Here is a 121922-nt window from a genome sequence, read left to right on the forward strand (position 1 = left end):
CCCAGGGCTTGCCTGCTGCCGCAAGCTCCTTGAAGGCTTCGAACCGAGGCCCAGAGAACCCATCTACCAAATTTATGATCATATCTCCAATGGCGTCAAGCTGATCATACTCGATATTGATATTGCCAGTGGCAATCGTACGGAAAGTGTTGGGTTCTTCGCCCCATCTTCAGTCTAAAACATACATGACTGGATTAGCATTCTTAAGCCATGATTATCAAGACGAGTAGAACGTACCGTCTGGACAACTCAATCATCTCGAGGGTTGAAATTCCCCGTTCTGCAGGTTCTCTGCTCCAAGTAGTCAGACCCTCAGTCATGGCGGTTTTCATGAGCCTATCCTTTGCGATTTTGCCAGAAGGGTAAAAGGGCAACGGCTGCGCCAGGGGCGTGGGGTCGACGGGCTTGGATGGCCAGTGGTTTGAAGGCCTCTTGAAGTGTAAAGGGATCAATAAGTTTTAGCTGTATTTCTGAGAAAATTCAAGCAAACACTACGCAGAACAAGCACGCTATGAAGCAGCAGGTGCTGCTTTTTATATGCCTGTAAGGTTTGCAATATAACGAGCAGGGAGTGTACTTTTCTTCAAGGCTGAGCTGCCGTGCGTCCTGAACAGGCATCTAGGACTGGAATCCACAAAGGTGGCTCTTGACAGCTGGGCATGCATGTCAGCGGGATGAATTGGTATGCAACAAATCAATAAATCAACAGCATATAGTTATGTGTAGCGGATTTATAAGCCAGGAGACCTAAGCGGCTTACAAGTATTTCGCTTGATCAATGATTTGTAGTATTCCCACGGGAAAGATTCAGGCCGAGCGCAGGAACTAGATGCTTCTCGGGATGAGACAACATGCTTGGACTGGTTTCGGAGCCTTGGACACGGTTACACTGAAAAGAAAAGAATAGAAGTCTACACTTGCGGCGGGACGAGAGATTTCTCAGGCTGAGCTGGTCGCATTTTTCTAGCCTGGAGTATGTGTCCACGTCTTCCTCCTCCTTCTCTTCCTCATCATCCTCATCATAAGACTCGATCGAGATAAGAGTGCACTCGAAGCCGGTGTTCGCCTCGATACCCGAGATCAACACCCTCGAAGAAGTCACGCCATGGGGTTACGTCTTGTTTTAAGTCTTCATAAATAGGCAAGGCCCTCGCTGATAGACTTGTAGGATTTGCTCGGGCGGCACACCCATCGAGGATAACAGTCTCCAATAGCGGCACCTACCCGTTAATCCAGGTACATTGCTCCCTTTGCCATGGCCTAGAATGCTCCTCGGACCTACCTTGCTAGGCATGTCAAGCACCTACTGGGGAATGCGTGCAGCCTTCGCTGGATGAAGTACCGAGGAATGCGACTGAGAAATAGTGGGACGGGTGGATTCGACGATCTTGTGCGTTTCTTCGCGTGTTCTCTTTTCTCACTTCTATCGCTAGTGCAGAGATCTGACAGCGCGTAGTCAGCTCAAACCACCACCTCCTCGGCACAGCAGCCATGCTCCCCCGGGAACTAGGTGCCGTCGTCGATCCACAGTTGGTCGTGTACGGGACGGAGAATGTGCGTGTTGTCGATGCGTCGGCGCTGCCGACGCAGATTAGCGGGCATCTCACGAGTACTTTGTATGCCGTTGCGGAAAGGGCGGCGGATATTGTGAAGGAGCGGTGAGGGTTTGATGTTTCGTGAATGCTTTTCGAATTTGAAGAGGTGTTTGTGAGGATTGTCTCAGCCTGGGATTGTACTGAGTACTGGTCATTTTAGCTGTTGGTAGTTTCATGAAAGGGTAGGACTGTGATGTGTGATGAGGACATACATTTTTTTGGGAAACAATAGTGACATGTAGTCATTGCATGCCTTGGTTAGTTAGATCAAGTTGGAATGTTGAGTGAGCTGTTTTGTAACAAAAGAATACATTTTGATATATCAGCGACAGTTGCGTACTGTACAGGACACGCTACATCTCCCCCTCTTGCATCTCGCATCTATCTATTAAATCAACCACAAGCAGGGCACATTGCAAAACGACAAATCATCGACAGACGAACATAACAAACGCTATTCTAGCTAGCAAGATTCACGCTCTTCCTCGCTTAATAGGCGTTTCGGCTCATGTCCGCCCGGATGCGGTTGTAGTCGAGGAGACCCTCGATGCTGCCCACGGCGCTGAGGGCGATGTCCTGGTCCCACAGTTTGCGGTTGGCGAAATCCATGACGTCCTTCTCGGTGATCTGGCCGATTGTGCGCTCAATGTCCTCGGGCGACAGGCGGCGGCCGGTCGTGATGATCTGGCGGCCAATGTCTTCGGCGACGGCGGTGGTGCCGTCCAGGGAGAGGAGGATCGAGGCCTTGAGCTGGGCCTTGGCGCGGTCGACCTCAGCGGCGGTGACGTTGAAGGAGAGGCGGGACCATTCGCGGAGAGCGAAGTGGACGAGGTCGTCGAGGCCGGTCATGTTCTCGGAGACGAGGTAGATACCCCAGAGACTGAACAATTAGTAACTTCATCATCTATGAGTTGTAAGAAGGAGCTTACCCAGTATCGCTGTAGCTAGTGGAGAAGGACATGAAGCTGTTGGCGAGGTTGTTGCGCTCGACGAAAGAGCTGAGCTTGCTGCCGAGATAAGGCGAGTTGCCCATGGCACGATCCCAGTTACCGACGATAGCCTGAGCAACGAGGGCGGTAAAGTAGTCGTCGTCCTTCCAGCTGACACCCTCGACGGCAAGGGCAATGTGAGCGGTGGGGAGGGTGTCGTCACGGACACGGACCTCGGAACCGATGAACTCGGGCTGGCGCTTCTGCTCGGCAGTGAGAGCGAGAGCGGCGGAGGTCGGGGGCTTGTTGGGGAGGGAGCCAAAGTGCTGCTCGGCGAGCTTGACGAGCTGCTCGTGGGGGATGCCACCGGCACCGACCAGGACCATGCGGTCGGCGGTGTAGTTGGTCTTGATGTAATCGGTCAGGTTGTCGCGGGAAATGGTCTGGATGTTCTCCCTGAGGCCGAGGATCGTGCGGCCGAGGGGCTGGTGCTGGTAGGCAGTGGCGTGGAGGTGGTCAAAGACAACCTCCTCGAGCTGCTTGTCGACCTCCTCCTGCTCACGGAGGATCACGTCCCTCTCGCGCTCAATGGCGGCAGGCTCCAGCTTCGAGTTTTGCAGGATATCGGCGAGGATATCGACGGCCTTGGGGACATCGTTGTTGAAGGACTTGGCGTAGTAGACGGTGTTTTCTCGCTGTGGCAGACTTGTTAGTTGCAGACCAGGTATGGTATTCCGTCATTCCGAATCGTACCGACGTGTAGGCGTTGAGGTGAGCGCCCATGTTCTCAATCTCGAGTTCCAATTGGTGCTGCGAACGCTTGCTGGTGCCCTACAACATATTAATTGTTGCCAACCAGCAATTTGCATCGGGGTACACACCTTGAAGGCAAGGTGCTCGAGGAAGTGCGCGGTTCCGTTGGTCTTGTCAGTCTCTGCCCGGCTACCGGCATCGATCCAGACGCCGACGGTCGAGGTCTGAGCCCATGGCGAGTACTCAGTGGCGATCTAAAAAGTCAGCAGGAGCAATTACACGAGACAATGGCCAGCCGTACCGTGAAGCCGTTGCTGAGGGTGGTGGACTGGGTGGTGGACGGCAGGGTGACGGGAGACGCAAAGCCACGCTTGACGGGCTGGATGGACTTCAGGGCGGCGCGACTGCGCAGAGCCTGGTTGAGGTTGAAGGCTAGGCGCCGGGAAGCCATTGTGAGCGGATGATAAGGGTGTGTGGAGGGGGAGGGAGGGAGGGAGAATAGGGATGGTTGGACTGGGCGACCGCTGGAGTTGAGATGCGAGGTTGAAGTTCGGGAGTCAAATTGTTCGCTGGCCCGCCAGCCAATCACATGACCCGCTTTTCCAACGACCGCTTTGAGATCCCGGCCTTTTCCTGCCCCCCATCCTATTCGTTGCATCATACCACCGCTGAGAGTACGGAGAACTGAAGAAGCTACAAACAGGATGGATTCTCAACTATCAACCTCATTCTCAATCTATCACAACCCCAAACTCTTCGCATACCTCCTCACATTCTCAATCATCGGGATATCCGCCTGGAATCCCAGTTTCAACGCCCTCTCCGGATTAAAATGCGGCGACCATGTCTGCACAATCCGATCAATGTCCTCATCATACCGCTCCTCAACAAGCGCCCTCCTCTCCTTCCCGCCAACCTCCTCCAACGCATCCAACATCTCCTGAACAGTAACCTTTAACCCAGGCAGATTCACCGATCTCGAGTCCCCAAACGCCTCAGCGGGCACTGTCGCCGCATGGATCAGGTTCTTCACAACAGTGTACGGCGAGCAGATCCACATCTCGACCTCCTTGCTCACGGGGAGAATCGCCTTCTCGCCATTAAGGGGCTCGCGGATGATCCCGCTCGCGAAGCTGCTTGCCGCTTGGGTTGGTGCGCCGGCTCGCACGGTGACGGTGGGTAGACGGACGGCGCGGCCGTCGAGGAAGCCGCGGCGCGAGTAGTCGTTTAGCAGAGTTTCGATGATGAGCTTCTGCGAGCCGTAGGAGGAGCTAGGCACGGGCGGGAAGTTTGTCTCGTCGATGATGAACCCCGGTGGTGCGAGGCCGTAGACTGCTAGACTTGATGTAAAGACGACCTTTACCCCGGGCTGCACGGTGCGGAGTCTGTCGAGGATGTATCGCGTTGAGTCGAGGTTGACGCGCATGCCGAGCTCGAAGTTTGCCTCTGAGCCGCTGGACATGATTCCGTGGAGGAGGTAGACGGTTGTGTAGCGGTTGGACTCTGTGAAGAGCTCGTCGACGACGGCGGGGGAAGTCAAGTCTGCCTTGATGCATTTTGTCCGCGAGGCGTGTTGCGTTGCAGATGCAGGGACTTGGGGTTCGACGACGTCTGTGAGTGTCACGGTGATGTCGGGGGAGCTGGCGAGCAGGGCAGAGGCCAGCTCCTGGCCGACGTAGCCGCTTGCACCGGTGATGATAATTGACATGGTAGGCTCTTGTAGATTTGTAGAGATCAAGGGTAAGTATTTACAAAGGATGATCAGAGAAATGTGCTGGTTGTTCAACGTTGAATATGTATTCCTGCCTGCGGGGCAGCCCCGGGATGCATTCCCCCGCTCTGCAACCCCCTTCCATATGCGAATCCTGTGATTCTCTCAATAATCGACTGTGATTAGTTGAGGGTGATGAGGTGTCCACGCAGTTCTTCCGACGGGACATACAGTCGGGGACGAGTCCGATGCCGAATTGGTTGGGTGGTCACAGAACTTGGTAGGGACACGGCGCAAGTCCGAGATATGGATGGTGACCTGGAGACGGAGTATCTACGAGCGATTACGTACAGTAAACGATTCATTGCTGGGAGAACGTCGATACTTACGAGAATAGGTAGATAATCTACTACTAGGAGTAGGAATAGTGAATCGTAATGAATTAACTCCATACAATGTCTTGTCCAGAAACACATCTAAATTCCTGACTAGAGCAAAAAAAAAAAAGGAAAAACATTCAAATAAATCGTAGCACACTCGACGCCAGGACAAGTCACGAAAGGATTAAGACATAGCCAGAAATGAGAAGAAACCGTGATAAAGGAACAACTGCCGTACTACCGTGCTTTTTGTGTGTGTCATTTATCCAGAACGCTTGTAGAGACCAGCAACGATACAGTGGTCTCGCTCAAAGGGCTCCAACGTCAGCTGCTCCTTGGGCTTGATCTTCTCGTCTCGCATCTTCTGCACCTCGCGCGCGAACACGACTTCCGGCTTGGCCGTGCTGTCGATACAGCTGGCCTTGATGGAGATGATGACTCCACCCTCTTGCTTGAGGAACATGTGGGCGTTCAGGCCGACAATACGGGCCTGGTCGGGCTGGGCCACGTCGGCGAAAATGACGTCGACCATGGGCACGAGCATGCGGTAGCGCAGCGGGTGTCTGGCGTCCTCGACGATGGGGATGACGTTGGTGCGGTGCGTGGCCATGCCGATCAGGTCGCGGCCGGAACGGTGCGAGAACTCGACGGCGTAGACGTTTCCAGTCGGGCCGACAATGTCAGCGACGTGAGAGACGGAGGTACCGCTGGCGGAACCAAGGTACAGAACCTTGGAGCCGGGGCGCATGAAGATGTCGTCCATACCACCGAGGATACCGGCAGCCAGCTTGGAACGGAAGGGGTTCCACACGCGGTACTCGGTCTTGGTGACGGCGCCATCCTCACCGGCAGGGCCCTCGACGGAAATGCGCTTCTCACCGTAGACAGCCTCGCCGGGGGTCAAGTTCTTGGTAACGAGCAAATCTTCCTTGCCGCCGCGGGCGACGAAGACACCGGCGTGACGGTGGGGTTCCTTTGAGAAGATGTCACGTAAGTAAACGACTGAGATCCTCCGATAAGAAGATCAACTCACAATGATAACCTTGGCGCCACCCTTAGCACCCTGAGCACCTCCGCGACCACCACCGCGACCGCCACGGCCACCACGGCCACCGCGAGGGGCACCACGACCGCCTCCTCCACGGCCACGGGGAGCACCACCGCCGAAGCCACCTACAGGCAAGACGAATTAGCAACGATCTTGGTCAAAAGAATACTGCGGGCTCAGAGCTGTGAATTCGCACTCGCTGGTCGAAGCTAAAACGGCAACGACTGAGCCGGGTCCATGACGAACACCGCAGGCGATAACCCAAGCATCTGAAGCCACTAGTATCAGAGATCGCAGTCGGTCATGACAAACCTCGGCCACCACCACGGCCACCACCGCCGCCACGGGGAGCACCGCGACCACCACCGCGACCACCGAAGCCGCCGCCTCCACCGCGTCCTCCTCTAGGGCCACCGAAACCCATTATGTGATATGTTTGATGTGTGTGTAGAAAGAAGTGTTCCGAATAAGGATCGTCAGCCGCACAAAAGGCTGTTGATGGACCGCGAGAGCTGGACCGAAAAGTCGAAAAAAGTCGGTGGAAGGACGATTGGGAGACTTCGAGATGGCGAAATCGTTAATTTTTGACTGTTAGATAGCTGGCGGTTGCGCAACTCACTGGAAATTCACGCCCGGATTGCTTGTCAAGAATGGGTCGAGGCCGTGTAGCTCGCTGGTGTTGCGGACGAGTTTTTTCAGACAGACTTTGGGATCTTTCGAAAATCTAAAGCCGCTAGTGTGTTTATGGATTAGCTTCCTCCAAGCTGTGGGAACCGTTGCACGTGATTTGCTCCAGACGAGGTCACGTGGCATGACCCAAAATATCTCCTTGATCTGAAACACAAAGTGCAGTAGTAGCTGGAATGGGGGAAATAATTATCAACCTCATCTCGAGAGCCCTGAACTTATAGAAAAACAAGCATCTCACCATGTTGACGAAAAAGGAACGCTCCACCAGCCCTTGAGGCCCCTGGCCAATCCCGTCACCTTCGACACTGAGTTCCCGATCGCTCCGTCTATGTTGTCCTGGCTCAATATGAGCAGTAGTATATCGGTTGGATGGTGTAGGACACCATTCTTCCGTCTTGAAGCAGCAGTCTAATTGGGCTTTCTCGGCTAGTCTCCTAAGGGCAAGCCCGGGGTTTTACGCTCTCTTAGCACCTTTTTGGAGTTCCTCGGGGCAATATATCTAGTGACCAACAACCTTCATCTCAGCTCGCACGGTCCATGAGAATCCAAGATGTTGATGTCTGCTGACCCGAATACTAGCCTACATCGTATACAAGCGAGGATCATATTCTGTTGAGGGCCCAATGTGTGTTCCAGCCTGTTTCAGGCACATCCCGTACAACGGGGCAAGATGACATCAGCATGGATGCGCATTGCCCGCTTTCTTGCAACGATACGCAGATTTAAAGTTCTGCATATGCCGCCAGCTCTCAAGGGAGCAGGCAATACGCTGGACCACTGGGGCACTGTGCGAAGGCAGAAAAGCATAGCTGGAAGTACCAGGGGTGTTAGCGCCGGATTTTATGGCCGGACCTACGAGGGCTCCGGGGGGTCCAGATACGTTGTGGAGTTTGATTAGACGAGGGAGCCATTGGGCTAGGACCTGGAGTAAGCAGATGGAGAGTCTCGATTGGATCTAATGGCGAGAGTATAGGCTCATCAAGGCCGCCTGTTGGCTGATGGGTGCTAGTATGGGTGCTGGTGCTTCAGCCGCAAATTCCAACGGGGATATATGCCACCCACGGGCATTCTTCGGTCAGCCCTGCTGACAGACGATTGCAAGCCAAGTTTACTAAAGCTTAGAGTGTGTCGTTTATAAGAAGCTCGACCGCCCAGCCCTGACAGCGTTTGCATTCGGTCTAGGCAGGTCAAACTGCTATTAACCGGGAACACTGTGTAACAACCGCAGCTTAAGAGCAGTCTTCCCAGTCCCTCCAATCTTCACACTTTTTTCTGTTGCACACAACAAGTGTATGTCGACCAACATGCCCGGCACGATAATCATCACCGGCGCAAATGGCTCCCTCGCCACGCCAGCAACCGAGCTCCTCCTCTCCAAGTACCCAGACTACACTCTAATCCTCACAGGACGCAACCCAGAGACAATCCGCACTACAAAGGCCGCAAAGAACGTCAGCATCCGTAAGCTAGACCTCTCCGACTTATCAGCAGTCCACGAATTCGCCACGAGCATCGCATCCGAGATCCAAGCCGGAACCCTCCCACCACTAGCGAGCATAATCTGCAACGCGTATTACTGGAACCTACGCTCAGCGCCTGAAACTACAACCGACGGACTCGAGAGGACCTTTCAGATTAACCACATCGCGCATGCCACGCTCGTTCTGCGGCTTCTAGGGCAATTTGATCGGGAGGCTGGCGGCCGTGTCGTGCTGTTTAGCAGCGACGCGCACTGGCCTGGAAAGAACGGGCTAGAGAAGATCCCACCGGCGATTCCGGATGATTTGACGGCGCTGGTTGTGCCGGAGCAAGATGAGAAGGCGGATGTCATGGGTCGTGGGTTCCAGCGGTATGCGAATTCGAAGCTGGTGATTGTTATGTGGATGTATGCTTTGAATCGACATTTGAAAGCGGTGTGCCTTTCTTTCACTATTTTCGTTAATGCGATGTATACTAATGAAGCGACAGGACCTCGCCCTCAACAAAATCACCGCGGTGGCAGTCAATCCAGGAAATCTCGCAGACTCTCGAGCCCTTAGAGTCAACACTCCGGTCTTTCTCAAGATCATCTCGTTCTTGATCATTCGCCCATTTCTCTTTCTTCTCCGACGATTCTCAGACCCCACAATGCGCAGTTGCACAGAGGCAGCGGCTGATATCGTCGAGTTTGCCACCAACACAGCTAGGCCTGGGGAACGCGGGTACTACACACTTTCCCACAAGGATGAAAGTTCACCGGACAGTTTGGATCAGGCTAAGCAGGATGCGCTTTGGAGCAAGACGATCGAGTGGGCGGGGATCACGGGCGAGAATACTGCTCTGAAGATCGAGCATTTGTATGTTGATAGTAATCCGAATTAGGGATAGGAAGCAGGACGCAGTCGCACCTCAATCGCACCCCCAGGTCTCCCAGCTTTCCTCCACTTTTAATTGTTTGAAAGGCCAAACAAACCCAGTGTCTCTACCAGGCAGACTATGACACGCCACGCGACGCAAATTATGTGGTTTCATCAACATGACCTACATTTGTCAAATCAACCAGCCAAATTTTCACTTCCGTTTTACTTGTATCCTCGAAGCGCAAAACGCCAGATTTCCAGGACAAAGTCATCCACATGCGGATCCCAAGGAATACTTTCAGCCCTTTTGGTGGTGATGTTGATACGATGGATCTCCTATCTAGATCCAGTATCGAGGTCTTCACTTGCTGTAGCAACGCCAAAGTTTCAGTTATGCTAGGAAAAGGCATCTCTAACCTGCCCAGGATACTGAGCCCCATTTAGCCTGCGAGAATGATTCTCAATTCCATGTCATCTTTTTTTGTTTCGCATCCCTGCCACTCCGGTTGAGGTGCTCCTAGAGAACAGAGTAAGGCATGGACAGCACATGGATATGCCATAGCAATGCAATAGCAATGCACAAAACAACACCTGATTCCAGCCACTATCCTACAGCTTCATAGTATATACACCAATTTATGCTACACCGTCTCATGCACTTTCCACCGCGGGCTCAACCCCAACCACATCCTCACCCTACCACCCCTCAATCTCATTCCTTTCCATCCTCACAAACACAACTTTCAGAACAAACGCTGCGCCAGCACACCCAATACCCAGATAATCAGCGCTCCGATACCCAGCAACCCGAGTCTGTAAATCCAGCTTAGGAGTTAAGGAAGTAGGCATCGGGGAGCTGAGCTTCTTACCGAGTGCAGGAAGAAAGATAGACGTCGTTTCTCGGCTTACATGTCTACATCGACGGGGCCTACAAAAGCAACGACTCTGCCAATCTGCACATTCCCAAGATTAAACTATATACAAAAGAACCCAAGAACCCGCAGATACCGAAACCCACCCGCAACCTATTGCCCATAAATATAATAATTTGCCGCATACTCAACCGTAAACTGCTCCTTCAACCCCTCACAGGTCTTGGGCGGACTGCCACCGGCGGTATCAACACGATAAACACCTGTAAACCGTCCAATGGTCCCATTCGTCGCACTAAGATACAACCACGCAACGGCGCCATCCGCCCCCTGAATCGCCGTGTCGGGAGCCGGGAGATCCGCGTCCTTCTTCACTTTCGCGATCCCGAGCTGTCGTTGCGGCGTCGTGTCAAGGTTGAAGACGGGAACTTTGCCCTCGAAGAAGTGGTGGCCGATCAGGTTGATGTTTGCGGGGGCCATGGGGGCGGATTCGACATTGGGGAGACGCATTCTGTAGGCGATTGCGGGGAGGAGCTCGATCATGTCGGGGAAGTTTGCGGCGTAGCAGGTGGCGTTGTAGAGGCGGGCGACGGCGCCGACGGCGACGGGTTCGGAGTCTGAGGTTGAGGTTGCACAGGTGTAGTTCTATTTTCGTGTGTTAGCAATGTGTTTCAGGCTATTTGCTTGGTGGACTGGTTTGTTTGTGGTATTGGGATCTGGCCTGGATGGCTGGCTGGCTGGGAGAATTTGTTTGCTTCCTTACCTGGGTGCCGCGGCCGAGAGCCACGTACAGTGGGCGATGGCCATCTGTGGGGGCTGGAAGGCCTGATGCAAAGGAAGGGAGGGTGATTGTGGATGGATCGCAGGAGAGCGAGTTGTCAAAGACGTCTTCGACTCGCGAGATATGTCTACTCACGCGGCCGAGGTATTCGGCGACATCGTCTGAAAAGTCGTACAGGTTGCTGAAGACGGGGGCAGCGGTGACAGTAGAAGCTGCGAGGCAGCTAGCGATGAAGAGAATTGAATGCATTCCGGATGCTAGTCAATTCGTTTTTCGACCGAAGTGAGAAGGTTTAAATAGGTGAAGTAAATGTAAGATGCCGTAAAGTAGGCGGCCTCAAAGGAATAGAGTGGAGAGTCTGTAAGCACGCGACAAAGGAATGATGACCACCAGGGTATCAAGCGCTGACAAAAAGACAGAAAGTGAAATCAAAAGACGACGAGAACTTTGCACTTGAAGAATTGAATTGAAGATTGAAGAAGAAAGACCGCTGCAGCCAGGTGGCTAGCACGGAAGTTATATAACACCCGAAACGGCAGTGATGGCCACCTGCACGATGGCGGGTACGACCATGCAGACAAGAAGCGACAGGGATCCTCTATCCGAGACTCCAAGTGCGGGAGCTATAAACAGCACCGAGTGAGAGGCCTCGTGAAAGCGCCTGTGAGGAGCCAGCGGTCCTGAGCTCGCCCATTGGGCCCGGTATGCGCTGACAAGCAAACCGCCTGGATCCTTCAGCTTGTCCCAATCTGGGGCAAACACCTGAGTAAAAGTGCCCTTGTGCAAGCCCGAGGCACATGGGAAGTGTGATTGGCTTCCCCTGCAGGAGCAGCGCACGCTCATTCGTAGAGTATTCCCCGGAGATCTAATAATATCGAGGTCGGCGCTTAGAGATCGCCCTAGAGGCTTAGCTGCAGAAAAGCAAGAGAGAGGGAGGTCAATCTCCCACCTGCAGCTAATCGGAAGGTAACCTCAGGCGTGCCTCCAATAAAAGCTGGCTATTTTTGGTCAGCGGCAGAAGAATATGAGCATTGTTGAATAATCGTGGATCCATCATCTCTGATCGAGATCGAGACTCTCCACCCGGCACTTTTCCTTCTCGGCGGGGATGACCAAGACAACCACGATCTCTCAACCTAACCGAATGGACGATAGCCCATTGTCGATCCAATCATGGCATCGCGGGATTCTCCCGAAGCGCCGACCCAATATCGAAGTTTGCCTCTCGCATACGGTCTGTTTCAGCAGTGACATGATGCAGCGCGACGAGAGGTGGTGAGAGCTCCGTTTGCCGTTGCAACCCTGAACGGTGCCTGGCGTCTGCAGGTTAGTGGCTTGAGTAGCTCGGGGGTTAATTGTCTTACCAAGTAGTAACCATCATGGGAAATGTTCTTGTGAGCTTCGTGAAGGGCGCAAGGTGACACAGGCTGTCAGGGCGTTGGAGCGGCGGCTAGAATTCCCCGCAGCGCCAGCGTTTACCTTTTGGCCTAGGTACATAATGTCAGTTTCACCAATCAACGCCTGGGTGGTCTAGTGGGTGTGTGTGTCTTCAACAGTATTTCCAAGTTTCCGTTCTAACAATCTCACAGTATGCTTCTTGCTTAGGGTTCACCCTTAGCATATATGCGAGAGGTCCTGCTCGATTCGCGGCTCGGGCCGTTCTTCTTTTGTCTTCTTTCCCTTCAAATCGAGAATGCAATCGCTAAATAGTTGGATTCAGTGTGGTTTTGGATCTACGTTCATGGCTCTATACATTTTGTCCATGTGAGCAAGTTACAGCGACCTTCTTGGTTGAACATGGTGATGCGTCTCGCTGTGTGAATGGCTCCAGTGCCATCAGGAAACCCGAGACGGGAACGGTCTCGGATCCAGCACGATGAGATAATGCCCATCCATACATGATACAGTATATCCCAGGACCACTGATCCCATACTTACAAGATACGAGAACAGCGAGCTGCGGAGATATCTAAATACGTATTCCACGAGAAGTACTCGCCCAGTATACCCAATCCCGGGATATATCATGCCCTCGCCAACCCAGGATGACCGTCGGTCGTGTCCCCTGCAGAATCCAAGCGCCGCCAATACACCCAGACTTATATATCCTTGCCCCAGACAGCATAGTTGCCTGTTTTATGCGCTTACTAGTATGTACTATGCTAGCTACTGATGAGGTCGGCGCCTAATCGCATGCGCACCCCGCTCTTGATACCCTGTCAGAGTTCTTCATGCCCTAGCCGCCCACCTGCAGGTAGAAGTGCCTGGGTTTATTCACTGACTAAGAGTAACTTGGAGGGTAGCGTGTGAAAGATTTTATTGGATGGGTGCTGGTATCTTTGGCTTTGATGCTATTGTTGGGTTATCATGACGAGGATAAATTAGGAGTGACATCGGTACATTCAGCTTTGGTGAAGGGAAGGCAAACTAGTAGCAAGGGTGTGTGACTCGACATTTCGAGTAGGGTTTCTACAAAGTAGTGTCTTGCATGGCACTGTCCTACGTAGCTCGAGGCTTTATCACGTTAAATCAAGCCTGGCTGGGACCCGGATACAGATATGTTGTAGTGGCGGCTAACAAAGTGTAACAGAAGGCTAATAAGAGTCTGCGCTATATACATTGGCTATTTACAAGATGAAAAAGGCTACCCATCTTCAATCGAACGCCACAATGGCAATCTACTGCGTCACGTCGCATCGCACCCGATAAAAATACATCATGATTATCCCGCGTGATTAAACCCCTCCTGTTGCCAGTCATCGTCATGGAGCTGCCCGCTGCTACCAGATCCCCCAGCCCCTGCACTCCCACCTAGTCCTACACCTCCACCCATCGCCCCCGCCGCCGTTGCGCCGAGGCTAGCGCTGCTGTGTCTCTCAATCTCCGTTGTGCTCATCATGTACAACATGGTGAAGAGGAGGATATGCAGCGCGAAACAGTAACCTGCGAAGAGATTCCGACTCGTCCGGTTCGCGAGGATTATTCGCGTTAGCGAGAATACAACGCGCTCGGGTAGGCTCATGCGTTTGTATGCTCGGGTGGACTCGCGGCCGCGGAAGGCAGCGAAGGGTGAGATTTGAGCTTCGTAGGCGGATTGATATCGATCTACTGAGAGCCCAGAGGGTGTGTCGGCGGATGGGTGGATGGATGAGGAGCTGGGTGTGTTTGCGTATGCGGAGGCGGAGGATAGGGCGCCTTGGCCTCGGCTGTAGGTTGAGACGTATCGTGTCTTCTCGTATAGGCTGAGGTTGTCTTTCTGGAGTGAGGCGATCTCTTGCCGGAGGGACTTTACTGTGCTGTACAGCTTCGACAGTTCCTCTTCTAACTCTGCATTCTTCTTCTTGAAGCGATCGCGTTGCGCCTGGATCATGGGCAAAAGGCCAGAGCCTCCACCAACTGGTTCGCCGGCGCGGATGGCGTCCATTGTGTTGTTGGACATGGCGGATTGATCGAACCCGGAGATGATCGACGATGTTGGCGATACACCTCCTCTTCGCGACGAGTGCGGATACTTCGATGTGTATGTTCCAGCCACGGACATTGCTGAGGATGGGAAGGCATTGGCTGCTTCCTGCTGTAAACGGAGAAGGTCGTTTTCTAGAGTCGTCGAGAGACTTTGCGACTTGTCAAGCTCTTCCTTCGTGGTGGTAAGATCATCTCGAAGGGTTTGGAGCTGTCCCTGCAGATCGCGGTGGGAGACGCGCAGAACAGTGAGTTCGTCTGTGAGCTTTTTGTTTCGGGCTAACAAGAGCTGTTCCAGCGAGCTATTCTTTCCTTCTTTTGCTTTGACAGTGCCGTTAGCGCCATCTGGTATCTCGCCGGCATCGTCATCGTCACCCGCAGAGAACTCGATAGACTATACATGATTAGTGCTTGCCCTGATGTCTGTCACGAGAACATACCTTGATCATCTCCAGCTCGCGGCGAATATCCTCGTAGTCCGCAACCTTCTCCAATCTGTTCTTCAATTCTTCTTTCTCGGCTGTAACCTTGGTGCACTGCCTCTCAGACTGGAGGAATTTGGCCTCCCATGTATGCCGCTCCGACTCGCGGTCAAATCGTGCAGCATCCAGTTTGCGTAGCAAGGAAGAATTCTCAGACTGGAGACGAAGGTATGCAGGGTCGTCATCGATAGATGTCTGTTCCTCCTTTGCATGCGAGACAGCTTGAGCCAGCTCAAGCGCCAATTGCTCGTTCCGAGCCTCCATCTCTGTCAGTCTCAAACTCGTCTTCTCCAGCTCCGCAGACACCAACTCTAGCTCGGCAGCGGATGCGCCCTGTTGCTGGCTGCCTTCCTCATTCTGACCCAGTCGTTGCGAGACCTCGTAGCTAGCCTTAAGCTCCTTTATGAGACGTTCCTGGTTCTCCACCTTCTCCTCCAAGCTCTTCTCCTTGGCAGTCCAGTTGTTCGTCTTTTCCGACAACACTCCCGACCACGATGTCTCGATCTCTTTGATTTTCGAGTCCTGGTTTTCTTCCAGCTTCTTCCTCGCTGCCCGCTCCTCTTGTAGCCGGTGTTCCGTTTCCTCTAATTGAGAGGTAAGGCGGTCGACAGAGCTTTGCAACTGCTCGCGCTCGGAGGTGAGTTTTGGAACCGTTTCTTCGGCAAGGACGAGGGAATCGACCGAGGTTTCGAGTAGGGGGTATGGGTCCGGGGCTTCCGATAGGGACGAGTATAGCTGTAAAAACGCGGATGATGATGACTTTCCCTGGTTCGTCAGAAGATCAATGAAGCCCTGGTAGGCTTTTGAGACGTTAGCCGGAGCCATTAAACATTGTGTAAATTGAAGACCAACCCTTCAGGAGACCCTTGTATTCTGCGAGCTTGGAAGCATCGTCCAGTTTGCGAAAGTCCTTCGTCTTCTGCGCCAGATCCTTTCTCTGTACAAGCGCGTCTCGTTGTTCGGCGACAATGTCAGAAGCGGTGCTGTCTAGTTTGGCCAGTGTGTTCGATAAGTCGATTCCTAGAAAGCCAGGCCATCAGCATGTGAATAAACAAGAGATACAAGAGAAGTCGGTGGTTCAGTACCTCTCCAAGCTGCAATGGCGCGCTGGAACTTGTTTGCTCCCTCCGGAAGAGCTCCAGTGCCCGTTTCAGGAGCGCGGTCATCTTGGTTGTCGGGCTGAGGAACGAGGCCCTCCGTGATAGCAAAAGAGTCCATGTTGTCCTTTCAGCGAAACTTCCCCGCGCGGTCGTCAATGCGATCGTGGATATGCAATAGTGGGACTGATAAAGCGCAACCCCATCAAGAGTATGACCACCAGCCCACTGCCTGGGAAATGACGAATAAAGCGACGAGGCCGAAGATGTGCTTGTGGACTTCCCCGTATCACGATGAGCAGCCTAGAAACACCGAGCGGGCCGAGAGTAAATCCGGACGCGTAAGCTTGCGCAACTTGGTTCCTGTGGGGTTTTAAAAAAGAGTTAAATAGGATATCTATCTTAGTGGTAAAAGATGAAAAGGAATTGTTTATCTCAGTCAATAATTAATGTTCGGAGAGGCATTGTTGAGGGGATCAAGCGCTCCACCTGAACTAGTGTAGTATGACGGCGGTGCCTGCCCACTGACAGGACGACCCCAGACAAAACAATTGACACCAAGTTGCTGCCTGCTTATCTTCAAAACGCATGTCTCTTCCACGAGAACTATCTTGGCCTTATCGCTTGGCCAGCAGTCGTCTTTCAGGTACAGAAAGGTGCTGGTACCTCAGAATTGGCTCCACCTGAGTCAGCAAGAGCTCTGATCCACTCCAACGCAGCCTCACGATCACCTCCAGTTGAGGCTCAAGCTCCAGTTTCCTGGCGCCGCGAGCTGGTCTCATCATGGTGTCGGGAGATGAGGGCAATATCTCGCGCAAGCGGCGAAAGATTGGCACTCCGAAAGCTGCGCCGTATATCTTCCGGTCGCTCTTCGACCAGGTACCCGTCGCCGCCGACGATGCGGAGGAGGATGTCCATATTACATGCGTGGAATATTGGAGTAAGCTTCCCGTCCTTGCAAGTGGTGCAGAAGACTAATATAAATGTTGCTTAGATGATAACTTGTACATTGGGACCTCCGCAGCGGAGATCCTGCATTTCGTCTCCCTTCCCCCCGACTCCGACGAATCGACCGAACCGACCTTCATCCTAGCTTCAAGATTGCCGATCCCCTTCTCGCAGAAAGACGCGAAATCCGGTGTCCAGCAGATCCTTCTCCTGCCGACCGTAAACAAAGCGTGCGTCCTGTGCAATGGAACAGCTACATTCTACATGCTCCCGGAGCTCAGCCCGGCCTTCGGCGGCAATACCAAAGTCAACAATTGTCGCTGGATTGGCGGCCTGGATCTCAATCAGGCTGCCGAGGAGCCGGAAAATCCTGTGGTGATGATTGCGACGCAGAATCGTATAATGCTGGTGAAGATTGGCGATGGCGCGCGATTGGTTAGGAACATCGACTACCCCGGGTCTCTTACGTTCTCACGGAGAGGCATTATATCATGCGTTGCGGATAGCCGGACGTACTCTTTGCTTGACGTGGAACATCAGCAGAAGATACCGCTGTTTCCGATATCGTTTGCCGATGAGATGATTGATTCCGCCGGGGTCGAGGATATACCTACTGCCGCAAAGACTTCTTCTCTAAGCACTTCGCCCCCATCTTATAGTCGGTCTCATGAACGGAGTTCCAGTCTGAACACACTTACAGGAATGTTACAGCCACCGCGGTCGTCATCCAACGAACGATCGAGGTCTTTGACGCCGGAGCCCTCTGAATCAGGAACACCAAGAAGGTCAATATCTACGGAGCGCGGCGAAAGCACTTCTCCAAGAGTATCATCGGATTCCGTACGGCAACCTGTGGATGAAGAGAATCGAAAACCTCTTCCGCCTCTGCCTAAGCAGACCTTCTCCCAGCTGAAACCACACATCCTTTCTCCAACATCGTCTGAATTTCTACTAGTACGAGGGTCTGATGAAAAGGAACCTGGTGTTGGCATGTTTGTCAATGTGGACGGCGATGTCGTTCGTGGTACACTCACATTCAACAGATATCCTAAATCAATTGTCATCGACAAGGGTGACGAAACAAATCTGATTCAGTCACCGGAAAATACAAAAGACGAGTTTGTCCTTGCGGTTATAGAGTCCGATGAAGATGGGCAGACTCGAAAACTCTTGGAGGTCCAACCTTGGGATGTCGACCCAGCAGAAGCAGACGATCACAAAAGTTGGTTAGAGGTACCCTCGATGCAAGACGAACAAACGGAGCACGTCGGCATTTGCCACACTATCAGTTCCACCCAACTTGAGGTTCAGGGTCTGGGAAAGCTGCTGCGAATGGTCCGCCTCAAAACTCCGGCCCTGTCTTCAAAGGCCCCTACTGCAGACCCGAGGACCGAAGCGTCGATAGAGCAGCTGCAAAAAGAAAAGGAACTCTTTGAGTCCCAAGAGCTGACCGACACCGATGTACCCAAGAAGAGCACAGACTGGGAAGCTGATCGAAATGCGGAAGAAGCAAAGATTGTGCGGCAGATGGGAAAGACCCAAAGCAGCATGGTTATGTGGGCTGGGAATCGGATATGGCGCATTGTCCGGAACCCGTTGACCGCTCAGCTTGATGATGTTCTGCAAAGCGCTAGAGAGGCAGGCAAAAGCGGGCACACCCTTGACAGGGAAGCTATTTGGGGTATCATCGAGATAGCCCAGCAAACGGAACCAAAGTCAGAGTCGGAATTTCTGGGTCTCAACTACTTGAAACAGAAGGCCAGTCTCCTCCTCTTGGGAGACCTTCTCTTCATGGATCCCAAAGCCAGAACCAGTGCTATCATTGATACGACTGAGAGGGCGCTCATTCTTGGAGAAATTGATCCTCGGATAGTCATGATCTTGATTCCTCTCTTACGCGGTGAGACATTGCAGAGTACGCAGGGGGTTTGGATCTATGCGGGCCTAGCTGAGACGGCTGAGGATTACCTTCAACAAGTTGAAAAGGCCGGCAAGTCGCTAGTGGGATTCTTCGACGATGGGGTTTTGAATATGATCAAGCGGTTTTTGCGCTCATGGCAGCAGAAGCGCGGCTATGCCAGCATCTCAGACGAAGCATACGTGTTTGACAGCGTCGATGCTGCTCTTCTGCGCCTTCTCCTGGAATCAGTGTCAGGGTTGACCAAAGAGGAGCTCGTCTCATCGCCAGCTCGTGTTGAGCTAAACAAACTGGTGGACCACTGGAAGGGCAACTTTGAACGCGCAGTCTCCCTTCTTGAGGGAGCTCACCGGCTGTACGTGCTGAGCCGCCTGTATCAGAGCCGAAAAATGTCTGGACATGTCCTCAAAACCTGGCGAAGGATCATTGAAGGCGAGCAGGATATTAGCGAAATAACTCCCGCGGACATTGAGGGACAGGTGCGGCGGTATCTGGCCCGAATTAAAGATGTGCAGCTTGTTGAAGAGTACGGGTCGTGGCTGGCTCAGCGGAATCCTCAGCTTGGTATCCAGGTGTTTGCAGACACCACGAGCAGAGTTCTGCTAGATCCGCCAGATGTCGTGAAATTGCTCAAAGAACGCGCGCCAAATGCCGTGCAGGAGTATTTAGAGCACCTTGTGTTCTCGAAAAACGTAGGTTTCTGCGCCTGTTCCTATGTCAACATATGCTAATATGACTAGTTCTCTCAATACGCCGACGACCTTTTACAGTACTATCTTGATACTGTCATATCTGTGCTCGGATCCTCCTCCGAAGCTCGGGCCTCTCTTTCCGATTCCTATTCCACCTACCGCGCCCTACGACCACCAAAACCTACCTACATGAACTTTATCACCGAAAACTGCCCTTCCGATCCGTGGTGGAAATCACGGCTTCGGCTTCTTCAGCTACTTGGTGGTGGCAACAGCACACAGTTTACATCCACCCCTGCACCGGCCCTGAACTACTCAATCCCAGCCGTTCTCGCCCGCATTGAACCTTTTCAGAACGACCTCGTTTCGGAGTCAATAATCCTCGACGGACTGCAGGGTCGACACCGAGAGGCTCTCCGCCTGCTGACGCACGGGCTAGGCGACTATGATGCCGCCGCACGGTACTGTCTATTCGGCGGACCCCGAAGCACGAGCTCAACCGGTGCGCCGTTAGAGTTTGCGGAGAAGTCACGCCAGACCGAGCTATTCCAGTATCTCCTCGATGAGTTTCTGCAAATTCGCGACCTGTCAGAACGCATTGAACGCACAAGTGACCTCCTTGCACGCTTTGCAGCTTGGTTCGATGTTCGCGAGGTAATTAAGATCATCCCAGACGATTGGAGCGTGGACATCCTCAACGGCTTCTTAGCCCACGTCTTCCGCGTGCTCGTGTCAGAATCGCGAGAGGTGCGAATCGAGCGCGCGCTCTCAGCCGGTCAGAACCTGCGCATAACCGCAGAGTACATCTCGGGCATGGAGAAAGTCGGTGGTTGGGTTGAAGATGCCCAGGGATTGCGGCAGTTGCGGGGGGGTCAGATCAATAGCACGCGGGGAGAGGTGGAGAGTGACTTCGGGGAGATGGTGGAGGCGGGGGTGATACGTGATTCGTCTTGAGGATCGGATGGTGTGGGTTGTTAGACTTTGTATTACAGTCGTTCGGATTTACGGATATAACTTTGGGCACCGTTTGAGCATGACCTATAGAAAGCAATAGATACCTGTTTGAGAGCCGTGATCGGTTAATGTCTTTGCCGACAATTGTGGGGGGTGGGGATGCGGAATTGTTCCTTGAGCTGCATCCGGAGCGCTATATGGACCAGAGAGAAGATTGGCATCTTTGGTCTGAGCAGTATATTCACATTTCCGGATATAAAACCCCATCCACCTATACTAATCTATACACTAGAAGACTCTCGGTGGCACCTCTCACCCAATACACCATCAATTACAGCTGAGTAACCCAAGCTTGGACCTGCACGGCTCCGCGGGGGAATTCCGGATCTCCGCCCCTTGACCAATCAGCGCAACCCCGAAAAATCACTGCTTATTGAATCATTCTACATCCTCTCCATGCGGGGGATTTTCTTTCTTCTACAAAGTTTATATCTACCTCTCCTCGCTATTAAACTCAATTGACTCCCCAACTTCCCTCCAAAACAAACCAGAAAAAGAAACACAATGGATCCCTCACAGGTCAAAATCCCGCCCATGAAAGACCTGACGGTCGACAACATCACTGAAAACGTCATTCGGATCAATTCGCTATGCGATGATGAGCGCATGAAGTATGTTCTCGAGCGCCTCGTCACACATCTACATGACTTTGCCCGCGAGACGCGGCTCTCGTCGCAGGAGTGGATGACGGGTTTGAAGTTCCTCACGGAGGTTGGGCAGATTTGTACGGAGGTTCGACAGGTACGTTTCACCTTTGCTCATTCATTTACAGAGTAAAGCTCTATAAAGAGCTATGCAGCAGCTAATACCATTATGAATAAAGGAATACATCCTCCTCTCCGATGTCCTCGGCCTCTCCATCCTCGTCGACAGCATCGACCACCCTAAACCCTCAGGCAGCACCGAAGGAACCGTCCTGGGCCCCTTCCACACCCACGAAGCTGAAGAGCTGCCCGCTGGCGGCTCCATGTCCAAAGACCCCGCGGGCGAGCCCCTCCTCGTCGTCTGCAATATCCGCGATACGAACGGGAAGCCCGTTGAGGGTGTCAAGATCGACATCTGGGAGACAGATTCATCGGGCCATTATGATGTGCAGCACGCGGACCGCGAGGGGCCCGATGGGCGGTGTATCATGCGCTCAGACAAGGAAGGTATCTTCTGGTTCCAGGCGATTACGCCCGTGCCGTATCCGATTCCGCATGATGGGCCTGTGGGGCGGCTGTTGAAGAAGTTGGGGAGACATCCGTATCGCCCGAGTCATATGCATTTTATGTTTGAGAAGGAGGGCTTTGATCATTTGATTACGTGAGTTATACCCTCGTTTTCCTCTTTGGCCTTTCTTGTTGTTCTTTTCGGATTTTGTTGGGTTCGTTGAGCTGATATATCAAAAGCGCCCTCTACCTCCGCAACGACCCCTTCGAGACCTCCGACGCCGTCTTCGGCGTCAAGGACTCGCTCGTCGTAGACATCAAGCGCGCGGGCCCCGAGTACGCCGCGAAATACGGCGTGTCCGAGGACCACGCGCTGCTCACTTATGACTTCGTGCTCGTCTCGGACGTCGAAACGAGGGAACTGCGCGAGAAGAACTCCAAGGCGGCGCTGGACAAGCTTGGTCGGAAAGTGAAGATTGTGAATGGGTTGCCGATTCCTGAGCTTGATTAGATATGTCGAATGGTTCAAGATATGTTTGGGATGTTTCGAAGGATATGACCTAGATGAAATGAAATGCACTGTATATTGGGTTATCAATGGAGTTTCGGGCTGGGCACCGTGACATGGACCATTTTTGCGCATATTTAGTACACAGCGCCTTTTTCCCTTCTCGCCTTATCTCCCCCGCGTCGCTCCTTCCATATACAACGTATGAGCCAGATAAATAAGGAAGGCGCGACCACGTACCTGGGGGCGCACCTTCTTAAAACAAAACAAGAAGGAATGGAGGATCGCTCTTTCTTATCCGGTGCACAAGGTCAGTAACAGTCAAGGAAGGTGCGACCAAAACATCGCTCCTTCCTGTATCTGAATCAGAACAGCAGAGGAAGGAACGACCCGTGGACGGGAGGTGCACCTTCCTATAACAAAACAGGAAGGAGCGCCTCCTGGGGGGGTTATGGGTCGCTCCTTCCATTGTCGAAGATGGAAAAGAAAAAGGCAGGAGCGATCGGGAGACGCACCTTCCTGAGCCGGATTAGGAAGGAACAAGGGTTGCTCCTCCCTTGCCCGGGCGTATGGTCGATGACATGTGAGGAAGGAGCGACCCTCGCATCGTTCCTTCCTCTTCTGTCTAGTTACAAGCGGGGAAGGAACGACCATGGGGGCTGCACCTTCCTAAAACGAACTAGGAAGGAACGGCCCCCAGGGTCATGGTCGCTCCTTCCGTTCATGGTCTGGACGAATGTAGAAGGCGCGACCCGGATCCTGGAGACGTGCCTTCCTAACACGGACTTGGTAGGAGCGACCCCCGTTCTTTCCTTTTCGAGGTATACAGCATAGTCACGGGTGAGGAAGGAACGACCCAGGTGGCTCCTTTCATGTACAGATGGATAGAGTAAACATGAAAGGCACGACCATGGGCCAAAGATGCACTCTCTAGGCCAGGATAGGAAGGAATGGTACTGTGGGCACCTGTAGTAGGTTCAATTAAGGCTCTATGTCTACAGCAGCTTAGCGCAGCGCCGTTGACGAAAGAGTAGAAGAGGAAATGGCGATGTGGCTGTGGCCAAGTCTCATTTGTTAGGGCTAACCTAGGTACTTGTACGGAGTACGCAAGAGGTAGGTATATCGACCCATGTAGATCCAGGCGAGGAACAAAACATGCACTGCATGCATGACCAATCTACTCTGAATCGCCCTTCTCCGCCCTCTCCATCTCCAACACCTGCTTCACCAGATCCACAACCGTTTCCCGAAACCCCCTATAGCTGAACCCCAGCTCCCTCCCCGCGGTCTCCCCATCCAACCCATACCTTTCATCGACACTCTGCTCCTCCCGCGAAACCCTCCCACGTAACCCCTCGAACTCACCCCGAATAATCCCCGCCGCAATTCCATACGAGAACCGCTCCGGCGCCGTCGGCGTATACCGCTTCCCACCGACCTCGTCCTTCAACAGCGCACAAACATGCGCCTCCGCAAGATCCCTCACGTCGATCCAAAACGGCACACGCGCAACGGGGATCGGGCTCTCCCCGCTCGCAACCTTCCAAAGCATCGCATTCGACTCATTGAGCTCGTTAACAGAGGCGACAGGATGCACGACGGGTCCAAACGTCATAGGCGGACAGAGCGCGACAAGATCGAAGGCCGGTTTCTTCTCCCGGACGAACTCCCACGCGGCGAGTTCAGCGAATTTCTTCGATCCGCGATATGCGACGACTGCGTCTGTTGTTGGGGCTGCGGCTTCGGCGTAGGTGAGTGGGTTCCAGTCCTTGGCTGTGTAGGTGAAGTAGGATTGTGCGTTGGCGTTGCGGGAGATGTCGATGACGGAGGCGAAGGAGGATGTTAGAACGATCCGCTTAATAGACGGGTTTGTAGATGCTGCTGCGAGGACTGCCTTCACGCCGTTTATGGCTGGGATGATGAGTTCCGCTTCGTTGTTTGTTGTGTCATATGTGAATGGCTGTTGACATTGTTATCCCACCAAGCCTATCTCTATAGATAGAGGTATGTTTAAGGAACGTACACTAGCAGTATGAATAACCCCATCAACCCCTCTAACAGCCTCTTCGAGACCACCGGGCCTCTCAAAGTCATCTATCTGGACGAATTCAAGGCGGTCCTTATGTTGCGGCCGGGCTGTGAGCATCGCGGCGCCTTTAGCGGGGGAGCGTGTTGCACCCCGCACTCGGAGGCCACGGGCGAGGAGGGCGTCGACGATGTGTGCACCGATGAAGCCGGTTGCGCCGGTAACGAGGACAGTTTTGATTTCCATTTTTATTACGGCTCTACCAGCTTGGAGAGTTGGTCTTCCTTTCCGAGGATGTTGGCGGTTAATTAGAAACGGAGGTGGTAGGCGTGTGTTGGTTAATATATATGCGGAGAAACTCTCAGTCGGAGATCATCCGACACGGACAATTGCATACTAATTGAGCCAAAACCGATAGAAAGCAAGGAGTATTCGTTGGGAGATCGATTTCAGTCATAGCTACGACGAAAAATCATTGACCGGTCACTGTGATGTTATAGTAAAAGGTGTTGTACCTCGACCAGGATGAACAAGAACAATGAAAGTTGAAGTTGAAATGCAACACTGACCAAGTGCCTTATAGTCTCTAGATCTAGAGCACGTTTCCAACGGTCCGGTCCATTTGTCTAGTGGTTAGGACGTCAGGTTTTGATACATATTAAATTCTGAACTTCTGAAAGCCCCGGTTCGATCCCGGGATGGACCTTTTTTTTTTCAACCCCATTCATTCATTATCTTTTTTGACCTCTTTTTTTTGCATACCTGTCCAACTTCTACATACATATCCAGACAAAAATCGAACAGAATGCGAGAATGCGAGCAGATTGTCTAAGAGCACACCCAGTCTCTGATGACACAGGCTAATGCTGCTACTCCATAGCTTGTGTGAACAGACTAGCTGTAATGTGATTGAATATTATGTGTGGTCTTTACAAAAATGAGTGCTAAACATCATGTATCCAATCTCTTTGGACCATATAGGTTTGGTTTGGAAACCCTGGATCTGCCCTGTTTGAGAGCCTTTGGCATGCACAAGACCTGAAGCAGAATGTCATGGCTAGAAAGAACCCTGAAATCGCATGCAGCAGGAAGCTCTAAGGCCAGCGATTAGAAAGAGGCCTGCACTCTTTTTGAGGGGTCGAAAGTCAGATAAGACTAGGATGGACTTGTGACGAGAGTGAGGTCACCCTATTCACTGAATATTATGCACAGCACCTACATACAGCATACAGGAATCAAGGTACAACTAGACTCCCACCAAAATACCAGATGCTTGGTTAGTATAATTAATGCGCCGCCTAAATATACACAAAGAACACCAACTGCCCGGGATATCCGCTAAACCGCTCAAACAAGATGCTCAATACAGAATCAGATCTTCCAAACCAAGTCATTAAACAGATTGAGTAAAAGTATCATGCTTTCACCAGTTTCCGGTCTTGCTCCTGCTCCCGTTCCCGCTCTCTTTCTCTCTCCCTGTCGCGCTCGCGCTCGCGCTCGCGCTCATTGCTGACTTCGTGTACACCTCCTTTGGCGGCCGTTGAGACGCGGTGGTGATCTACCGTATCGAGGATAGCCTGCATCAGCCGCTGGCCTGCGTCAGGGGCGTCATCGTCCGCCGCGGTGTCCTCTTTCCGGTGGATGCTTATTCGTCGATCATGCCGGTCGAAGTTATATCCGTGACTACCTTGGTTCTCACTCATTGCTCGGCGCGGCGAGATGTCTCTGAGGAGTGGCGGCCGAGGTATGGGAGCGGCGATTGGTGCGGACTCTCTGCGCATACCGACCTCTATCGGACCGTCATGGGGTCTGTCGTGCGGCCGCTCATGCGGTCTTTCATAGGGCCTCTCATGCTGTCTCTCTTGGGGCCTCTCCTGTGGTCTCTCTTGAGGTCTCTCATAAGGTCTCTCAAGTGGTCTATCGTGCTGCCGCTCATAAGGTCTTTCGTAAGGCCGCTCGTGAGGTCTTTCAAGAGGCCTATCATGCGAACGTTCATGCGCCCTCTCTAGTTCAGGCACTACAACCGTGGAGACTGGCACTGAAGCTGGTGTAGCCGCAGGCGGAGGTGCCTGGTCTCCTGGCAGAGTGGTCGGCGTGGCGGAGGTATCCTTCGAGTGTATATCTTCCGCAGTCTCCCGCTCGACGCGCTGAGTTTCTCGCAACTCTTCTTCCTTCACGTCCCGCCAAGAACACTTGGCGTGCTTCTTGGTACAACCCATGCACGCGGTGAGGTTCTTGAGGCAATCCATGTGCAGACGGCGGCAACGATCACAAGGCGGCAGAATGCGATCACCTCGCTGTAATTCCTCCATGCGGGCGACCATCTCAATCTTGAACGGGCCGCCGTCATCTTTTTCGTGGTGGTGCGACTTGGGAGGTGGAAGCAACGAGGTTGGGGTATTCGGTATGGCGACGGTTGTGGGCGTGGGCGCGTACAAATTGTAGTCACCGCCACCCTCGGATACCCTAGGTCGAGGACGGGAGGACTGGCGGTTGCTTGAGCCTGAAGCTTCTTCATAGCCGCGGGTATGGCGATCTTGAGTGGTGAAGAACTTCTTCATGAGCTCCGCACGTGTGGTCGGAGAAGCGCCCTTAATAGATTGCCCATTGATTATTGTTACATTTTCTGTGCCCGATTGAGAGAATAGGAACGGAGCGGATAGCGGATTCTCTTCCGGATGACCTTCAGCTCCGGAGCGAGCAGTATTGACAGCGACAAACCCTGTGGAGGGAGAGTTGCCACCTAAAGTGCTATTACTGTTGAGTGGAGTGTGATTTGTACCATTGCCATCGCGCCAGACAGGACTCATAGAACGCTGTTGTACGTGCGGTTGGGGCTGCGAATGAGCGAGTGATGGTCGCGAGGCATGAAGCGTTGCATCATTTTCTCGACGGGTAACAATGGCAGTTTTCCGGTTCTTCAACCGATGATTTAACTGTCGCGCGCGGGCAGAAACTAGATGGTATGCAGTGTTAGCTTTGACAGAAGCGGAGACGGGCGAAGTTGATAGTCGGGAACAAACCTTGATCTGCCATTTGGATGATTTGCTGGAGGTTCTTCTCCAGAATTTCAAGCGCGCCCAACTCTTTCTCCTCGTCCTCGATAATCGGCTGAGGGGGAATCATCTTCTGAGGCATCCCCGAGTGAATCAACACAAAGTCCTCTTCGCTGATTTCCACGCGACATTGCTTTGTGTAAAATTGGCAGACCGGAACACCATTCCGGGATTTTTCCAAGTTGAACTGCTCGGGCTTGCTCCGAGCAAACTCTACGACGTCGAGCCATGTGACGTTGGGAGAATCCTTGCCATGCGACTTGAGAACTTTTGGCGGCCCGTCAAACAGACGCTCAAAGCGCTTTATTAGAATCGGGCCAAGAGGGCACGCGCCCAGGTTCCCCGCGATACTCTCATGGCGGTGAAGTACGCCTTCGTAATCGCCGATCAAACGGATTATCTCAGACATTGTATCCGACGTCGAGACCAGGGGGAGATTATCGGGGTATTGGCGGGCGAGGTAATTGATTTGCAGGTGATTCGAATGGGTCTTGGGAACTTTGGAGGCAATCGGTGGGAACTCCCCGGATTCTGACCGGGGCCGTTTGCCGGAGGCCTCTGTTGTCACTGTCCGAGATTCCATGGTGGCGGCTGAGGGTGGATGCGAGACCCTCGAGTTCGCGATAGCTGGAAGGGGCCGGAGATGTGGGCGAGTCGAAGAAAAAAAGTCCAAACCCAGGAAAGAGGGATGGCAGGGGGTTATGACGTCTCGGGGTTGTGGAAAGAGCGGCAAAGAGATTTAAGAAACGAGGGATTTGTGAAAAGTCGAGGGGTGGGCGTTATTGAGTAATGAGAACGCTGGCAGAGGAAGATGCTACCGATGGCGGAGCGTAAGGCTCCAGAATGCGGGTTCTGATTCAGCCACAGAGCCGCGTGCTCCAGGAAGTCGTTTGTCGATGCTATAGGAGACGCTGGGCAGGGTGTCAGAGGAATGCAATGTTTCTGAACGAGCCAGCGAGAGGAGACATGGGAAAGACGCAGGCGACATCAGAAAAAAGGTTGGCGAAGAGGCAGAGTCACAAAAGACCGCAGGCCCGGTGGAAGAGCGAGAGGCAGGAAAGGCGGACGGGGACACGGCCGGGAGACCAGCGCCAGTGGTTCAGTACCGTATGGTATGGTATCGGTACAGCCGTTTGATTCTCCTACTAAACAATGATGTCCCATCGCGATCCTACGCAGCTAGCGATGGGATTATTTCAGGCAGGGCGCTGGGGTTCCGGAGCGCTGTCGCACAGGTTACACGTTGCTATATGCCACTTCCGTCCGGCCACCAGGATGTCACAAGAAGATAGTAGGAGAGTGGAAGGGCTGCCCAATGGCAGACATGGTGGTCATGGGATGACGATGGCCATGGCGGAACGGGCGCTCCTCCCCTCTCGTGTGGCGAGGACCAGGAACTGACCGAGTAGCCCGGTTTCCAGTGGATCCAGATTCCAGACCGACAGGACGTTGGGGTTGCGTCCAGGCCGGGGCTGCCCTCGCGCACCCGTCTATAGTATCCATGCGCATATTCCGAAATAAGGCATCATCCAAACCGCCCCAGCGTCTTCAAACAATTCCGTTTGCTCCAAAGGTCTGATCTCGGTGATCCTGACTGTTATCAATATGACTAAGCATCACGGCGGAGAGATTCCCGCCGGCCGCTTCCGCTGACAATGCCCGGGACTCGGTTCGAATCTTTACCCGTACTGACAGTACAGCGTAAGATTAGTCCAAGGCTGAGCGCTCCCTTGCAGTCACCTCAAAACACGGCACACTACTGCTCGGATATCAGACCGGGAGCTATACTTGTTGTGACTGCAAGAATGCTCCTGTCATGATATCTGACAGCTATTATTTGATCCTCCTCGCCTGACTTGTACCCGAAAGTTACCCCAACCAACAGGTCCACGTGATCGATTATCACTTATGTCCATATCGAGGACAAAAGCAGTCGCCAAGACTGTTCGATGGAGTTTATATGCTTGTGTTCACCTTCTGGGAAGCATGTACAGTTAGCATTATCAATAACATTGCAAATCTTGGGCAGCTCCTGCAAAGGAGAGGAGAATATCACCAAATATTGGTGCCTAAGTCATCCAACAGCCGACAGGTGTCAGGTATTGTCACCGCCGGCCGTGTGACAGTACTATCAGCATCAGCAAAGTTTTCCTCTGAACCCGTGACCTCAGACCTCCCACCACAGAGCAGCCAACCGGACTTCCAGCTCAGGAATACCCTGCACTAACACGGGCTTGGACCTTAGAGCTTTGTCGCTGCGCCAGTGAGACTGCTTCGGAGACTATCTGCTGCTGTGCTGCGTGGACTCAACCAGCACCCTGGAAGCGTCGAACGAAAATCCCTCATACTACAGCTCCCTTCTTTCCATTTCGGACTTTCCACCCCCCCCTTCGCCATCGTCGGACTGCCTGTCGCCTTGTCATTGGCAATTCCTAGGTCCGGTTTATCCCTCTATCAAACAGGACAAAGCGGGAGCTTTCTCTTTCCATCTGCCGCTCCTTGTCGGTTTCTTATCCCCCCACACTCATCCTGGTTTTCCCACGCCCCTCTATCCTTTCTTTTCCCCTCTTTTATACCTGATTTCGCTGGATTACATAACCCAATAATTCGACAACCGACCCAAGCAAGTCGGACTTGAGAAGACCAAAAGGGTAAAGGGTGCCCGACTCGATTATCATTTTCTATACCCCGATTTAGCCAAGCCATGTCCGAACGAGGCTCGTTCCGGGGAGGTGGTCGCAACCGCGGCGGAGGTTATGATCGCTCTGGCGGCCGTGGCGGAGGGCGAGGTGGCGGTGCCAGTGGCGGTGCGCAACAGCAACAGCAGGAAAGGCCCAAGAAGGAGAACATCTTGGATCTGTCCAAGTACATGGACAAAGAGGTCCGCGTAAAGTTCAACGGTGGACGAGAAGGTAATATTTCTTCTCCCATCTCCATTGATTCCGAACTTATCTAACTCCCACCAGTTGCTGGCATACTAAAGGGTTTCGACCAATTGATGAACCTGGTTCTGGACGATGTCAAGGAGTCCATGCGAGGTAAGCTCGCCGTTGTCGCATCTTAACTTGCAGATCTAACTTTCAGTAGATGACGAAGGCAACGAGAACACGCGGTCTCTCGGCCTCATTGTCGCCCGTGGCACCTTGATTGTGCTGATCTCCCCCGCTGATGGCAGCGAGCAGATTGCCAATCCGTTCGTGCAGGCAGAGGAGTAAGCAACGAGTGTTTGCTCGATATGCATGTGTACCATTCGATCCTCGTTTCGCATGTCTGCCCAGCCAAGAGTTCCCGGACTTGAGGGAGCACAAAAACCCTTTTCTCGCCATCGACTGGACTTGACTCTCCTCTGATTATTAGATCAGTCTCCATCAGATCAACCTCTTCGGTTCTCTGTCTACTACGCACTACGCCTGCATGTTCCCCAGGCCTCTAAGTCTTCCTATTAGCCAGCGATGCGCCAAAGGAACGGTTCTCGAACTCTGTGGGAACATTCGTCGAACAAGGAAATGGAATCATCATGTGATAAAATAGTCAAAAACCTAATAATGAATGATAATGAGCATAAAACGTGCCATATCTCCGCACAATTGCATCTTCTCACACTGATATACCACGATGACATCATCTCACTGCGTCACGAATCCTTCCCCGCTCAATCAGACCATCAACCAGATCCTCGATAGGCTTGGACGCATCGGACCGCGGACGGCTCAGCAGCTCTGACGGCTGCTATTGCTCCGTCCGCTAGGATGATGGTGAGCGACAAGTCAGCAATCGTATCGCCCGTTCTGGATGCTTCTGCTGGCGCATCTTATATAGACTGGAGCCCTGGCAGGTAACTACTTTTCTTTGTCCTTCGGACTTAGTATATACCCCGCTGTCGTCTTGGATAGTAGGTCTACATTTTAAGCATACTTTACAAGATGAAGCTTCAGCTCTCAGCTGTGGCTGCGGCCGCAATACTCCCCCTCTGCTCTGCCCTCGCAATCCAAGAAGTCTTCAGCGATCACAAAGAGAAGGTCTCTTCTCCCTCCAACACCCGCAACTCACTCGACAGCGCCCTCGAATCATCCCCCACATTCCTCACCCCTGCAGACCTCGACACCTCCGACATCGACATCGACACCGAAATCGACCGACTTATCTCGAAAACAGCCACCAACATCGACGCCTGGATCAAGGACTTCATCAACCAGCCCCTTGACGATATCGAAGTAACCAACCCCCCTTCTGAACCTTCCGAACTCGCCGACGTCAATATTCCCATCAACCCCGCCGACCTCCTCCACCCGCCGGTCCCGGAACGAACCATCTACGAGCTCATCGCGGAAAGCAAGTACACCACTATCCTCGCGAAGATCATCAAATCGGATCCGGAGCTCGTCGATTACCTCAACTCCACCGAGCGCAGATTCACCTTCTTCGCACCGACCGACCACGCATTTAAGAAGATCCCGCACCATCACCACGGGGACCATCATGGCCACGACCACGACGATGATGGCGGCGACGGTGATGACGATGACCACCGCATCCCCAAGGAAATCGTCCGCGTTCTCCTTCACTACCATTCCTCGCCAGAGATCCTGAACGCAGCACAGCTCTTCCACAGGCACACCATCTCCAGCGCCCTCGAGGATCCCCTTCTGGGCACAAGGAAGCCAGATGATGAGGATGACGACGACGAAGATCTGCCGCAGCGCATCGCCGTCCGCGCCGGGTTCAAGGGCCTGACGCTAAACTTCTACAGCCACATCGTCGCCGCTGATATCGTAAGACGCTTCTACTATGCCCCAACCACCCCCATCACAGTGAAGATGTATATACTAACCAAAATTACAGCCCGCAACAAACGGCCTAATCCACGGCATAGACAGCATCCTCCTCCCACCACCACCCGCCCTCCTCCTCCTGGACGTCCTCCCCACAAAATTCAGCACATTCAATCTAGGTCTACACAAAACGGATCTTGGCTCAGCCCTAAACACCAGCACCAAAGAGACCGGAAAGGGCTTCACAGTCTTCGCGCCCACAAATTCCGCCTTCGCACACCTCGGGCTAAAGATCAACGCGTTCCTCTTCTCCCCGCCGGGCCTAAAGTACCTCCGCGGCCTGCTAAAATACCACATCGTCCCCGAGCATACGCTGTACAGCGACGTGCTGTATACGGAACATGGCGAGGTGAAACCGTTTGGTGTCCGTGGGGCGACGCATCTCGACCTGCCGGCGCTGCTGGGGGACCGCACGATTGCGGTTGATGTGACGCATCTGGGGCCGTATGTGAGTTTTAGGGTTAATGGTGGGCAGAGGGTGGCGTTTGCGGATATTCTAGCCAAGGATGGGGTCATTCATGCGTTGGATCATGTGCTGATTCCGCCAAGGAGGCTGCAGGAGACTGACGGGGAGGAAGGGGAGTTGACGATTGGAGAGTTGATGGAGAGATTGGAGCCTTGGGTTGAGGAAGAGGATGTTGCGGATACTGAGGATCTGTTGACTGGTTATTGGGATGAGGTTGTTGAACGTACTGGGGAACTGTGAGATGACGAGATTTATGGATTGGGTATGACGATGCTGAGCACGTATACATTGCTGGCTAGCACATAATGTTGGACTGACTTGATACAAAATTGTTATTTTCTGTCGTTTTCCCCGATGAAGTCTCAATAAGAATGCTTGTATTTCTATCAAATTGCATGGTGTAGCCTTCGTGAAGTAGCTGCTAGAGATAAGGGTGGTGTAAGACACTCCAAGGCAGAAGACAAGTTGAACTGCCAAAATATTCTGATTTGATTCCCTACTGCAAGGGATAGATTTCCACTCTTTCACTGGTCTGTTTCGCATACTTCGTGATCCATCAACATATATAATCCCACATGATGAGCCCATTTAAGGCCTGGCTAGTGAAGCCTCCTGGCGGGCTTCATGAGTGATTGAAAAGATGATTCGAGAGCCTTTTTGAGCTCCTTGTAGCTGACGATGAAGCAGGTCTGCTCATCGCGGCTGACCAATGTGATTCTTTCGTCTGTTCCCGCATCCAATTTATTCAGACAAGTGAGAACATGGCCGAGATCGACGACAGGGTCTCCGGATGCATCCACTTGGTGAAAGACATAATCCCGGAAGATCTTTAGGAAGAATCGCTCCCCGTTCTCCGACCACTGCCGATCATGTTCGTGCTCAGGGCGCTCGTTGATAAAGTTCAGTTTCGTCAAAAGTCGCACAAGGCGCCCGTTCTCCAATTCCCTGCCTAGGTCTGACGTGAGGTGATCGTCCATTCGAAGGGCCGAGTCAAAGGTCGACATCAACTGTGACGAGATGCCGGTAATGAAAACGTCAATATTCCGATCTTGATCCTTTTGCAGTGCTCCGAGTAGCCACATCACCGTAGACTTGAGCTGCGGGGTGTACATTCGGGTGAAATGCTCCATGGCCTTGGCGGGGTTGTGCATAATGCCCGGCGAATTGGATCCCAAAGTGAGGATTAGCTGGCCAAAATTGACTAGATCTTGACGCTGAAGGTCGGCAGTCGTTCTTTGGGTATCGAATTGAACGACGTCCATGATAGCACACGCATTGAGTCGAATACGGTTGGTTCCAGTTAGGAGGATCTTGCTGGGGTCAATGATCCTTGCGGCGAGGCCATTACTATGAATCGCCTTTAGGGCGTTGGCAATCTGGGTCATGTAACCCCATAAAACCTGTTCAGAGACATGTGTATTATTACGGCCCTGAAACCTGTTCCCACCGCCCAGATGCTGTTCTGTGAGCGTTTTCGAAAGTGGGTGATAGTCGGTAACGAAGATCAAGGAGCTGTCCTGGAAACTTCGACTTGTAAATGCATCGTGTACTGTCACCATGCTACCACTGGACACTCGCTTCCAGGCTTGGACGGACCGGATTGCTTTCTCGTTTGTCAATCGAAATCCTGATACAACAAACGTTAGTGAAATCTCGCTTAAAACGAAAGTGTAGCGAGAGAAAAAAAAAACATACCTTCCAGGCGTCGAAGGGCATAAAAGTTGCCGTCCTTGCTCGACTGTGCTTTGTAAACCCAGCTGGGATAACCAAAAATTGCAGCATTTTTCTGATGACTGAGATCTAGAGGAACCAGAGAATGAAAATAATCAACTTGAGCTGGTAATTGGGTATCTGTCCGCGCGTTAGCTTGACCGATCGTCACATGAATAGTGGCGTACGTACTAGGTAGCGTTTGAAGTGTAGCTGCTGCTTTCTTCTGTAGCTCTTCCCTAAAGTCATTTTGTAGAAACAAATCGTGGACACTGCGCTGATATGCTAATGTGTTTTGACTGTGAGGCCCGATCGGAGCGTAAAGGTGATATTGAACCTAGGACGAGCAGCAGCTGTTAGTCAACTTGACCCGTCACGCAGGACCGGAAATATAGCTTACTGGTTGCTGGAAGCCAGACTGGTTGGCGAAGTAGGCGGCTCCGCCCAGCGCAGTTGCGGTCGTGTCGTGAGAGAATGGGTTTGCTTGGACAGGCCCAACACCTGCAGGTGCAGCAAGGGGGTTCGGAGTCGTTACGAAAGGGTCGAAGGCGCCAGCCGAGGCAGCACCAGGATTTCCATTTCCGTGTAAAGGAGATTGCTGCAACGATGGATCTACGGTTAGCGGATAATTCACAGGACTTAAATCGGGTTGAGCCAATGGGGATGCCATATTTCGGTAACTGCCAGGCATGTATCCATAATATGAAAGCCGCGAATAGTAATCTTGAGTAAACAAAGCGAAACGCGGAGCGTTGGAGGGGTAGTAGGGCGCCATATGTCGGTAGTTGGCAATAACACCATAAGTACCGGTACCTTGCCAACGGTCCCTGTGCACTGTGGAATCTGAAATGATAGGGATTGAAGAAGGCATCGGAGCGGCAAGGATAAAAATAATTGCGCTTTCATAGGTATCGCGATTTGAAGTTCAAGGATGCCCAGGATAGGAGTGATGAAGGTAGGTTGCCAATACAGCTCATGCGGAAGGAACGACAGGCGGTGCAGGCAAAGAAGGAAAGCTTACCATGTGTGTAGGTTCAAAGCCCTGTGGTACAAATTCTTGTACTTCGGCTACAGACCATTCTGGGGCCAATGCCTCCTGGCGACTACCGGGTGTGCTGGCATTTGATCCTGCTCACGGTCAGTGATTATCCAACCTGCTACCGTAATATACGCCATACTTGAGGAAACAGCTCGGGGTTGGAAGGGAGCAGCGTTTGCGGCTTTCGGAGATATTGTTGAAGCTTTCTTCAAAGACGAGCTGGAGGATGTCGGGGAAGACCCGTTGGAGGGTATTAAAGAGGGTGTGAAACTTGGGGAGTCGACATTGAAACGCTTTCTATTGGCGCTACCAATGATTCCCAGTTAACAACCGAGTTATGGACTCATTGCACATCGGATATCCATATGGAATACTCACTTGTCAAATAGTTGGTTGGAGGAGTTCATCTTGAGCGGTGGGTCATGATTGAAAGCGCAGCCTTGACGAACGAACCCAGTCAGATAAAGCCCATAGCCAGAGTAATCAATTCGGAAAGGGGACCGTCGCAGCACCTTTGTCTTCGTAGCGGCATCGACCATAGATGGTTACATTTCGGCAGAGCGTGTCCTTCGCGTTTTCTAATGATCGGCGGGCGAATGTCTTAGCAGCAATTCCCCGCATAATATAAAAAGGAGTTTCGAGCCAATTCCCGGGGTAGGTGATGAAGAGACAAGCTATATCAACGAACCTCGCGCTTTCATCTTTGGTGACCCCGTCCCACGACGGGCGTCATCCAAGCTAGGCTTTCCTGCGGAAGCCATATTCTATCCACGAGCAGAAGCGGGTCAACGCAGGCGGCTCTCCATTGATTCGAAGCAATATAAGACCAGGCGACCGAGAGTATCTAGAGGAAAGCCACATTCCTCTATCGATGAGTTGTCCGTGAAATAAGCCCGAAAGGATACGCGCGGAGTGATGGTTAGGCAAGAATAGTGACCTGGCACAAGAGAGGGGTTCTTGACAAGTTCTATATCTCAACACATTGAATTATGTAAATCCAACAGAGCCAAGCATATATCATCGTACAGAGATCGAAAACGCGATGGAAGCTTCGCGTCACTGATGAACGAAGGGAGAGCTGCGGGAGGCCGCACGGCGACGCTGCAAGCAAGAGGGCGAGTCCGCGGGGAGGGGGAATTCGAAGGGCGGTCGGATCAGAGCGCTGCGCACGGACCAGTCGCCCGCCTTGAATGGAAACGTGACCTTGAGCCAGCGATGACGGAGCTCTGAACTGGACAGCTCGTCTGAAGCTATCAATCTCCTGCGACAACAACCACGGAGCGGAAACTGAGCTTACCAAAGCCGTTGATCAACCTGCACACCTCAGACCCTCGGGCAGCCCCATCCCGAGCTTTGTATACACGAGACGAGGCAGTTCCTCCTTGTCCGCCTACTTCCTGACATCAACCCCCGACGAGACCTGAAGCATCCCTGTTTATGGATCGGACAAATCATTAATCATGTCCTCGTCTGGGCCCGACATTTCCGAGCTCTCTGAGAGCCAGCGGTCTGCCCTTGAGACTTACACCGCCGTCACAGATCAAGACCCCGTGGCCGCCATTGCATTGCTAAGTCGATCGCAATGGAACGTACAGGTAGGAGCACTCATGGTATTTAATCGTGAGAGACGCCGCTGACATACAAAGATTGCCATTGCGAAATTCTTTGATGGAGAAGGGCCGGACCCTGTGGAAGAAGCCCGCGCCGCTCTTGAGAACAACAGCCCTGCTCGTCCGAACCGTCAAACGCAGAACCTCCTGCATGAGGATCTTACTGCGCGATTCTCACCAGCCTCACCAGCCTCATCAGCCGCCGAACCAGCTCCCCGTGTCGTAACCCAACCGGGGGATCAGCCCGTTTACCGTCCACCTTTCCTACTAGCCATCGTCTTCGCCCCAATTAATATCCTATACCGATTGCTCTTCAGCTCCTTCCGCCTGTTCGGCACCCTATTTCCCTTCCTCCCCCGATTGTTTAACTCAACAGCAAACCCTGCTCTACAAGGTGCTCGACGAAATACCACGGGGCGTCGTCCGTTACCGCCGAAAGATACAGCCGCCAGGTTCATTCGTGAATTCGAGGAACAATATGGTGCTCACTCGGTTGAGTTCTTGGAGAATGGATACAACATGGCGTTGGAGAGAGCGCACCGGGACTTGAAGTTCCTTCTCGTTGTCTTGTTGTCGCCGGAGCACGACTACACCGATGGATGGGTCAAGGAGACACTCTTATCCAAGGAGGTCACCGATTTCATCAACGACCCACAAAACAATGTCATTGTATGGGGTGGGAACGTACAGGATGCTGAAGCATATCAAGTTGCTAACTCACTCCGATGCACGAAATTCCCCTTTGCCGCCGCGATAGCCCATACACCTAGCGTTTCATCAACCGCCATGTCTGTTATTACTAGGATTTCTGGGGTGACATCGCCCGCAGAGTTTGTGGAAAAGCTCCGGACGTCGATCTCGCAGAACAAGGAGCCTCTCGAGCGAATCCGGGCCACTCGGGCCGAGCAACAGGCCACTCGCAGCCTCCGCGAACAACAAGACTCAGCGTACGAGCGCTCTCTGGCAATCGACCGAGAACGCGCAAGACAAAGAAGAGAGGCGGAAGCAGCACGGCAACGCGAGGAGCAGCTCGCAGCGGAACGCCAAGCAGCGGAAGAAAAGCGGATACGTGATCTTGTGCAATGGAAGCAATGGCGCTCCCAATCCATTCGGGAGGAACCGAGCGCAGATGTCAAAGACGCCGTCCGGATCAGCATCCGGCTACTTTCAGGCGAACGCGTGATCCGTAGGTTCGCTCCGGACGCTGATATGGAAGAACTCTACGCTTTCGTCGAGTGCTACGATATCCTGAAAGAGGCAGGGACAGACGCGTCAGAGAAGACGACAGTGGCGGAGCCAGAGGGGTTCGACCACCAATACGGCTTCCGACTCGTCTCGCCGATGCCAAGAGTCGTCTACGAGGTTGATGCTGGTTGCGCGCGGGAAAAGATTGGCCGCGGCGGTACTCTACTCGTGGAGCCCATCGACGAGGGGAGCGACGAGGAGGAGTAGGTAGTGGAGGAGGGTACCCTACATTAGTGTACGCTAAGATACATAGACTCGCGTCAAGATAGACACCACACGCGGCACGCTTGTCTAATCCGAGTAGCTCTATGCCAAGCATAATTATGCAGATTGCATTCATATCACGGATGTGAAGTTTCCCTTGACGGAGTCGGAGACATTCCCGGAGACATTTTCCTCGATATCTCTCCAAGGCACCATGGGAATTCCACGGAGTAGTCTTTTAGCTTCGCCGGGCACATTGGCCTAGCGACGGAGACATTTTATATTGACCCTCAAGTCTCAACCGGCGGAAATGGACACGCCCCAGCCGAAGAGTAGTGATCGTCAATGATCAACCCTCTCTTTGGACTCTATCTGATATCAACTCTCCCGGCCGTTATGACCCCGCCAGGCTCGTAAATTCAACTTCTCCAAGAGAATGCGCCAGGCCCCCAATTAATTATTCCAGAACCTCGCAAGCTTAGGCCCCCCGTTCTGTACGTAGTTCATACTAACCAATCAAGACCAGCAATGGCCAAGCTAACCCTTCTGCTGACTGAGAACCATAACTCCTGAGGGCGGCCGCAAGCCTCACTGATGGAGTTGGAGGGGATGATTCTGAACCAACAAGCAACGCCAAATAAACCTTTAATGATTGGCGCGAACTTCAATGCGGGTCAATTGGAATTTGGGCGTTTCGAAATGACAAGGGCCTCAAGGGGTGGTGTGGACTTTTGAAGAAGCAGAGGGTAGGCATGATAGGCAATTGCTAAGTAATCTACTCCTGGGTACAACATAAGTGCTTCCTTCGCTAGCTCGCTTAGAGTTCATGATCCTGGTCTAATAATCATGTGCCGGCGGTTGAGCTTTTTACTGCTTTCGTTCTCGACTCCGAATGATCATGTTATAAGTTATCCCCGAACATAAACCTCGAAGCCAATAGGGGAACGGAGTGTCCAATTACAACGGTGTGGGGGCCGGGGGTTGTAGGCAAGACGAAGGTAGAAAGTCTGAAAATTCGAAGTCCCAGACGATCATTGCGATCTGGAGCTCAGAGTCCCGTACACAGTAGCCTATGGGGAGATAGGTAGACACAATTTCGCGTTATGTTGACGAGCACAGATGTTTCACGGCCGATGCCAGCGATAAAATGTGCACCATTGGGTTTGCCAGCTCCAGGCATCACTGTCCAGGGTGTTCATGATGTTGGTACCCCAAGCCCGTTTCCGCTGGGGGCGTTCGGGGCTAAGGTCACTTCAAATGTCATCGGGGATAAGATCGGGAATACGATCATGAAGCCAAGGGAAGTCAGGTTGTAAATCACGACAGTCCCCGCCTCTAGAAGAAGATCACAAGAACCTTGAACGTTGATAATCATCGTCATCATCAGGCTCGTGCGTTTAACGACTTCCAGTCATATTTTGAGGTCGTGGAGTAGATACTAGTAGGAAGTTTGGAGCTGGAGGGTGGAGGTAATTACCCGAGCAACATCGGCGCGTGATTGCGTCCTGAACTCCTGATAAATATATATCTTGCGCCTTGATACTCTGGAACCAACGCGACGAGCATGATGAAACGCCAGAGTAATTCGAAAGGGACACGTCACTCGTCAGGGACCATAGTAATCCTTGCTTAACCCTTGCATTCTTCCAGAAAGCCAAAAATTCAAAGACTCAATAGAGAATGGGGTATCCGTGCAACAGCTGCAGATGCGGAGAGATTGGGTCCATGTGTCCGAGTGATAGATGACAGTGTCCATGTGTCGGGCCCAGAATTCTCCGTGGAAAGCGCCTGAAAGATGAGGTTGCAACATGTAGATCCTGAAGGAAAGACAAAAAGCGCCCATGACTTGGCATCGACTGCAAGAGGAAATTGGTCGGGTCGTCCTGCGAGGCGTGCTTGGCGAGATTCAAGGATTACGCGACCTATCCAACCTAGGTTGGGGTATGCCAAGTTGAACACATCACGGATGCATTTTTTCCATCCAAGATCAGACTTGCCGTTGTTGAGAGCAACAGGGCTGATACTGTGGAAACCACATCCACCGGAAAAAGAGGTTGATTGTCAACTGGCTGGGAACTTGGCAACCCTGGAATCTTCGATTCTTTAATACGGAAGAGGCTGTGTCCGTGCCGAGAGATCGGTTGCGGCAGATAAGATCCTGCATAGCTGAGTCACGCAGTCAATGCCGGTATAAATCAGGCTGCTAGCGGACAGTGCCGCAAGAATAAAAGTTTGTCGGAATAGTGGAAGAGGCGAATCCGATACGGTATGGTACTAAAAGGGGGAGCCCTTCTCCAAATCGCGAATTTCGGGGCCGGGAAGCCTTCTTGCCGGCCCCACCGCCACCCCTAATCGCTGACACTGGCACTGTTTCTCGATGCTTTTTCAGGCTGCCACGCTGCGATTCCCACACGCACGTCAGCGGCCAGCCATGTTGATCAATTCAGATGAAACATTGCGAACGGCGCTGGCGCATTAAGCGAGCTTCTCGAACCAACGTTGACCCAGAGTAGAAACAATGCACAATATGATTCATAATGAGTCTTTGTAGTAGATGTCCAAATTCAGGTTATATCCAGATCTTCGTATCGGATACGGGGCTTGACGAGTCCCTGAATCATGGATTAATGGATAACCCGTCGTTGGATCCAATCTGATAGAGCTGTTTCGTGGATGCGATGGAGATGGGGCCGAGAACAATAGGCTATCTCCCCTGCCAGCAGCCATGCAGAGGTTGAGTGGCCGGCACCACCGTGTAACATACGGTGTCAGCCCTCCCGCTAGTATGATGGCCAATTGACTCAGTTCGAGGTTTGGGACTGGTTATCGCCGTCAAGATGACTCTTCTCCTCGTTTCTTGCAAGTAATCGGCTGCGGTATGTCCGCTTGCACGCACTCGGGACTCCATCTCAACTGATCCGTGCATCGTTCACCTGGGTCCGGAGACAAGGCTTCACCGCACCCGATTGGCCAGACCACTGCATTTTTGCATTGCAGCCCAGACTTTTGGCGTCGCCGCTAATTTTCTGTTTTTTCTTTCGCCTGAAGTCTGGTCGGCTTTGGTATTATTATTTTAGTCTTCACTGGGACAGTCGCTCTTTAAGTTACAGCTCGATTGAGGAGAAAACGTCCGCTCATTCATTCTTCTTTTCTCCCTCTCCCCCCTCTCTCATTCTCAAACAACCCCTCCATACTTCCATCCCTGACGCGGGCACCTCCTAGTTCTAACCCTTGTGCTCGGCTTGCTTCTCTCCTAAACAACAGCCTGCGGGCTTCCTATCTCTACCCCCATCACCCTGAGGCTGGTTGTCTCAACCCCAACAACCATGGCTTCCTTCTTGGGAACGATCAATCCCAGTGTTAACCCCGCCCGCGAGGTGGAATCGCGGGGAGTTGAGGAGCACACCGTCACTGAAACCAGCGACTATGTAGTTCAGGATGCCGTTCCGCGCGAGAAGCTGGCGCGCAGCTCCAGCAGTATTCTCAGCTCTGCCGAGACAGCTCGGGAAAAGGAAGAGCGCGACTACGAGGACGAGGCCGAGGAGGAAATCACTCGTCTTGCTCAGCAGTTGACACACCAGTCTACAAAGTACTCCACTCACAACATCGAGAACCCGTTCATCGACATCAATGAGGACTCCTCTTTGAACCCAAGCAACCCCAACTTTAAGGCGAAGAACTGGATGAAGAACATCCTGGCTCTCTCTTCGCGCGACCCCGAACGATACCCCAAGCGCCACGCTGGTGTCTCATTCCGCAACCTCAGCATTCACGGCTTCGGCAGTCCCACAGATTACCAGAAGGATGTTTTCAACTCGGTGCTACAGATTGGGAACCTTGTTCGCCTCTTTACGGGAACCGGAAAGCAGAAGATTCAGATTCTGCGCGAGTTCGATGGTCTGGTCAAGAGTGGTGAAATGCTTGTCGTCCTAGGCCGACCCGGAAGGTAGGCACTCGCGAATGGTTTGTATCACTTCAAATACTAACGTGACACAGTGGCTGTTCAACATTCCTCAAGACCCTTGCTGGCGAAATGAATGGTATTTACATGGACCCGGCTTCGGAGCTCAACTACCAAGGTATCCCGGCAAAGCAGATGCGCAAGCAATTCCGGGGTGAAGCTATCTACACCGCCGAAACTGATGTCCACTTCCCTCAACTATCTGTTGGTGATACATTGAAGTTCGCCGCTCTTGCACGTTGCCCCCGGAACCGTCTTCCTGGGGTTTCCAGGGAACAGTATGCAACCCACATGCGAGACGTTGTGATGGCTATGCTGGGTCTGTCCCATACGATCAACACCCGTGTTGGAAACGATTTTGTCCGTGGTGTTTCCGGTGGTGAGCGCAAGCGTGTCTCTATCGCGGAAGCCACCCTCAGCGGTAGTCCGCTGCAGTGCTGGGATAACAGTACTCGTGGTTTGGATAGTGCCAACGCCTTGGTAAGGAGAACCAGGAACCTTGTGCACTTCTCAGTACTAATCGAAGTAGGAATTTTGCCGCACTCTGAACCTGATGACCAAGTACGCCGGTGCCACTGTGGCTGTTGCCATCTATCAGGCCTCGCAGAGCGCTTATGATGTATGTTCTCTTGTTTGCATCCACATGCGAATATCTGCTAATTTAGTTATACTAGGTCTTTGACAAGGTCACCGTCTTGTACGAGGGTAGACAGATCTACTTCGGTCCCACAGATGAAGCCAAGCAGTTCTTCGTCGACATGGGTTTCGAATGCCCAGAACGCCAGACTACTGCCGATTTCCTCACCTCGCTTACCAGCCCTGCTGAGCGAATCGTGAGAAAGGGTTTTGAGGGCCGTGTGCCGCAAACACCTGATGAGTTCGCTGCCGCCTGGAAGAACAGCGCTGCTCACGCGAAGCTTGTTCGGGAGATCGAAGAGTACAACCAAGAATTCCCGCTTGGTGGTGAATCGCTCAATAAGTTCATCGAATCTCGCCGGGCCATGCAGTCCAAGAACCAGTATGTTTACTCTTGTAACCAAAATCATTCGAAGAAACTAACATTTGGCAGGCGCATCAAGTCTCCGTTTACCATGTCTGTGTGGGAGCAGGTCGATCTTTGCATGATCCGTGGCTTCCAGCGTTTGAAGGGCGACGCCAGTTTGACCCTCAGTCAGCTTATTGGAAACTTTATCATGGCTTTGATTATTGGTAGTGTTTTCTACCGTTTGGACAATGATACCGGCAGCTTCTATTCTCGTGGAGCTTTGCTCTTCTTCGCTGTCCTGCTCAACGCCTTTGGTAGTGCGCTTGAAGTATGCGTTCCCCCCTACCCAGCTATTGCCTTGGCTAACAAGTTGCCAGATCTTGACCCTCTACGCCCAACGTCCGATCGTCGAAAAACAAGCTCGTTACGCCATGTACCACCCGTTCGCCGAAGCTATCGCCTCCATGCTTTGTGATATGCCCTACAAGACCCTGAATGCCATCACCTTCAATATCCCGCTCTACTTCATGACAAACCTCCGCCAGGAGGCAGGACCATTCTTCGTGTTCCTCCTCTTCTCATTCGTGACGACTTTGACCATGTCTATGCTTTTCCGTACCATGGCTTCTTGGTCAAGGACCCTCTCTCAGGCCCTTGTGCCCGCTGCTATCTTGATTCTTGGTCTTGTCATCTACACTGGTTTCACTATCCCAACCAGAAACATGCTGGGCTGGTCCCGCTGGATGAACTACATCAACCCCATTGCCTATGGTTTTGAAAGTTTGATGGTCAACGAGTTCGAAGGCCGCACTTTCCCTTGCTCTGATAACGAGTGGATCCCGCGAGGCGACGGCTACTTGACTGTGGAACGGGTCAACCAGGTCTGCGCTGTTGTAGGTGCGGCTGCTGGTAGTGGCTCTGTTGACGGAACCACCTTCCTCCGCGAAAGTTACCAGTACACCCCTAACCACAAGTGGCGCAACCTTGGTATCATGTTTGCTTTCATGGCTTTCTTCCTCTTTACATACCTTTTTGGTGTCGAGTTCATCTCCGAGGCCAAGTCCAAGGGTGAAGTCCTCCTCTTCCGCCGCGGCCAGGCTCCTCCTGATGCTGGCGATGAAGAGACACGCAGCGCTGTTACCGCTGGAGAGAAGGTCGACCAATCCACTCAGGATGTTGCCAACATCCAGAGACAGACCGCCATCTTCCACTGGAAGGACGTTTGCTACGACATCAAGATCAAGAATGAACCCCGGCGCATTCTCGACCACGTGGACGGATGGGTGAAGCCCGGTACCTGCACGGCTCTGATGGTAAGCCTTCTCTTGATATTCTAATGGCATCATTCTAACGTGATTAGGGTGTTTCTGGTGCTGGTAAAACCACACTTCTGGACGTACTTGCTACTCGTGTGACTATGGGTGTTGTCAGTGGTGAAATGCTGGTCGATGGCCGCCCTCGCGATCAATCTTTCCAGCGCAAGACTGGTTACGTGCAGCAGCAGGATCTTCACCTTCACACAACCACCGTCCGTGAGGCTCTGCGCTTCAGTGCTTTGCTTCGTCAGCCCGCCCATGTTTCCCGTCAGGAGAAGCTTGATTATGTTGAAGAGGTCATTAAGCTGCTTGGTATGGAGGCTTACGCTGATGCCGTCGTTGGTGTTCCTGGTGAAGGTAAGTTCTGGTTTTGTCTTCATAAATCTCGTGCAGTTTACTAATCTCGCCCAGGTTTGAACGTTGAACAGCGAAAGCGCCTTACCATCGGTGTTGAACTTGCCGCCAAGCCCCAGCTGCTTCTCTTCCTCGACGAACCCACCTCTGGTCTTGACAGTCAGACCTCCTGGTCTATCCTTGATCTGATTGATACTCTTACCCAGCACGGTCAGGCCATTCTTTGTACTATTCACCAGCCTTCTGCTATGCTCTTCCAACGTTTTGATCGCCTCTTGTTCCTTGCCAAGGGTGGTAGGACTGTGTACTTTGGTGAGATTGGTGACAAGTCATCTACTCTGGCCAACTACTTTGAGAAGAACGGTGCCCCCAAGCTCCCTGCTGATGCCAACCCTGCGGAATGGATGCTCGAGGTTATCGGAGCTGCACCTGGATCCCACAGTGATATCGATTGGCCCGTTGTATGGCGTGAGAGCCCTGAGCGTCAAGCCGTGCATCAACACCTTGATGAACTCAAGTCTACCCTCTCGCAGAACTCCTCTGAGACAACTCAGGCCGATTCCTCCGACTACAACGAATTCGCTGCCCCCTTCACTGTTCAACTTTGGGAGTGCTTGCTTCGTGTCTTCTCCCAGTACTGGCGCACTCCGGTTTATATCTACTCAAAGATCGCCCTGTGTGTCTTGACCGCGCTTTACATTGGTTTCTCCTTTTTCCAGGCAGAGAATACTCGCCAGGGTCTCCAGAACCAGATGTTCAGTATTTTCATGTTGATGACCATCTTTGGTAACCTGGTCCAGCAAATTATGCCAAACTTTGTCACCCAGCGTGCCCTGTACGAGGCCCGTGAAAGACCCTCCAAGGCCTACTCATGGAAGGCTTTTATGACTGCTAACATTATTGTTGAGCTTCCATGGAACTCTCTCATGGCCGTTTTGATTTTCGTTTGCTGGTACTACCCTGTTGGACTCTACCGGAACGCTGAGCCCACTGATGCTGTCCATGAACGTGGAGCGCTTATGTTCCTGCTTGTTCTTACCTTCCTCCTCTTTACCTCCACCTTCTCCCACATGATCATTGCTGGTATTGAGCTTGCAGAAACAGGTGGTAACCTGGCTAACCTGCTCTTCTCCCTGTGCTTGGTCTTCTGTGGTGTCCTGGCTGGCCCTAGCCAGCTCCCGGGTTTCTGGATCTTCATGTACCGTGTTTCTCCATTCACCTATCTTGTCTCCGCGATGTTGTCTACCGGTGTCTCTGGTACAACTGCCCACTGTGAACCAGTCGAATTTGTGACGCTCACTCCGCCTGACAACACCACCTGTCTCGAGTACATGCAGACTTTCAAGGACCTCAATGGTGGCTATCTCCTGGACGACAACGCCACCTCAGAATGCACCTGGTGCCAGATCGATAACACCGACACCTTCTTGGCTGCCGTGAACAGTAATTTCGATGACGCCTGGCGCAACTTTGGCCTCATGTGGGTCTACATCTTCTTCAACATTGCCGCTGCCGTCTTCATTTACTGGCTCGCCCGTGTGCCCAAGGGTAACAAGAACAAGGGTTCCTCTTAGACGGGGTTCCCTTTTCTTTTCGCATTTCTCGGGCCATTTCTTGCCTTTTTCTTTGATCCATGACATATATTTTTGGATTCCCTGTCTGGATACACCGTACATATATGCGTACTGCAAGGGTTGGTTTGCATACATACTGTCGATATAACACATCATACATAATAGATTAGACCATCATTCTCACCTTCAAACTCGCTTCCGCTCCCTCCGGATCTATCACATCCTACCACCACTCTGCACCGCGCAATTTCTGTACATTTCCACTAAAACCCGCAGCCAGACAGCAGACAGTTCACAGATTGGACTGAACTGACTGACTCCCCTTCCGTCCCTTGAGTGTCACTTTTCTTTTCTCTTCTCTTCTCCACCAACCTCCCTTGCATCGTGTCTTTCCCTTCTCCCATATCATAATTTCTTTTTCTCTTTCGATCAGTTATTGGCTACTATATGTTCCGAGTTACACAAAGTTACACAATTTCCCCCAAATGCGGGATAATCGCTAAAAAGAAAAAGAACATAAATTTAAAGTTTTCCACATTTCCACGTACGGAGTAAGCTGACTACTATTCTAAGACTCGCGACTAGTGACGGGAGATTTGCGCGACGGTAGATTCGGATAATCGTCCGAACGGCGATCAGATCGTATCCGATCCCTACAAACGATAGTATGTATACATAACAAGATACATACGTACGGACATGGGTCACACAAGGCCAGCCCTACGTACTACAGGCTGTACATATGTACCTGACCGTCCTCAGTCTTCCGCTGATAAGCAAGTAACGCGTCTCACGCATATCCATACACTGTCCTTTGCTATCTCGGGAGTCGCCAAACGAAGCAAGCAGCAGAAGAACTCCAGCGACGACCTTCCACTTCTCAGAACATTTGTTCGTCAAAACCCATGCGCCCTTGAGCTCTTTCTGGGACACGACAACTATGACTCGGGAGGCTGGAATATTGTGCAGGGGTACCCGAGCCAGACCTACTCCATTCGCCAACCAACCCCATGCTCTCCATAAAAGGAAAGAGCGATGTACGGGTGTAGTCCTGGAGGAAGGTGCGATCGTTCGATCCCTTGGTCGCTCCTTCCTTGTCAGTGGGATAGATATGTCACCATTTGAGGAAGGTACGAAACGAGCAAGAACAGGGAAGGTGCGATGGACCTATGCCCCGGCTCGCTCCTTCCTCTTTCAACATCCGGACGCGGTACCTTCCGGATTTGGTCACGACAGTATCCCTCACTCACGAGGCAGGTGCGATGGACCCTGCCGACAGTCGCACTTTCCCATCTCATCGGACTCGATCGTTCGCGCCTTCCAAAACCGGACATGGAAAAATCGACAAGGAAGCAACGATCGTTGGCGTTCCCGGGCCGACCATCAGTCGCCCCTGCCTCTTTATACATATCCTGGGATAGGCAGGTATTGACTCGGTCGTGCTGTCTTTAGGTTTAAGAATGGCAAGACAGGATCGTACCTGGGTTCCAGACAGGAAAGAGTGTTGGGACACTCGTGGAAAGAACGTGATTGGTCGTGCAAGGCATGGCTTAGAACCGAAGATCTTTCTAGGTTCGAGTCGTACCTAGAGTTCCATCGAACAAGAGGAAATCTATTCGAGATAGTGTCTCGGGCTCTGATAATCCTAAGAACGGGGTTAGCGAAACTGGCTTGGCGGGATGGTATGGACCTAGCTGGGCGCACGGAATTGAGCTGGGAGAAGTCGTTCCTGGGAGGCACGTAAGGTCTTCTTTCAAACGGCTGAAGCGCGAGGGATGCAACGGGTGAAGGTAGTAGTACGAAATGGAAATAGTATACCTACCAGTCGATCGTATAGTACACCAGATCATTGGTGAAGTATGCGAAAATAGAATATAGTCTAATCTCCTCTTCTTCATTCACTAGTCTATCCAGCATAATATAGGCACCAAATCTACAATAGACACAGAAGAGAATCAAAAGAATAAAAGTATAGGACGAACACGCAGGCGTAACCACACAGGCAGACGATCAACCAAGAAAGCACTACAAAGTTTATCTAGATCCCCGAAAAGAAAGAAAGAAACCACACCGAGCAGGATAAGGTAGAGTAGATAGAAGACAAAAGTAAAACTACACCCTCCAGAGGGCTGTGGTCCCTCAATCTGTCTATCTGTCTACCGAACTAGATTGACTACCTTACTCGTAAGCGAGAAGGGCCTTGAGCAGGCTGGAAATGAAGCTCAGCTGCTCCTCGGCAGTGCCGTCCTTGGGGATTGAGATTCCGGTTGATGTAGGGGCAGAAGAAGGGACGGTGGTGGAGGTCTCCTTGGAGCCTTCGGTCGTGGTAGAGGTTGGGCGGACGGAGGTGGTCAGGGTCGTGGGGACGGCGGTGGTCGTGGGAGCCGCGGTGGTAGTCGTGGTGGAGGTCACGCTGGCAGTCGAGGTAGGGGCCGCAGAGGAGGTAGAGGTAGGAGCAGCAGAGCTCGACTCGGCAGGCTCAGAGGGCGACTCGCCACCAGAGCCAGAGCCACCGACAGTGAAGTCAACGCAGGACTCGTAGGTCTGGTCGATGCTCTCGGCGAACCAATACCACTGGATAACACAGGCACCGGCCTCGGAACACTTGGAACCCAGGTCGTCAGGGATGGTGATGGAGAAGTTTGTCTCGTCCTCGCTGACGCCGGTCGCGGTAGAGGCGTAGCCCTCAGTCCATTCGATGAGCGGGGAGCCGATGGCGGTGTTGGTGGCCGTGTCGACGATGGAGACGTTGGCGACACCGGTGTGAGGAGCGACAATGTCGACCACGAAGTCGACGACCTGGCCGGCAGTGTAGGACTGCACATTGTCGGTGTTGTCGGCGAACTGGTAACCCTTGCAGAGCCAGATACCACAGGCATCGGCGTCGTAGTCGGATTGGCCGGAGGCGACCTGGAGCTCGCCCTGGACGTTACCGGCGCGGTCGGCGGCCTGGTTGTTGTAGACTTGCTGACCGCACGCGGCGGCCATGGCGTCACCGGGGAGACGAGGGGAGGGGGAGGTGATGTAGCCGTGGGCATTGGCGAGGGAGAAGAGGCCGGCGGCGGCGAGGATGGAAGTAGCTTGCTTCATTTTGGAGATTGGGCTGGTTGATCGATTGGCTGATTGAGCGAGAGAAAGATAGATAGAGTGAGTGATTGGCAGGTATACCAGTATACCGAGAAAGAGCGATAGTTGGTTCGAAGTAAAGAATGCGACGGTCACAGACCGGTATTGAAGTGAATGTCTGAAAGAAAGAGGGACAAGACTAGCAAGCCTGCGTGCGTAGAGAAGGAAGGGAAAGAAAGCTCCAAGAATGAGGAGGCAGTATCACGTCTATATAGGACCCCAGCGCCCCGAAGAGCCATGCCTTGAGTTCTCAAGTGACATAGTGCATGAAACACAGCTAAGACCCGAAGAGGATAATTTCCATCCTTCAATCCACAGCGAATAAGGGGCCGGCCATCGTGCGACAAGGTAGACGTCAGGACGCAAATTCTTCCTAAGGGCTCCGAGGGAACCCCCAAGTCGGTATGAGCCGAAGCGCTGTTTAGTTTCAGCTTGATTAGCCTCAATAACGGCGGTGGATCACGATTCTTGGCTTGATGTGGCCCAGGGATGTGACTTGGCGCTCCCGGGGTTTCAGCTTCATTAGTCTTGAATTTGCGTGCGGGCCGACTGCAATCCTCTTGAACCCAGCAATAATCTGCAATCTATTTGGCACGGTCGAGCAAGGCTGGAGCTCTGTTACGAGTCAGTTCGGATAATTAAGAATGAGGGCGTGCTGCACGGGCGACTTGCCTGTTCCATACGCTGACGCCACTGTCAGTGTCCACAAGCTCAATCCACAATATCGCCAGTCGTCCTGAAATATAAAGCAATTAGCAGACTGGGCTGTGATCAAGTTAGTAAAGGAGGAGGAAGATGGTTTAGGAAAATGTCCGGGGAGAAAATGCATTACACTCCGCAAAGAGGTATCGTCGAAAGGATATAAATACACAAAAAGCACGGAAGAATAAACCAAAGCTGAAACCAAAGCTGATAGAAAAAAACGACCGCTAAGCATTTTGGTTTTGAGGGGGTTTGGCTGTCTGACTCGTCCCATTCCACTGGTCTCGCTGCTCCTCTACCCGACCAGGTTCGTCCGCGGGGCCTGGCAGGATCGCAGGAATACTGTAATTGTCTGCGAATGGGTTCTGCACTTGGTAATCCTCCGATCGATACTCGTACCGCCCAGCTGATGGATTGCCACCCGCCGTTGAGACATCAGATACTACGGTCTTCGTTGTACCAGACCTGTGGGTAAGAGCTTCGGGAGAAATTGGCGAGGGAGGACTGTGAGGGGGAGGCGTCTGACTGCGCTGCGGAAGAGGCGGGGGTGGGATTTGGCGCACCGCGCCGGCACCCGCGAGCTGGTCGTTTGGCTCGGGCGACTGGTTGGCCGATTCCACTGGCGGTGTTTGTTGCCCAAGGGCCTTGCGCGCCTGGAGCATGGCCCGCTGGTGTTTGGAAAGGGCTACGGACAATTCGTCGTTCGTCTCGATCAGTGTCAGAAGGGTATCCTCATCAGGAGGGGGATTCGTCGCGTGGATATAGTTCTGGATCGCGCGCGACGCCCTTCTACACCGACCAGAGAACTCTGTGATGAGATCGTTGGAGAGCATCTCGGCCGGTGTTGTCGACTGGACGAACTGCATCAAAAGCTTCGCCGAAGTCTTAGCCTCGGAAATACGAGCAACCAGCTCATCAGGCGACGGCAGCGAATCGGTACGCTCGACACGGAACATTTGGTCCGAATTCTGTCGCGACGGGCTTCCTCGCCAAGTACCCCGGCCATTACTCTACACAGGATCAGCGGCTGATGCAGATGATCGATGATCGGCGATACATACCTTGTTATTATTATAAGCTTTATCCATCTTGACCTTTTCCTTCTTCCACATCTCCACAAACGGCTTCAGATCCTCGTCCCAACCGCGCTGTGTCTCCAATGCATCCAGTGTTTCCCGCAGGAACCGTTGCACACCCATATCCTTCCCCTGGCGCAGCATATCCTTGATCGTCGCGATGAACTTGGCGTCGAGATTCCGAGAAAATGTGTGTCCGGGGTTATCGATGAGGATGCGCATCAACATGATCGCATTGTACTGAATATTAGTCGGTGTCGAGTTCGGTGTCGACAGCAGCTTCCTAAGGAGGTGGGCGGCTTCGCGCGCGGCATTGGGACTCGACTCGGCGCTCTCGACGATACTCGGCAGGTGGACGTACTCTTCTCCTTGCTGAGACGTGCGTGTAAGAAATCGCGCGGCAAAGGGAGTGATCGGAGGATTAACACATACCGGATGGTGCGGGCCTTGTCCCTCTTGACAAAAGGCATTCTAGATTGTAAACAACGCGATCAGCAGTGTTCCCCGCACAGAGGTCCGACGGGTCTCTGCGAACCACTTCTCTTATGATGATGCTTTCGGGCGAGTCTTCGGAGTAATTCTGATTTTCGCGTGAAGGGCCTATCCAATGGTCAGAAAAGCCGGTCGCGGAGTCTAGCCTACTCACTCCGATTGAGCGTTGGGCGCTTGTTGATGGTACTCAGGAGGCGCTTCATGGTGTCGGTGCCGGACCGCAGGACTTGAGTTGGAATCGGAGAGAGAAAGAGGGACGGAAAACTGGGGTGTAGGGGCGAAAAAGCGAAGGAGAGGGATAAAAAGAAAGGAAGTGAGAGCTAAGTTAGGCTGTTGCAGCTAGTCGGCGTAGGCGACGGCGTGCGTCGGAGTCATTTGGCAGCCTTTAGTTAAGCGCTGAGCTGCGGAAGGCAGAAAGAAAGCGGCGATCGCAGGCGACACAATCAAGAGCAGCGCTTTGTCCGCGACACGCAAGTCGAGCCAGCGCCAGTCATCCTCGGGGTAGGCATTCGATGCGATTAATGGACAAGAACGGTGATGCCTGGGAAGGGCCTCTGGAGTTTGAACTCCTTCCCCACCACCGCCACAGTGTCGCATAATCGCCTCGCATGCGATACACGTATGCCCTGTGCCTTGGACCGTGGCTATTCGTCGCCCAGCTTTAAGCTCAAGAGATTCTGTATGCAGAATGCAGCACCGCCACCCTTGGCTTCCAATGACCTATACATTTCATCGAGATTTGTCCGCACGACGTAATCTTCGACGGCCGAGAGGGAAACTCTCGTCCCTTGGCACACTGTGCGAGACCATGGATTGTCGCAACCCATTTCCCTGGATAATTGACGGACCAATGTTCCGCAAGAAGAACATGTTTCTTCAAATATGATGATGAGGCTAGATAGCACAAATTGAGAGCGCTAACCCTCTAATATGTTGTACTCATCGATCCCTTGTTTGCCCATGTGGTGTTACTGGTACTCTGGTAAGTCCCCGCATGCTCTGCTTTCCCCACGAGAGGCAATGCCTATACTAGTAAACTTCGTGTGTTAAGGACTAACCTTCGCTAGGTGGGGTATAATTAGACAGCTGCAATCCGAACTCTAACTCTACCTATTTTTCTTGATTTTTCACTAAGTACAGGATTTGTATCTTGTTTGTTAGGTGGAGGGGCGTGTGGTACGAGGCGATCAAGCTACTATCTGGTCACATGCTGCAAGGAAGGGACGTGGATACACCTGCGCACTGGATTTTTTTTCTATTGACGTGTTTCACCTGTCAGGCGATACTACCTAGGTCTTAGGACATTTTTTCCCCGCCAGCACACAAGTTAATGTCCCCCCGGCCCTTCACGCCAGCAAGGAGAGCTTCAGAGACGCGACAGTGATATTCAGTCCAGACTGGCAGCTCCGGGGCCCTGTGGTGGCTACAGAAATGGTTCTTCATATGCTGTACCCGGTTCGGACGTGCTTGGAAACAACATGAGTAACCAATGTGCCATCAGTTGCCGAGCTAACCCATGCATCAGAGTCAGAGATGTCCCATCTCCGCGGATACAAGCAGCCGTAGTTATTCAAAATCGATGGGGTTATCTTGCTCATATTTGTGTTTAGAGAACATTCCGAGGTCTCTGGAGAGTAACCTAATAAGGAAACCTTTCCAGTTCATATTGTACATATTTCCCTGGAGATATCTTCTCTTCATCAAGCTTTTAGATCAGCAACTCAGAGTACTAGGCATATTTGAATGTAGAGTCTGTGCGTTTCTAATTCAAATTAATACCGGTTCTATAGGCAGAGAAAGATACGATTTGTTGTCTCATTTGAAATCAACATGGCTAGGGGGTTTCCGATCTCCTTTCCAGTTCGTGCTCTATGAAGCCACTCAATCTTTCAATGACTTGTACAATATCTAGGTCTTATTAGTTGTCTACAGCATATTCTCCATATAGTCATTTTCGGGCGTCGAACCCCCGACTACAGCTCTATTCTAGCCAACACCGGAATATTTTGTGATTTTGAGCGTTTGTTGCTATATTTGGACTACTCGAGCCTCAATATTAGTCAATACTACCTCGAATATAAGGGGAGGTTATAACTGGTTGGCATGTCAAGGGGCGCGTGACAGTATTTCTACATACTAAACTCGAGGTTCCGGTTGTTGGCTGTTAACTCGTTCCAAAGTTGACTATAGCCGCATAGCGTTATACATGGCCCAAGTGTAGCCTACCATAGCCTTGTAGTAGATATAACTTCTATGTCTGTCTATAAAACTGGTTGAAATCAAGAATTTGGCCCTGTGTCTCAAGTCCCCAAATGTATATCTTATAGACCATAAGAGCATTCAACCATCCATAACAGCACGCGGGGTAGACAGGTGTAGGCACTGCATGAGAGTTAGTCCCAACTCGTTGTATTCCTAACTCAACCTGTCAAAGGTGAGGCTGAATTTAGAAGTTGAAGGTTCTCGGGTGCTGAGGAAGAAATAGCGCATTTAGTAGATTGCTTGAACTTTTCGTGGACTATATTCAAGATCGTGCTCCTGGGTCTGATTCGAGTTTCGATCTTATAAATAGTCAAGCTTAGTCCACGACACTGAATATTGAATCTATCAACCTACTTCACACTCGCTTTTCTATCCCCTCCAGTCTCAACGTACCCCCCACTGCCAACAACAAATTGCGCTTTTCTACTATTGCTGCCATTGCTGCCTTCGTGACCACCTCTACAGCAATAAGACCACTGCCGCTTCGGGAGCAGACTGTGAGCCTTCATTCTGACATCGAAGTCAGTTGGGAGTACGTTCCCAGCCCTGCCTTCAAATACCCCGCACCTAACCAGGAAAAGATATTGGGAAGAGGCGATTACTGATACTGTTCTTGTTGACTAGACCCTCCAGTGATGATTTACCGGGCTACTACTTTTATCTCGCCAACTTCTTCGACGATTTTGGGAGCAAGGGGAATCCGTGCGTACCCATCGGCGAGGATAATTATGTTGAAACAAAAGGAAAAACCAGCCATACCATTAAAGGAAACACTGTCCAAGCGAGTTGTAGAACGCAGGTACGTACTTGACCGTTTTGGAGCAGAGCTTATGATGATTGCGAAATCATACTGCAGTGAGTTAACATGACATCTCATCTAGGCCGCGGTATACCATTGTCTTTGGTCTACAACCCAGGCAACCAGACCAGAATTGTGCGCGGGGCCCTGAAACAGCTCCATTCGAGGTTCTGGACTACCCTTGACAGGGAATTGATTTGCACTACCACTCCCCCTAGAAAGCGAGCGTTTTTTCAAACTACAAGGTTGTCAATGAGGGGGCTGATCTCTGTGTCCTGGATTTGAGCTGTCAAAGTTCCTATTCTCTTCATGTCGTTTATCTTCCTGCCTTGGTCTAGGTTTTCCCCTGATTTAGATTAGGTTTCCCTATGCTGTTATGCGAATGCAAAGGCTTCTTTATACTTTTATTGACTTAAGAAGCGTAAACGTGCATCCTTGCTTGAGCAATAACTAATGGATATTCTCCACTTTTCCACAGCGTGTCACTTTCATATTGATTCATTACTCCAGCTACAACACCCCCCAGTCAAAAAAATTGCCAAAATAAATTCGGACCTTGGAGCCCACTTAGATCGGGCAAAAGTTACATCCAAGCTATCCTTAAGCAGGATGAATACTGCTCTAGAATCCCCCGGCCGACCCCACCCGATAGAGCTGGCCAAAACTCTCTCCTAAAGCCGGTCTCAGATCCCAATAACCTGCGTGATCCAATCCCGATAATAAGCAACCCTCGAAAACACACTTGGATAGCCCTGCCTACCGCACCAGTACCCCCACGAGACAATTCCAACGAGAATCCCATCAGCCACGGCAGGACCACCACTATCACCCTGACACGTACCCTTGCCACCGCTGGGCGCCCCAGCACAGAACATCCCATCCGTAATGCGAAGATTATCTCTCCCGTACGCCGCTGCACACTTTCCCCGCTCAATGATTTCCTCAGTCACGGCGTGGAGCGTCGACGACATGCCCCTGCCTTCGCCTGTGTCCCCCCACCCCGAGACGACGATTTCTTGACCGGCAACGAGGGCGGAGGAAGAATCCGAATCCGACGCATGCAAGCGGGGAAGGGAAATAGGCTGGATGTACGGTCCGAACGTGAGACTCTTAGCCAGCGTGATGATCGCAATGTCGTTCTCCAGGGCAATCGGCTTCCCATAGTCAGGGTGTTTTGTGATGCTGGAGATGTTCACTTTCATCCCGCCAGAGGCCCAGAGGGCAGACCCGGCGTGCACTGTATATGCGTCGGTTGGAGAGCCTGAGACGCAGTGGGCGGCTGTGAGGATGTGGGTTTCGTCGATGATGCTGCCGCCGCCGGCGAAGGTGCCGTAGACCAGGATGTTGACTTGGTACGGGAGGTCTTCGATGGCGACTTCGGAGCCGCCGATGATGCGCTTGTGCGCGAGGGCTACTGATGGGATGATGGAGAGGATGAGAGTGTCCTGGTCATGTTTCTTCAAATGGTGATTTTGGTGGCTTTTTTGAGAGAGGTTAGCTAGAGATTGCGAGGGAAGGATTATGAATATATAGAGAGGGAGAACTTGTTTTATCTAATATTCTCCCACGCGCAAGTCCAGATATACAGTTATCCCTGATATATCTTCAGGAGTGGTCAACTGATGTTAGCTTATACTTGTGTGCCTGCCAACTCTGGTGATGCATGGATAACCCTACACCCCCGCGTTTGGTGAGAGGCAAAGCCGACCTGATGTGACTCCCCAATGTTACCCTGCAGGAATCTTGTTGATTGCAGAGGTCGAAGCCAATTAATCACCGGAAACTTGTTGCGTGGCAGTCTAGTGTCAAGAAGAACATCCCCAGACTGCCGCACGGGACATGGCAGTTAGAGCGATGAATTATAGCGAGCGAGGGCCACCTTGGAAGCCATGTGCCAGTCCACGTTCAGACCGCACTGCTGCTCGAGCAGTCAGATGATGGTCTCCTTCGCCTCGATAATCTCCATACATCGGCTTTCGTCAAATGCTAGCGCAGCTATGAAAAGACATGACTCCAAAAGCTGCCATCATCAGACCACTCAGTCCTGTACCATCGCTTCTCATGCCTACATCCCTTGGAGTCCAGCATTCGAACAAGGCACTTGGAAATAACATCATGCCAGGGAATCTCCATCCCGATTTCTCGTGCCATCATATCACATCGGACTATGATCTGCCAACAATATGTGAGATACTTGCCCAGCGCCTCACGGTTCTCCGGATGTAGGGGGTCATGTTCGATCCTTAGTCTCCGCCTCGGCTCATATCCCGCCAGGTCCATTATATCTAATGCCAGCTCAACAGGGAGGCCCTTCTGGCATAAAAGACCGCGGACGTGAGCCGCGTCAGATTCGAACGGTTGATAGGATATTACATCCTCAGCAGGCCTCTCTAGCGAGAGAAATTCGCGAAAGGGAACGAGTCCGTAGAGGCCTGGGTTTTCACTCGTAGACCCATACCTGCATGTATGAGGCGACCACCGCAGCCAATGCTGCTTATTCTTGACATAGAACCCCGCAGAGCTCCAGTGGTCGTCGGGAATACCAAAGAACTGTCGGTGCGGATATGTCACGAGGTCCGCAAGTTTGTGCTTTCCCGTACATGTCCTCACAGTGTATTGGTAGAGCTTGGTATCTCGATAGTCCTTCGTGTCGTCGCTCGTCGAAGACGAAGAAGAAGGAGAAGCGCTATCCCACGTTTCCGGGAAGCAGTAGAGCAGATTCAGACATATATACGCCGCGAGAGCCTTTTCATAGACGAGCTCCCATCCAAGTTCGTAGCCCTGCAACAAAAGTCAACACCATAGATGGCCCACAGAACATGTAAATATCGATGACTTACACACTGACACTCCCTCGCATCCAACCAGCCCTCAATCGCCACATCCGGATGCGCACAGCCCCGCAGAATGGTCTCCATCTCCCCGTAAAGCAGCAGCGCCGCAACAACCTGTAGGTTGAAGAACCCCTGCCGCTGGAAATATAGAAATTGATAACACGGGGTATGGCGATACTCTGTCAAAAACAATTTCACCGTTCGATCCTCGATGACTTCCAAATCCCTGCGAGGATTTTCCCAATTCAAATCCATTTTCACCCGGCGAACTGTCGGCGCAATCCTCTTCGCCGTTCGCTCATCGAGAATGATTTCATCGTTCGATGGAGGGTTGTAGTGATTAGGATACTTTTTGCGCTCGCAGGCTGAGTGCTCTTTGATGTTTCGGACGAATGCGTTGATGAAAAAGGTAAGTTCTCTGCCCTGGTTTGGTTGCATCCGTGGGTGGAGGTTTGTTACACCGCAGGAGCATTGGCTAGCGCGGCTGTATTTTAGGTGGGAGGAGAGGAGGGTCCATGGGATGTTGTGAGTTTGGTGGGCCATTGTCAATGGGTTGGAGTTGGTTGTGTTAGGTGAGAGCGGGTGGTTTGTAGATTGTTTGAGACGGATGATATATTTTAGTATTCCATAAGTAGAGAGTCTCTTACCCACTATTATCAAACTCGATCTATCGATCTATGAGTCAAAATGTTAGTCATTTTAAGACATGAATAAACTAGTTGGAAAGAATAGATACTTTTCGATCAAACTAGTTGGCACTGCCCCTTCGATCTAAAATATGATTGAATTGCAGGCTAGGGGTTGAGAGTTATGCCCCATTGGGATTATATACCCCCAAACCAACACACCTACAGACAAGGATATATATCCCTCATCATGTACTAGATCACGTCGAAGTCGCCCCCCTCTCAGACCCCATGAGTTCAACAACCTCCCTCCCATGAATAAGTGTATCCGGACTACTCGAAGCAGTCTGTTGATCCAACTCCGTCGGCCCAGCCTTCCGCTGCGGCGGGACAAACACCTCTAGCACATGCGCATGTCCACGCTCAGCCCCCGATCCAATCCCAACACCAGTGACGGTCTTCACCCGCCTCCGCCGCTCAAGGAGCGCCCATGCTACAGCCGATAGAGCCAACATACCCAGCGGGACACCGACACCCGCGCCGATTGCGACATCATTGTTGCTGCACGTTGAGGGCTCGGTACTTGCGTCGGTTCCTGTAGCAGTCGGAGACGTTGACGTCGTCGACGAAGAGGACGAATCTTCACTCGCATCCGCCAGCGCCGCCCGCCCAAAGACCATCTCCCCGTCCTCGAGGACAAACGGCGCGTCTCCATTCGCGCATTCGTCAATTGTTTGGTTTGCGCTCTGGTACCCGCAGCAGTAGATCGCGCGGCCGTCGTCGTTTGTGCCTACGCTTGTTATCAGGGCGTTTGTGCCCGTGAGAAAGTTTACTATTTCGACGTCAGTACTTTATTAGACCAGTTGGACGGGGCGTGTAGGATGGATAGATATGTGACTAGGTTGGGATTATTATGGGTAAGCAATCGACGCACCACAATAATAAGCACAAAAATCCCCCCAGCCTGAATCCGTACAGGACCCGCGGTATAAACTGTAGGGCTGCACCGTCACGCTGAGACAGTAGCCATTCGACAGACAGATTGCATCGCTGCCGCAGCAGAAAGTGTCGTCGTCACTGCTGCAGGGGACTGCATTCGAGGATATCGTCCGGTCGGGGTTGTAGCATGTTTGTGCGGTTGTTAGGACAGTGAGTGCGAGTGTGAGCGTGAGCGCTGCTACTGCGGTGGGAGGGGAGGCGATGCCCATCTTCAACGGTTCAGGTGGACTGCGACTTGGAGAGGATGGGCTGCATGGAGAAGAGTATGCGGGAAGGAGAAATGCAATGGTATTGCGACGTAATTCAGGGACAACGGCATGTGTCGGGTACTAAAGGCTTGGGAGCTGAGTCGAGGGCCGACGATGGTGACTCGCTGGCGGGGTTAGAGTAGGATTTCAGCAAGGATGCTAACTTATACAAAGCTGGTTTCTTGCAGATCATCGCTCGTCGCTGTGAACTGGCCTTGATTCTTCCGAGACTTGCATATAATTAGTGGGATTTGTGATTGGCGCGCATGTAGGTCCTCGTCTAAGTTTGACTTGCTGGGAGGAACTTCAGGAACAGGAGAGCGGAGGATTTGACCAAATTTGGACATAATCGATCACCCAGGAGACATTGGGATGTTAGTCAGGTGTTTGCCGAGATTTGCTCTGGGTTGTTTAATGTATTGTCCTCAGCTTTCCTCAGCTTTCCGCCGCAGGCTCGGAGATGTCGAGGGTTGAGCGGCTGGACCGCAGCGTCAGCCGCACCTTACCTGCAAGAACAAGTTAAGCAAGAGGGCAAGTAACTGGCGTTCATGTAGTCTGCACGACTACAAGTTGTTCAAGAGAGTATCCTTAAACCAGATCATCAGCATTTAATAGAACAAGCCAAGTTACAACGTCTATCAATGCAGTAGTGAAGAGCCCAAGGCTGAATATCATTCCTCAGCCTATCATTTCGAACAGTTTTTCGCCAGAAATAAAAAGAAAGAATTCTTTTGAAGAATCGTTTTGTATTTTCTTCCGTGACCAGGTATTTGTTCCGTACAACAGAAAACTCCGGCTAGTATTCCCATTCAAATTCTGACCACTTCACACACTCCTCTCCTCCCCGACTGACACTCAGTCCGCTTATGCCTCGGTGATGGCACGGCGGATCTGAGCACCACGCTGCCGGGAGCTGAGGCGCTCCTTGCGCTCGACAACGGAAGCCTTCTGGACGACCTCCTCACCCTCGGTCAGGATGAGCTCGATGTGGCAGGGGTTGGTCATGTAGGGGTTGATCTGGACATGTTAGACAGCTTTCAATTGCACCGGAGATGGGAAACATACACGACCGTGAGCACGGTAGGTACGTCTGCGGCCCTTGGGAGCCTGGTTGACCTGGATGTGCTTGACGACAAGGTTGCCGGTGTCGAGGCCCTTGGTGTCGGCGTTGGACTCAGCGTTCTTAAGGAGATCGATGAGGAACTCGGCGGACTTGACGGGCCAGCGGGCACGGGCGACACCCCACTGCTTAGCTGGAGGAAGTCAGCATCACCGTTCAATCCCCATTGTGTATTCCCAAATGTCGTCCGATAATCCCATCAATTCCATCTCTTTCGTTGAAAATTCTTCCACATAGAATTCTTCAAATCCACCTCTCAAGCAACGCATAGGTATCGTGTGCACTCACCCTGGGCGGTGCGGCCAGTGCTGCTAGCGAACCTCCGGAAGGGAACGGCCTCGGCCTTGTTGGTGACGTTCTCGAGGAAGGTAAGAGCGCGCTGGAGCTTCATGCCGTTGATGGCCTGAGCGGTCTCGCGGGTGTTCTTGAAGGAGACACGCAGGTAAGAGCCCCGGGCGCGGGCGCTCTTTGCGGCCGGAATGTCCTGATTAGCGTAACGGACCTGGTCGAGAAAAGATCCAATATCAGCATCCAGTCCAAATTTTCACACATTTCCACGCAATTCAACGGAGATATCATGTGCAATCGTCATGGGAGGGGTGCTGGGAATCGAGATTTTTCGAAGCAGCGAGACATGCAGTTGTCGAATTTCCATCACAGCAGACATTTCATCCGGGCGTGTGCGTGAATCCCTCGAGATTTGTGTTCCTCCTTGCAATTCCATGGACGTGATAATCGAAAGGAGCAATCGAGAATAACTCACCATCTTGATGTGGTTGCCGAGCGGGTGGTCTCGTTGTCGGGAAAGAAGTTGTCGCTTTTCTTTTGGTCGGCCGTCGAACTTCAGAGATCGCAGGTGTCGCTCGTCGTAGTGCGGGATTTCTTTCTTGGCACTGGCAGTGCCCTAAGCGAGCCCTAGGAGCTAACTTAACTGGGCCACCGCCCGGCAGTTCTGCCGCCGCAATCTCCGGAACCACTGAAACACTCGAAGACTGAGATCAACAACTCAGTTCTCTATTATGGAGAGAGAGAGAGAGAGAGAGAGAGAGAGAAAGAAAAGAAACTGGTCATTATGTCTATGCATTTGTTTCATGATTCAAAACTCTAAACGCTATCTCGTCTATTTCTTCGCCTGCTCCGGCACCTGCGTGATCAGCTCCCCCTTCTCCACCGCCGAGCGCAAGTTATCTAACACCAAGATTTCCATCTCCTTTTGCGTCTCATAAGTCATCGTACCGATATGAGGCAGGAGCATAACCCGAGGGTTGTTGAGCAGGCCAAGCTCTACAATGGGTTCCTGCTCGTACACGTCGAGACCAGCCGACATGACCTACTAACTTAGCCATCGTCTTTATGAGGGGCTGAAGAACTCACCTTGCCAGACTCGAGCGCCGCTACCAATGCCTTCTCATCAATCAGAGCACCACGAGCAGTGTTGACGATAACCACACCATCCTTCATCTTCTGGAACTCCTTCTCGCCGATAATATGACGGGTAGATGGGTTGAGCGCGAGGTTCAGACTTAGCACGTCGGAGGTAGCCAGCAAATCGTCGAATGAGACGTATTTCGCGCCGCCCTCCAGCTCGGAGCTAAGCCGCGACCGGTTGTGATACTGGATTGTCATTCCGAAGGCTCTGGCTCGGTTGGCCATTTCCTGTCGCCGTCAGAATCAGTCCGGAGAGAAGGCCGCAGTTCGGTGGCTTACCCGGCCAATTCCTCCCATTCCGAGAATGCCCAGCACCTTTCCCTTGGGGTCGTGACCTAGCGTAGCCTGACCGTGCCATTTGCCTGCTCTTGTCAGTTCGACTCTTCACTCGTTTAGCTGGACGGAGCTCATACCCTCTCGGATTGCGGTTAGCGGGACGTAGGCCTGGCGCAGGGCACCAATCATGAGAAAGATGCCGACATCTGCAGTCGCATTGTTGACGGCCACCGGCGTGCTCGAAACTGAGATTTCTGTGGCCATTAGCTTCACTCGCTGCTGCAGCTTTTTCAAGGTGACGCACCGCGTTCTGAGCAGAGTGGGATGTCAATGTTGTCGTAGCCGGCTCCATTGTGGCAAATATATTTCAGGGATTTGGGGAGGAGGGAAATCAATTCTTTGTCAAAGGGGCCGGTGAACTGCGCTTGTCAGCGGAATACAGAGCGACTGAGAAGAGCGCATACCTTTGTAGAGGCATTGGATCGGTAGATGACAGTCACGTCGTCGTATTTGCCGCCCTTTAGGTTGCTGATGAACTCTTCGCGTGTACCTGAGGGAAATTCCTGAATCGCGGCACGTTAGAAGCTATCTCGAAGCGGGCATGTTTCGAGAATTGTCCACCTTGAGTGTCAGAATAGAGGAGAGCTCCTCCCACTCCTTCCGGGCGTGGGTGATGTCGCCGATGAGAAGCGCAGCAGGCATGATGTCAATGCGGGGTGGTAGAGTACAATTTTGGAGGTTGCAAAGACAGATGAAGCGGGCGAGAGAGGGAAAAGCAAAGGAAAAGAAAAGAAGAAGCAGGAGAAATGTCCGTAGATTAAAGTCTCTCGGTTCCTTACCCTGGGATTGCCGCTTTCGTGCTGATTGATGGATTCATGGAGCTGCGATGGATCTCCACGTGGGGGTTACATTTACATACTATACAGACTCGGAGGCACGAAAGAGCATTGTTGGAGCTCCTCCCTCGCTCCGACTATAGCCAATCAGCCAGTTATCTCGTGAGGATAGTAAGTGAGTCATTTGTCTGGATACCCAGTATTACTTGCATTCTGCCTCGGTGCCACTTCCAATACTGCTGTTGGACAGTTGGAGAGTGTCGGCTATTGATCGCTGGTTCAAAGCCCGACGCGGAGCAAATCCGGCAGCGTCAACCCCACGTTCGCCGGGTAAATGTCCGCAACGCAGTCAAATACTCGATTTTCTCATTGACACTGACTCTCTATTCTCAATTCTTGTCTGAATAGCATCATCTCGTTTCAGGAACATCACAATGGCCACCTGTCAAGCCCTCGTCCTCCATGGCGCAAAAGACCTGCGCCTGGTACGTCACCCCTCATCTATACAAACAACACGACTAACACGAGTATAGGAATCCAGACCCGTCGCAGAGCCCACCGGCTCAGAAGTCCAAGTCGCCATCCGCGCAACAGGTCTCTGCGGCTCTGACCTGCACTACTACAACCACGGCCGCAATGGCGACTTTGTCGTCCGCGCGCCCATGTGCCTAGGCCACGAGTCCTCTGGCATCGTCACAGCCGTCGGCCCCGACGCCAAAACACTGCAAGTCGGGGACCGTGTCGCCCTCGAAGTCGGCCTCCCCTGCCGCAAGTGCCCGCTGTGCCTCTCCTCGCGCTACAACCTCTGCCCGCAAATGGCCTTTCGCAGCTCCGCAAAGATCTTCCCCCACCTCGACGGCACCCTCATGGAACTCACCACACACCCAGAGGACATGTGCCACAAGCTCCCAGACTCCGTCTCGTTTGCCGGCGGTGCCCTCGTCGAACCACTAGCCGTCTGCCTACACGCCATCAGACGCTCAAACCCACCTCCTAGATTCGCTGATGCAGCCAAGCAGACAAACGCAAGCACAGCACTCATCTTCGGCGCCGGCGCAATCGGCCTCCTCCTCGCAGCGGCCCTCGCAGCCCGCGACACATTCGCCCACATCGTCGTCGCAGACATTGACGCTCCACGCCTCGAAATCGCCTCCTCCCTCGCCCTCCCCAACCTCTCCACCTTCCTCATCCCGCGGCCCTCAACCCCCCCCGCGCGCGATGCGCCCCACGCCGAACAAACAGCCTTCGCCCTCTCAACTGCACAATCCGTCGCTGCCTCCCTCAAAGAATCCATCCCGAATACCCTCGACACAGCATCGCTCGGCTTCACCCGCGTCTACGACTGCACGGGCGTCCCCGCGTGCGTGCAGGCGGGTATCTACGCTGCGTCACCGGGAGCAGTCCTCGTACAGATCGGGATGGGGAATCCCGTGCAGACAGTTCCTGTTGGTGCGGCGGCGCTGCGCGAGGTTGATATTATTGGCGTGTTCCGGTATGATGGGTATGCGTACCCTGCGGCAATCGAGTTGATGAGTAGTGGGAAGATGAGTGTTGTCGAGGAGAAGGTTGTCACGCATCGGGTGCCGTTGGCCGAGGGGAAGAGGGCGTTTGGGCTTGCCGGGAGTGGAGTTGATGAGGATGGGAGGCCCGTTGTCAAGGTTGTTATCGAGAGCTGATTTCGTTGCGAAGATTGGATGTTTATACCCGGTGGTGATAGCTAAAATTGTGCATAAGATGGTGGGGTGGTGTTGAGGTATATGATGAGTTCGAATTTCTACAGTGATGTGAAGCATGAACGAGGCGTTCCTGTTTACTTCCAAGCAATATATTTATTCAGGAAAAATTGGCATCAAACCACCCCCCAATATACACTTCACATCAAAATCACAGAATAAATCTACTTCAACCCACCAGCCAACAACAAACTCTGCCCGGTCATATACCCCGTCGTCACACACATGGTAACAACATTGGCAACCTCCTCGGGAACACCCAGCCTCCCAATCGGGATCCCTGCAGCGACCTCTGGGATAGCCTGCGCGCTGGGAATCATCCCCGTGTCTCCAATCATCGCGGGTGCGACGTCGTTCACGCTGATGTTGAATTCCGCAAGGCGCGTCGATAAGTTGCGCATCATGCCTGTCATGCCGCCTTTTGACGCTGCGTAGTCTGTTTATGATCTTGATTAGAGTGGTTCACAAAGTAGCTGAGTGATGAAAAAAAGCGGGTAAGGTAGTTAGAGGAGGGACAAGATGAAGAGAAAGACATACGAGCTCCATTAATCCCCCCACCATACCCCGCAATCGACGACATGAACACAATCCTCCCCCAGCGCTGCCCTTTCATATGCTCAACAACGCCCTTGACGAGGATAAACGACGCGCGCAGATTCACCGTGATCGTATAGTCGAATTCCTCGAGGGTAATGTCCCACACCTGGGGCACGCGCTTGCCGTACCCGGCGTTGGAGACGAGGATATCGGGGCGCTGGCCGTGCGCCTTGTCGATCTCCAGAAACATGGACTCGATCTGCTCGGCGACGCCGACGTCCACTTTGTGTATGCTTATGCGGAGGTCTGGGGATTGGGACTTGAGTTCGTCGGTTAGTGTGGTAATGGCGGTTAGGTTGGAGGAGTAGGTGAGGGCGAGGTGGACGCCTTTTTCGGCGAGTTGGCGGGCGCAGGCGGCGCCGATGCTGGAATAACATGTTAATTCGAAGTTGGAGGGTGCGGACAGAAGGTAGTTACCCTCCTGATGCCCCGGTGATGAGGGCCAGTCGGCCGCGGATGTCATTTAGTTGGGCCATTTTGCAGTACACCAAGACGAGGTTCAGTAAATTTAGCGGCAGGTGGCCATGGTAATTCGGGTCTGAGCGGCAATAGATAAGTATCCATGCCTTGGAGGAGCTCCCCTCGGATCGGAGCAACTCCCGATGCCCCGCATTGCGTAGTGTGGGGGGACAAGGCGAGGGTACCCGCAAAGAAAGCCGCACCAATCCAGTAAAAGTACAGTGATCACGAGGCTTGCTGCGACTAGAACAGAAGGGTACTGCTCATATCTCCAGACCACATAGGGGTCTGCCATGATCTATCGGAGCCGGTTTGATACAGACTCTGGAATCCCTCCAACGAGAGCGTGTTGGGGTCCCCAGAGACATAATCACCGACTGCTTCGAGATCTAGCCAGGAGAAATCGTTTGCAGGGCTAAAGTGCACGTACCCGCCTTGGTCAGGCATGCACTGCAGAGGGTTGGTGTTTTGCATTAGGATATCGTTGCTCTGTTGGGTTCCCGCAGGAGAGGCCGGCGCGGTTGGTTTGGAGCGCCATAAGAGTTCGAGAAGTCGCGAATAGCGGGCGCCAATATCGTCTGATCCTGCGCTGGCTCGGTTTAGCACTTCGGTGGTTCGACTGACGAGTCCGCGGACGCTCATTTCCTCGGTGGGTAGCATGACGCCGAATGACCGGGCCTGTCTAGTTAGTTTTGATCAGCAAAAGGCTCATGGCACCTACCTTATACAGGAAAACTGCGGCATAAATGCCGTATAGGTAGAAGCGGAGGGGCATGAAATGCAGATGCTTCTCAGGGTCGACGTTCTCCACCAGGATAGTCAGGTATGCCTTTGCAGCGTCTAGCGATTCAATGATGAATCGCGCGTCCGGCATCGAAGCAACATTGCCGAATGTCGCTCGGAGGTGCTCTCTCTGCGAGTGACCGTCGTTCTTTTGCTTCGATAATGACTGCGAAATTGCAGCCTGAAACGCGAACGCATTCGTGTAAAGTCTGAGATACTCGTATGATAGCTGTAGCGTGGTTTGCATGGCAGGCGAGCCTAGCCACATTAGCAAAGTTTGAACAGCAAGGTGACCACTTACATTTCAGCGAGCCCCATCGCGATTTCCAGCGCAAGATTGCAAGCCGGAAATCATCCACATATTTTACATAATCACCCATCAGCATCATCTGGTTACTCGTCCGCATCCCCGAATAGAGAACCTCCTGTACATTTCCGTAGAGTTGGGTGAGATCCAACAACGCTTGGAAGATCTGCGCATAGTCCTCATCTCCTTCCTTGACTGGCTGAAGGGACGGGAAGTCCTGGCTGACGAGACCAGTCATTGGCCCTGGGCCCCGCGACCAGAATGCACGTCCGATTCTTACGGAGATTAATCGGTCCGAGATATAACAGGAAGTCCACGCTAATCGTCTGCGGGCTTCTATTTCTGTGTCTCCAGTAGGGTCGCTTCGAAATGATGTCCTGTCCAATCCTAGGAAGTAGCCTGAGCGTAGCGCAAGTCCGACATGCATCCAGGCAGCTCGATCTTCCTCGCCACGACCAACGCGCTCGATCCGCGGTCGTAATCCCTGAGGTTCCCATTCGGCCAGTAGGAGTAAAGCTTCGACAGCCTCCACGTCGCAATCGGCCCCGGCGGCAATCCCGGAGATCAGCTCATGCATGTATTTGGAGCAGTACTCATGAATCTCTGGTCGCTCGACCAGATCCTTCGATGCTATCGTAAGCACAGCTGTGAGAAGATGTTTCTCGTTATTGGCGAATGCGTCCAAGGCATTGCGCTGAAAGTACTTTCGCGGAACAATCGGTAGGTATGGATGGAAGTTCTCAGCATAGCGAGCAACCAGCTGCCAAACTGTTCCCGGGTCCAGAGACCGCGACTGCACTAGCCTATACGCCTTGATACCAGTCTTTGCCTGAAAGCTCATCGGGTCGCCATTCTGGAGTGCACTGAAAGTGTACCCGCCCGACCCGGCTCGATGAGAATCGGTAGTCGCAGGACTGGGACCATCCGTGCCTCGTTTCGCAATGTCAGTCAGACACTGCCATGCGTCTGAAGGATTTCGAGGTACTGAGCCGATAGATGCCGCATCTTCATCATCGACGGATACTGAAGTCGTGGTTACTACAGTCGGGGCGGGAGGGTTGGACGGCACGAAGACAACGGGGCCTGGATATGTGTTGGATGGCGGTGGTAGGTTTTCCAAGTTAGATGGGCTCGTGGATTGCACTTCCGGAGTCTTCTGAGCCGGTGGGTTCGTATTTGGAGTAAAGTTCTTGATCTTATTCTTGCGAATGCGTCGTCCTCCACGATTCGAACCGCCCAAGACACATTCGCGACGGTCTCGGATACATCGCTGACACGGCGGTACGCCCGGGCTACCGCTGGCATCTCTGTTGTACTCCAGTTAGATACGCCTACACGCAGACATGTTTGGCAGCTTCATCCTCGGGGTTGGATGGACATACAGATCACATTTGGATTTGCGCTGGCGGCAATGCAAGCATGCTCTCGAGACGCGCTTCATCAAATGATCTGGACGAGCTTTGGACTTTTGTGTCGAGGCGCCCTCCACCTGTGGAGCTTGCTCCTCCTGCTCAGTGGTTTCCATGGCTGTTGGAGACTGACACCGACTTTAGGCGTGGATTTGCGGGAACACCATTCTGAACGGAGATGCTGATTGTGGGTGGAGAACGATCGAGGAGGTCTGCCAATTCTCTAAAAGATCACAAGAGGTATCAACAGTGAGATAAAAGGTCGAAGTCGCGAAAAGGATGGAGAGAGTGATCGATATTTTTCGTGGCGTTGACAACAGACCACCTCCACACGATCTCTTCTGACCCCAAAGTATCTCCACACTAGGAAACGGCCCTTGTTTCTGGCGCAAAGAACGCTAGGCTAAAATGCTCGAAGCTCAATGGTTAGAAACCGTTAGATCTAGGGAGACACGAGGGCGAGTGAAGGTCCCTTTTCCCAGGCTGCAGGGGAGTGGTGGGAAGATGGGCCATGGCTGGTGAAAGGATGTCGTGTATTACTCAATCGGTACGTATTAGTGGTAACGCCGTCTTGAAGAGCAAGATGATCGGTGCCTTCCAAGTCACCAGTGCTATGTCTGAGTAAATAAGCTCTAGGGGTGTACATAAGTGACATGACTAGCACAATGGGAATAGCAAGATATAACTTCAACCCAGGTAGCGTATTAATTTCTACAGAAATATTCGGCCATAGCGGAGAGAAGCAATGCAGCTTAATATGGACGCGTCGATCGTTGGAAAAGACGCTTCGAGAACGATTCTCGGGCCAAAAAGAACATTCTTTGCAGTATCCACCAAAAATATCCATATTAATCATGAGTATCCCTTTGATCGAGATGCCTTTTTCTTCGCTCAAATTCATAGATGCGTACGGTAACAAGCTGTTGATTACGCCAGTATACGGTAAGGATACTTCGCACGCTGTCTCTTCCCTGTGTCAATAGCCGAGTGCGGGGTTTCGGCATTTGGCGGCGAATGGATTATCCTGTCTTGGGCTAGGCAGCCTTCTCATCAGCCGGCTGATATTTATCGTCATAAATTCCCTCGTCGTTAATCATCTGACGACAATTGGCAGTTGAATGACACATCTTTCAACAACCGTTTTGGTTGTCTCCAGCTCTTCGTTGGTGGAAGAGAAGAAACGGGGGCCCGACCGTGCGAACTTATCTTGTGAAGCGACCCTGTTGACTACCAGAAGAATGACGTCGAGCCTGAATCCAGGGTGGGATATCCTCTTCTCAAGGCGGGTGCAACAGCGTGGTTACAGCTTGAGATGCACGACACGAGCGAATGAGAGCCCTGCGAGACATCGCAAGACCGAGGCTCCTGGTTCTGGGTATATCCAACAAGGGCGTCGCACTATCATGCTTGACTGGACAAGCTTCACCTGAGACGTTTCAACGAAATTCCTTGGACGAGCAGCAATCGGAGCGGCGGAGACGTCAGGTTTCCCCCACCAGATCTCTCAGAGTCCTGAAGACTACGATGAACACACCTGGAGCGATCGTCGGTTTGTGCGAGATTCGAGGCCCCGGCTTTCATGCCGGCACTCTTCTCCGACCCATTCTTCGTGTGGATTTCGCTTGTCGCTCGATGGAGTATACCCGTCACTTCGCCCCGACGTAAGGCCGCACGGCGGGGCGAAGTGACGGTAATGCCGCACCAGGCTGACGTCGAAAAGCAACGTGACGGGTAACTTGAATGACCTAGGAATTTGTTGACCGCAACGACAGGTTACGTGCTTGTGCGGCGTACCTCGGCCATGGAGCTGCGAATGCTTCCCCTTTCGTCAAGGTATAACAAGGGCGGCTAAATCCGATGATGGAAACGTGGGAATGCTGGAACCAAAGATCATGCCATGCTGCCCGTCGATCAGGCGACTGCAAAAGTCGGACTCCGAATGGTCTTTTTGGGAACGAGGAGCATGGCGGAAGGTACCTTCAATTTCCGCTCAATCTATGGTAAACAAAGGAACCATCGGACAGCAGAGACCTCATGGAATGCCATGCTTCCTGATCTCTGGGTACAGTCACGGCGAAAAGGCGGAAGCGAGAACAATATATAAACAGGGGTCGGGATATATTAAACCTTAGTTCGAGACCGGTGCCTCCGAGTCAGGGATAATCAATCTTAATTAATTCTGATTAGCTTTAGTAGCAAATTCCTTGGTCTGAAGCAGCTAATCATTACTCCTTCAGGGGCGGAGGTTTCAAAGTGAGTTGCACAGGGACCAGACCTGAAACGCCCAGGTTCGAACCATTCAGCGGAAGGCGTTCCTCATCGCTGCCTGTCGTGGCAAGATCAATCGACGAATAGGGCGAAACAGAAAGCTAAGATGGCGGTTTCCAAGATGTTAGCGTGTGAGCTGGCTGCTGAAAATCGGGCCGGTCGAGCGAGTCGGAGGTGGAAGATGGATGCGACTTCAGCCACTGGGCAGGGAATGGTGGTGGTGGTGTGACCTTGGAATCTGGATTTGACATTCAGATTCCAGCGGGAACACCTATCAAGTTTGAATATTATCAGCACTGGTCTTCTCAGAGCCAGAGAGACCTCGATACCTAGTTTGCGGTTGTGTTCTTATATCGTAGATCTGGTCGGGCGCGGCCTCGTAGGGCAGACAACGTTGAAGCTCTTCAGTGTTGCTGGACCAGTGGACAGTGCTGCAAAAAACCGGGACTTTGCATCTCTCTGGACCCAGCAAGCGGCAGCTGTCAGTCGATCCTATCGGGAGCGCTCCTGGCGAATTGGCGTTGGGCTGGCGTTGAAGATGAAACAGATCAAAAAGCTGACGGACGGGGTCTTTGGCCCTGGGCGCTTTTTCCTGTCGTATAACTGGGTTTCTGCGCCAATCCTCCATTCTCTCTGTGTCTTTCCTTCAAACAGTCATTCTTTATCCGTTGTTCAGTTGCCATTCACTCGTTCAGCTGGCCCTGATTCACCCATTGTTGCAGTTTAGAGATACAGCCATTGTTCGCTCTTTTGTGTTTTTGTCTGCCTGCGACGCCGGCGTCCTGACCTGGGATCGACACCCCTATATTATTACAGCTCCCGAACCTAGGTAAATCCATTCGCTGGCACTTTTCCTCTCAGAGGCCGGCTCCTATTCACCATGTTCAGTGCGGCAGTCTCTGACGTTGCGTGCAGATCCAGCTATCCACTCCAAGCGCCTCCCTGCGTGGCCAAGGCAGCCTTTAGACTTGACTTCTTGTCGGCCTCTTACTATAGACATTTTCGTTCTTCTTGCATTCCTACCGGACTCTGGCGTCAGTGTTTCCGACAAGTCACAGCATTCCTCCCGTTCCCCAGTTACCAGGAATTTGCGTCACAAGACGACTCCAGACTCCAAGCGCTTTGACTTAACTGAATCGGATCGCCTGTCCTTGACTGATCCCTTATCACTCGTTATTCCGTTGCAATAGTCTCGACCCCGTCCTTTAGGAACCCTTGATTTCAATGGAAGTCGTCCCGGGACAGCTCGTCCGCCGGGGTGAATTCTCCACAAATGAGACCTATGTCTACTCTTATTCAAGGGGCCTGAACGGCGTCAATGTTCCTAGAGATGTCCTGTTTACGCGCATTATTCTCATATCCGCCGTCGGCGTCGGCTTTTTTCTCCTGTGCGGCCGGCTCGCACAGCTTACCCATGCTTATTTCCGACATATTTCATCCTTGACGGCTAGCAGGAGGGAGCAGACCTTTTGGAGTATCGAAGAATCGCAGCTATGGGCCAACATCAAGAAGCACGTCTTGTATGCCCCCATCGGTCGGAAGAGACACAATCGCGAGATCCAACTCTCGTCGGCCCTCAACGTGGGAACCCTGCCGTCCAGGTTCCAAGCGATTCTAATTACCCTCTATATCGGAAGCCAGATAGCGTACTGCGCCCTCCTGGACTACGAGGTCAACGTCAAGCGCGCGCTCGTTGCAGAGCTTCGAGGTCGTTCGGGAACGCTGGCCGTTCTCAACATGGTGCCATTGTTTATCCTTGCCGGCCGCAACAACCCTATGATTCCCCTGTTGCGCATTAGCTTCGATACTTGGAATCTTATACACCGCTGGTTGGGACGTATAGTTGTGATTGAGAGCATTGTCCACACGATTGCCTGGGCTGTCAACGCGGCGGATGAGACGAGTGTCGCCGACATGCTGGATCGCATGTGCAACACACCATTCTTTGCCTGGGGCTTGGTAGCAACTGTCGCAATGACTTTTCTCCTCCTTCATTCCCCCTCGCCGATCCGCCACGCCTTCTACGAGACCTTCCTACATCTACACCAGCTGGCTGCCCTTCTTGCTTTCCTTGGCGTCTATTACCATATCGACCTTGACAAGCTCCCCCAGATGCCATGGATTACCGCCGCTGGTGCCTTCTGGCTCATCGACCGCATCTTCCGCCTCTACCGCCTCATTTACCTCAACTACTCGCTCAAGAAGGGCTGCACACATCTTGTTGTCGAGGCACTTCCCGGCGAAGCCTGCAAAGTCACCTTCCACCTACCCAAACGTGTCAACGTTGCTCCAGGGTCCCACGTCTACGCCTACATTCCCAGCCTTTCCCTGTGGATGTCCCACCCCTTCTCCGTCGCGTGGGTTGAGCCCAATTCTAGCGTCACAACACCCGGGTATTACGACAAAGAGCCGCCAAAATACTCAATGTCGCCCTCTCGCCTTGAGAAGCAACTGCCTCCCTCGCCCGACCTAGACCTCTACCTCCCCGATAAAAGCCAACCCACGACCGTCTCCCTCATCTGCGCCGCCCGCAAAGGCATGACCCGAAAACTCTACAACAAAGCCCTCGCCTCCCCCAAATCAACCCTCCACACCACGGGCTTCATCGAGGGCCCCTATGTCTCCCACCCTTGCAACCCCGCCACCTACGGCACAGCCATCCTCTTCTCCGCCGGCGCCGGAATAACCCACCACATGCTCACCGTGCGCGACCTGCTCATCCGCGCCTCCCAGGGCCGCATCCCCACGCAGAAAATCTACCTCATCTGGTCCGTCCGAAGCACAGAACACCTCACCTGGGTCCGGGAATGGATGGACCAGATCCTCCGTCTCCCGGGACGCCGTGACATCCTCACAATCCAGCTCTTCGTCTCAAAGCCGAAGAGTAGTCGTGAGATTGTGAGTCCCAGCGCGACGGTGCAGATGTTCCCTGGACGCTGCCGACCAGAGGTCGTCCTCGACGAGGCGATCCCCATCCGCGTCGGCGCAACGCTCGTCTCCGTCTGTGGCCCCGGTGCATTCGCAGACGAGGTCCGGTCCGCGGCTCGAGCACGGATTGGGCGAGGGGCAGTGATCGATTTTGTCGAGGAGGCTTTTACGTGGTGATGTTCCCTGCTGGTGGTTGGTTGTCATGTGAAACATGCATTGGGATCTTAATCTTTTCGCTTCGTTCTTCCTTCGACTCTGGTTCGTCTTTCTTGGAGGGCAGAGCATAGGAAGCCCTTTATCTTCTTCTTCCTACTACTTACACTTCTGTTTCTGTTGGATCATATTAGATGTGTACATACCTTCTTTTTGCATATAATTAGCCCTCCCTCTAACTAAGCATCTACGTTTTGACTTCCATCGAGATCTTCCTGCCTCATAGCTTTTCGAATTGCTTATTCATTTAAGTTCTCAGGTTACGGAGGGGTTACTTGGGCACTTAGCTGACATGTGAGAATGCCCTCGTCCATACATGGCGTTTCATGTTTACTATTGTATGTCTATGAGCTATACATACTAAATGCATCTACTGGCATGATTAAGGTCCGCACGATACAAGAGATAAAATGCCCCACAAGATGCGAGAAACACTCCATACCAAAGTCTAAGTACATGACCAATCTGATTGAATAAATATACTATGAGGTATCAACAAATCCGCTCACCCATCTATGTACGTCACAGGGTATCTATCCCTTGCTGACAGCGCCACGATAGATCAGAGGGCGGAGAGCGAATAAACAAGAGAGAATATGTATTTGACCTCTATTGGTTTCGTGAGCAGACGTGACATGGCAGGACATGGCAGAGAGACTAGTGGCTAGCTATCTGCTGGACTTGACTAAGTCTGCTCAAACAACCCGATGGTCGAACAATAGGTACTATCGTTCCCCTCAGCCGGGACGAGACTCGTTCCGTCAGAGGAAGCGATCATGTTCGCCGTTGCGATTGTGCTCAGACCAAAGATGTGCACGTCCGAGCAGTCCACCTCGACCATGTTCTCCTGGCACCCGTTCTCGGGAATGCAGGTTTGCCCGTAGTTTTCGAAGAAGCTGTACAGGCCTGCGCCGTAGACGTAGACGTTGGTGCTATTCGTGACGCGGAGACCCCAGGCTTTCCTGCAAGCGTCTGTGGTACAGTGGGAGAAGTCCGGGTCGTTCCACGCTTCGACCTGTGGGGTAAATGGGACGAGGGAGTTGGGGTTGGCCTGGAAGTAGGGGGTCTCGGTCTGGATCAGGCCCATGAAGATGTTGTCGGCGTTTGCGATCTGGTAGTTGTACAGTTGGTTGTGCTCTGCGGCGGTGCCGTACATCCAGACGGGACCCTGAGATTCGACAAGGATGCCGCGGCCGTTGTAGATATTGATCTGGTTGTGGTCGGTCCGGTCGAGTTCGTGGTCGGCGGTCCAGGACCAGACGTTCTCGAGGTAGGCAGTCGAGTGCTCGGTGACGTGGAGGAGCATGAACGCGCCGACGCACTCAGGGTTCGGGGTGACGGTTACGTTGGGGTTCTTCGCGCAGCGGTCGGACTGAAGTTCTGTGCCTGCTGAGCCGCCGACGCGGAAGTGGACATCCCACATTCCTACAGAGCCAAGAGATTCTTCGGCGATGTTCCACTCCATGAGGATTGCGCCCGGGGCGGGACCCTTGGTGAGCAGGGTCAGGTCGGAGATCTCGACGGACCCGACATCACCTGGCTGACCGACTTGAAGGAGAGGGATAGGGTTCTGCTCGTCGGAGAACTTGGCGCCATTGGCCATGATGACGGGCCAGACCTCGCCGACGATCTTGATGGTCTTGGGAACCTTGATGGTATCCGTCACAACATAAGCGCCGTGGTCGAAGAAGACAATTTGGTCTGCTGTTGCGCCGTCTAGAACGGCTTGAATGGCAGCTGTATCGTCCGTTGCGCCGTCACCCTTTGCACCGGCAGATTTGACGCTGACAAATGACGAGGCGGGATACGATTCGTAAAGGGGCTTGGACTTCTCGAACACCTTGCCAGTGCCGCTGTGCAGAAGCGAGTTTGGCTTGGCTGCCGCTGGAACTGCGGTTTGAGTACGAGTCTTGGTGACAGCGCGGGCGGAACATTGGCTGGAACCGTGCACCGATCCGCCGGTTGATCCACTGGATCCGGTGGAAGTAGAAGTAGCTGAGGTCGTGGTAGCGGAAGATGCAGATCCTGTTGGCGTCGAAGCTGCGGGGACCTCCTCAACGGATGATGCAGGAGTCGAAGCGGTGGGCTCATATACAACGGTGGTTGAGTCGTCCGCCTCAGAAGATGAATCAACCAAGCCAGGCAAGAGGCTCTCAACTGGTGGAATATTGAGCGGAAGCGAGGGGAGTAGCCCCTCGGTGCGGGATTCTGTCGTGGACGAAGTGGGAAGAGGCAGAGACGGTTCGGTGGACGAATGATCTCCGCAATCATAGACGGTTTCTACGATGGTCTCAACGACCACTTCAACTGAAGGCTGTGTCGCGCGCTTGTTGATTGTTGCCGAGGGTCGGTAGACTCCGCCCTGTACCCAGTTTGCAACAACAGAACCACCTTCAATAATGGCACTTCCATCCACGGACGCAACACCAACAGTAGCGCCGCTAAAGTCGACGTTATCGAGAACCAAGGTACCCGCACCGACAGGAATGCTGCTGCTGCCCCAAGCAGTAACAACACCAGTGGCAGTGTTGACAAACTCAGTATCAAGCAATAGAACCGAGCCGACAGTCTGGTTCGACGGGGAGTTGGACATGTTGAGGCCAAGGTTGCAGTTGTTGAAGGTAACCGACTTGAAGGTCCAGGCCCAGTTCCAGTTCATGTAAACACCAGTGTTGCAATCATTGAAAGTCAGGTTGCGGCTGGTGAATTGCTGGTTACCAACGAACATGCCGTAATTTCCGCCGTTGAAGACCAGGTCAGTCATGAAACCACCAGATCCATTGTCCATGAAGATACCCTGCTGCTTGTTGGCATCACCTCCACCCTTGATCATCTCGAAGCGGATGTTCTGCAAGCTGGTGGCCTGACCGACTTGCCAGTGAATACCTGCGCCGACAGACTGGGGCATATCGGTAAGATCGATCACAAAGTTACGAATGGCACGGAAGAAGTTGTTCTGGTTGGTGTACCAGTTTGAGCCGTCATCCGTGTACGGGTCTGCGTCAACAACAGCCATACCGGTAAAGTCGGCCGACGCCTTGAGAACCGGAAGATCGACAGCATCGCCGATCATTTGCGTGTAGTAGTACTCAATAATGGGCTTGGAAACGCGGTATGTGCCCGGTGGGAAATAAACTACAGCTGGTTTGGTGGTCGAAGAATCGCAACCCAGACCACATCGGTTTCCTGACGAGATGGCCTCATTGATCGCAGCAGTGTCGTCGGTTGTACCGTCACCTAAAAATTGTTAGTTCATGCAAACGACGACTGACACTAGCCACGTACCAACTGCACCAAAATCTTTCACATTGCGGTATACTTGGTAGTCCGGGTCGCCTCCAAACGGCACCGCGCCTTGGTGCTCTACATTAGCCACCCAGTACTGCGAAGCCGATTGTCTGGCGACGATATTGACGTCCTCCACAGCGGGAGATATAGGACTGGCTCCTACCCAGGCGGAGCCCGACAGGAGCAGGAATAATTCGGTAAGACGCATGGTTGCTAAGTGTGTTTATGAAACGGCGTCAAGACGATTTGAATCTCACTGACCAGCAGCGAGTCGATGGAAGATATACCGAATAAATGCCGATCGAACCGATCGGATGACGCTCTAGTAGAAGCGAATATGCAGAAGGAGAGCAGGGGACCGTCACACGATAGAGTCAGAAGCACTCAGGTCGCAGACCGGTGTTGACAGGATAAAGTCAATAAGGACAGACAATAAAACAAGGACGATCAACAAGGAACGGCGATTGAATCCAGGATTCAATGAAGGAGCGAATGCAGACCAAAACAAAAGAAGACGAGCCGGCGCTTGAAGAGAGAAAGAAGAAAAGAAGAAAAGAAGAAAAGAAGAAGAAGAAGAAGAAGAAGAAAGGGAAGGTTGGAAGTGTTCTTCAAGCGCTGGGAAGTGAGTCCTTCTCTCTGTATTTTAGCCTGTCAAGGAAGTAACGAAATTACCGGATCTGCCGCCAATCAGGAGATGTGTTGAGGGGCAGGATCCAATCACAAAGCTGAACGGGCGTAATCCTGTCGCGGATGAAACAGAAAATGTCCCGCTGGCTCAGGGATGAAACGATGGAGAATCGCTCACGCGGTTGATTGGGGCCCGATGACCCTTAATCTTTATTAAAAGACGTAGAGGTGTAGACCTGAAGGAGTGACTTGAAGCAGAGCAGAATGCAGGGCATAGAGGAAGAAGAGGTGATTGACAGCGCTCTGGGAGCCAGGGACACCTATATACCACTTTCAGGAGAGTGATCAACATACTCTGCGTGGCCGAGACAACCGCCTTTTTGCTAGTTTATCCTTCCGGTTTATCGCTGTTCTCTCCGTCTGTGGTGGAATTCGCGGCGGGCCGGTGGTATGGAGCGACGATGCCTGCCCTGATAGCGGGCGCTGTCCTTCAGTACAGCATTCCTGTTTACCTGGAAATTATCTTGGTAGAGGAGAGCAGGTATGTTGACGGAGGACACTTGCACAACAGGGTTTTGTACCTGTGCCTACGTAGGAGGTAGTCTGTACCCCAAGCAACTCTCTGTACCTGCGCTGTGCTTGTGCCCGATGTCATGGCTCGCTTGTCGAATCTATTCTTAAGTATGGTGGAAGCCAAGCTTTGGGTCTCTACCCCAAGGTCTCAGATCCGATCGCTGAAGCCGAACGGGAGCCTGTTCTTCCTTCAGCCATGAAACCACTAGCTCGCTAGTCTCTGGTAGTGGACGCCTCTGGCGACTCTAATTATACGGCGCAACATTCGATTCGTCGATTTGTTCCATTGAAGCGCTCCAGGACAATTCTACTCAAAGACCAAGGAGACTCGAGGTGTTTCTGCTGGGTATGTGACGCGGTCGCTGAGGAATGTAGTCTCCATCAAACCATAGCACTGACTCAGTCGATTATGAGCTCAGGGAGGCTGGACCGCCAAGTATAATGCAGAGAAGGTACCTCGGTCACACAACTTTTGATAGTCGGTAGAAGGTCGTCGAATTTTCAACCATGTCGAGTGCAGATCCGTCATCTGTCTGTGTCACCCGCATCGCGCATGTGTCGATTCAATTAAAATTGTTGTTTATTTTTCCGACTTAAACCTTATAGGCGCAGTTTTACTTGATTATTTGTTATTCAACAGTCACCCGTGGTTCGAGCTCTCTCAATCCGTGGGTCAGTGTTATCGGCGATCGCGGACCACTTTCGGACTTTACGGTCATCTGCCGAATTGCATATCCTAGGCGACGGACTCCTTCTGCCAGATTCTCCTCCTGTTCCCATGCAAAGCACAGACGCACATACGACCCAAACTCGTTCTTGGTGACCCCCAGGTCGCGCTGGACTTGGAAAAGTTCTCCTGCAGCAATCTTCACGCGGTGCTCCTGCAGTGCGACCGGGGCGAGGTCATTCGCGCGCAAGGACCCCGGCAATGCGACCCAGATGAAATACCCCCCTGCAACCGAAGGTCCGCTGAAGGGCAGAGTTGCACCAAGAGGAAGAAGATGCTCGTTGATAGCAGACATCATACGGTGGTATCGCGAAGCGTATGCCGGGCGCAATACCTGGTCAATATGAGTTTGAAGGATACCTTGAGGAAACAGCTGATCGACCATGGCGGATGAGAACTGGGATGGGGAGCCTCCGGAGCGTTGGCAGCCTCTGAGCTTGGTTAGCTGGCCTGCTGCCTAGTGCGGGTGTTTGGGCTTACGTTTGTGAGAGGCCGTAGGCAAAATCATCCGTGCCCTCTGCCCATCCGGTCCGAATGCCGGGGCCGATTAGTTTGCTAAAACTTCCATTGCTCACGACGTTGCCACACTCGTTGCTTGGACCGCCGTCCAGGTAGCGGTCAACGTCTACTAGTCGTGGAAGGAGTGCGCTGGAATTCAACCAGTTGGTCCTACTATCTGACTTGACGATAGACTTGTCATAAACTAACGGTCGAAACAGCTCAAGCCCGACCGGCCGTGGGGGAGGCTCTACAAACATGTTCTATATGCGACTCCTACCTTCTCCAACCCGTCCACCTTGACCATGTCGCTGGCCGACCGCGAGCACTTGGTCCGACTAGCCCGAGAATTCGATATCTTGATAATCACGGACGACGTCTACGATTTCTTACAATGGCCTTCTGATCTTAAGACGCCATTGGATCCGGTTGCGGAGGCCGACACGCTCCTCCGCCGCAACCAGCTCTCGTCTCAGGTAGTCCAAGTCAAGTCCCGTCTTGTCCTGAGGTACGGCCCTCAATCGACCCGCAAACCCCGCGTCATCGAAGATCCGACATGCGAGGTGGTACGTCGGCGCTACCATCCACACATTCCGCGTGTAGATGGGATCCGAGAAGACCTGCAGAATGCATGCTAGGTTCTGGCTCGCACCGCCGGTGATGCAGATGCGACTGGAGGGAATCGGGTCTTTCGGCTTGTAATATGAAGTCAGCCATTGGGCGATGTGTTCTCGCACTGGGCCGTACCCCTCATCTGGGCCGTACATCAGGGCCGGAGTGCGGATGGAGGAGTCGGCCATCACCGTGTTGAACGCTTCTGACAGCGCGCTTGTCGGCAACAGGGAGGGGTTCGGCCATCCGCAGAAGAGGTCGATGACCTCTTGTTCGTGTTCCATGTCGGCAGAGATGTACCTCCGTAGGAGTTCAATCCCTGGAGTCTTTTGTTGGTAGGTTGAGATCTTTTTCCGGTCGATAACGCGATAACATGAAGTCTATCTAATCAGCCAGCCGGACCCGGTTAGTCTTGACTAGTCGACGCGGGGATTCCCTGTCATCATTTGATCCTTTCAAGAATTCAATGGCTCAGTCAATTACATCTGACACGGGCATTGTAGATCGATAATAAGTATCTTTGTCTGTTCAGGTCCTCAGGAATCGGCGACTGCCAAGGGGATCTTCTTCCTCAGGAGAAGGATGAAGGAAAATCGTAGCTCCGAGCTCGGATGAAAAAGTGGGCTGACGCAGGTCTGGAGACTGCAAATTCCACATCTTTCGGAGCGCCGGAATTTTCGGACATCTCAGAGATGAAAGGCTCTGGGGCTGAGCTGGGAACCTTGGAAAGAAACCGTTTGTCTGGAGCGCAAAATGGCAGTGCCTGGAAAATGGAGATTCTTACGTACGCCGTGCATAGATTCGGCGCCGGACCTACTTAGCGTCGATATATACGTTCTCCTCATACGTAGGCTATTTATTCTTTGCCTGCGCGCGATTGTTGCAGGCAGTCGCCACTCTACTCTGCGTCGAGTGACAGCGATGAGGATAACTTTTGAGAGTCAAGACAGTATGCTGATCAAGAGACAATGGACTTGATGACGTGACGAGAAGAAATGGTCAGTGGGTTGGCAATTGAATTTGGCCCCTGATGAGCCTCCACCAGTTTGAGCGACTCCCTCTCGCCTCAGGCGCCTGGCGTCGGCGCGGTGGCTATGTGGGCTTTTCTTTTCTGCGTCTTCCTGGACAGCCTCGCGCCTCATTAATGTTTTCGCCTGAAGAGCCTCGTATTGCGAATTAAATGTCGTGTTGGCCCTCGTAACAGTAAGATGAAGCATTGAAGAAGTTTTCTGGTAGCTCCGCTGGCTTCCGTCATTTTACAGATCTATAAATATCCCTCTCGACATTCAGCGATGGGTGCCCCTGTCGGTACATAATGCAATCAAGGAGGATATACAGGGCATTGTGACCAGTTATGCCCACTTGCAATGAAAGAATGCATCGAGCACAAGGTGTAGTTGCTGGGGAAGTGCCCAAATGAGAATTCTTGGCTGGAGTAGCAAAATACTGACAGTATGGTAACAGCATATAGAAATTACATCTTTCGCTCCCCCAACACAGCACTCGGTGGCTAAATTAGGCGTAAAAAATACCCATCTTGTATTATGACGCCCGTGGATGAAAAATGGAGATACGATTGGTTCCTGTTCCAAACTCCAATATTTATCATCCACCAGGTTTCTTTCGTTCTCCTCCACTTTTCCACTTCTGCCACTCTGTACAGCTCCTCTTTCTTCTCTTTAATAAACATTGCCCTTGTTTCCCCTTTTCTATCGACCTCTCATCCATCGACCTCTCATCCGACCTATCTCTTTGCTGTCTCAACTGCTGGCTCTCTTGCTCTTTCCTTTCATTCCTCCCCGCGCCCTCCTGCAGATCCATTCCACAATTCACGTCGGGTATCGTGAATGAGCTTTGAACGTCCAGTAGGAGCAAAAGGAACTCGCAGACTCTCCTGGGGCCAGGAATAGTCCGTGGTTAGACGCTTCCGGCCACTTGAGCATTACTGTCGGCCTTCGTGCATGGTTGGTGGCTGTCATTCTTTCCTACCTCACCCACACCCGCCTTCGCCCGCTCACTCCCTCCTTCCCTTCCTTTCCATTCCCTTGCGCGATGTCCTGCCTCTGGAGAAGTCCTCTTTGCTCATTTACCATCTGCGATTGAGCTTCTCATCGAACCGTTGCCTTTCATGGGGCTAACTATTTTGTCTTCTCTTTTTCCGACCGACAGATACGCGAAGATGCTTTCAGCTCCTGTCAAATCGGCCAAGCGCATATCCTCCCTGTTCTCTTTGGGGTCAAATAAAGATGCCTCAACTCCGTCCCCACCGCGGTCGCCGAGCGTCCCTAAACTTTCGCCCGATCAGATGCCCCAGGACAAGCGACGCCGAAGTAGTTCCCGACCAGCTCGTCTAGCCTCGAATCCCGTCCCGAACTTCTCACAACCCATGTCACCGATCGCCAGGGATACCGATCTCGACTTGGACTCTCCGCTCCCGCCTCCACCGTCCTTGCTCGCTGTCAACCAAGACCTCGCCGATTCCGCTGCTAATTCGCCCGATGGTAGACCCCAGAGCCGCGGCCGCAGACTGAGTAGCAGTAGACCCTCCAGCTCCGCGGGCTTAGCGGTCCCCGGATCCGGCCCAGATTCACGACCCGGTACGCCTTCAAAACGGCGCAGTTGGATGCCAGGACGAGCTCGCGCGAGCTCGATAGACGCTAGAGCTAGCCCTCAATTGCCAGGCGCTTGGATCGCCGGGTTAGAGCATAAGATTCCATATGATATGGGTCCCTTGGGGCGGGGAGAACAGGTATGTAACCTATCTTCTCGCATTGCCTCAACTCCAGCTACGAAAGCTATTTCTACCTCAAATCCTATTCGACTCTATCTAAAGGTGACGAAATCATAGATCTCCGAGTTATGGAACGATACTGGCGACACCTACGTCTACCTGTTTCCACAAAATACCAATAGGCCTGCCTCCTTCAAGATTCACTCTACCGCTTTCGCCGACTCCGCGTCTCTGAACTTTCTCGCACGTGGTTCCGACCCGAGAGCTACCAGCAACCTTGAACAGCAAACTCGCAGCCTTTCGATCGTCAATGGCAACCCAGCCTCCCCACCTCTCGCTCCAAGTAACTGGAATGACAACGATAATGATAGTGCCGGTAGCAGGCGCATGTCATTTGAGGATGATGGACAAGAAGAAACACAGGAGCTTCACCTATACCTTCCGATCCCACTGAACAGCGATGTCTCCAACGCCAACACGCCGATTTCGCAAGAAGATTTGGAGACTCTTCTTCTCTTCCGAAACCTCTTTGCCTTCCTTCTAGGACAATCGTTGATTGCCACACCTCGTTCCTCCTCGCTCTTCTCGATTTTCATGGACATCGCCACGTTACTAGCCCGCTTTGAGTTTACCAACCTCGATGGGTCAAACTTTGGCGAGATTGCCACATCCAGCTTTAGCAATTACTGCGACGAGCTTTGCCTGGCCGATATCCGAAAGAGCCGGGAAAAGACGATCGAAGCTATCATTTTGGGAGAGCGGATGCGGTTCTACCCGCTTTACCTGGAAGGGTTCGTGCACGGTGTTGGCAAGTTGGACGAGCTGAAGCAGCTGAGGAGCCCCAAGTTTGGGTTGATCAGTGCAGTGACTCAGAAGCGCCTTGAGCGAGGTTTCATTGATCTTGACGGCCGACTCAAGGTTCTACAAACCAAGCTCAACGATTTCGACTTCCCTTCTGTCTTCTCCGGCATCGCCAACTCAGTCACAACAATCGAGAGCAAGGTCGTGCGGTTCAAGGCATGGAAGCAATCGTTCATGGACTTCCGGCGGTTCATGATTCAATACTATCGCCAGAAATACGGTACATGGCCGCCCAAGGCGTCCAGGAAGAATCAGTTTGAGGAGAGTGGCCTGAACCGCAAAGTCGCGAAAGAGATGTATGAGGATATGTGCGACCTCTACGACATGTTGGTCGACCGGGAATCTCTCACCACCCGAACGATAGATATGGCGCCAGAAGTTGAGAATACCTCTGATGCGGTTGAATTGACGAACCGTGCTCTTCGTATAGTCCTGAGCGAGTATGATCGAAGCACACCACCGGTACAGCCGCCGATTCCATTTGATATCCCGCAATATCCGTCCTTACAGCCTCTCCTACGGAAACCGCTAGACCAGAAGAAAGAAGCGAAGCAGATGGCCAAGAAGCTAAAGGACTCGGACATCAACGCTGTGCTCATGGGCTCGTACACTCGCGAGAGCTTGAGGCCTACTCCATTTATCGAGGCCTTTATGCAGTTTGAGCGCCGCTCAGGCCACGGCAAATCCATCAACGACCTGATCGACCTTCGGTGTGGTCAGTGGATTCTGATGTACTGCGTTATTCAAGCACTTCCTCTAGTCGTAGTTGATGTGCAAGATGTCCGCTTCGTGGACGACGTGGAGTATTTCCTCTGCATTGCTCCTCGTGGCGGAGCGCCTTGGGTACAACATGACGGCAAGGTTGCACGAAGTTGGTTTGGTGTCGCGGGCGGTAATGGTCTCGTCAGTTTACCCTCCGATGTTGTCATCAATGGCGTGGAGGGTGTCTACCGACGCAGCCACTGCTGGCAGGTGGCAGAACAATGGGCTGAAAAGGATGCCATCCTGGGCCCACCGACGATTGACGATCCTTATGAGAACGAGTCGTCAATATCCTCCCCATACCCCGCACATCAATCATCCACCGGGTCCTCATCGGAACACCCCCATTTTCAACAGCCAATGCAAGGGCAGCAAACTCCCCCGACGCCGCTGCTGGCTCCTGGTGGTCTTGCGCCGCCACCGGCCATTCCTCGGATGAACTCTCCAGCACTACGGGCGAGAGCAGAGCATCGACACTCGATCAACCCAGGCCTTGAGGCGCTACCCTTGCCGGCCGGTGTCGCTCCAATCGATCCCCCGACTCGACCCTTGAGCAAGTTCAACCCCAATATGAGCTTCGACGATATCCTGAAACAGGTTCCCAACCAACAAAAGGGCAAGAAATGATTGCCTTGCACGAGCGCTGAATTTGTATACTGGTGTCCGCGTGATTGTCACACTTAATTAGTATCTATCATCATCATCGTCATCCTCCGCTATGTGCTTTAGATGGCGGAGGATGACAGGGACGGCGTCATGCGACAGAAAAGAGCTGATGTTTTACCTCATTTTGCAGCAGAGCATTTTTGATTCCGGGATTCATTTCTTCCTTGTCTTACTTTTTTTTTGGAAACCCTGCTGCTTCCACTCCTTGCGCATCTCTCACCTTGCATTCTATGGATTCCCACGATTCTCGCGGCGATGTCGGATTTCTGTTATTTAGTAAATGATAGAATAATAAATAATCTGCAACTGATTCTCTCAGAGGGTGTCTGACGATTGCGAGAAGATGCAACTTTCAAGACTCGAGAGTCAATGAGAGGCGACTAATGCACTAACTAAATTAGTGCGGTTGATTCAGCCGCCCTTGCCAGGGTCTGCAGCTAAGCGATTTCTGACTGAAGAAACTCTTTTAAAGAGGTCTGGACTCTCATCGCTCCTTCGTCTTGCGCTTTCTCCAACCTTCGCTCTCTCTCCCCCCAGAGAAGCGCAAAAGCCGCCGACCAAGCCCACGCCAAATGACCACCCCGGTCCAGACACGCACGCACCTCTCGATTTCGATGCCATCCTAGCGATACTACCCCGAGACTGTCGTCTCCGCATCAATTGATATTTAATTCTGCGACAACACTACTGTACCATACTTCGGAGGTCCAACAAGTGGGAACCAAAGCGGAAAAATGTCCCGCTCCCGCTCCTCGATGGCCTCATCGAGCCACAACGACCGCCTCGAACCCCGCCTCCTCAAGGCCGCTGCTACGGATAACCTAGAGGATTTAAAAGATGCTGTCGCCATCGCGCAAGATACGGGACAATGCACGGAGGGGTTCTTGCGCGTGGGCTTGATGCGCGCTGCGGAGAAAGGGAGTGTTCGCGCGACAAAGTATCTACTCTCAGTGCAGTTTTCAACATTGACGAACACGAGAAAGGATACGAATGCCAAGAATGACGAGGGAGGCGACACAGCAGGGAAGAAAGCGAGCGGCGGCGGGAATGGAAATGCCGGCAGGGTTATACCGTCACCGCTGCTCAAAGCCGTCGAGAAAAATCATATACAGGTTGTGAAGCTTTTGCTCGACGCCAAGGTCTCGACGGAGGGCGTGGACCGCAAGGGGCGCACGGCGCTCATGACGGCCGCGTGGAAGAACCACTACCATGTGCTGAAGCAATTGATCAGTGCAGGTGCGGACGTGAACGCGCGCGATGCGCGACGCCGCAATGTGCTGCATAATCTCGCGGCAGATAAGACGTGCGACTGGGGTAAGGATGTGATCGAAGAGCTCCTGAAAACGGTCTGCGACATTGATGCGCAGGATGAACTGGGCCGGACGCCGCTGCACTGGGCGTGTGCGACGGGCAAGGAGGAGCTGGCGAGGATGCTGCTTACAAGGCCGTTGCTTGTGGGAGCGAAGATCCCGGGCTCCGTGGGTACCATGGCTGGCGCGGATGTGAACGCCGTCGAAGGGAGGAACAAGACGGCGCTGCATTTGGCCGTTGCACATGGGAATGGGGCTATGCTGGGATTATTGCTGACTCATGGCGCGGATGTAAATGCGCGCAGTGACGGCGGATGGACACCGTTGCATAACGCTTGTGAGCGGGGCAGCGAGAGTATCGTGCGGACGCTGCTGGGCGCAGGCGCGAAGATCAACTCGCAGCTGCTAAACGGGATCTCGCCGCTGCATCTGGCCGCGCAGGGCGGGCATAAAGAGGTCGTGGAGTGTCTGCTCGAGCGGGCGGATCTGAAGCAGCGACTGAGGGATAACTTTGGGAGTACGCCTTTCTTGCGCGCGGCGCAGTTCAAGAGGAAGGACATCGTGTCGCTTCTCGCGCCGTACAACAATGTGACAGCGCTGAGCGAGGATGCGCGCGGGGCGTGCGAGGGCTTCGAGGCGACGGTCGTGGATTTCGGGAACTTTCACAACGAGAACAGGGTCAAGCGCACGTCTGTTTTCAATCTGCTGTACGGTCGCGACACGGAGAATCGCAGGAAGCAGGCGTTTAATGCTCTGCCTTTGAATAGCAAGTCGACTGATTTCCGCTGGATCCACTTACCAGCAAATAATATGGCATGGGTCGAGGCCCTGCTGACCAAGGCGTTCATCGAAGAAGGCGCGCATGATGTTGAGAGCTTCAAGGGCCTGGAACGGTCATTCAACTATCAACATCGTGGGCAGAAGATGCATTCAAACTTTATGCGTCCACTGTGTCAGCACTCGCAGAGGGCGCCCAAGTTTCGTGATGCGACGACGCGGGATGATGCTGCGGAGGAGAAGACTGAGGAAGTCCGCTCGCCGCGGATTCTTATAAACGGATTGTCGAAGGACTTGCCGCCGCCCTCGCCGATTCCGTCGCCGTCGCCGAAGCTAGATGGAGGAAAAGCCAAGAAGCAGAGGCCTAGCGGCAAGGTCGAGCGTATGGATTCATACTCGCAGGATGATGGACAGAGTGTCTCGCAGGGAAAGAGAGGAAAGCGTGGCTCTGCAGGAACACCGAAGGGGACGGGAACACCCAAACCTTCCATCAAACGAGATCGGTCGCCGCGTCCACTGACTCTATGCAAGGATAAAGATTACAAGAGCGCGATGGACTGTAATGTCTGCGTCTTCATGCCGTATCTGCATTTTGAGACGGCGGAGCGGCGCGACAAGATGCAAGAGGCGATTGAAGAAGCGCAGGGGTCTCATACGCCTCGCCCGGGCATTAATCGCACACCGACGCGTGATGAACTGCTCTTGCGCGCACATCTCACCTCGTCGACGACCTCGCTACATATTCGACGGACACTCGATCAGTTCTTCTACCCAAACATTGATACGCAGACCCGCGACCAAGACCAGGTCGTCTACAGGTACCAGACTAGAGGCTCGCGGACACCAGAGCCGAAGATCTTCATGGTTGACCAGTTGTGGATGTGGATTCTCGGACCGAGCTTGATTGTCACGAGCTTTCCGCAGCGGTGGGATCAGCCAAAGAATGACCCGTTGAATGTGTTGGATGGGATTATCGAGGATATCAATTCCAAGACGCGCGAGCCGGTGCGGTCGATCTATGATCTTGCTATTATCATCACGAATCGCTGCTCGGGGGTGTTTGACCGGCATAGATTGGGTGACGACGAGTACCAGTTTTTGGATATGTTCGAGTCGTCTATCGGTATTGCGACGGATCGAGAGAGCTCGCTGTTTAACAAGTTCAACAACGCATCCAGGCAAGCTTCGGACTGGCTTAAGAACCACCGAAAGCTTAGCCGATTCACGCGACAGAAAGACGAAAAGGACACTGCAAAGCAACTAGACAAGGAAGAAAAGAAGAAGAAAAACAGCGGCGCACACGATGACGACGAGCCGCTCTTCGTTGACAACCTGCTGGACATCGGCCAGGAAACAGACCTCCTCTCCGAGGCAAAGGATATCCGTGACGAGCTGAACATGATCCGGACCGTGCTGGAACACCAACAACATGTCCTCGATGACTTCCAGGAAGTCATGTTCGACATCTGGAAAAAGGAGCAGTGGTCGCAGCTCGAGGTCAAGAAGCGATTCAAGGACCAGCAGCGAACAATCGACATGCATATCAAGGACATTGACCGAATGGACAAGCAAGCCGAACGCATCTACTCGTCCATCACAGACCTCCTTGACCTGAAACAGAAACACGCCAACGCCTTCGAAGCCCGCTTCGCGCGCGATCAGGCGGCTGGCACAGCGCGGCAGGGGAAAATCCTCATGGTCTTCACCATCGTAACCATCGTCTTCCTTCCGCTGTCATTCATCACATCGATTTTCACAATCCAACTACCAGAGTTCGAGAACCGGCTCGACCTCGCGTATGTGGCCAAGTATACCTTTAGCATCGGCTTCGGGATCTCGATCCCGTTGGTGTTGCTCGCGCTCGTGTTGGATGATATCGGGGATGTGTTCCAGGAGGGCATTAGACGGGTTAGGGGTTGGGTGAGGAGTCATCGGAGGCTGTCAGGTTCACAGTCGTACGCGAGGGATAGGGATAGGGATTTGTTGATGAGGTTGAAGATGGCGAGGCAGAGTCGTGAGAGGACGCTTTTGCCTACTAGGGAGCGTGAGCGGGACAGGGAAAGGGAGAGGGAGAGGACGATTGAAATGCATAAGACGTTGAGTGTGTGACTTCTGTTCGAGTATTGTGGCATGTAGTATAGATATCATGAGTTATGACCTGTTTTCAACAATACCCAATAAGACTGTTGTTTCTTTGGCACGATCAGCATGAGATAAAGCTGGTAGTTGACTGTAGGCTTTCCCCTCACTGTCAAATGGCTTCGACTTTGGCCGTCTCTGGCAATCCGCCGTCGACTTCGGACAAGAGCCACGGTCACGTCACCTACATATTGCTTCTGCCTTGTCTACCGGTGTGTAAGCTTGTCGCATCCCCCAGCGGGTCGATGTCTACGTCTCGACTCTCAATGAACCTTGGGAGCCCAATCAATGGGTGCTGATCCATGGCACTGAAGCCCGGACCCATGGACCCAGCCATAAGCAACCTGCATAATCTTGACCCACTAGCGGCGCCTTTTCCGTTTTTAAAAGTTAACCTACAAGCTCGGCGTAAGCCGGAGTGTCGATCAGTGCCATTACATGCGGTGTACTCCGGAGTATGTGGACAAGCTAGCTGACTGTTCCTTCTTCAGAGAAGCAGCTTTACCTAGGCACAGCCAGTAGGCGATGCATTACATAGCAAGCTTATGTCTTGGATGTCTTGGCATGACGACGCCCTGATTGTGAAGGAAACTTCTGCGGAGGAGCCATGAAGTATGTGTGTCTTGCAGGCAGAGGTGCTGGCTGTCGCGACTATAAAGTCACAACATGCCACTCCGAAAACATCCATCTTCAATCTATCACGACTGACTGCTCATTTGCAAAGCAAAAGCAACCGCACCACCACAATGAAGCTCCTGAACAGCGGCCTCGCCGCCATGGGCATTGCCCTAAGCAGCCTGTCCGCATCTGCGTCCGCCCAAAACATGTCCTTCGGCGCCGACAACTTCTACCGCAGCCCCATTGTCACCGTCCACCCCATCACCTTCCCAACGCAGAACAACATGACCATTGCGGGGAACCTCTTCACCCGCAACAACCTTAGCCTCAGCTCGACCACCGGCGCCCTCCCCGCAATCGTCGTCGGCCACCCGATGGGCGCGGTCAAGGAGCAGGCCGCAAACCTGTATGCGACCAAGCTCGCAGAACAGGGTTTCGTCACAGTCTCCCTCGACCTCCCCTCTTACGGTGGAAGCTCCGGATACCCGATGAACTCCGTCTCACCGGATCTCTACGCCGAGGCATTCAGCGCTGCGGTCGACTACCTCGGGGCCCAGACGTTCGTCAACCGCACGCGCATCGGAGCGCTAGGAGTCTGCGGCAGCGGCGGCTTCGTCATCAGCGCAGCAAAGATCGATCCACGCATCCAGGCCATCGCCACGGTAAGCATGTACGACATGGGCGCCGTAAACAGAAACGGTCTTCGACACTCGCAAAACGTCACACAACGCAAGGCAGTCCTCGCCGACGCAGCGCAACAACGCTGGAACGAGGTAGACGGCGCCGAAACGGCATACGCACCCGGTACACCACTCAACCGCACTGCATCCTCGAGCGCAGTCGATCGCGAGTTCTTCGACTTCTACCGTACGCGTCGCGGGGCATTTGTGCCAGAGGGATCGACGTTCGAGCTCACGACGAGTCGGTCTGAGACCAGTAATGTGCGGTTTATGAACTTCTACCCGTTCAATGATATCGAGACGATCTCCCCAAGACCGCTGCTGTTTGTTTCGGGGGACCAGGCGCATTCGAGGGAGTTTAGTGAGGATGCGTTTGCGCGGGCTGCAGAGCCAAAGGAGTTGTTTTGGGTGGAGGGGGCTGGGCATGTGGATTTGTATGATCGGACCGGGGTGATTCCTTGGGAGAAGTTTTTTGGGTTCTTTAGGGTGAATTTGTAGATGGTAGAGAGACTGGTGTTGGGCAGGGGTTTGGCCTGAAGACTAGAGAGCCTTTGCTGTATAGTAGACGTTGCCTGTTAGTTGGAGTGGGGAGAGGGAGAACGAAAAGGCGGGAAGAGAAGTCCTCATTGTGGATAGTATAGGAAATTTTATGTTGTCAAAGAGGTTGAAATACTCAGAGATCAAACCGAAGCCTTCATAGACGCTCGCTAAAGTATTCGACATCGTGACTTTTTCGCCACTTTTCGGGGCAGCAAAGCAGCAGCAAGAGCCTGCGACAATCCATCAGAGCACAGTCCAGGCAGCCCAGTGTATTGTTTCCGAACTCACCTCCTCAAAAACCTTATCCACACCCTGCCCCTCTCTAGCCGAGCACTCAACATAAGCACATCTCAAGTCCCTCGCCAATTTAGCCGCATCGTGAAACTTCACCGGTCCCAATTTCCTACTCTCCAGCTCCCGCACCATATCAGAATCATCCCTTAGATCCGTCTTCAGCCCAACAAGAACAGACGGCACGTCGGGGCACATGTGCAGAATCTCCGGATACCAGCGTTCCCGCACACGGTCCAGCGAGTCCCACGAGTCAATGGAGAAGCAAAAGAGGAATACGTCTGTGTGTGGATACCAGAGGGAGCATAGTCTCGTGTAGCCTTGTTCCCAGGTTGTGTCCCAGAGGTGCAGGGTGTATTCACAACCAGCGGATCTACGCGGTGTTAGATTTTGTACTATTATGAGCCGTAAAGGAACATGCCTTAGGGTGGTTTTCGCGAACTCGAGGAGTTTCGGGACGTCCTCTGGGAAAACCTTTGTGGTGCGAGTTATGAGCAGCGAGGTCTTGCCCACACCGCTGTCGCCAATGATGACGCACCTAAGATTGGTTAGTAGTGCAACCGCAAGGATGGAAGTCTAGGTATTTCGTGTTCTCGACGTACTTGATATCTTTTTTCTCGCTCATCCTGGATGTTTGTGGAAGAAATCTGGCATCTTCACGATCGACTTGGGATACGAGTGTTTGGGACACGAGTTTTCGGCCAGATAACCAATAACCGTACACGAATGTCTCAACCGAGTCAAGTGACTCTGCGGAGAATCTTTCTTGACGTCGTCATCGTGAATGTACCTCGATGTCGGGTGTATACATTCCCTAAAGACCAAGACTCCGACGATTGTGGCGGAATACTGTTTAAAATACAAATTAAAACAATACTGGAGAAAAAGACCGCCCAAAATAGAAAGTGTACGCGCATCTATGACTAAGCAGCTTCGACAGCCGAGGTTCCCCGCATTGCGTGGAGTGTTATCAACACTCCCTTCGCAACACCTCGAAATGCCGGCATAAACTGTCTCCCAAGCCCAATGGAATACTCGGAAATTGCACAGCGCAAGCAAGCCCAGCTCTGGGAGCGTATACCGCAAGAATGGCGCCTTTCTCCGTCCCAAATCCCACTCGGGATGCACTCCCCTGCAGAGTCTGTCACCAACGTCCAGTATGACCGGGTCAATGTGCTGGGCATTCCTCGCTCTTGCGGGCTGCTCTCTGAGAAGGAGCTTAATATCACTGAGAATTGGGATGTTCAGGGTCTCTTGGGGCAAATCCATAGCCAGAAGTTGACATCGAAAGAGGTCATTGGGGTTTTTTGCAAGGTACGTTTGAAATTTCTTTCCGTTCTGCAGTATGCTAACAACTGTAGCGAGCAGCAATTGCACAACAAATTACCCGCTGCTTAACTGAGCCGCTCTTCGACTCGGCCCTCCGCCGAGCCCAAGAGCTGGACGACCATATCAACCGCACAGGCTCCCCCGTTGGGCCCCTCCACGGTCTTCCAGTCTCGATCAAAGACTGCTTCCACATCACGGGCGTCGACTCGAGCGTAGGAATTGCTGCTTTGGCCGAGAAGCCAGCAAAGGCTAACGCTCCACTTGTCGCCCTCCTTCAATCGCTCGGCGCAGTCATAATTGCAAAAACCAACGTCCCTCAAACAATGGGCGCCCTGGACTCGGCAAACCACCTCTTCGGTCGGACTCTCAACCCGCTCAACCGCCAACTCACAGTCGGCGGCTCTTCTGGCGGCGAGGGCGCGCTCCTCGCTCTCCGCGGGAGCATGATCGGGTTCGGGACGGATATCGGGGGCTCGATTCGCATTCCAGCGATGTGTAATGGGCTCTACGGGTTTAAACCAAGCCAGGGCCGTGTGCCCTATGGCGGGCAGACGGATGGCCAGCCCAAAGGTAAAGGGCGCATGTCGATCCAGGCTGTCGCTGGTCCGATTGCGCGCTCCGTCGCGGATATCGACGCCGTCATGACGCATCTTGTCCCGCGGGCGCAGTGGTTCGGGGAGGATTGTATCCCCGGCGCGTGGCCATCACCACTGTCTTCCTTCAACCAGCGAAAGCCGGTAACTATCGGCGTCCTACAGTCTGATGGCCTCGTGCAGCCCCTTCCACCGATCACAAAAGTTCTCAACGAAGTTGCTGCAGCTCTCAGACGCACACCGGGCGTCAACGTGATCGAGATCCCCGTCCCCGCTGCCCTAGCCAAGTGCCAAGCACTCGCTGGCCGCCTCATGAGCGTCGACGGCGGCATAACCATGCTTGACCTACTCGAAAGCACCGGCGAAACACTCATCCCCTGGCTCCAAGGCCGAACCAAGCGCGGTAAACCGTTACTCCTCTCACAACTCTCCGAACTCCAAGCGCAACGCGCCGAGATTGAGCTCGAGCTCCGAAGGAAACTTTGGATGCTGGATAGCGGTAATGAGCAAAAGGTTGACGCGATTATCCTCCCCGTCGCGCCGCATCCGGTTCCGGAGCTCGATCGGTATAATGCTGTCGGGTATACATCGAGTTTTGTCCTGTTGGATTATCCAGCTGGGGTGGTTCCTGTTCGGAAGTTTGGGGAGGCGGATTTGGAGAGGGGGGTTGAGTTAGAGACGAAGACGCTTGGGAGTTGGGATAAGAAGAATCGGGAGCTTTGTATGCCGCCCCTTACCTCATTCTCTTCCTCTCTTTGACTAGCTGTGAACGGTGCTGACAGATATCCTAGGGAACGAGAAAACCGTTGATCGGACGGTCTACCTAGACTCGCCACTTAGTGTTCAGGTTATTACTCCTAGACAGCATGACTATGAGCTCTACCAGGCTATGGAACTCATTGACCGGGTTATCAAAACAGATCGGTCAAAGCTGTAGCTCTACATCCGATCAAACACACAGCAGTAAAGGAACTCTATTCGAGCACATATACATACTACCCTCTCCACCCTCCACACAACAAATGTATATAAATAATGAGAAAAGGAAATCACATTCTCCCTTTCAGATGAGCTCCCCCATCAGTCGTGATAACACTTCCGTTAAGATGGCTCGCCGCCCGACTCGCCAAAAAGACGACAAGCCCCGCAATATCCTCCGGCTTCCCCAGCCTCTTATTCGGGCTCGCCTCCGTCAACTCCTTCAGCCCGCCCTGGATCTCAATGAGCCCGTTCGCCATCTTACTCGGGTACAGCCCCGGCGCAACCGCATTCACAAGGACATGCTTCGGCCCCAACTCGACAGCCAGATTCCTCGTCAAGTGCAGGACCGCCGCCTTCGAGGCACTGTAGCTAAAGCTCGCATTATTCCCGAGGGAACCGAGCGTAATCCCCGCAACGGAGCCCGTAATAATCACCCGCGAGGGCTCATCAACACTCGCCTTGGCGCTAAGCAGCGGGAAGAACTTCTGGACCGTAAAGAACACACTCTTGACATTCAGATCAAGGACCTTGTCAAACGCGGACTCCGGGAACTTCTCAAACTTCTCGCCCCACGTTGCGCCGGCGTTTGCGAAGAGGATGTCGACGTGCGAGGTTGTCTTGGAGACTTCGGCGACGAGGCGCTCTATCTCGGAGACGCGCGACGAGTCTGCGGGGACTGAGATTGCGCGGGCGCCCGGGCGCAGGTTGGGCAGGGCGTTTAGGGCCGCGACGGCTTCGTCGCACGCGGAGGCTTTGCGGGATGTTATGTAGACTTTTGAGCAGCCGGCTTGGAGGAGGCTGTTGAGTTTCCAGAGTTAGTATCGTGGTGTGGGAAAGTTTTGAGCCTGGGAGTGAATGCGGAGAAGGACTCGAAGATGGGGAGGGGAAAGGTACCCGCTCGCGGCGTGGAGACCGAGGCCACGCGAGCCACCGGTGACGACGGCGACTTTGCCCTCGAGGGAGAAGATGGAGGAGAAGTTCTCCAGCTGGACTTGTTCTTCGGCGGACATTTTGGCGAGGAATTGGAGTGGATTGATGGAAGGAAAGCAGAGGAGAAAGGGATGAGGAGATATATTGGGTGTGGGGTGGGTGTTACCGATGATGCCGAGGTACGGACCCCGCAGCCGCGCAGGATTATGCTATTTTTGCGTGCTTCCAGGTACCAAGTACCTTAAAACTTTCTCTTTGAAAGGAATGATGACTGATATGTTTCTGGGACGGTCATAGTATGACTCGGAATTTCTCATATGTACTTTATCGAGTCGATGATGATCTGGTTGGCATCGGATGGAGAAGAGGTGTTGTTGTCAAGTAGGGTAAATATATATATCTCGCTAATACACTCTATGGAGAAGTCTCGTTTCTATCTTAAAGGACGACGCGATAATCTTTAGGGTTATCTCTAGAGACACCGAGAGAAGCACCTGCGCTTGGGATGATCAAAATACCACCAACTTCAGCCACCAACCATTATGCTGTCACACACGAACGAGCCACCTGACTGGCGCCAGCTTTGTGAGTGCTAGCATATCCCTGCACAGAACTGCGCCTCAAACCCTCTGCATTGCCACTGTTTGCCGGCAGAATCAATCTGCCTACCGCTCGCACCTGGGCCAAAATCACCATCCACCATCAAGTCGCATCGCATTGTCTACCAAGATTGAATCGAGCTCGCAACAAGAAGCAGATCCAAAACTGTCAAACCGTTTACCCAACAATACACGCACCCCCGCACTCAGCGTGCCTGTCCTACGATTGCGGCCTCCTCTGCAAGAGAGGCATGATTCCCAGCAAGATCCAATACCCGCGCCGCCGACGCATCCTCCCCGCGCATCGATACGAACAACCTCAGCGTCCAAGGCGCAATCCCCGCTTCCACACCAGACTCCGTCGTTCTTAATCAAGAGGACAATATCCGAAGACTGCACACGAGATGTGGACTCTGGTCGGCCGCCTAAGTATCATTGCTTGCGGAAAGATGTAGAGAGGCGGGAAAAGCGGCGGCTTCTTGATGTTCTGAAAAGGGCACCTGTGTCTTCGCGGATGCCTGGCCGGCAGAAAAGGCAGACGAGCAGGGTTAATCCAAGCCAACAGACGGCAATACAACAACAGCAACAACAGCAGGAGGAGACACAGCCCGAAGGTGTCATTGAATTGGATGATGGCAGCCTTAGTTCTCTATCACCGGCCGAGTACGAGAATGTCTGTCGCGTCGCGGAAGCAATTCGCAACAAGGTGTCTCGGAATGATATGAACAAGATCATATTGAACCTTCGAAGCATGAGCCCAAGTCAAAAGAACTATACTCACAAGAAAGGCATGGATCCTGTTACGTACTTTTTCCGTTGCCAGGCTTTGAAGCGCCTTCAGCGGCGCTCCTCCCAAACCCCCAGTGATACGCATTCCTCTGGTGAACCAACACCCAGAGACACAAACATACGGAATGATGACCTTCCTGGCCCCGCAGCTCCAGAATTCTTTATGTGCCCCTCCTCCTCTGGACCGGATGAGAATGCTCCACACGACGACTTAATGGACACATCAGTCCCGGTGATGGGAGTTGGTAATACGGGTGCTCACAAGGCCAATGAGGTCGCAGAGGACTCAGAGACACATTGGCGGCAAGCGCATGGGCCCAGGAATGGGAACATACAGTATGTGCTTGCTGATGTAGCAACGTCATTGCAGGAACAGGGTCCTTTTCGTGGTTGGAGAGCACGAGTAACCGTTAGGGACCGGACGTATAAAGTCCATCTGATGTAGGTCTGACCTCTCGCACCCCAATACCTGTCCGCCCGCCGCCCACTGATTCTCTACGTCCTGAAGGATAACATCCCAACGCCTACTTCAGCCTAAGATTGAGCTTCGCAACGCCGCTCTTGCGGCTGTGAGGGTTGAAGCGAAGGTGTTCAGGGAAGCGGCGTCCAAGGTTGGCTCAGACTTGATGCTATAATTCTACCTAAACTTATGTTCTCATAGGCCGAGTACGACAGGGAGTTTAACGACAAACTTGTGCAAATCAGAGCCGCTCGTATCCCACTATCCCACTAGAATATTAGCACGCTGCGTCCGCTCGGTGAAGTTAGCGCGTTGCATTAACTATTCACGCCGCTGCCGACAATTTACGCCAAATGTCCCTTAATATATTTGCAACCAACCGCTTATTTTGGGGGGGAAACTACAGTAGACATGATGAACTGGTCAACAAATATCACTCATACCTGTCTTCCTTTCCCGCAGCAGTAGGGCTGTGGTAAGAGAATAAAACTCAAGTGTGAAAACTCTTCCCCCACTAGAGTAGCGGACGTATAAGTAATGTGGCCATATCATAGCACTATTTATGCCACAACAGGATTTGTACTTACTAGGTCTAGTCTTTTCGAATCCTTTGGAACCTAGCAGACTCAGACGCGCTGTGGCCATGGGTGTCGCACAAGTATTGCTCAAACTCGTTGGACACATCGATAACGTCCTGTAGGTGGCCGTATTGAAGGGACTCGCCCCGAAATTCGGCCAGCAACATGGCCGTCCGAATACTATTTCGAATCTCGCGGCCGTTTAGCTTGAAAGTGCCCAGTTCTTCGAGTTTGTCCAGGATTTGGTCGGCCTTTGCCTCGGGATTTGTACGGTGCAGCCTTGTAATGAAATTTGACCATATCCGACGACGACTAGGTTCGTCCAGCGTCGGATAATGAAGGGTTAACTGGACTCGAGACTTGAAGGCCTCGTCAAATGTCCCCATCCGGTTGGACGTCAGAACCAGAATACCAGAGTAGTATTCCAACACTCGCAGGAAGACGGAGACCAGCGCATTCCGTTTTAGGTCCTGCTGCGTGCGCTCCTCCAAAAACACGTCCGCCTCATCCAGGAGAACAACGCATTGCCATACGGTACCGAGATAGAGAACGGACTCGAGGTATCTCTCCACCTCCTCGGCGTTTGTGCCGATATCTCCGCAAGTGACGCGATATAGCGGACGTTCCGTGAGTTCCGCGACCGACTCGGCTGTGAGGGTCTTTCCCGTACCCAGTCCGCCGTGAAGGAGCAGAATTAGACCATTCCCTTTGCCCTCTATCACATCACTGGTATCGCTAGCAGCGGTGTACTTGGCCACAAGGGCTTTGATCAATTCTATCTTGGTGTGTTTGAGAACTAGGTGATTGAAAGCCTCGGCATTCCACTGTATGTCGCGGACTTCCTCCACGGAAACGGAGATCCATTTCTTGTCATGGAACCCGTACCCTTGAATGGCTGCGGGGAGGAGGATCTGGAATGTTTCATTGGGTGGCAACTCTTGATCGTGCTCGTCTTTCGAGAGGTACTGTCGGCCTGCTTCGGGAATCGTCTCGCTATGCACATGATGGTATGTCCTGGCATCTACCATATAGCGTGGGTTCGACTATGCAGGGCTTAGCAAGCTAGCAATATTCTATCAGTTGATGGGATCCATACCTTTGAAACTTCGACAGTTAAAGACGATGGTGTGTAAGATACAAACTGTCTGTTCCGACACTTCCAGAATGCAGCTCCTCGTTTCATCAAACGTGCTCTCACCTCATCGTCGACACGAAGAGGGTACACAGGTAGGTCGGTTATAGCCACCTCTTCTTGCGCCTCAAAAGTGTATTCGAGAGTAATCTCTTCCTCCTCTTGGAAGAATTGACCATCAAACGACCAGGTGACGCATGGAAGGACAAAGTTGTCATCCTTCCAGCGAGGCCACTCTTTGAGAAGATATGCGCGTGGCTGCCCTCCACGACTTGCGACAACCACGTCGTCCTTCCAGAACAACTTCGCGAGATGCTTTCGGGTCACACAGCCTCGCGCGAATGTGTTGTCCGCATCCTGGTACTCCTCCTCGAATGCCATATCCATGTATTTCAGAAGGTCCTCCAAGCCCTTTGCAGACTCCTCGGCTTGTATATCGGGCTGCCTCAGATGAATGTATAACCGGTTCACCGCAGCCGAGCTTTCCTGTGTCCCTGGTGCGGTAGATATACGCTCGCATCGGATATCAATGGCGTCCTTGACGGCATCTTTGATTATATCATCGATGATATTAATCTCCTCGCGCTCAGGGGTTGCCTCGTCGCCGTCGGCGTGGAGAAACGAGAAATGGCGCATAAGCATCGGGTGCATTGGGTGCAAGGGCGCTCGTAGCACTTCGAATTGATCGCGGATAGATTCCAGGTAGGCATCGCAGCTGTAAACCTTGACCCAGATTAGACTGATCTCGTGGTTTTCCAGATATTCATCAATATCGTCAATCTTTTCCTCTCCGCGCAGATTGCTTGCCCTACTATCGCCGTGGAAGAGACTGGGGGCGTCGAAGTAGTCAGCCTGACGCGGGTGATCGGTGTGGTCTTTCTGCTTGCTGCATTCGACTTGGTGGATGATGAAGGGTACAAAGTTGTTCGTCTGTACCGGAGCGGGCTTGTGTGCTTTGAAGGGACGGTCAATAGGTTCAGAACCCGCTCTTCGTTTCGTAAGCGACATTGTTGATTCAATTGTGCTTTTGCAATGGCTGCTTGCAGGAGCTAAAGTGGTGTCAGCTCAAAACATGTTTGCTTTGGTTCTGTCTTAGAAAAAGCAAAGATGCGGGGTCGGTGGTCAGGCTACGCTATTCAGAGCCTTGCCCATCTTCAACCGCTCGACTACGTCTGGCCAACACGCAAAATGAGAACATATCCAGGCGGCAAGTCCGTCGAGAACTCCAAGAATATTGAGAGCAAGTACTACACATTCTTAACACGCACGCCCTACTCTGTTTGGGATCCTGCTAACCTTGACTCGCTCCGCAGACGCCCTCCGAGTCGATCCCGTCGTGATTGAAAGAAGATGACAGAACCTCGCAAGCCCACCGTATACGATTACACCGTGGGTATAATATGCGCATTGGACAAAGAGCTATTAGCAGTCCGATACCTGCTAGACTCGACGCACCCAGAAGTGACAGTGCTGCCTCGAGACACTAACACCTACACCCTCGGCACATTGAGCAAACACGGAATCGTTGCGACATGCCTTCCTGCAGCAGAATACGGTACGAATGCCGCAGCTAGCGTTGCCTCTCAGATGTACATGAGCTTTCCGGCAATACAGTTTTGCTTATTGGTTGGCATCGCCGGGGGGGTTCCAAGCAAATACGATATCCGCCTTGGAGATGTGGTGGTCGGCGTTCCCACTGGGACACGGTCGGGAGTAATACAATATGATATGGGGAAAGCGACTCCGGATGATTGCTTCGTGGAGACAGGGTCCCTTCAAAGGCCGCCGCGCGTTCTGCTGAGCGCGATCAATGGCCTGAGGTCGAACCCTCACCTCGCAATCAACCCCCTCCAGGCGTTCTTGGAAACCATTGCGCGACAGAACCCAAAATATGCATACCTGGGAAGAGTGCACGATATTTTGTTTCCGCCCGATTGTGTACATGGTCTACCCGACGCAAACTGCGACGGCCATCTTGGCTTCCAGGTCCAACGAGCTGCAAGGAGCCTTGAATACCCGTGTTTTCACTATGGTTTAATTGCATCCGGGAACAGCGTCATCAGAGACGCAGTTCTCCGGGACCGCTTGGCAGATCAATACGGCTTTCTTTGCTTCGAGATGGAAGCGGCCGGGATACTCAACGTCTTGCCTTCCCTGGTCATTAGGGGGATATGCGACTATTCCGACTCACACAAGTCTAAGATCTGGCAGGAGTATGCCGCTGCGACAGCTGCGGCTTATGCGAAGCTTCTTCTCAACCACGTGCGAGTTTATGATGCGCAGTCTGTTGGCGGAACTAGAAAAATTGATCTCCGGTGCGTATTAAACTCTTGCTTTGGAATGATTCACTAAGGAATTTGAACCAGGGAGGCTCGCTTTCCTCCTTCAGCGGTAGAATATACAGGGTTCGATACATCCGGAGGCCACGGTACATACGTCGCTTGCGAAACGACACGCGAGCTACCACTTTTACAATCCAGTGGTCAAACAACGCAAACTAGAAGCGCGGAAGATATATGGAGCAAAGCCCAGTCGTTTGCTGAGAGAAGCCGTCTGTGGAGACCCATTATGCCGGAAGCCGTACCCTTAATGACAGCTTTAAAGGAGTGGTCGGAAACGACCTCTACAATGACCACTCCAACGACCTCTTCGGCGACTCTGATTATCGAACCTCAGAACTCGCGCGCAGCCCAGAGGGCAGAGACCTTCGCATTTGAGGTGGCTGCTTTCCTTAGACGGCGAGGTCAATCAGTCGTCTGGGCTTTCATGCCCGAATACGATGAGCCGTTGACGGCGGGAGAGGTTGTGCATTGCCTTGCTCAACAACTGGCACAACGAACATCACCAGGGAATCCGATGGTTATTCAAGGTAGAAACAGAGGCCCATCCGATACATTGGTTAGGGTTTTCGACGAGCTTGGTGATTCTTTCCTTGTTGTACAGGTCAAGGACCTGGCTCTTGCACATGCGGTATTACAAGCGGTCAGACTGTCCTTCAAAGACAAGCCAATGCGAGTTCTCAAGCTTCTGCTCATAAGCTACTCGGGCGAGATTACTAGTCTGGCACTTGCGTTCCCCCAAGCAACTGTGCAGGTTATCGGTCCTCCCTTACCGAAAGGGAAGCGTCGCGAAGCAAGAGTCAGTTGGTGGGAGTGTATAAACCCTACTCTCTAGTTGGGATTTAGAGGTTGTTCCGTGTAGGTAAGTATGGCCAGCTGGAGGTCAAAAAAGACGCGTTGCGTGTGTGAGAGCCAAGAAAGAGCTCGACACCCTTTAAGGCATATATGCCGTATATCCATTATATTGGCCGAGAATTGAGTATCCACAGTACTGCAAACTCACCGTTATTTTTTTTTTTTGGCAACCACGGATTGACAAACCGATTGCCTTCATTGCAAAGGCTCTCCAGTCCCAAGCACTGACGTTTTGTGCTGTGCTGTACCGATGGATCCACACCGAATAATATAAGGACAAGAATATCAGGTTATTATCCTGTGTGCCTAGACTCAAGAAGGCATTTCTAGAGCTATCCTATACTATATTACATTGTGATCTCCAGACTCATATTCTTGAGGGCCAATAGAATACTGACCATAGCAGCTGATGGGGCGCAATATACAAGACTTTGCTTGGCCTGCATATAACTGCGCCACAATTGCGACAACACGACAGGCTCATCGCAGCCTGACAACTATTCCATCTCTGCTGCCTCCTTCCCTTCCCCTTACTCATCCACATTTCAATGTCTTTGGCGGCCCATCAACCAGTCATACTAAGTCACAACTCGACTACATTTCTCAACCGGGAAATGGACCGCCAAACGTCCCCTAAGGCGAGGCGGGGTCCAAGGCTGGGGCTGTTTATCAAACGGACAATATCTGAGGATTGCACTGGAGGGTCAGAAGCTGAAAGGCCGTCAAAATTCCACTGCCTGCGAAAGGAAGTTCGACGGCATCAGCTGCAGCCGGCGCGCCTCGGCCAACTCGACGCCCATCGCTCTACAAGGGGACTTGTTAGTCAGGAACAGAAACATCTCGACGACACGTCGGGCACACTGCCCAATGCCACGCCTCCTCCCTCAGATCAAGAGCGTTCCACAGAACGAGACAAGCAGACTCGGAGTGATACTTCTAGTATTCACGACCCGAACCGGGCGTTGAATCCGGAGCAGCTCAAAGAAATGGATGGCATGCCATTCCCGCCCACAACGTTCGCAAATGACTCACCAGGCCATAGTCGACCGCTTTTCAAGTGCAAGTACAAAGGCTGCAGAAGTTCGATCTCTTTTCTTACTGAGGCAGCTCTTATTCGCCATCTTAAGAACATCCATATATCACCCGCTGCATACCCTTGCCTTGAGAATCATTGTGAGAGGGTATTTGGGAGGAAGGATCATTTAAAGCAGCATATAAGGAGACGCCACCCCTAAAGGGGGGAGATATAAGATCCTTTTTACATCCTTACTACGGTCTTATTACTCCTTGGAAGTTATCCTTGCTGGCTACTATCAAATCTACTAATTTTTCCTGTCCATGTGTGCCACGCCTTCTTGTCTCCGCCCTTTACTGATATAGTCGGCATAAGGAAGAATTAATTATATCCCATACCTCTCAAGAAAGATTCCCCTCCGTAATGCATTAGAGCTTGAATGGAAACAAGTGCCGTGGCAAACAGGATCATTGTAAGGAACGTTCGCTGAGAAATAGGATCATATTTCATAGAATAAGAAGCATGGACGTACCTTTGTGTAAGGCAAGGACGTATAAGGCACGCTGGAAATAACTATTTGACTTCTAGCAGACCCAAATCCATCCTGGACAACCAATACATTTGCTAATGTTCCTGGCCACCAGCACACAGACTTAATTGAGTACGGTATTCCCGAGTCCAACAGTCTCGATACCCGGTGTTAACATGGACGACAACATGATGAGCCTATCTCGAGGGGTAGCCGTGGCGGGTTATCATGGATGTGAAATGGGGTTCCCAAATAGGGTTCGGATAGCACGGGGTGTACAAATCCACAAAGCGTTGGAGAGCTGCGCTGGGAGCGGCTGAGAGGGGGAATTGGAAGGTTCATGTGCATGGGATTGGTAGGATTAGAACACTTATCGGTGCTGATATTGAGGAGCGGCATTTGTGGTAGTGTACCACTGTGTAACGAATCTGAAAGAGAGGGTTTAACTCTGGACTCCCTCCGACAGCTACCACAGGGACCACGAGTGATACTGCCAAAGAGCCTCCTTCCTGTCACAGCCACGACGAAAGGAGGGGCCACATGAGCCCACGTAGTTATACTATCTGCAAGTAAGTATACTTATCACATTGTAACCCAAATTCGCGCGTGATCAACACACCATCCCTGGATCACTTGCCTTTCATATCCGAGTCTCCTCCAGCAAAGCCGCACGTGTATAATCATCCGACCAATCGTCCGTCAGCTGCCAGAATCGGTTACACAACCTAAATTATGCCGACAAAGAATCAAAGCGTGGATGTCATTTTATCTGCGCTCTGAAAAGTAGCGCTGCTGGTCTGACCTCGAGTTGGTAGCGACCTGTGTCCCTACTCAATCGACTCGTCGTCCGGGATACGCCACACGGGAGATTTGAGTTCAGCGGCTGGAGATCGTGGCCCAGGTACACACACTACGCGAGCCAAGCAATCTTAAGAAGGTAGCTTACTTCTTGATAAGTAAGATTGATTCTCATCAGGGTCCGTGGTGATCATCGGCCAGATTGGGATGCAAGACACCGGGGATATACTCCGTTTTCCCACCCCCGGACCCGCTTCGCTGACACGTCACACGCATTGCATAGATAGCTGGAGAAGTGTGTTGCTCAATCTCGTCTACAGAACTGCCGGGGTTTTAACTAATGGCATGCCGATGAACAGATGACCACCACACATGTATATGTTGAAGCTCTTTGTGGAGGCAGGCTTCGCATCAGGGCCCTTGACAATATGACATATTTGTTTTTCAGGAAAGACAAAGATGGCTGGTTTATATACCAAATCAAGGAAAGCTTTTCAGAAGCAAGGAATCAACTGATCAATCAAATGACCGCCGCGACCCTTGAATGATAACTAAGACCCCCTTCATGCGCTCGCAGCCTCGCGCGGAGATACTACCCGACCACTGCAGAAAACATCTGGCATCTGACATAAGACTGCAGGCGTTCGCTGAGCCCGGTGCATTCTTTCAATCTGGGCGGGGTCTAATCTCGAGGAAAACAAAGCCCAGTCACTCTGTTTCCCATTTACGGAATAGATTCTACTGCAAAGTTCCGTTTGCGTAACACCCAAGCCCGTGCCCTAATTTCGGGCAGAGCGGTCTTGGCTACCTTAGCTACGGAGTACCGAGTACAGCGTCGCTCGCAGCGAATCGCTACAAATAGACTGTCATCGGGTACCCCTACCTGCGTTTGGAGAAAGGGATCTGGAAAAAGGAAAGAAAATCAACGAAGAGACAACGAAAAGAAACATCGGTTATATATGGTCGGCGGGCTCGAAGCGGGATTTTTAGCATTTTATTCTGGAGAGGTCGGGATTGCGACTACTGTTCAACTTTTCATAATGCTTCGGTTTTCAATTTGGTTTTTTGTACTTCTCGCGCACTGGCAGGTTGCGCTTGGCCGGGCAATTCCTTCAGACATTGAGCTCGATAAACGCCAATCACCCAATATTCCACTTCGGATTCTCCCTCTCGGCGCGTCAATCACATATGGCGTACACTCGTCCGACGGCAATGGATTTCGCAGGCGACTCAAAGACCAATTGCGATCCGAGGGGTGGGAGGTGAATATGGTCGGAAGCCAGAATAGTGGGAATATGAGGGATAATGTACGTAGCTGCGATCCAACCTATCTAGCTCCAGACGCCGTGCAGCTTCTCTTACTGATGCACGAGCGCAGGACGTCGAAGCTCGCCCCGGAAACACGATCGACCAAGTCCGCGCCGCAACCTCCCCCTCCCTCCCCTGCAGACCAAACATCGTCCTCATAAACGCCGGCACAAACGACTGCCGGCTAAATATCGACATCCCCAACGCAGGCGCGCGCATGCGCTCGCTAATCGAAAACATACTCTCCGCAGCAGACATGCGCGATACACTCATCGTGCTATCCACGCTCCTCCCATCAGGGAACGCCGACATTTCGCGCAACACGCCCGCCGTAAACGACCAGTATCGAGCGCTCGTCCGGACGATGCGTGGGCAGGGGACGAGGATTGTCCTCGCCGAGATGAGCGGGCTTGTATACCCGGAGGATTTCACGCAGGGCGGGCAGGTGGATGATACGCATCCTGGTGATAGCGGGTATGCGAAGATGGCGCGGATATGGCACGATGCGATTTTGGACGCGGCGCGGCAGGGGCTTATCCCGCGGCGGGCGTCTTTGAATGGTGGGTTGTCGTGTGATAGGAGGCGGGGAGATGATCTGTAGCTTGAGACGATGAGGAAGATCTCTTCATACTTACACCGGATCTGGCTGTTGAGTGGCTTAATGAATTCTATCTTATGTTAAAGACAACTTTCCTTGAGCTAACACCTGTAGCTCCTGGTGTCCGCTGACACCGAGGGCTCCTACAGCTGCTCGGTCGGGAATAGAATGTATGGCCAGTGGTGACCTGTGATTGCTTCTGTTGAAATCCTGGCCAAAGGTACAGATTCCGCGGAGTCACGGACTCGGTTGCTCATTCTTGGGGGCGGCTGCGTTCGTTAGGACATTCAATCATAATAATAGGTTGGAATGCGCTGTGGCGCGCATAATAAATCTTTGTTGTGTTGCGGCAATCTCTAGTAAAGTAAGTTTCTCCATGCTTAGAGATAGTGGAAGGGAGTCAAGAAAACAAAGAGAAAAAGGATTCAGGTAGAGGAGATGTTCAAGAGGGCAAAAAAGGAACACAGGCTGCACAGTGCGCTGCACAAGCAGAGCTGTGCAAACCGCTAGTGGCCTATTAATAGCGGCAGGGTCAATTGATCTAGCCCTAATAAAGTTAGCTTCAGCCGCCCCTGGCCACACTATCGGTGACAGGGGAAGCGCGCTGGGCCGCCACGGCGCCGCGGATCGAGGGTTGCTGCCTCAGGACGCGATCCTCAAAAAACATCAACCACAACAAAAACACGGCTCAAAGATGAGCGTATTTGTCCGGAGTAAAGCGTCGATCTTTGATCTGCAGAGTCAATGACGGGGATCGGAGGAGGAATTCTGAATCTGAGCAATCAAATGCATTCATGCAACACAACACGGCAGCGCTGCCCAGTCTCATTGCTCGATGAGCGGCCCTGTCGCGTGAGTCCCTGGATTTTCGGGGGTCGCTGAGGCTCCACCTCCGCTGGAGCTGGCACTCTCCGATTCCACTTCCCCTCTCCATTAGCGTCATCTCAGACGCTGTTGACTGAAATTGTCGCTCTTTTCTCTGCTTACTTTCAGCTCGGCCGCCACCGTCTGTTTTGGCTTTGCTTTCCACTCTTTTGCGGGTGTTGATTGCTCCCGTTCGCTCCCTGACGATGCGTACTCAGCTCCTGGGCCTGCCGGCCCTTGCGACCCTGGCTGCGGCCGCCGTGCCATTTTATTCAGACTCGCAACTCGTCGATCGCAGTGACAACTCCCGTGCGACCGCGATCAAAGAGGCCTTTTCCCATGCCTGGGACGGTTACTACGAACACGCCTTTCCCAACGATGAGCTACACCCGATTTCCAATGGTTATGGAAATTCCCGAAACGGCTGGGGCGCGTCGGCCGTCGATGCCCTGTCCACCGCTATTATTATGAGGAACGCGACCATCGTTGACCAAATTATCGATCACATCGGCACTATCGATTACTCCAAAACAGATTCAGAAGTAAGCTTGTTCGAGACCACGATCCGATATCTCGCCGGTATGCTGTCCGGATACGATCTGCTCAAGGGGCCTGCGTCGGGACTGGTGGATGAGAGCAAAGTCGACGTGCTCCTCAAACAGTCGAAGAACCTCGCCGACGTACTCAAATTCGCGTTCGACACCCCTTCCGGCGTTCCACATAACGTGATTGATATAATGACACATGGGAATGATGGCAATCCGGTCAACGGGCTGGCCGTGACTGGGACACTGGTGATGGAGTGGACACGTCTGTCGGACTTGACGGGTGATGATGAGTATGCTCGGCTAAGCCAGAAGGCCCAAGATTATCTCTTGCACCCGTCGCCGGAAGAGTACCAGCCATTCCCTGGCCTGCTGGGCCACACTATCAACATCACAACTGGCGAGTTCGCTGATGGCCATGTTAGTTGGGGCGGTGGTCACGACTCTTACTACGAGTACTTGATCAAGATGTTCGTGTATGACCCGGAACGCTTTAGCTTTTACCGCGACCGCTGGGTGGCCGCTGCCGAGTCGAGCATGAAATACTTGGCGTCGCACCCTTCGCCGCGCCAGGATCTGGTATACCTGGCCAATTACAACGATCACCAGTTTAGTTTTGTCAGCGGGCATTTGACATGCTTTGATGGTGGCAACTTTTTGCTTGGTGGAACTGTGCTAGACCGCAAGGACTTTACCGACTTTGGTCTTCAACTGGTAAAGTCATGCCACGAGACCTACAGTGCGACCGTGACTGGAATTGGACCCGAGTCATTTAGCTGGGACCCCAGTCATGTTCTCGGCTCGCAGCGGGACCTGTACGAGCAACACGGATTCTACATTACACAGGGATCGTACAACCTGCGCCCGGAAGTGGTTGAGAGTTTCTACTATGCCTGGCGCGTTACCGGCAACGAAGAGGTACGCTTGCAACCTTTATAGACAATTCTTATAAAATATGCTAACAGTTGTAGTACCGGGAATGGGTGTGGAATGCTTTCACTTCCATCAACAAGTACTGCCGGACTGGCTCTGGATTCGCCGGTCTGACAGATGTGAACGCGGCCAAAGGCGGTAATCAGGTCGATAACCAGGAGAGCTTCATCTTTGCCGAGGTGCTCAAATACATCTATCTGACATTTGCGCCGGGTACGTACGCTTTTTGAAATTCTCTGGCAATCACTAACTTCAGCAGAGGACGAGTGGCAGGTGCAGCGGGGCAGCAAAAACACTTGGGTATTCAACACCGAGGCCCATCCGATCAAGGTGTACAGAGGCGAGTAGTTATAGACGCATATAAAAAGCACGAGATTGTCTTCTCTGCAATGTGGAATCCATTGTAATCACCAGCCATACCGAGCTGCTTGATGTATGACCTTAGTCACCTTTGGCCTGATCCATTGAATGGCCTTTGGAGGCTCAACCAGTCAAACGTGCAAGTGGCTTGGTCAACCGGACATCTCCTGGCCCGTATCCTCCTTTCGGCGCGTCCACGGTGAAGAGCGTGCCGCTAAGGAAGGTATGTGCGAATCCGGTGTCAAAAGTATAAGCCGACTCGGTCTTCTCAATCTCATCATCTGACAGCGTAATTCCAATCGCTGGAATAACCCCCTTCAAATGGACGACTTTCCTCGCACCAACAATCGGAAACACATACGGCGTCTTCTGCAAAACATACGCCAGCGCAATCTGCAACAACTCCACTCTATTGGCACATCCTATAGCACCCTCGGAAGTTCGAAACGTTCTTATCATGTTCCGAGAGTGGAATGAACTTCCTTCTATTATGTTCCTCCCTCTCTCTCTCCTTCTCCACCGTCTGGAACCGCCCCTGATTCAAGACCCCATACGGCGCCAACCACTCATTTCTTGCCATGGGAATAATACCCCGCTCAAGGTCCCGCATACTCGCATTTCACACCCCCCGGTACACAGTACACTGGCGAAGGCCATGATCCCGCGCGTATTGGTTCGCCTTAACAACAACCCAGGCCGGTGTATCCGGGTGCCTAGATATATCACTTTCCCCGTAACAACGACATCCTTAAGCCCGCGCATCAGTTTCGGGATCCCAAAAGCTCCCCTGAGCTCATTAACAGAGACTGTTGGATAATGTACAAACTCTGTTTCAATTGACGTCAATATTTGATGACCAAGTTCCTAAATGTATCTGGTGGTAGACCCCACTGAGTCCGCTGGGTCAAATGATCATTGGCTCGGGCGCTCTCGGGGGTAATGCTCGTTGATGACAGCCCACCCAACCAAGCTCTTCTGCTGAACCTTGATAGCTGGCACTCGCAAGATTTGGCGAAGTACCAAATAACATTCTGGGAATTAAACCAAGCTATTCACTCCAAAGCTTGGGCAGGTCATGGTTATCACGTGGCTGATACTTTGCCAACCCATGTGGGGACCCTGCGCTCTGTGACCTAGTCTACTTCCAGCTAGTAAGCCCGGCAAGGTTATGGTACACTAGGCCCGAAATCGCCTAGCTCTGCTATATTTTGAGCAGATTTGAGCACCTTGTAGACAACAACTTTGTCCACTGCTCCCGGACAATGGTTGGATGGGAATCTGGTGTACCTTGGTGACTGATAATTCCCTCATTATTGATTCCTTTAAATCAGGAGGTTAGACATGTAGAGCCTTATAAGAATTAACTCCCCAGGATTTAGAGTAGACAACATACAACTCTCCTCCATAAAACGTCTATATCTACAACCAAACCTCAAGCCCACCACAACTCCCCAATACTCAGCCTCAGCATACAACAGATAAGAATCAAGAAAGAACAGAATGTGTGGAATCCCCCGCCCCAGCACCGGCCACCGCATCGCCATCATGTTCCCACCCCGACACCCAAGCAGCAGCACCGCGCATCCCGCAACAGCAAACTACTCCCTCTTCTTCCGGGAGTCAGATAGCGACAGCATGCAGACAACAGCAGTCTTCCGGAGTAAAGATACGTCGATGATTGATATCTTTCGTGCCTGTCGTGGGATTGATCTGAGGATTGAGTATGGCACCCTTTCTTTCCTACCCGTCATTTCAAACGGATTAGAAACGAAACAAAACGAAATGGAATCAAGAACCTCGAAAACTAATCTGAGCACTGCTATAGACGCCACGGCGACCTAACACTCACCCCCTCAACACTATTGTCACCAAAATCCCAACCACTGCACCAATTCCAACTACAACCACACTTCTCAACATCACAATCGAAATCAGCAGCCCTTTCGTCCTCCGAACTCGAATTCTCGCTCCCCGAACGCCTTGACCTCGGAGTTTCAGAGAGGGGCATCGTCGGGCGCCAGGTGACGGTGTTTGCGACGGGGCAGGCAGGTGAGGTCATTCCGATGGGGAATGGCATTGTTGGGTATGATTAGATCATTTGTATCCTGGATTAGATCACTTTTATGTTGGATTAGATAGTTTGATGGATCTGCATGTACCTTGGGGTTTAGCGGAGTTAGGGTGTGTAGGAATTGATATGATTTGTTCAGTACTTTGAGAGATTGGCTGCCAGGTGGGCTGGGTTGGGCTTGCTGTGCTGGTATGTAATCAATGTGCTCAAACGTGCTCAGGGGGTCCCCATGGGTCTGGGTTGGAGGAGTTGGTATATAAGCAGTGCGAGGTATACCCCGCTACCCCTCCTTGATTCTTCTTCTTATCTTCTGCTTTGTTCTTCATCTCGCATCTTTCTCTCTATCTCTTCCTGCTCATCCAAGATGTCTGACCAAAAGTTCACACTCCCTCCCCTTCCTTATGATTACAATGTAAGCCTTCCTTTTCTCTTCTCTCGGCCCTCCCTCTCTCTTGAGTCGATACTAACACAATCAGGCCCTCGAACCCGTCATCTCCTCCCAGATAATGACCCTGCACCACACAAAGCACCACCAGACCTACGTCAACAACCTCAACGCCGCCTTCGCCTCCCAAGAAACCGCCCTATCCACGCAAAACATCCCCGAACTCATCGCCCTGCAGGCAAAGATCAAATTCAACGGCGGCGGCCACATCAACCACTCCCTCTTCTGGAAGAACCTCGCCCCCTACGAGAGCTCCGCGACGAAGATAGACTCTGCGGCTCCTACACTCAAGGCCGTCATCGAGGCGCAGTTCGGCTCCGTCGATGAGTTCATCAAGGCGTTCAATGCTGTTCTTCTAGGTATTCAGGGGAGTGGATGGGGGTGGCTTGTTACTGATAAGGTGGGTGGCAAGGGGAAGTTGGAGATTGTGACGACCAAGGATCAGGATCCCGTTACGGGGGCTGTTCCGGTTTTTGGGGTTGATATGTGGGAGCATGCGTATTATCTGCAGTATTTGAATAATAAGGCTGGGTATGTGGAGGGCGTTTGGAAGGTGATTAACTGGGCGGTTGCGGAGGGGAGGTATGTTAGTGGCGTTGAGAGTGAGGTTGGGGGAGTTAAGCTTTGAATAAGGTCTTTGGCTTTATTCTTGGTCTCTAGACGTTGCTACTTGTCCGCCTTGAGTATACCTGATGGTTGTATTCTCTTTAACCAAGTATTGGCAGAGGAAATTGGTCAATGGTCTGTCCTACAGGTTCCTCTCATTGAAAGAAACGACCACATCTTCCCAAGTCCATAGTCACGCAAAGTCAGCTTTGAATAAAGTCAATCTACAATTACTACGTCACCACGATTTGGTGGAGGCATAGTCATTTATTCCTCAGATATTGATTAAGGTGGCCCTTGACTGGGAGAAATGCTCAGCGAGACCGCAACTCGATGGAAGATGCCCGATACAGAGCCTTGCCCCTACCATATCATAGATGCCTTGGCAAAATGGAGATACTACCCCTGCAACTGGAACCATATCGGAATTGCATTTGGCAATCACCCTAGACTAGTACTGTGGAGCCAGGCCCCGTAGCGCATGAAGAAGATTGCCAGAGCGAGCACTAGCGATGGAAGGAGCGATGGGAGCCTGAGGCACCATGACCAACACCACTTTCTTCATCGTCATCGTCCTCTTCCTCTTCCTCATCCTCATCATCTTCGTCGACATCATCATCCTCCTCCTCTTCCTCCTCATCCTCATCGTCGTCTTCTGCATCCGCCAACGTCACCTCTACATTGAACGCTTGCATATTTTGAAACGAACACAGGCTCACTTCCTTGAACTCGACTGTCTCAGGCGCATCCGCGAGAATCTCCTCCACAACACCCCTAATAATACTCTTCTCCTCCTCGCTTAACACCCTCGTCATATACGCCAAGGTGATGTGAAACTTGAAAGAATCATGATTCAGGTGCCTGATCCCCGTGGCCTTCGACAACTCCTCCCGCAGGCCCACCAAGGACCCCGAGTCTGGCAGCGGCTGCAAGGACAATGCAACACTATGCGTGATCTCCGGAATTTTCCGCTGGACCGCGAGACGGTACGGCGGCTTCGATGACTCGTCAAGCTCGAGGTCTTCGAGTACGGACCTCGTGTACTCCAACCAGTCCTCGTACGGACCCGTTAGACCGGACTCGTATTTGATGTCGTCGGCGTATCCGTCACCCGGCATGACGTTTGGAGTGCGCTCAAGGTCGCGCACACAGATGAACACGGTCATGTGCCAGCTTGTTTCGGGGAGCAGCGCCTCGCCTGGGAACGTGGTACCCGCAAAGTCAAGCTCAGCGAGTGCCTCATGGACCTCTTGGATTGTTTCTCGGAGGGGCGAGTCCTCGGGCAGGTGGCAGATTACGGAGTGGCCGCGGTAAACCTTGCTGACGCCGTTGGGCCAGAATTTTTTGATTGAGCCTGGGGGCATTGAATGGTCAGCCATGGCTTTTGTGTAGCAGTTGCTGTGCAGGGGACGATAACTTGGAAATTGACACCGCTATCTTGATGGTGTGTCAGATTCGAAAATGGGAGAGACGCTTGTTTTAACCTGATTGTGTCTCCAGGGCTTGAGGCCAGCCGCCATGGAGAGTTGCCAATATTGGATGAGGCTGCCGCATCGAGCGCCCGATTCAAGGCTGAGAACTGTTCAAATCTCAATTGGTCGTTGCAAAAAATGATAATCGGGCGCCCGCACCATATCGAACCTGCTTGACCGACTGGAATTCTTCCTGGTGCTTCCCGCCATGGCGTACAGTCCCCTGTCGAGAAAGGCCGACGTGCAACCTGGAAGAGAGGGAAAGCAAATCAGGTTTGCAATAAGCAAGCCATTATTTGCTAAATGGTGTGGTAGCTTCCCGTTATCGAACGTCAGCTCTCAGTTTGATGTTGACAGCAACTGGCTGGTACAGGCATTGCAGCCGACACCACCCGTTCCAAGCCAGACCACGTGTACAGGCTATTGGCTTCGGGCATGCGCGGCTGAGGTGCAGCTGGCATTAGATGCGGCGGCGATAACCAGTGCCTGAGTAGCACACCCTGGTTCAAGTTGGTGGGTATAGCCTTGCTTACTGCTTGACAACGAGAGGCTTGGAAACTGCTGATGAATCCGCCTAGTTATAACTGACCCCCTGCGGGGTATATCCTGTAATGGACTCGTGCATACTGGTGGCTTGCAACTTCTGCATGTTTGATCGCCAGCACCAATTGTATAAGCCGCTTCGGCCTCACCACGGTCTCTCCGCGTGACCTGAGCTCCCGCAGCCAAGGGTTGTCGGGTGGATTAGGACAAGGCTGGGAAAAAAGTTCTTCTTTGATCAGTATGGAAGGACTGAAATATGTATTGTAGAACGCTCTGATATCAACAAGGGCCTTTGCTAATCAGAATGCAGCGTCAGCTCAATCACAATCCTAGCCGACACATGCAATGCTGTTGTGGGCGAGAGGCTCATACAGCCGGCGATTAAGAGGGCCAGACATGGACGTCCGACTGGCCTCGCAGTTTCAACTCCTGTACATGGTTCCACATAGCCTACTATCACGCGATTCCCGGAGAGTTTGGGGGTGGTACCGCCATGATGGATCCGATTTCGGCTGCAAGTATTGCGGGGACAACAGTCCAGTTCCTCACCCTTGCTTTCGCCGTGTCATCGCGCATCCAAAAGTATTGCAAATCCGCCTCGAACGTTCCAACAACATACCGAGAATTATCAACGCAGATACCTCTGTTGGCAGAGCTCTTTCGTGACTTGCAGAGCGACCCGACCGTAAATCCTGACCAGCGGCTGGAACAAGTGCTCAACGGGTGCATTCGCAACCTGACAACCCTGAACCAGATCCTCACAAAAGTCCTCCCCGAGCGCGGAGACTCGGTCGCGTCAAAAGTTCTGAAAGCCCTACGCAGTGTTGGTGCGGAGGACAAAGCCAAGGAGTGCAAGGCAGAACTTGAAAGTTACAAGACAACGCTCACGCTGTACCTCGGGGCGCAGGCGTCCTTCAAGGCAGCTCCGCCCCCTCCATCACCGGCGTACTATCACCTTCCCTCGCTCGGTCGGGCCAAATTTGTCGGACGCAAGGACACCCTGGAGGCAATTGACCGCGTTGTCAAAGCGCAAGGCAGAGACACAAACGTCGCCGTCCTGCTTGGTATGGGCGGGCAAGGCAAAACCAGCCTTGCGATTGAATATTGTCGACTCGAGAAAACACGTTCACACTTTGAGACAATCCTGTGGATAAATAGTATCTCGACAATCTCGATTCAGAGGAGCTTCGCGGAGATTGCAAAGAATATCCTCGCGCTTTCTGGAGAACAGCGCAGTTTTCCGAACATCCAGGCGCAGGTTACCTTTGTTCATACTGTCATTGAAAAGAAAGGTGGCCATTGGTTACTTGTCTTTGACAACTACGACTGGCCGCATAAAGTCAAGAATATCCTTGATTACGCGCCCAATTCGGCGAGAGGAGCTGCTATCATGACGACAAGACATGCCGATGTCGCTCCCTTGGGAACTCTGATTCCTGTCGATGGTATGAGTGAAGCGGACGCAGTTGAGCTTCTCCTTGAACGGACGGGTCATCCTCGGACAATTGCAAATTTGACTCAGTCAAGAGCGGTTGTCAAACTGCTTGGATACTTGCCGCTCGCAATTGATCAAAGCGCTGCCTATATCAGGTCACGAAAGATCAGCCCGGAGGACTTCCTCGACCACTACAAGAACCGAAAGGAGAAGATCCTCAAAGATGTACCGAGTATCTGGGAATACCAAAGGTCTCTTGGCGGCGATGGGAATGAGACACCCCTAAGCGTGTTCACCACTTGGGAGATGTCGTTCCTTCAGGCATTGGAGCACAGTCCCATTGGGGATTGTCTTGCGGACTTTCTCAGTACCCTTGCCTTCTTCGCTCCGCTTTATGTTCGGATGGAGATGTTTCAAGCGTATTTTGAAGGGCTGCAAGCAGTCAGTGCGACATTTCCGCCGTGGATAGATGCTTTTGCGGACGGGCCCAAGTGGGACAAGTTTGGATATCAGGATACTGTTGTCTTTCTCGCAGATCTATCGCTTGTACGCTATAGCGGCGGTTCTACTAGTGATGGCGATGACGACGTGGACACCGCGGGATTCTGCACACTTTCTCTACATCCGCTCGTACGCGACTGGATTCAGCTGAGGATACCAAGAAGCGAACGTCGCGACCGCTGTATCGAGGCACTTCTTCTTCTCAGTTACTACATAAAGGCAGCCGGTATCGACTATTGCAATTGGCCGCTGAAGGTCCGTCTGCAAGCTCTATCCCATGTCGACGCCAGTCTGGAACTTCAGGCCAAATATGCAAGAGACTGGGCGGATGGACCTATGTACCATGAACTGCGTACCGCTTTGAAAGTGATATCCACCTTTTATGCCGACAACGGACGTTACGAGGAGGCCGAAAGGATTTGCAAGGATGTCCTACACGCCGATACCAAGGTTCAGCTGGACAGCACAAAGATTGCGTGCACACAGGTGCAACTCACGGACATCTTCCTTCTTCAAGGCCGCTACAGGGATGTCGAGGAGACCATTTCGCGGCTATTGAGCTCGGATACCGGATTTGATCAGGGAACGAAACTCCACATGTCGAAGAATCTTGCTCGCTCATTGTTCAAGCAAGGACGCTATGACGAGTCAGTCACCATCTACAATGATATTCTTCGTCAACAAGCAATCTTTCTACCTACTAATGATCTAGACGTGCTCAATACACGTGAGCTCCTGGCCCAGGTATACCGTAATCAGGGCCAGCATGAGAAGGCAATTGAGCTGTACGATATGGTTCTTGCCGGGTACCGAGCAGAAGGTCTCGCAAGTCATCTAGAGGCTCTACACTGTATGGTCAATCTGGCAAATACATACCGCGCACAGGCACGGTATGACCTGGCCACCACACTCTACGAGAAGGCCAGCCTCGAGGTTGCCGCCAAGCTCCATGCCGACCACCCCACTGCGCTCTCCACCAAGATGTTCATGGCAATCAATCTGCGCGAGTTACAGCGATACGAAGACGGCGAGGAAGCATTCCGCGATGTCATCGAGCGGTCGGCGCGTGTGCTAGGTCTGCAGCATCCAGACACCCTGAAAGCCACAATGAACTACGCAATATTATGTGACCGGTGGGGAAAGGTGCGCGAGGCAGAAGAGTTGTATCGTACTACACTTGAAGGGCGGGAAAAGAAGCTCGGCGTCGATAATCCTTATACACTACGCACCGTGGAGCGGCTGGTGAGTCTGCTCTGGAACTCCGGCAGGCTGGAAGAGGCCCTGGAAATCTCCGCACGGACCCTTTCTGCCCAGAAGCGAAAGTCCCACACCGACCAGCTGCTAAGTGGGCTGACTCTGGAGGACGTGAAGGATACCAAGTATCGTCCCGTCGAGACCCTCTTCGAACGAGCCGTAGCTCGTGACATGGAAGCCCTCGACGAAGCGCACCGCGACAGAATCGAGTCGCAGAAGTCTCTTGCAACCATTTACAGGTCACAAGGTCGCGATGCGGAAGCGAAGCAATATGCAAGCCTTGCGCAGGCGGGGGAGGATGTTCTACGTGAGAGACTCGGCGTTGCCTTGCGGCAGAGAATGGATTCGGAGTCGACCCTCGTGCCGCCTGGAGCCGGCCTGTTGTCCTACGAGGATGCTGTTGGTGATCCGTCGCCGCCTTATTCAGAGGGTAGTGACTAGTTACAGCACATATACTGTGCTATGCCCACCTGTGGAGTTGTAAGACGAGCATCGTATATGATTTTCATAAGGAATGCTAGCTAGCTAGATTCCGGCCATGCTTGAGAATATCAGACTCATACGGCAACACCTTGTTGAGCGTGATTCGTGAGAAAGAAAGGGCCCATTTTATTCTTCGACAGGTTTGAGTCAGGAGCGCCGCCAGAACAGGCTATGACGAAGTTCAATATGGGACACTCTTATTGAATGATACGTTCCGTCTACTTACTTTATCTAATCACTTATCTATAAGGCAGGAAACGCGGGCCTCAACCCCAAAGTGCTTGCATGAAATCCGTGATTAGGTAGATTGACAGGCTGGTCTCGTCTGTCCTGGCAGTTCCAGCATTCGACAAACAAACTATAGCCCTGATCGATTTCCCGGCTATTGACAGGTCGTACTAGCATCTCTCTCCCCATATGCACCACGCAAAGAGAGTACAGGAGAGCTTATCCAGCAAACCAGCGCCCTTAATAACTCGGAAAGAAATCCGAAGCAATTCTGGCTATATACATGCGGGGAAGGGTCTATGCAAGGTTTGCTAGAGTCTGTGGAACACGTGTTTTCTAACTAAAAGGGGCCATCCGGACGGCATCCCGAGTTTGTGTGGCGCTGGCAGGGCTGGGATGTTCCACCAATCACCCTGTCTGGTTCTTTTATCGTTCCTGATATACCTTGTGAATGCGCCTTTTTCCGTAAAAGGAATCAGTAACGCAATTTACATGCCATCCTTGTACGCCGGGTATACTCTCATATCAGACGCCGACGGTGAGTAATTTGAAGCCGTCGGCGTATGAATCTGGGTAAATGGAGCCTTGGCTTGGGAGGTATCGTGGATTTATTAACGGCTTTCTTCTAGGGAGTCTATCTCTCAAGGTCGAAAGCAGTAAGAAAGCATTGCGTCACGGGTGGCTCATATCACACGGAATCATCATGCTGCTACTCTCAATGCAACGAGTGCACTTCTTCTATTCTCTACTCTTTACTCTTCTCCCAATCTTTGCCTCTGCGCAAGAATCAACCGTGCACCTTTTAGGATCTTCCGGACGTTATAAGCTTGCAGATCGCCGTGATGCTCCAGCCATTCATGTTTCTGGAGATGACTACGCCGGCATCATACGTGCTGCCAATGACCTAGCCGAAGACTTTGGGCGGGTGTTGGGGGTCGATGGAACGGTTCAAGTCATCAATGCGACTGGAGCCGGCGAGGCTTTGGACGCAGACAAAAACGCAGTTATCATCGCGGGGACTGTCGGCCATTCGTCGCTTATCGACCGCATTGTCGAGAACAACAAGCTCGATGTTAGCAAAATAGAGGGTAAATGGGAGTCCTACATCTCGCAAGTGGTCAAGAACCCAGTAGACGGTCTAGACTGGGCCCTTGTCATTGCGGGCAGCGACAAGCGCGGAACCATCTACGGGCTATACGATCTCTCCGAACAACTCGGCGTCTCACCCTGGTACTGGTGGGCCGATGTCCCCTTCAAGACCAAAGACACCGTCTGGGTCGGGAACGAGATAAAAATCCAAGGCCCACCGTCCGTCAAATACCGCGGCATCTTCATCAACGACGAAGCGCCCGCAATAACCGACTGGGCGAAGAAGACATACGGATTCTCGAATGATCCCTTCCGACGTGAGTTCTACAAACGCGTTTTCGAGCTCCTCCTCCGTCTTCGAGCAAACTACCTCTGGCCCGCGATGTGGAGCAGTGAATTCTACAAGGATGATGCGCAGAATGGCCCCCTGGCCGATGAGTTTGGAATCGTTATGGGGACGAGCCATCACGAGCCCATGGCGCGTGCTGGGGAGGAGCAGAAGAGTGAGATGGAGGGCGTGTGGGATTGGGGCGAGAATCAGGAGAATATCACAGAGTTCTTTCGGGGTGGAGTCGAGCGGGCGAGCGGGTGGGAGACGTCTTGGACCATGGGTATGAGGGGATCCGGGGATGCCGCGTCGCCGACGTTGACGGCGGATGCGCTTGAGGAGATTATTGGGGTGCAGCAGGGGTTGCTAAGGGAGGTTTTGGGCGATAGTCAGGCGGCTTTTCCGCAGGTTTGGGTTCTGTACAAGGGAAGTCTTCACTGATTCGCCTTGAGTCTTAAACTAACAACTCGCAGGAGGTTGGAAAGTATTACCAGGCCGGCATGAAAGTGCCTGATAGTATTACTCTCCTCTGGACCGATGACAACTGGGGCAATCTTCTCAGAACCCCGCTTGCCAACGAGACCGATCGGACCGGTGGTGCAGGCGTGTATTATCACTTCGACTACGTTGGCAGCGTGCGAAGCTACAAGTGGATTAGTACCATTCAGCTGGTCAAGACCTGGGAGCAGATGCATCTTGCTTATGAGCACCAAGCGAGGGATTTATGGATCGTTAATGTCGGCGACATCAAACCTATGGTAAGCGGAGAGTCCCACATCAGTCAGTTTCTGCAAGCCTCATCAGGCTTGGCTTCTTTGCTGGCTATGAAACGATAAACTAACGTGCAGCAGGAAGTCCCTATAACCCACTTCCTGGACATGGCATACGATATGTCCAAGTTTACTTCTCCAGAAAGTACTGGGCAGTGGCTACGCGATTGGGCAGCAAAGGAATTCGGGAGCTCCCACGCCGACGAAATCACGCACCTCGTCACCGAATACGGTCAGCTGATCGCTCGCAGGAAGTACGAGCTTCTCAGCGAGGTACCGTATGTGTACAGCGTCGCCAACTACGACGAAGTCGAGCGGGTCTCAACTGAATGGGACGACCTGCTAAACCGGGCACAATCAGTCCATCGCAAATTCAGCGATACCGCCACCCAAGACGCATTCTTCCAACTGATCCTGTACCAGATTGAAGCCGGAAAGACAGTAGTCGATTTGTACAACACCGTTGCCTTGAATGGCTGGTACGCTGCGCAGCACCGGCTGAGCACTAACCGTTTGGCGGAAAGAGCCCACGAGCTGTTCGAGCTGGACGCGAATATCACGCGCAGATACCATGAAGTCAATGGAGGCAAATGGGACAAGATGGCGAGTCAGAGCCACATCGGGTACACGAATTGGCAGCAGCCTCCGGCAAACATTATGCCGAATGTGTCGTGGGTTGACGGTGATGATGACACGGACTTGGTGGGCGTTGTGGTTCAGGGCCAGGCGGGCCTGGCTTCTGAGGGCTCCAACAATACGCTACTTCCAATGAGCCCGTACATGCCTCCTAACGAGTTGCGTTATTTTGATATCTTCGCGCGCTCAAAGGGGACATTCTCGTACCGTGTCAGAACGAATGCGACATATGTCCAGGTGTCCAACAGAGCAGGCACTATATCTTCCTCCGACAAGCAACCTGATGGCCGATGCGTGATAACAGTCGACTGGCGCAAGGTACCGACTGGCGTCTCCAACGTAGAAATCGTCGTGTCCCATACAGCGTACGGTGTCGGAGACTCCTACACCTTGATCCTCCCTCTCAACAAGACAAGAATCAAGCCCGGATTCAAAGGCCACGTGGAGTCCAACGGGGTCATCTCCATTGAAGCCGAACATCACACACAAGCCCAGCCAGAGAACGATCTATCCTACATCACCATCCCAGGCTACGGCCGCACCTTATCTGGCGTCAA

General features: G+C 52.5%; 49 protein-coding genes and 1 non-coding gene across 50 annotated transcripts in view; 27 read left to right on the top strand and 23 right to left on the bottom strand.

Moving 5' to 3' along the window:
• Nucleotides 1-1348: 1348 nt before the first annotated feature.
• On the top strand, nt 1349-1662 carry BJX68DRAFT_267808 (GMC family oxidoreductase; the record flags this gene model as incomplete). The annotated part of the gene is made up of 2 exons (XM_071045916.1): nt 1349-1406; nt 1457-1662. 2 exons carry the CDS (start codon nt 1349-1351, stop codon nt 1660-1662), a joined length of 264 nt encoding a protein of 87 aa, XP_070897922.1.
• Nucleotides 1663-2084: 422 nt separating this feature from the next.
• Nucleotides 2085-4985, bottom strand: BJX68DRAFT_255918 (bifunctional SDR family oxidoreductase/M16 family metallopeptidase; the record flags this gene model as incomplete). The annotated part of the gene is made up of 6 exons (XM_071043124.1): nt 2085-2475; nt 2525-3219; nt 3278-3355; nt 3406-3531; nt 3579-3801; nt 4042-4985. The coding sequence occupies 6 exons, from the start codon at nt 4983-4985 to the stop codon at nt 2085-2087; spliced, it is 2457 nt and encodes an 818-aa protein (XP_070897923.1).
• A 92-nt stretch (nt 4986-5077) lies between these two features.
• On the bottom strand, nt 5078-5547 carry BJX68DRAFT_105195 (uncharacterized protein). The gene has a single exon (XM_071035807.1). The coding sequence runs from the start codon at nt 5462-5464 to the stop codon at nt 5171-5173; it is 294 nt and encodes a 97-aa protein (XP_070897924.1). The 5' UTR covers nt 5465-5547; the 3' UTR covers nt 5078-5170.
• On the bottom strand, nt 5413-6748 carry BJX68DRAFT_238961 (Fibrillarin). Its single transcript, XM_071040447.1, has 3 exons — nt 6729-6748; nt 6402-6541; nt 5413-6341 (listed from the first exon to the last, which is right to left on the bottom strand). The coding sequence occupies exon 3, from the start codon at nt 6129-6131 to the stop codon at nt 5631-5633; it is 501 nt and encodes a 166-aa protein (XP_070897925.1). The 5' UTR covers nt 6132-6341; nt 6402-6541; nt 6729-6748; the 3' UTR covers nt 5413-5630.
• A 1662-nt stretch (nt 6749-8410) lies between these two features.
• Nucleotides 8411-9467, top strand: BJX68DRAFT_267812 (uncharacterized protein; the record flags this gene model as incomplete). The annotated part of the gene is made up of 2 exons (XM_071045917.1): nt 8411-9019; nt 9075-9467. The coding sequence occupies 2 exons, from the start codon at nt 8411-8413 to the stop codon at nt 9465-9467; spliced, it is 1002 nt and encodes a 333-aa protein (XP_070897926.1).
• Nucleotides 9468-10365: 898 nt separating this feature from the next.
• Nucleotides 10366-11619, bottom strand: BJX68DRAFT_238967 (uncharacterized protein). The gene is made up of 2 exons (XM_071040448.1): nt 11081-11619; nt 10366-10962 (listed from the first exon to the last, which is right to left on the bottom strand). Exons 1-2 carry the CDS (start codon nt 11345-11347, stop codon nt 10471-10473), a joined length of 759 nt encoding a protein of 252 aa, XP_070897927.1. The 5' UTR covers nt 11348-11619; the 3' UTR covers nt 10366-10470.
• A 2071-nt stretch (nt 11620-13690) lies between these two features.
• BJX68DRAFT_105243 (CCAAT displacement transcription factor COY1) lies at nt 13691-16593 on the bottom strand. The gene is made up of 4 exons (XM_071035808.1): nt 16128-16593; nt 15895-16062; nt 15001-15842; nt 13691-14954 (listed from the first exon to the last, which is right to left on the bottom strand). Exons 1-4 carry the CDS (start codon nt 16258-16260, stop codon nt 13821-13823), a joined length of 2277 nt encoding a protein of 758 aa, XP_070897928.1. The 5' UTR covers nt 16261-16593; the 3' UTR covers nt 13691-13820.
• On the top strand, nt 16574-20676 carry BJX68DRAFT_238973 (putative TGF beta receptor associated protein 1). Its single transcript, XM_071040449.1, has 3 exons — nt 16574-17079; nt 17134-19697; nt 19746-20676. Exons 1-3 carry the CDS (start codon nt 16923-16925, stop codon nt 20649-20651), a joined length of 3627 nt encoding a protein of 1208 aa, XP_070897929.1. The 5' UTR covers nt 16574-16922; the 3' UTR covers nt 20652-20676.
• A 426-nt stretch (nt 20677-21102) lies between these two features.
• Nucleotides 21103-22476, top strand: BJX68DRAFT_238975 (intradiol ring-cleavage dioxygenase). Its single transcript, XM_071040450.1, has 3 exons — nt 21103-21452; nt 21535-22016; nt 22103-22476. The coding sequence occupies exons 1-3, from the start codon at nt 21216-21218 to the stop codon at nt 22371-22373; spliced, it is 990 nt and encodes a 329-aa protein (XP_070897930.1). The 5' UTR covers nt 21103-21215; the 3' UTR covers nt 22374-22476.
• Nucleotides 22477-23420: 944 nt separating this feature from the next.
• BJX68DRAFT_276388 (SDR family oxidoreductase) lies at nt 23421-24694 on the bottom strand. The gene is made up of 2 exons (XM_071048085.1): nt 24394-24694; nt 23421-24330 (listed from the first exon to the last, which is right to left on the bottom strand). Exons 1-2 carry the CDS (start codon nt 24640-24642, stop codon nt 23548-23550), a joined length of 1032 nt encoding a protein of 343 aa, XP_070897931.1. The 5' UTR covers nt 24643-24694; the 3' UTR covers nt 23421-23547.
• A 317-nt stretch (nt 24695-25011) lies between these two features.
• BJX68DRAFT_t107 lies at nt 25012-25102 on the top strand. The gene has a single exon. It is a non-coding gene; the product is annotated as a tRNA-Gln (tRNA).
• A 550-nt stretch (nt 25103-25652) lies between these two features.
• Nucleotides 25653-28165, bottom strand: BJX68DRAFT_105250 (uncharacterized protein). The gene is made up of 2 exons (XM_071035809.1): nt 27420-28165; nt 25653-27352 (listed from the first exon to the last, which is right to left on the bottom strand). Exons 1-2 carry the CDS (start codon nt 28033-28035, stop codon nt 25812-25814), a joined length of 2157 nt encoding a protein of 718 aa, XP_070897932.1. The 5' UTR covers nt 28036-28165; the 3' UTR covers nt 25653-25811.
• Nucleotides 28166-30028: 1863 nt separating this feature from the next.
• On the top strand, nt 30029-30812 carry BJX68DRAFT_105268 (putative small nuclear ribonucleoprotein (LSM7)). Its single transcript, XM_071035810.1, has 3 exons — nt 30029-30364; nt 30419-30490; nt 30540-30812. The coding sequence occupies exons 1-3, from the start codon at nt 30157-30159 to the stop codon at nt 30665-30667; spliced, it is 408 nt and encodes a 135-aa protein (XP_070897933.1). The 5' UTR covers nt 30029-30156; the 3' UTR covers nt 30668-30812.
• Nucleotides 30813-31226, top strand: BJX68DRAFT_105269 (uncharacterized protein). Its single transcript, XM_071035811.1, has one exon. It carries the CDS (start codon nt 30905-30907, stop codon nt 31133-31135), a length of 231 nt encoding a protein of 76 aa, XP_070897934.1. The 5' UTR covers nt 30813-30904; the 3' UTR covers nt 31136-31226.
• On the top strand, nt 31020-33122 carry BJX68DRAFT_238983 (fasciclin domain-containing protein). The gene is made up of 2 exons (XM_071040451.1): nt 31020-32224; nt 32295-33122. The coding sequence occupies exons 1-2, from the start codon at nt 31376-31378 to the stop codon at nt 32988-32990; spliced, it is 1545 nt and encodes a 514-aa protein (XP_070897935.1). The 5' UTR covers nt 31020-31375; the 3' UTR covers nt 32991-33122.
• Nucleotides 33123-36601, bottom strand: BJX68DRAFT_238986 (PAN-complex poly(A)-binding subunit PAN3). Its single transcript, XM_071040452.1, has 9 exons — nt 36188-36601; nt 36012-36077; nt 35878-35938; nt 35639-35805; nt 35482-35588; nt 34861-35058; nt 34653-34797; nt 34446-34601; nt 33123-34377 (listed from the first exon to the last, which is right to left on the bottom strand). The coding sequence occupies exons 1-9, from the start codon at nt 36258-36260 to the stop codon at nt 33350-33352; spliced, it is 2001 nt and encodes a 666-aa protein (XP_070897936.1). The 5' UTR covers nt 36261-36601; the 3' UTR covers nt 33123-33349.
• A 128-nt stretch (nt 36602-36729) lies between these two features.
• BJX68DRAFT_238989 (clathrin-mediated endocytosis regulator UBX3) lies at nt 36730-38700 on the top strand. The gene is made up of 2 exons (XM_071040453.1): nt 36730-37094; nt 37146-38700. The coding sequence occupies exons 1-2, from the start codon at nt 36960-36962 to the stop codon at nt 38559-38561; spliced, it is 1551 nt and encodes a 516-aa protein (XP_070897937.1). The 5' UTR covers nt 36730-36959; the 3' UTR covers nt 38562-38700.
• Nucleotides 38701-41642: 2942 nt separating this feature from the next.
• BJX68DRAFT_238992 (pleiotropic drug resistance family ABC transporter) lies at nt 41643-47282 on the top strand. Its single transcript, XM_071040454.1, has 8 exons — nt 41643-42504; nt 42555-42999; nt 43049-43138; nt 43194-43537; nt 43589-43832; nt 43882-44817; nt 44865-45177; nt 45232-47282. Exons 1-8 carry the CDS (start codon nt 41885-41887, stop codon nt 46746-46748), a joined length of 4509 nt encoding a protein of 1502 aa, XP_070897938.1. The 5' UTR covers nt 41643-41884; the 3' UTR covers nt 46749-47282.
• A 1504-nt stretch (nt 47283-48786) lies between these two features.
• Nucleotides 48787-50094, bottom strand: BJX68DRAFT_105421 (lytic polysaccharide monooxygenase). Its single transcript, XM_071035812.1, has one exon. It carries the CDS (start codon nt 49836-49838, stop codon nt 48927-48929), a length of 912 nt encoding a protein of 303 aa, XP_070897939.1. The 5' UTR covers nt 49839-50094; the 3' UTR covers nt 48787-48926.
• A 614-nt stretch (nt 50095-50708) lies between these two features.
• On the bottom strand, nt 50709-52514 carry BJX68DRAFT_105427 (VHS and GAT domain-containing protein). Its single transcript, XM_071035813.1, has 5 exons — nt 52299-52514; nt 52188-52252; nt 52085-52123; nt 51638-52024; nt 50709-51586 (listed from the first exon to the last, which is right to left on the bottom strand). The coding sequence occupies exons 1-5, from the start codon at nt 52345-52347 to the stop codon at nt 50804-50806; spliced, it is 1323 nt and encodes a 440-aa protein (XP_070897940.1). The 5' UTR covers nt 52348-52514; the 3' UTR covers nt 50709-50803.
• A 3163-nt stretch (nt 52515-55677) lies between these two features.
• Nucleotides 55678-57046, bottom strand: BJX68DRAFT_276390 (serine protease; the record flags this gene model as incomplete). The annotated part of the gene is made up of 2 exons (XM_071048086.1): nt 55678-56758; nt 57032-57046. 2 exons carry the CDS (start codon nt 57044-57046, stop codon nt 55889-55891), a joined length of 885 nt encoding a protein of 294 aa, XP_070897941.1. The 3' UTR covers nt 55678-55888.
• BJX68DRAFT_105530 (uncharacterized protein) lies at nt 56836-58640 on the bottom strand. Its single transcript, XM_071035814.1, has 2 exons — nt 58046-58640; nt 56836-57986 (listed from the first exon to the last, which is right to left on the bottom strand). Exons 1-2 carry the CDS (start codon nt 58580-58582, stop codon nt 57201-57203), a joined length of 1323 nt encoding a protein of 440 aa, XP_070897942.1. The 5' UTR covers nt 58583-58640; the 3' UTR covers nt 56836-57200.
• A 107-nt stretch (nt 58641-58747) lies between these two features.
• On the bottom strand, nt 58748-59974 carry BJX68DRAFT_105559 (uncharacterized protein). Its single transcript, XM_071035816.1, has 2 exons — nt 59600-59974; nt 58748-59497 (listed from the first exon to the last, which is right to left on the bottom strand). Exons 1-2 carry the CDS (start codon nt 59871-59873, stop codon nt 58926-58928), a joined length of 846 nt encoding a protein of 281 aa, XP_070897943.1. The 5' UTR covers nt 59874-59974; the 3' UTR covers nt 58748-58925.
• A 394-nt stretch (nt 59975-60368) lies between these two features.
• Nucleotides 60369-61909, bottom strand: rpl17 (60S ribosomal protein uL22). The gene is made up of 4 exons (XM_071035815.1): nt 61796-61909; nt 61321-61534; nt 60978-61165; nt 60369-60929 (listed from the first exon to the last, which is right to left on the bottom strand). Exons 1-4 carry the CDS (start codon nt 61796-61798, stop codon nt 60777-60779), a joined length of 558 nt encoding a protein of 185 aa, XP_070897944.1. The 5' UTR covers nt 61799-61909; the 3' UTR covers nt 60369-60776.
• A 144-nt stretch (nt 61910-62053) lies between these two features.
• BJX68DRAFT_239011 (D-mandelate dehydrogenase-like dehydrogenase) lies at nt 62054-63483 on the bottom strand. Its single transcript, XM_071040455.1, has 4 exons — nt 62874-63483; nt 62740-62822; nt 62407-62688; nt 62054-62362 (listed from the first exon to the last, which is right to left on the bottom strand). Exons 1-4 carry the CDS (start codon nt 62998-63000, stop codon nt 62153-62155), a joined length of 702 nt encoding a protein of 233 aa, XP_070897945.1. The 5' UTR covers nt 63001-63483; the 3' UTR covers nt 62054-62152.
• Nucleotides 63484-63930: 447 nt separating this feature from the next.
• On the top strand, nt 63931-65464 carry BJX68DRAFT_239022 (NAD(P)-dependent alcohol dehydrogenase). Its single transcript, XM_071040456.1, has 2 exons — nt 63931-64057; nt 64106-65464. The coding sequence occupies exons 1-2, from the start codon at nt 64007-64009 to the stop codon at nt 65246-65248; spliced, it is 1194 nt and encodes a 397-aa protein (XP_070897946.1). The 5' UTR covers nt 63931-64006; the 3' UTR covers nt 65249-65464.
• On the bottom strand, nt 65359-68976 carry BJX68DRAFT_276392 (uncharacterized protein; the record flags this gene model as incomplete). The annotated part of the gene is made up of 7 exons (XM_071048087.1): nt 65359-65741; nt 65843-66267; nt 66320-66604; nt 66702-67039; nt 67083-67402; nt 67446-68758; nt 68834-68976. 7 exons carry the CDS (start codon nt 68974-68976, stop codon nt 65470-65472), a joined length of 3096 nt encoding a protein of 1031 aa, XP_070897947.1. The 3' UTR covers nt 65359-65469.
• Nucleotides 68977-69975: 999 nt separating this feature from the next.
• BJX68DRAFT_105627 (uncharacterized protein) lies at nt 69976-70676 on the top strand. The gene is made up of 2 exons (XM_071035819.1): nt 69976-70513; nt 70566-70676. The coding sequence occupies exons 1-2, from the start codon at nt 70190-70192 to the stop codon at nt 70593-70595; spliced, it is 354 nt and encodes a 117-aa protein (XP_070897948.1). The 5' UTR covers nt 69976-70189; the 3' UTR covers nt 70596-70676.
• A 420-nt stretch (nt 70677-71096) lies between these two features.
• BJX68DRAFT_105611 (uncharacterized protein) lies at nt 71097-72035 on the bottom strand. Its single transcript, XM_071035818.1, has 2 exons — nt 71458-72035; nt 71097-71399 (listed from the first exon to the last, which is right to left on the bottom strand). The coding sequence occupies exons 1-2, from the start codon at nt 71754-71756 to the stop codon at nt 71201-71203; spliced, it is 498 nt and encodes a 165-aa protein (XP_070897949.1). The 5' UTR covers nt 71757-72035; the 3' UTR covers nt 71097-71200.
• On the top strand, nt 71985-74644 carry BJX68DRAFT_105598 (ferric reductase family protein). The gene has a single exon (XM_071035817.1). It carries the CDS (start codon nt 72353-72355, stop codon nt 74231-74233), a length of 1881 nt encoding a protein of 626 aa, XP_070897950.1. The 5' UTR covers nt 71985-72352; the 3' UTR covers nt 74234-74644.
• Nucleotides 74645-74954: 310 nt separating this feature from the next.
• exgO (exo-beta-1,3-glucanase Exg0) lies at nt 74955-77765 on the bottom strand (the record flags this gene model as incomplete). The annotated part of the gene is made up of 2 exons (XM_071045918.1): nt 74955-77506; nt 77555-77765. 2 exons carry the CDS (start codon nt 77763-77765, stop codon nt 74955-74957), a joined length of 2763 nt encoding a protein of 920 aa, XP_070897951.1.
• A 1621-nt stretch (nt 77766-79386) lies between these two features.
• On the bottom strand, nt 79387-80878 carry BJX68DRAFT_267834 (pyridoxal phosphate-dependent transferase; the record flags this gene model as incomplete). The annotated part of the gene is made up of 3 exons (XM_071045919.1): nt 79387-79915; nt 79965-80132; nt 80376-80878. The coding sequence occupies 3 exons, from the start codon at nt 80876-80878 to the stop codon at nt 79387-79389; spliced, it is 1200 nt and encodes a 399-aa protein (XP_070897952.1).
• A 1365-nt stretch (nt 80879-82243) lies between these two features.
• BJX68DRAFT_239044 (uncharacterized protein) lies at nt 82244-85930 on the top strand. The gene is made up of 3 exons (XM_071040457.1): nt 82244-82558; nt 82764-83343; nt 83443-85930. Exons 2-3 carry the CDS (start codon nt 82774-82776, stop codon nt 85573-85575), a joined length of 2703 nt encoding a protein of 900 aa, XP_070897953.1. The 5' UTR covers nt 82244-82558; nt 82764-82773; the 3' UTR covers nt 85576-85930.
• Nucleotides 85931-86136: 206 nt separating this feature from the next.
• On the top strand, nt 86137-89859 carry BJX68DRAFT_239045 (ankyrin repeat protein). Its single transcript, XM_071040458.1, has one exon. It carries the CDS (start codon nt 86349-86351, stop codon nt 89808-89810), a length of 3462 nt encoding a protein of 1153 aa, XP_070897954.1. The 5' UTR covers nt 86137-86348; the 3' UTR covers nt 89811-89859.
• Nucleotides 89860-90586: 727 nt separating this feature from the next.
• On the top strand, nt 90587-91636 carry BJX68DRAFT_267837 (alpha/beta hydrolase; the record flags this gene model as incomplete). Its single annotated transcript, XM_071045920.1, has 1 exon — nt 90587-91636. One exon carries the CDS (start codon nt 90587-90589, stop codon nt 91634-91636), a length of 1050 nt encoding a protein of 349 aa, XP_070897955.1.
• A 110-nt stretch (nt 91637-91746) lies between these two features.
• On the bottom strand, nt 91747-92833 carry BJX68DRAFT_239048 (cell division control protein 42). Its single transcript, XM_071040459.1, has 4 exons — nt 92572-92833; nt 92391-92507; nt 91967-92342; nt 91747-91908 (listed from the first exon to the last, which is right to left on the bottom strand). Exons 1-4 carry the CDS (start codon nt 92592-92594, stop codon nt 91846-91848), a joined length of 579 nt encoding a protein of 192 aa, XP_070897956.1. The 5' UTR covers nt 92595-92833; the 3' UTR covers nt 91747-91845.
• Nucleotides 92834-92995: 162 nt separating this feature from the next.
• BJX68DRAFT_267839 (putative general amidase) lies at nt 92996-94828 on the top strand (the record flags this gene model as incomplete). Its single annotated transcript, XM_071045921.1, has 3 exons — nt 92996-93283; nt 93331-94612; nt 94683-94828. The coding sequence occupies 3 exons, from the start codon at nt 92996-92998 to the stop codon at nt 94826-94828; spliced, it is 1716 nt and encodes a 571-aa protein (XP_070897957.1).
• Nucleotides 94701-95905, bottom strand: BJX68DRAFT_105724 (oxidoreductase, short-chain dehydrogenase/reductase family). The gene is made up of 2 exons (XM_071035820.1): nt 95767-95905; nt 94701-95670 (listed from the first exon to the last, which is right to left on the bottom strand). Exons 1-2 carry the CDS (start codon nt 95880-95882, stop codon nt 94941-94943), a joined length of 846 nt encoding a protein of 281 aa, XP_070897958.1. The 5' UTR covers nt 95883-95905; the 3' UTR covers nt 94701-94940.
• Nucleotides 95906-96915: 1010 nt separating this feature from the next.
• On the top strand, nt 96916-97923 carry BJX68DRAFT_267841 (uncharacterized protein; the record flags this gene model as incomplete). The annotated part of the gene is made up of 3 exons (XM_071045922.1): nt 96916-97631; nt 97699-97801; nt 97852-97923. The coding sequence occupies 3 exons, from the start codon at nt 96916-96918 to the stop codon at nt 97921-97923; spliced, it is 891 nt and encodes a 296-aa protein (XP_070897959.1).
• Nucleotides 97924-98023: 100 nt separating this feature from the next.
• On the bottom strand, nt 98024-100385 carry BJX68DRAFT_276404 (P-loop containing nucleoside triphosphate hydrolase protein). Its single transcript, XM_071048088.1, has 2 exons — nt 99325-100385; nt 98024-99271 (listed from the first exon to the last, which is right to left on the bottom strand). Exons 1-2 carry the CDS (start codon nt 100366-100368, stop codon nt 98243-98245), a joined length of 2073 nt encoding a protein of 690 aa, XP_070897960.1. The 5' UTR covers nt 100369-100385; the 3' UTR covers nt 98024-98242.
• A 325-nt stretch (nt 100386-100710) lies between these two features.
• BJX68DRAFT_267843 (nucleoside phosphorylase domain-containing protein) lies at nt 100711-102534 on the top strand (the record flags this gene model as incomplete). The annotated part of the gene is made up of 2 exons (XM_071045923.1): nt 100711-101675; nt 101727-102534. 2 exons carry the CDS (start codon nt 100711-100713, stop codon nt 102532-102534), a joined length of 1773 nt encoding a protein of 590 aa, XP_070897961.1.
• A 557-nt stretch (nt 102535-103091) lies between these two features.
• BJX68DRAFT_239056 (uncharacterized protein) lies at nt 103092-103940 on the top strand. Its single transcript, XM_071040460.1, has one exon. It carries the CDS (start codon nt 103103-103105, stop codon nt 103787-103789), a length of 687 nt encoding a protein of 228 aa, XP_070897962.1. The 5' UTR covers nt 103092-103102; the 3' UTR covers nt 103790-103940.
• A 1996-nt stretch (nt 103941-105936) lies between these two features.
• Nucleotides 105937-106933, top strand: BJX68DRAFT_267844 (SGNH/GDSL hydrolase family protein; the record flags this gene model as incomplete). The annotated part of the gene is made up of 3 exons (XM_071045924.1): nt 105937-106203; nt 106275-106764; nt 106917-106933. 3 exons carry the CDS (start codon nt 105937-105939, stop codon nt 106931-106933), a joined length of 774 nt encoding a protein of 257 aa, XP_070897963.1.
• An 845-nt stretch (nt 106934-107778) lies between these two features.
• BJX68DRAFT_105743 (glycoside hydrolase family 47 protein) lies at nt 107779-109727 on the top strand. Its single transcript, XM_071035821.1, has 3 exons — nt 107779-109129; nt 109183-109357; nt 109404-109727. The coding sequence occupies exons 1-3, from the start codon at nt 107873-107875 to the stop codon at nt 109490-109492; spliced, it is 1521 nt and encodes a 506-aa protein (XP_070897964.1). The 5' UTR covers nt 107779-107872; the 3' UTR covers nt 109493-109727.
• Nucleotides 109728-110385, top strand: BJX68DRAFT_105744 (uncharacterized protein). The gene has a single exon (XM_071035822.1). The coding sequence runs from the start codon at nt 109962-109964 to the stop codon at nt 110319-110321; it is 360 nt and encodes a 119-aa protein (XP_070897965.1). The 5' UTR covers nt 109728-109961; the 3' UTR covers nt 110322-110385.
• Nucleotides 110386-110882: 497 nt separating this feature from the next.
• BJX68DRAFT_239060 (uncharacterized protein) lies at nt 110883-111696 on the top strand. The gene is made up of 2 exons (XM_071040461.1): nt 110883-111225; nt 111330-111696. The coding sequence occupies exons 1-2, from the start codon at nt 111005-111007 to the stop codon at nt 111595-111597; spliced, it is 489 nt and encodes a 162-aa protein (XP_070897966.1). The 5' UTR covers nt 110883-111004; the 3' UTR covers nt 111598-111696.
• Nucleotides 111697-111900: 204 nt separating this feature from the next.
• On the top strand, nt 111901-112825 carry BJX68DRAFT_276408 (superoxide dismutase). Its single transcript, XM_071048089.1, has 2 exons — nt 111901-111987; nt 112052-112825. Exons 1-2 carry the CDS (start codon nt 111940-111942, stop codon nt 112646-112648), a joined length of 645 nt encoding a protein of 214 aa, XP_070897967.1. The 5' UTR covers nt 111901-111939; the 3' UTR covers nt 112649-112825.
• Nucleotides 112826-113132: 307 nt separating this feature from the next.
• BJX68DRAFT_267848 (RNA ligase/cyclic nucleotide phosphodiesterase) lies at nt 113133-114005 on the bottom strand (the record flags this gene model as incomplete). The annotated part of the gene is made up of 1 exon (XM_071045925.1): nt 113133-114005. One exon carries the CDS (start codon nt 114003-114005, stop codon nt 113133-113135), a length of 873 nt encoding a protein of 290 aa, XP_070897968.1.
• Nucleotides 114006-115137: 1132 nt separating this feature from the next.
• BJX68DRAFT_276413 (uncharacterized protein) lies at nt 115138-118401 on the top strand (the record flags this gene model as incomplete). Its single annotated transcript, XM_071048090.1, has 1 exon — nt 115138-118401. The coding sequence occupies one exon, from the start codon at nt 115138-115140 to the stop codon at nt 118270-118272; it is 3135 nt and encodes a 1044-aa protein (XP_070897969.1). The 3' UTR covers nt 118273-118401.
• An 844-nt stretch (nt 118402-119245) lies between these two features.
• BJX68DRAFT_255946 (uncharacterized protein) overlaps nt 119246-121922 on the top strand; it is a gene marked incomplete at both ends in the record, with an annotated part of 3092 nt that continues 415 nt past the window's right edge. Inside the window, 3 exons of the mRNA XM_071043125.1 lie at nt 119246-120367; nt 120433-120717; nt 120811-121922. The exon at nt 120811-121922 is cut by the window's right edge and continues 415 nt beyond it. Coding sequence (XP_070897970.1) covers nt 119246-120367; nt 120433-120717; nt 120811-121922 — 2519 coding nt within the window. The remainder of the gene's footprint in view (nt 120368-120432; nt 120718-120810) is intronic.

The sequence above is a fragment of the Aspergillus pseudodeflectus genome (genome assembly GCF_044049435.1).
Source record: "Aspergillus pseudodeflectus strain CBS 756.74 chromosome Unknown BJX68scaffold_27, whole genome shotgun sequence".
NCBI lineage: Eukaryota > Fungi > Ascomycota > Eurotiomycetes > Eurotiales > Aspergillaceae > Aspergillus > Aspergillus pseudodeflectus.

Excerpts from the sequence above, each read along its gene's own strand:
- BJX68DRAFT_105530 (XM_071035814.1), bottom strand. The coding sequence starts at position 58,582 with ATGGCCCACCAAACTCACAACATCCCATGGACCCTCCTCTCCTCCCAC. Across the intron at positions 57,987-58,045 it reads ATGCGAGGGAGTGTCAGTGT|GGCTACGAACTTGGATGGGA; the intron begins GTAAGTCATCGA and ends CTTTTGTTGCAG.
- BJX68DRAFT_105559 (XM_071035816.1), bottom strand. The coding sequence starts at position 59,873 with ATGGGCATCGCCTCCCCTCCCACCGCAGTAGCAGCGCTCACGCTCACA. Across the intron at positions 59,498-59,599 it reads TTTTTGTGCTTATTATTGTG|TAAACTTTCTCACGGGCACA; the intron begins GTGCGTCGATTG and ends ACGTCGAAATAG.
- BJX68DRAFT_238973 (XM_071040449.1), top strand. The coding sequence starts at position 16,923 with ATGGTGTCGGGAGATGAGGGCAATATCTCGCGCAAGCGGCGAAAGATT. Across the intron at positions 17,080-17,133 it reads TACATGCGTGGAATATTGGA|ATGATAACTTGTACATTGGG; the intron begins GTAAGCTTCCCG and ends AATGTTGCTTAG. Across the intron at positions 19,698-19,745 it reads ACCTTGTGTTCTCGAAAAAC|TTCTCTCAATACGCCGACGA; the intron begins GTAGGTTTCTGC and ends TAATATGACTAG.
- BJX68DRAFT_276404 (XM_071048088.1), bottom strand. The coding sequence starts at position 100,368 with ATGTCGCTTACGAAACGAAGAGCGGGTTCTGAACCTATTGACCGTCCC. Across the intron at positions 99,272-99,324 it reads TAACTGTCGAAGTTTCAAAG|TCGAACCCACGCTATATGGT; the intron begins GTATGGATCCCA and ends AGCCCTGCATAG.
- BJX68DRAFT_238975 (XM_071040450.1), top strand. The coding sequence starts at position 21,216 with ATGGATCCCTCACAGGTCAAAATCCCGCCCATGAAAGACCTGACGGTC. Across the intron at positions 21,453-21,534 it reads TTTGTACGGAGGTTCGACAG|GAATACATCCTCCTCTCCGA; the intron begins GTACGTTTCACC and ends TTATGAATAAAG. Across the intron at positions 22,017-22,102 it reads GGCTTTGATCATTTGATTAC|CGCCCTCTACCTCCGCAACG; the intron begins GTGAGTTATACC and ends ATATATCAAAAG.
- BJX68DRAFT_238986 (XM_071040452.1), bottom strand. The coding sequence starts at position 36,260 with ATGGCTTCCGCAGGAAAGCCTAGCTTGGATGACGCCCGTCGTGGGACG. Across the intron at positions 35,589-35,638 it reads ACCCCGAGCTGTTTCCTCAA|GATCAAATGCCAGCACACCC; the intron begins GTATGGCGTATA and ends GACCGTGAGCAG. Across the intron at positions 35,059-35,481 it reads GCTTTGAACCTACACACATG|CAATCTCCTTTACACGGAAA; the intron begins GTAAGCTTTCCT and ends CCATCGTTGCAG.
- BJX68DRAFT_239044 (XM_071040457.1), top strand. The coding sequence starts at position 82,774 with ATGCTTTCAGCTCCTGTCAAATCGGCCAAGCGCATATCCTCCCTGTTC. Across the intron at positions 83,344-83,442 it reads CCTTGGGGCGGGGAGAACAG|ATCTCCGAGTTATGGAACGA; the intron begins GTATGTAACCTA and ends ACGAAATCATAG.
- BJX68DRAFT_238992 (XM_071040454.1), top strand. The coding sequence starts at position 41,885 with ATGGCTTCCTTCTTGGGAACGATCAATCCCAGTGTTAACCCCGCCCGC. Across the intron at positions 44,818-44,864 it reads GTACCTGCACGGCTCTGATG|GGTGTTTCTGGTGCTGGTAA; the intron begins GTAAGCCTTCTC and ends TAACGTGATTAG. Across the intron at positions 45,178-45,231 it reads CGTTGGTGTTCCTGGTGAAG|GTTTGAACGTTGAACAGCGA; the intron begins GTAAGTTCTGGT and ends AATCTCGCCCAG.
- BJX68DRAFT_239056 (XM_071040460.1), top strand. The coding sequence starts at position 103,103 with ATGTCTTTGGCGGCCCATCAACCAGTCATACTAAGTCACAACTCGACT.
- BJX68DRAFT_105744 (XM_071035822.1), top strand. The coding sequence starts at position 109,962 with ATGTTCCGAGAGTGGAATGAACTTCCTTCTATTATGTTCCTCCCTCTC.
- BJX68DRAFT_105269 (XM_071035811.1), top strand. The coding sequence starts at position 30,905 with ATGCGCCAAAGGAACGGTTCTCGAACTCTGTGGGAACATTCGTCGAAC.
- BJX68DRAFT_105243 (XM_071035808.1), bottom strand. The coding sequence starts at position 16,260 with ATGGACTCTTTTGCTATCACGGAGGGCCTCGTTCCTCAGCCCGACAAC. Across the intron at positions 15,843-15,894 it reads ATACAAGGGTCTCCTGAAGG|CCTACCAGGGCTTCATTGAT; the intron begins GTTGGTCTTCAA and ends ACGTCTCAAAAG. Across the intron at positions 14,955-15,000 it reads GCGAGCTGGAGATGATCAAG|TCTATCGAGTTCTCTGCGGG; the intron begins GTATGTTCTCGT and ends AATCATGTATAG.
- BJX68DRAFT_276408 (XM_071048089.1), top strand. The coding sequence starts at position 111,940 with ATGTCTGACCAAAAGTTCACACTCCCTCCCCTTCCTTATGATTACAAT. Across the intron at positions 111,988-112,051 it reads CCCTTCCTTATGATTACAAT|GCCCTCGAACCCGTCATCTC; the intron begins GTAAGCCTTCCT and ends TAACACAATCAG.
- BJX68DRAFT_239011 (XM_071040455.1), bottom strand. The coding sequence starts at position 63,000 with ATGGCCACAGAAATCTCAGTTTCGAGCACGCCGGTGGCCGTCAACAAT. Across the intron at positions 62,823-62,873 it reads GCTAACCGCAATCCGAGAGG|GCAAATGGCACGGTCAGGCT; the intron begins GTATGAGCTCCG and ends TGACAAGAGCAG. Across the intron at positions 62,689-62,739 it reads GAATGGGAGGAATTGGCCGG|GAAATGGCCAACCGAGCCAG; the intron begins GTAAGCCACCGA and ends TGACGGCGACAG.
- BJX68DRAFT_239048 (XM_071040459.1), bottom strand. The coding sequence starts at position 92,594 with ATGAGCGAGAAAAAAGATATCAA. Across the intron at positions 92,508-92,571 it reads AGCGAGAAAAAAGATATCAA|GTGCGTCATCATTGGCGACA; the intron begins GTACGTCGAGAA and ends AACCAATCTTAG. Across the intron at positions 92,343-92,390 it reads TTCGCGAAAACCACCCTAAG|ATCCGCTGGTTGTGAATACA; the intron begins GCATGTTCCTTT and ends AACACCGCGTAG.
- BJX68DRAFT_239060 (XM_071040461.1), top strand. The coding sequence starts at position 111,005 with ATGTGTGGAATCCCCCGCCCCAGCACCGGCCACCGCATCGCCATCATG. Across the intron at positions 111,226-111,329 it reads GGGATTGATCTGAGGATTGA|ACGCCACGGCGACCTAACAC; the intron begins GTATGGCACCCT and ends GCACTGCTATAG.
- BJX68DRAFT_238967 (XM_071040448.1), bottom strand. The coding sequence starts at position 11,347 with ATGCATTCAATTCTCTTCATCGCTAGCTGCCTCGCAGCTTCTACTGTC. Across the intron at positions 10,963-11,080 it reads CTCTCGGCCGCGGCACCCAG|AACTACACCTGTGCAACCTC; the intron begins GTAAGGAAGCAA and ends ACACGAAAATAG.
- BJX68DRAFT_105250 (XM_071035809.1), bottom strand. The coding sequence starts at position 28,035 with ATGGAATCTCGGACAGTGACAACAGAGGCCTCCGGCAAACGGCCCCGG. Across the intron at positions 27,353-27,419 it reads CATCCAAATGGCAGATCAAG|TTTCTGCCCGCGCGCGACAG; the intron begins GTTTGTTCCCGA and ends CATACCATCTAG.
- BJX68DRAFT_105195 (XM_071035807.1), bottom strand. The coding sequence starts at position 5,464 with ATGTGTTTCTGGACAAGACATTGTATGGAGTTAATTCATTACGATTCA.
- BJX68DRAFT_105427 (XM_071035813.1), bottom strand. The coding sequence starts at position 52,347 with ATGAAGCGCCTCCTGAGTACCATCAACAAGCGCCCAACGCTCAATCGG. Across the intron at positions 52,124-52,187 it reads GCATCATCATAAGAGAAGTG|AATGCCTTTTGTCAAGAGGG; the intron begins GTTCGCAGAGAC and ends TTTACAATCTAG. Across the intron at positions 52,025-52,084 it reads GACAAGGCCCGCACCATCCG|CAAGGAGAAGAGTACGTCCA; the intron begins GTATGTGTTAAT and ends CGCACGTCTCAG.
- BJX68DRAFT_105611 (XM_071035818.1), bottom strand. The coding sequence starts at position 71,756 with ATGGAGGATTGGCGCAGAAACCCAGTTATACGACAGGAAAAAGCGCCC. Across the intron at positions 71,400-71,457 it reads AGAACACAACCGCAAACTAG|GTGTTCCCGCTGGAATCTGA; the intron begins GTATCGAGGTCT and ends CAAACTTGATAG.
- BJX68DRAFT_238983 (XM_071040451.1), top strand. The coding sequence starts at position 31,376 with ATGAAGCTTCAGCTCTCAGCTGTGGCTGCGGCCGCAATACTCCCCCTC. Across the intron at positions 32,225-32,294 it reads ACATCGTCGCCGCTGATATC|CCCGCAACAAACGGCCTAAT; the intron begins GTAAGACGCTTC and ends CCAAAATTACAG.
- BJX68DRAFT_105268 (XM_071035810.1), top strand. The coding sequence starts at position 30,157 with ATGTCCGAACGAGGCTCGTTCCGGGGAGGTGGTCGCAACCGCGGCGGA. Across the intron at positions 30,365-30,418 it reads GTTCAACGGTGGACGAGAAG|TTGCTGGCATACTAAAGGGT; the intron begins GTAATATTTCTT and ends AACTCCCACCAG. Across the intron at positions 30,491-30,539 it reads TGTCAAGGAGTCCATGCGAG|ATGACGAAGGCAACGAGAAC; the intron begins GTAAGCTCGCCG and ends AACTTTCAGTAG.
- BJX68DRAFT_238989 (XM_071040453.1), top strand. The coding sequence starts at position 36,960 with ATGTCCTCGTCTGGGCCCGACATTTCCGAGCTCTCTGAGAGCCAGCGG. Across the intron at positions 37,095-37,145 it reads GATCGCAATGGAACGTACAG|ATTGCCATTGCGAAATTCTT; the intron begins GTAGGAGCACTC and ends TGACATACAAAG.
- BJX68DRAFT_105743 (XM_071035821.1), top strand. The coding sequence starts at position 107,873 with ATGCGTACTCAGCTCCTGGGCCTGCCGGCCCTTGCGACCCTGGCTGCG. Across the intron at positions 109,130-109,182 it reads GCGTTACCGGCAACGAAGAG|TACCGGGAATGGGTGTGGAA; the intron begins GTACGCTTGCAA and ends TAACAGTTGTAG. Across the intron at positions 109,358-109,403 it reads CTATCTGACATTTGCGCCGG|AGGACGAGTGGCAGGTGCAG; the intron begins GTACGTACGCTT and ends TAACTTCAGCAG.
- rpl17 (XM_071035815.1), bottom strand. Across the intron at positions 61,166-61,320 it reads CACTGGCCGCACCGCCCAGG|CTAAGCAGTGGGGTGTCGCC; the intron begins GTGAGTGCACAC and ends GACTTCCTCCAG. Across the intron at positions 60,930-60,977 it reads CCTACCGTGCTCACGGTCGT|ATCAACCCCTACATGACCAA; the intron begins GTATGTTTCCCA and ends TAACATGTCCAG.
- BJX68DRAFT_105598 (XM_071035817.1), top strand. The coding sequence starts at position 72,353 with ATGGAAGTCGTCCCGGGACAGCTCGTCCGCCGGGGTGAATTCTCCACA.
- BJX68DRAFT_238961 (XM_071040447.1), bottom strand. The coding sequence starts at position 6,131 with ATGGACGACATCTTCATGCGCCCCGGCTCCAAGGTTCTGTACCTTGGT.
- BJX68DRAFT_105627 (XM_071035819.1), top strand. The coding sequence starts at position 70,190 with ATGAGAGCCCTGCGAGACATCGCAAGACCGAGGCTCCTGGTTCTGGGT. Across the intron at positions 70,514-70,565 it reads TGGAGTATACCCGTCACTTC|GCTGACGTCGAAAAGCAACG; the intron begins GCCCCGACGTAA and ends ATGCCGCACCAG.
- BJX68DRAFT_105724 (XM_071035820.1), bottom strand. The coding sequence starts at position 95,882 with ATGTCCGCCGAAGAACAAGTCCAGCTGGAGAACTTCTCCTCCATCTTC. Across the intron at positions 95,671-95,766 it reads GGTCTCCACGCCGCGAGCGG|CCTCCTCCAAGCCGGCTGCT; the intron begins GTACCTTTCCCC and ends GAAACTCAACAG.
- BJX68DRAFT_239045 (XM_071040458.1), top strand. The coding sequence starts at position 86,349 with ATGTCCCGCTCCCGCTCCTCGATGGCCTCATCGAGCCACAACGACCGC.
- BJX68DRAFT_276388 (XM_071048085.1), bottom strand. The coding sequence starts at position 24,642 with ATGGAAATCAAAACTGTCCTCGTTACCGGCGCAACCGGCTTCATCGGT. Across the intron at positions 24,331-24,393 it reads GGGTTATTCATACTGCTAGT|CCATTCACATATGACACAAC; the intron begins GTACGTTCCTTA and ends CAATGTCAACAG.
- BJX68DRAFT_239022 (XM_071040456.1), top strand. The coding sequence starts at position 64,007 with ATGGCCACCTGTCAAGCCCTCGTCCTCCATGGCGCAAAAGACCTGCGC. Across the intron at positions 64,058-64,105 it reads GCGCAAAAGACCTGCGCCTG|GAATCCAGACCCGTCGCAGA; the intron begins GTACGTCACCCC and ends ACACGAGTATAG.
- BJX68DRAFT_105421 (XM_071035812.1), bottom strand. The coding sequence starts at position 49,838 with ATGAAGCAAGCTACTTCCATCCTCGCCGCCGCCGGCCTCTTCTCCCTC.